We start from the raw sequence: 144,179 nt of genomic DNA, 5'->3' as shown, positions 1-144,179 counted from the left end.
ACACCGCCAATTTTAATACCTGTCAAAAATACATACATCGAAACCGGATATGTGGTAGGTAGACTATAAACAATATGATTTAACGTACCTCAGTAGTCTTTATCACTTGCGTTTTTGAGCCCGCTTCAATTGTATTTAAAAGATCTATGATTGTATGCGCCAACATTAAGCGCTTTGCCATATACTCCATTTCTTCCTCTTCTTCGGAATAATCGGCGAAAATGCCAAGTTTCTGTTTTTTGTGGGAATTGTAAATGTGAATGGTGTTATTGTTCGTTTGGTTTTGCAGATCGCGAAACTTTTCTTCACTGCGTGCACTTGCATCTGCGTCCATTCGTAAAGCAAGTTTTTCCAATGTAACTTCCAATATTTGTAATATTTTAGGCAGGCTTTCATTTAAGGCCGCGCTTAGCTGATGCTGTTTTATGCAGGAGAAACTATTTTTCTTCTCCATTCTGCAAAAGGGGATAGTTTGAATTTTATTAGCAGTAAATACAATATAATTTTAAATAGTTTAAACTTGCTTTGTTATCGCATTTAAATTCTTGAAAATGTTGAGCGCTTCAGATTCGTCCGAGGCCTTTGTAAGACGTGCTTTTTTTAATTGCTCCTGCAGGAGAGCATCTTCCAGCACCATTTGAATGCCCGACTTTATTTCTGGAAATTCAACTACTCCCGACTGACCACCAATCATCCTAATGATCGCACCTAGTCCAGATGACGAAACGGTGTAACATTTGCGCAGTAATTCCGATATAGTTTGATAATATATATGGGTATGCTGGGTAGCTGAATTAAATAAATAACGTGTCAATTGCTTGCGTTGGGCTACACGTCCTTCAATACTTACAGACTACTAGCAACAGTCGCACGGCGGTTTGCTGTTCATAAATGTTTGTACTCAAACAGCTTTTCCATAGCATATACTTCGTTTCTTCCGTTGCCAAGTCGTCCATTAAAGGACAAACGCGGGCATTCAGTACAATTTGCTCTAGTTCTTGCAGGGAAAATTCTAAAAAGTCCTGGCACCAAGAATATTGTTCCGACATTTTAGACACCGTAATCAAAGCTTGAGCTCCATTTGTTTTTAGGCGTAGAACTAAATTATTCAGAGATGGCTGCATTTCAGCAAATAACCGATTTGACAACCACAAGGGAGCCTTCTGTGCGATATTCTTCCTCAAGTCATCGTTGTCTAAAATGACAAAAAAAAATCGTGGAAATTATCCAATCGAATTTCTGAATATCTTCTTCTCTGAATATCTTACACATGTCGAGGAAAACGCTAACAGCATTCTGCAGTAGAATGTCGGAATATTTACAGAACTCCAGCACAAATGGTATTACTAAGGCGTCCAACTTCCTCTTCGGTTGAAAACCATCCTCCAATAGATCTCTGACACAAGCTCGAAGCACTTGTTCGTGGGCAAAGCATAGGTATTCAAGAATACCCAGCTCCGAATCGAACCTACAAGGATAATTGTCGGAAAATCGTTTAAGACTGCACTGTAGAATCTGCGATATGATTTTTGAAGGAAAACATCCTCCCAGGCGTGCTACTACCCAATCAAATGTCATTGAATATCGTTGGTATGCAGCTGCAATAAAATTAAAAATGATATCAACATCCTCGACATTCGTTTGTTTACCTCAAGTCACCTACATAGTAATGTCTCAACGCACGATTCCGCTTCGGCGTTCGTCAGTTTCCTAAAACAAACGCTCACCAGAGAAAGTAATCCGCGCATTGTAGAACAGTTCAGCCAGAAATTACAAGCTGCACCAATCGGCATTCTTTTGCTGTATTTATCAGACAAACTCCCAACAAGCTCCAGACTCCATGACGCTATAACAGCTGCCCAAGCACTTGGTCCTTTGTTTACCATATTATCCAAGGCTTGTTGGATCATTTCGAAACAAGGGTCTTCTTGTGAAACCACCAGTTGTTGTTGCTGTGGATTCCCTGATTTATGTTGCTGTTGTATTACCATGCCGGTCTGAGGATCCACATTGGCCGTGTTCACATAACTTTGTACGCCCACTTCAGCCACCAGGGCAAAGTATTCGAAAACAATTTCTCTGCAAGACGGAAGGTCATCCAGCAAGTGCAGTGAAGTTCTAATCAATCCAATTGATGTTAAACTACTACTGCTGCGATGTATCGTGGACACAGACTGAATAAACTGCTTAAGTTCCACCAGAACATGTTGCTTCAACATGATTTGATTTTTAGCAGGGCTTTTGAAGCCTTCTTTACAAAAATGTTGTCTTTTAAGTTTGAACCGTGACTTTAACTCGAAGTTTAGCCAATGCAGAGCTCGATGGTGAAGCTCGATTGAAGAAGCTCAGTATTAAAAGGATGGAGTGACGATCGTTTCGTTGTAATGCCAAGCTACATTTAATCCATGGGTACTGGCTGTACCTTCTTTGTTGGCCACTCCAAGTTGTCCAAGTTGTTTAAACTGTTTAAAAGTTATTTTGTTTGGTGACGACGGAACGAACGGAACGACGCGTGCTTCTGTAGGACTGGACTTTTCACGGTCTGAAGAAAAAATGAAAAACGTTCCACCTGCTACGAATAGGAGGAGAAGACAAAATGACCAATAAAGATGAACTCAAAGTGGATTAACGGAAAGTTTACGAATGATGTGGGAGAGAGACACTGCCCGGTTGTTCAAAAAATATCAATTATCTTGTATTACATAGTTATATAGCTAGTTACATAGTGATCGAGTTACTTTTTATCCACAAATGGAACACAAAATAGACAGTTGGAATTATTTATCGATTGAAAAAGTTGTCTAGGTATATCATTCCAATTCAGTAGTTACTGGTAATGCAAAGTGTAATGAATGAATCGACTTTTTTATAGATATAAATTATCGATGGCAAAACAAAACAGAACAGTTGTCTTGTCATTTTGTTTCGACTTTTTAGTATTTTTAAAGGCAAAACAGAAATTTGTTTTTCGCAAAAATATTCGTGGTGTACCATATTAAGTGATGTGGAACTTGAATTTCTATATTCGAAAGAAATACATAGGATAAATCTGAGGTAAATTTTGATTGAGGTTTTCTAAAGATTTCGCCCTTTCAGATTGAGAGAACACACAAAGGGTTAGGGACGGATCCTTCAAATAAAATTTTACATGCATTCTGTAGACATTTAGAAACGATACAGGAAGAGGTATCGCCCATAAAGGTCCGAAATACATCAATAAATGCTCAAGAGATATTCTACCAATTTTCTATAGGTGAGTTTTCGGTGACAAAAAGACCTTCATATATAAATCTTTAGTCATTTTTAAATCCCTATCTTCTCTTCAGATACATATATATCTACTACGGCGACAAAAGCACGCGAACTGGGGAATTACATATGGATCAAACAGTATACAATAATCTATTATAAAAAAAATTAATGAATAAATTTACGTGTACAGAATTAATTTTATAAAATATTTCAAATTTTCCAAACTGTTGTACAAACTAATTTGTTATATATACGTAACTAGGCATTTGGTTTATACATTGTATCTACCTAAGTAGCTGACTATAAGACACTAGTCAAATGCACTACCATTTTGTACTACCTAAATGACTGTATACTGGTAACGCAGACAGGGGACAATTGACTTCCCCAATGACATACCCATGTTAAATTCACCAGTCTAGGGCATGATGTGGTAACTAGTGGTAGTTACAGGTAATTGGTAAAATAACTAGTTCATAACCAGTTACTCGAACTACTGGGTGTGTTGTTTACACACATACACTCACAGCAGCTGCAGTCAGAGAACCGAGCCATTGTGAAATGTTAATGTGTGACGGCGCTACTGACGAAAAACGATCAGCTGCGTTTGGTGTTTGGAATGTAATTGTACGTTTACATAATACTGTATTTCGTTAACCAAGTGGGGCGGGTTATACATGGTACAATTATAAAAGGTAATATGAATATGACAAATTATGTTTTTAAAAAGCACCCAACAGGAAAATTGGGAACGCATACAATTTGAAATTGTTCTTTATTAAATGTGCTCCCGTATTCAATTTACTCAATCTGCCTGCTGGGAAAGTTTGAGGAAGCAAGGTTTCTTCATGGAATAACTCACAATTCCCTACATTTTCATATTGTTACCTTCTATTATTATACCATGTGAGTTATAATTGTTAATTCTATTGTATATATGTAAAAGATATATTCATAATGCAGGTTAACCCGGTAAAAGTTCTAATATAATGTTGTTTTATTGATTACATAATAAATTATTCACCCTTTTTACGGCTGGCGTAGTGGTGTTGAAAATTTGGCACTGTCGTATTTTTACGACAAATCGTGAAAGATTTTATTGACGACAGCATAAAAATAACTAGGAAAATAATTTTAACATTTTTTAACAATATTTACTGATTAACTATGACATTCGAGTTTATTTTATTGCATTTCTTAATATTCATAAGAATTGCACTTTGCCAGAAAATTAATTAGCGTGGTTTTACATTTATCGGGATCGGTATTGAGAGTTTCTCTCTCTCATGGTAAATTGAGAGTAATTAGTGTTGCGCTATTTTTAATTTTGTAACAAGCGTACTTTTTGTTCACAAAAGGTACGAATTGTCATAATCGTACCAAAACAAAAAGTAGATTTTTTATTATTCGTGAATACATTTACGCTTAAATTATAACATATATTATTTATGCAAATAACTGGCATAAATATTGGTCAATATTTCTCGATAATAATGATTTATTATCATTTGACGTAGAATTTTAGGTACCTTTCCGTAATTTGTTTTTTTGTTCCTACCTGTGGTAATGTTTTCCAACACAATTCACAATTTACCACTGAGAGAGAGAGAAACTCTCAACACCGATCCCGATAAATGTAAAACCACGCTTAGAAAACAAACAAAATGAGATAGTTTTTCCAATACAATATAAAAAGGGTTCTAAAAGTACAATTTTTGCTTTGGTTTTGTAATACCGACCAAAAACGACTACGCCTACGAGAGCTGCCGTACAACGACTACGCCTACCATAATTAAATTGCATTAGTCTATGATCCAATAATAAGGCCAAAATGATTTCACCCGAGCTGTCAAAATGCTTTCGATTTTGACTAAATTGTGTGGAAACGTAAACAAAATATTTGACAGTATGGGGATTTTACACGACACGACCTGTTTATTGGATCATGCATTAGTCGGTAAAAGACGAAAATCGTTTTTGAGCAGGTTTGACAAAGATCGAAAATTCAACTTGTTGGTCAGAGGCAAAAATCGAAATCGACATTTTTACTAGATGCAAGTCAAGATCTATTAATAAGGTCACCAAGATAGCAATCGAAATCGGAAAACAGCTGTTTTTTTCTCAAGTCTAATGTCAAAAATTTCGACTTTGTTTACGTTTTCATAATGGAAGTCAATTCACAATAATGCATTTTGACAGCAAACTTGAGAGGTATCGATAATCAGCTGGTCTCCCTTGGTGACCTTATTTATAGGCCATGATGCAAGTCTTTACTCTCGACAACATATCCATACCGATTACTATGTCGTCGTTTTTAAAATCATCGGCGAAGCGAAATGGGTCTTAAAATATAAAAGAATCAAAATAAACACTGACTAAATATGAGGAGCAGCTACGTCGAAATTCGATCCTGGAATTTGCCTGATGTTTATCGAACTATTTTTACAACGACAATGCAATAGTGACGCGATCAACACATTCCACTAAGAAGCGTAACGCAGATCAATCTCAAGCGTTTCCTTTTGGTTGTTGTTATATACAATGTAATTAACAATTTGTACGTTTACGTTATACCGGATTTAGTTAACCCAGTAGGTTTCAATTGTCAATTTCATTGCCTATTTGTCAAATACATCCTCATAAAGTAGGTTAACCCTGCAAAATGTTGTAATGTAAATGTCGTTTTAGACCCACTGGGTTAATGTAATCCGGAACAATGTAAACGTACTATTACCGATTTAATTTAAATTTATTACCAATAAATTTATTTCTGTTAAGGTAAGGTCACACTAGGCAAATATTTGACGAAAAGTGTCAAATATTTCTTTGCCATAATCTGACCACAAAATATTTTCAATGGCAGACACAAAAACAGCTGATTTTGGGTAAACAAAATTTTGCGCAAAGTGTCCACAATGTGAACGCCGACTAGCAAATATTTGCCTTATTTTTGGGCAAACATTTATTTGCCCTTACAATATTTTTGTACGGGCAAACTATGGAAAATAACAGCTGATGAATTCTTTGTATTGGCATTTATATTGTTGGAATTTCGCCATTTCGTTTGAAGACAAAATATCTTTGACACATTATTCAATCAAATATTTCATTTTTTATGAGTGGAAAACATAATTTCAGGCCCATCCAATCCGAATTTTATTACCAATTGGGATCTAATTTGGGGATGGTTATTAAAATGTTCGGAGCGGCTGAACATAATCGCAAATTATTTCATTCATAATTCAAATCATGGCAAGATCTAGCTACAGCCTCTTATATACGTTACATCCGATTTAATATATAAGCTAATTCCTTAAGGGTATGATGTATATTGCACTGTTTAGAACAATTGCGTAAAATACCTTATTAATAACTTATAAAATATACGACAGGATTTAAAAAATAATCGAAGTTGGCCATAATTTCTGACAGTTTGATCAAACTGTTTCATGGTGCAAATATAATTTCCAATGTGTTTTCCCATTTCATTATTTGACACTATTTGCTCACTGTTTGAGCAATCAAAATGTGTCAAATATTTGAGTGTAATGTGAACACAAAATCAAGAATGTGCAAATTTGACATTTTTTGGGGAAACAAAAAATAGGCATTTGAGTCAAATATTTGCGTAGTGTGATCTTAGCTTTAGACTTTTTTCAGGGGAACGACCATGGTACAATAATACAAGGTAGGGCAGCTTGAGGTGAATAACAAAAAAGGAACTATACAAAATATAGAATACAACATATAAAAATAAAATAAATTTAAATTTTTTTCAACATAAAACTAAAAACGCGAAAAATTAATGAAAGGTTATATTTGACATAGTATTCAAAACAATACGCGCACACACACAAAATATGTATTTTGATTTGATGGAACAAGCCACCTGTGTAGCTGTGCCCTACCTTGTAATGGGAACGACTTTTTGTGAAATTTTTTTAAAATTCCCAGCGGTAACACTGGTTTTGAGCACCAATGCCTTTAAAGCTACAAGCTAAACGTGCCTTTAGTCTTTTCAACACGAAAAGTCTATTAGTATAAAGTCGACTTAAGTATCCCTACATTCATGTGGATTTGAGGAGGAGGAGTCTATCCAGGATTGAAGTCAACAGTCTCTCATTTTATTGTTCAGCGGTATGGAGAAATCGACAACTACAATGGGTGACACCGAATGGCATGGTGACAAGAAAAACTGGTCGAATCCCATTAAACCGTTAGAAGAAAAATGGAAACTCGTGCCGGCTTTTCTGCAGGTTAAAGGCTTAGTCAAGCAACACATTGACTCTTTCAATCATTTTGTGAATGTGGACATTAAAAAAATCGTACAAGCTAACCAAACAGTGCTGAGCGATGCTGATCCTATGTTTTACCTGAAGTATCTGGATGTACGAGTCGGAACGCCGGACATTGAAGATGGCTACAATATTACAAAAGCAACAACACCACACGAATGTCGTTTAAGAGACACTACCTACTCTGCCCCCATAACAGTTGACATTGAGTATACACGAGGAGCACAGAGGATCGTTAGAAACAACTTGTTGATAGGTCGAATGCCCGTAATGCTAAGATCTTCAAACTGTGTACTCACTGGTAAATCGGAATTCGAATTGGCAAAACTAAATGAGTGTCCCTTGGATCCTGGTGGATACTTTGTTGTAAGAGGACAAGAAAAAGTTATATTAATTCAGGAGCAACTGTCTTGGAATAAAATGATTACGGAAGAATTTAATGGAACGGTGCAGTGTCAGGTTACCTCGTCCACACATGAGAAGAAATCCAGAACTGTTGTCCTAAGCAAGCATGGTAAATACTATTTAAAGCACAATTCAATGGTAGACGACATTCCGATAGTTGTCATATTCAAGGCCATGGGAGTAGTTTCAGACCTTGAAATAATGTCGCTGATTGGTACAAGTACGGAAACCCAGAACCGATTTGCGCCATCGTTGCTCGAAGCTTTTAATCTGAAAATATTTACGCAACAGCGTGCACTTGAGTACATGGGATCGAAACTCATGGTAAAACGATTTCAGACCGCTGCTACTAAAACGCCAGCTGATGAGGCCAGGGAACTTTTAACAACCACAATTTTGGCGCACGTACCTGTTGAAAATTTCAATTTTCAAATAAAATCAATATATGTTTCACTAATGGTTAGGCGCGTGATGGCTGCGGAGTTGGATGCTTCCGCTGTGGACGACAGAGATTATTACGGAAACAAGCGCTTGGAATTGGCCGGCTCATTAATATCCCTAATGTTTGAGGATTTGTTTAAGCGTATGAATTGGGAATTGAAAATGATAGCCGATAAAAATATTCCCAAAGTTAAGGCGGCACAGTTTGATGTGGTGAAGCATATAAGAGCCGCCCAGATAACTGTTGGATTAGAGTCGGCTATATCGTCGGGAAATTGGACTATAAAACGTTTTAAAATGGAGAGGGCAGGAGTTACACAGGTTCTCTCTAGGCTGAGCTATATATCCGCCCTAGGAATGATGACAAGAGTAAATTCTCAGTTTGAGAAAACAAGAAAAGTATCCGGCCCACGTTCTTTGCAACCCAGTCAGTGGGGTATGCTGTGTCCATCCGACACGCCAGAAGGCGAAGCGTGCGGTCTTGTGAAAAATCTTGCTTTAATGACACACATAACCACTGAGGTTGAAGAGGAGCCAGTAGTACGACTGGCCTTTAACGCAGGAGTGGAGGATATTCGTTTGGTCGGTGGGGATGCCATTAACAATTCCAAAGTGTTCCTCGTCTTCATTAATGGTAACATTCTGGGCTTGACAATAAGTTACAAACGATTGGTGGAGGTATTTCGTATGATGAGACGTAAAGGTCGTCTAGGACCATTCGTGTCGATACATACATCCCACACACAAAGGTGTGTTTACATTCATACTGATGGTGGTCGCTTGTGTCGTCCTTACATCATTGTCCATAAGGGTCAACCGGCAGTGAAACAGCACCACATTGAGGAATTGAAAAGAGGTATTCGCAAATTCGAAGATTTTCTACATGATGGTCTAGTGGAGTATTTGGACGTAAACGAGGAAAATGATTCATTTATAGCGTGGAATGAGAACGACATTGACCGTGACACAACAACCCATTTGGAAATCGAACCCTTTACATTGCTTGGAGTTTGCGCAGGTCTGGTGCCATATCCACATCATAACCAGAGTCCTCGCAACACCTATCAATGCGCTATGGGTAAGCAAGCGATGGGTGTTATTGGATATAACCAAAAAAATCGAATAGATACACTCATGTATAATCTCGTCTATCCACAAGCCCCAATGGTAAAATCGAAAACTATAGAATTGACCGGGTTTGACAAGTTGCCGGCTGGTCAAAATGCTACCGTAGCAGTTATGAGTTATTCCGGATACGACATTGAAGATGCACTGATATTGAACAAAGCTTCAATAGATCGTGGTTATGGTCGATGCCTGATATACAAAAATTCAAAATGTACTGTTAAAAGGTATGCCAATCAGACATACGACCGGATTATGGGGCCTATGAAGGATGCACTAACGAATAAGGTCATTTTTAAACACGATGCCCTAGATACGGACGGAATTGTTGCACCAGGCGAGATGGTGGTCAATAAACAAATTTTAATCAACAAGGAAATGCCAGCCGTAACATCCATAAATCCTATTGAACAGACAGGCCAAAGCTCGCAGGTAAGAATCGAGTTTCTTATATACATATGTAGCCTAATAAAATATCGTTTCAGATTTCTTACACAGCGGTACCAATTTCTTACAAAGGCCCAGAGCCGAGTTACATTGAGAAAGTGATGGTGTCGGCAAATGGCGAGGAAGATTTTCTGATCAAAATTTTATTGAGGCAAACGAGGCGACCAGAAATCGGCGACAAATTTAGTTCCCGCCATGGTCAAAAAGGCGTGACGGGTCTAATTGTAGATCAAGAGGATTTGCCTTTCAATGATTTTGGCATTTGTCCAGACATGATCATGAATCCCCATGGGTTTCCGTCTCGTATGACTGTGGGAAAATCACTGGAGCTGTTGGGTGGCAAAGCTGGTCTATTGGAGGGGAAATTCCACTATGGCACAGCTTTTGGGGGCTCCAAGTGCTCCGACATTCAAGATGAGTTATTTAAGAACGGTTTCAACTATATGGGTAAAGATTATTTCTACTCTGGCATAACTGGCGAGAGTTTGGAAGCCTACATTTACTCTGGACCGGTGTACTATCAGAAATTGAAGCACATGGTGCAGGATAAAATGCATGCCAGAGCCAGGGGGCCCAAAGCTGTACTCACTAGACAACCAACCCAGGGTCGGAGTAGAGAGGGCGGTCTACGTTTAGGTGAAATGGAGCGTGATTGTTTAATATCCTACGGCGCCAGCATGCTAATAATGGAGCGACTAATGATATCATCAGACGCATTTGACGTGGATGTGTGTAAGTCATGTGGTCGTTTGGCTTACTCTTCCTGGTGCCACTATTGTCAATCGTCGGCCAATGTTTCGAAAATATCGATGCCATATGCCTGTAAGCTTTTGTTCCAAGAACTAACAAGTATGAATGTAGTGCCTAAACTAAAACTACAGAACTATTAATTAAAACTTATAATTTGATATAATGCCTAATATGAATAAACAAGACAAACTGACCAATTTATGACCTTTTTAGTAAACTGCGTATGTCCCCATCTCCATTATAGGATTTGTTAGTCGATTGTATTATCCAAATATGCAAGGGCCATGTTTATTAATCTAAAATTGCGTAAATGAAAACAGATCACACTTTTAAAAAGTTAAAACATTGACGATTATTTTCAAATCAACAAATAATGAAAACACGTACATACGTATGTGGTATCATTTGATTTTTTTAGTTCAGAATTTCCTTGATATGAAGATAAATCGCAAAAGCAGTTCACTTCTTCTCCATTTACAATTTACCTCATCTGTCTGCTGGGTATGTTTGCAGCAACAAAACATTTACCATTAAACTAATGCAAATTCCTCGCATTTTTGTCTAAGTTTCACACACAGTTGGCAATGGCTAAACAATGGAACAATGTAGAATGTATAAAATTGCAATAGTCATATAATTAAATAAAAAATTTTACGCATATGGCGTGGTTCATTTCTTTGTAAACGCAGGGTAATACATCTACATTGGGTATTTTTTTCATATTGTGGCTTGGTATGACAAATTCGTTTACAAAATGAGTGACTGTATATGTGTTGTTTTGAAATATATAAAATATATATATTCTAAAATCCATTTGTTTATAGATTATTTTTGGCACGGTACAATAACATTGTTACCTGTTGATTAAAATTATATTAGATTGGGGAAAAATAAATCCATTATTTTTTTCTTCTTTGTAAATGGTTTTAAAAACAGTTATGGTCGTTTTTTAGCTCCGGGGCGATGTTACGACTGTTATGCCATGTTTTGACGGGCATTCGAACAACGTAGTTCGCTCTCAGAATTACGTATATGAATTAACCCGTTCATACAACACTATTCTTAATTCATGTCATCAGAGTTTTTGTATTTCAAACTTTTTGTTTCTTGTTTCACACCAAAATTGTAACATATTTGCGTGAATCACATATGGATCCAAATAGAAAAAATAATTCTCTTTCTCCTGACTATAATATCAACCCCTATCTCTTTACTTTTAATTCATGTTTTCCATTTTTTCTGAAAATATTGTTGTTTTCAATACATTTTTATATTTTCTCAACACAAATGTCACATTTAAAAAATGGGAGAATTTTTGTTTGGGTTTCCCCACTTTTGTTTCTTGTTTTGTACGCTAATTAGAACCAAGGGGAAAGAAATGCACATTGCATTATGTAGACAACAAAATTTACATCATTCTGCATATATAAAAACTAGAATTGTGGTTACTTTTCATTCATCATTTTCAATTTTACTGAAAAAGTTTGAAAAATTTAAAAATTTTTTCATACATGAAGAAACGTCGAAATCAAAAATTTCATCAATTAAGGACAAAACAAAGACTACAGAAACCTAATGCACACAAATAAACAAAAAGTTAAACGGCGTCCATTGTGTGATTTTGATAATATTAACATTTATTGTTTATTTTTTACTTGTATAATTTAGTCGAAAACATGATCGAATATTTGGAAGTGGAGTTTCCGACGACTCCGAGTCCGGAAAGGTTTATATGGCTGGACGCTCCCATAATGTTAATGTTAAGGGGCTCCACTCGGATCATTTTGAAATGATTACCGTAAGTAGGCCTCCTTGTGCCGACTACAGTGATATACATTTCATGTGGGGAAATACGTACTTCCCGAGACATTGGCCTTGAAATTTCGGAACAAATTTTGTTTAAAACAACCCTTTTTCAATTGCCACCAAGAGAACTTAAGAATAAGACTTTTACATATGGACAAGCGCAAACATGGCTACGCAATCCATATTCTTTTTTTAAATTGTAAATTAGTTTTAAAGCACAAACCATAACCTTTAAAATGATACTCATATTACCTTGCTGGAAATAGTCAAACTGCTGATTACAACAACATACTCTCCGAACTTTCAAGACCCATATCTCGGGAAGTATGAATTTCTCTCCATAAAATATATATCACTGTAACCAGTTCACCGAGGACTACTTACTGTAAAAATGTCAAAGCGATCCAAGTGGATCCCCTAAACTTTTTTTTTTTTTTTTTTTATTATTTTGGTTGGCCCACTTTCTATAGGGATAGAAGGTTTAGTGCCATGTATCCGTATGTAGCTTTGCTACGAATTTGACTTTATCCATAGATGGTGGTTTGTGTTTTGCAGGTTGACTTCGATCTTCTTTAAGAATTTGACCACAATGTTCAGACTTTCTAAGCCTTGTGTATCAGTGAACTCTTCTACTGTGAAGGAGTCACATAGTAGCGAAAAGCATCTTCTTTTGCTATTAAATTTACGAAAATTAAAAATTTCATGCGCAGCTGTTTGGATTTTGTTGAACGACTCGTAATTTATAGGTTATCCGTATTTAAAAACACACGTGTTAGTTAAGCGAACGCTTAACAACCGCCATTTTGTAAAAATCTATTTTTAAGCCCGTGGGCGTGTAGTACTCATTTAAAATTTTTTTTACGTCTTTCTTGTGAGCCGTCCGAGGACGAACTGATCCCCTAAACTTGACTAAAGCCCAATATATTTTGGGCCAATGTACACACATTGGTTAGTACGATTAACCAATAGAACTTGATGATGCACGTTCCCAACCCAGGTCTTCTTTCTACAGTATCTTCATCTGAATCTTCTGCCAGTCATTCATCTTCGCTATCCTCCAAAAGAGAATAAAAAATCTGTTTGTCCATTTTTTAATTTCTGATTTGTTTTTCATGCAAATGTATGTGCGTGTGTCCCTTTTGTTGAAGCGCTAACTTTCATGTGCTTTATTTCGGACTGAATATCTCTGGCAATCAAATGTCAAATTCATAATTTACTACATTTACTATTTCGTGCTGGGCCAAATTGGTCTTGCAGAAAATAGGAGAAGAGAACGCCATTTTGGTTTCAACTCTCTTAAATTTAACTTAAAATTTTCCTACTTTTCGGCGAAAGGGAACGCTTTTCTAGCAAAAATTGCAAAACTAGTACAATATAGTACTATATTGCAGGTTTGGGAACACAGCTTTAATTTATTTTCGATAAATTCTCTCAATTGTTAGAGATGGGACAAAATTCTTGGTGATTCAAATGTCATGTACAGACGAGCGTTGTTCGCTCTCTCATTCGTTGTTCGACCCTTAATTACGAAGTAATTACTTAGTTCCCCATACAAAATTGTCTGAGCGAACACCGACTTTTGTACGTTGTTCAATTCGAATCACTCTCCGAATCACCACGAATTTTGTCCCATCTCTAACTATTGAGAGAATTTATCGAAAATAAATTAATTTTGACAGCATGAAAAAAATTTTCAAACTTTTTCAGTAAAATTGAAAATGATGAATGAAAAGAAACCAAAATTCTAGTTTTTATATATGCAGAAGGATGTAAATTTTGTTGTCTACATAATGCAATATGCATTTCTATCCCCTTGGTTCTAATTAGCGTACAAAACGAAAAACAAAAGTGGGGAAACCCAAACAAAAATTCTCCAATTTTTTAAATGTGACATTTGTGTTGAGAAAATATAAAAATGAATTGAAAACAACAATATTTTCAGAAAAAATGGAAAACATGAATTAAAAGTAAAGAGATAGGGGTTGATATTATAGTCAGGAGAAGGAGAATTATTTTTTCTATTTAGATCCATATGTGATTCACGCAAATATGTTACAATTTTGGTGTGAAACAAGAAACAAAATGTTTGAAATACAAAAACTCTGATGACATGAATTAAGAATAGTGTTGTATGAACGGGTTAATTCATATACGTAATTCTGAGAGCGAACTACGTTGTTCGAATGCCCGTCAGAACATGACAGAAGAGTAATTCGAATTGAACAACGTACAAAAGTCGGTGTTCGCTCAGACAATTTTGTATTGGGAACCATGGTACAATTATAAAAGGTAACAGCAAATCCCAGCTGATTTGATTCTAACGTTATACTAGTGTCAATATGAATTTGACAAATTATGTTATTAAAAATCACCCAACAGGAAAATTGGGAACGGATACAATTTGAAATTGTTCTTTATTAAATGTGCGTATTCAATTTACTCAATCTGCCTGCTGGGAAAGTTTGAAGAAGCAAATCTTTCTTCAAGGAATAACTCGCTACTCCCAGCATTTTCATATGTGTTACACATATATATGGCAATGGCTCAATTATAGGAAAGATGTGGAAGCTATAGAAATATAAATTTGATAGATTTTTATTCATGTTTTTCAATTTTTATTTTGAGAATTCGAAAATATTTCATTTTAAAATAAAAATAATTTGATGATAATTTGTTTGTTTACATTTTTCTGTCAAATGAGTTGGCACTAGTAGAACTTACAACAACAAATTTACATGTGGTTGTTGTATCGTTTTTTGTACAACAACACTTGCTGTTACCTTCTATTATTATACCATGATTGGGAACTAAGTAATTACTTCATAATTTATGCCATGTTCTGACGAGCATTCGAACAACGTAGTTCGCTCTCAGAATTACCTACATGAATTAACCCGTTCATACAACACTATTCTTAATTCATGTCATCAGAATTTTCTTTTTAAAATTTGTTGTTTCTCATTTTACACCGAAATCTCAACATATTTGTGTATATTGCCTATGGATTTAAATAGAAAAAAATATTCTCTTTCTCCTGAATATAGTCAGAACCCATAGCCATTTACTTTTCATTCATGTTTTCCATTTTTTCTGAAAACTTTGTTGTTTTTAACACATTTTTATATTTTCTCAATTCAAATGTCACATACTGTCACATATACAAATTTGGAGAATTTTTTGTTAGAGTTTCCCCATATTTGTTTCTTGTTTTGTACGCTAATTAGACCCAAGGGAAAGGAAATGCATATTGCATTATGTAGAAAACAAAATTTACATCCTGCTGCATATATAAAATCTATACAATTTTTTACTTTTCATTCATCATTTTCAATTTTATTAAAAAAGTTCGAAAATTTTATAAATATTTTCAAGCTGTCAAAATTAATTTATTTTCGATAAATGCTCTCAATTGTTAGGAATGGGACAAATTTCTTGGTTATTCAGAGAGTGATTCGAATTGAACTACGTACAAAAATCGGTGTTCGCTCAGAAAAAATTGTATGGGGAACTAAGTAATTACTTCATAATTAAGGGTCGAACAACGAATGAGAGAGCGAACAACGCTCGTCTGTACATGGCATTAGGGTCGAACAACGAATGATAGAGCGAACAACGCTCGTCTGTACATGACATTAAAGGGCTAAGCAGAATGCTCGCGTTGAGCCATCCGTTGCGTTATGTGTTATCGAAAATACAACAACCACAAAGAAACGATAACACAAACGCTCGAAGTTGATGTGTGCTGCGCTTCGGAGTTAAAAATATTTTAACTTTTTGCGTGCGTTAACGCGATAACAAAAAACGCTTAGCCCTTAAGGGCTAAGCAGAATGATCGCGTTGAGCCATCCGTCGCGTTAAGCGGTGTACACACTATCATTTTTGACTGTCAGCTTTTTTATCGATTACTGACTGTCCAACAACCATAAATATTTTTGTGGTTGCCTGATGAATGACAAATATGTGAGGCCACACTATCAAACAAGCAAAATTTGAGCAAGAGTGCCATTCAAAAATGATAGTGTGTACAACGCATTATATGTTATCGAAAATACAACAACCACAAGGAAGCGTTTGTGTTATCGTTTCCTTGTGGTTGGCTTAACGCGAGCATTCTGCTTAGCCCTTTAACATGCCGGTCAACTTCGGTCAACACCATTCACAATTTTAGCCGCTTGGCATTGCATTTTCGCCTTTGTCAAAGAAGAAATAAGGGATTTATTTTTCCCCAACCTAATATTTGCAACTCCATATTGAGAAAAAACTTGACATTCCATTCATTTTTTGCGATATTTGCCTTATTTAATAAAATTGTAAAACTATCTCAAATAAACAAAACAACATGTTGTTCGTTGTTTGTATTTAAACCAGCAGTGCCCAAAATAGGTCCCATGGGCTGTCGGTGTGTGTCAAATTGCTTACACATAGAATTATAAAAGAGAAACATTTGAAAATAAAAAAAATAGATTTTCAAAATTGTTATGCATTCTATTTCGTTTTCATACACTTACCGAAAAAATTTGAATAATTCTTTCAAACATTAGTTCAAAGCAAATCAAAATATGTGACCAATACTATTACTGACGACTTTCCCTTTAAACTCAATAATGGACACAAAGAATAAAGGGATAGAATGCACAAAAAAACTGAAGACTGTAAATCAATAAAATTGTTGAAAAATTAACTATTGTTATAGTTTAAATAAATAATACTTTTAATTTTACTTAGTATTAACCTTAACATCAATATTATGTTTGTTTCGCGTTAAATGTTGATTTTTTTTGCAAAATATAGGTTATTTCGTTATTTTTATTGCATTTACTCATTGCAATTACACATTATTCATACAAGTATTTTACTTTGGGTATCAAAAACTCACTATCAGGCGATATCGTATTTTAACAAATACGGTTATTGAAGAAATGAAACACGTATTCGTCACATCTTAAACGTATCTTCTTAGTGAAAGTTGAAAGTAACTAAGGCGATAATATTTAAGGTAAGGTGTCGCTTTTTAACTTCAAATTGTGACCAAGAAGATACTTTTTAAAGGTAACGAGTACGTGGTTCATTTCTTCCCAAACGGTATAACTTATTTGTTAAAATACGATATCGCCTACGAGTGTTTTCATCGCCTGGTAGTAACTTTTTGGATATGTTTAGGATAGAAAATGCTAGCTGGGAGGGCTGTCCACACTATTTTCCTATATAAAGATAGATTTGCTTCTGTTTTGCCAATCCCCATTGTATTTGTCACATATTTCGATTTTTTCTTTTTAATTTTTGCGAAAAATGTCCTAATTTTTTCGTTCAGTGTATGAAAACAAAAAGGAATGAATGACAATTTTGAAAATATTTGTTATTTTCAAGGTATATTAAGAAGGTAACCGTATCAAACCAGCTGATGGTAACATTATATGTCATAACAATTTGTTGTTGTTTTTGATTTTTTTTTTCAAACCCATTTCCAAACAAAAATTTAAAAATTGAAATACATTTGAAAATAAAGAATAAAAAAAGGATAAAAAGGCATAGCGGTAGGCTATGGAGATGGTATTTCTTTAAGAAGACCATGGAATCAAATACAAGACTTTGGGATCGAAAAGAAGATTTGGTTCGATAGGACCTTTTTGTCTTCTTTATACATTGTTTTCAAAAATTTCATGTGAGGGCATGACAAAACTACGTAAAGAATAGCTTAAATCTTGTTATCTCTCACTACATCCGATGTCATCAACATTATCACATTTAAGCGCACTTTGATGTATCTTTCTATCAAAAATCATTTTGATATTTTAAAATTCATTTATTTTAAAAATTTTCAATTTTCAAAAAGTAAACAAATATTTTTCTTTTTTCAAAATGTTTAATTCTGATTGGTTGAATTTAATTTGCTTCGAGTTTTTTATGTCACGGCGAAATTAGTATTATTCGCCTGGTAAACAATTTTGACATATCATGTTCCCAATTCGCCGATGCGGCTACCTTGTATATCTACCTTGGTTATTTTCAAATTTTTCTATTTTTATCATTGTGTGTGTGAGAGTTTTGACACACACCGACAGCCCATGGGACCTATTTTGGGCACTAGACTAAAGTTTTTCTCAATTTCGTCAAGTAAGCCTACCTCTAGTTATTGTACCATGACTTTTACAACATTGGTAAGAAGAAATTTATGATTTGCGATGGAATCAATATCTAAATCATATACCCAAATCGATTTAGAAAATAATTCATTTTTCGCGTTATTTGTCTGTATTGTCATATGTTAAGAATTGTTTTATTTAATCTGACGTTATAGTCCACAAGACTATAACGTTGTTGACAAAATATACCTTGCCTTGCATAATTGTACCATCGATTGAAATTTGTTGTTGTATGTAGTACTAGTGTCATTCAAAATAGGTTCGTTCGTTTACTTTCTCAGTAACATTTACTCAGTAAGAATCTGCAGAGAGTAAATACGAATTTTTCGTTCTGAAGAGAGAAAATTGTAAAAAGTAAACGAACAATATCCAGTAGAAAGATTGTATCGACACAGCTGCTTAAAACAACAAACAATTTGGGGCAAACAAAAAAGCAGAATTTTTATTAGAAAAATAGATAACAAGCGGAAAATTGATGTTGTTTATAAATACTTGCGTTTTCTTCATACTTTTTAATATTCGATAATACCAAATTTAAAGAAAATTCACAAAACAATCGATTTTCTTAAGAACAATTTTGTTGTTTGTTTACAGAACATTACAAAACAGTTGAATATATATCAGCTGATGGTACAAGAAATTTCTTACTGAGTAAATTTTTCTTTGTATGAATTTGCAAATAACATAAAGGAAAAATTGTTATCGTAGTAACAAATTGTACATTCTTGCAGGTTCTGTAGGTCGATTCAGTAACTTATAACGATCCGACAATCGACAATTTTGTCTACACAAAAAATCGTTTGCAGTAATGAAAATGTTATTCTGTAAAAATGTAGACAAATAAAAATGTAGACAAATTGAAATATTGTTTATTTTGTCGTTATAATATTTTATAGATTTGAGAATTTTTTAAATTTGATAGTGAATCGACCCACTGGAACAGACCACACATTACATTTTTAATATAAAAAATTGTATACAATACTTTAAGAAAATAATACAAATTTATAATAATATTACAAAATATTTCAAATTGGTTTAAAGCAGCAGTGCCCAAAATAGGTCCCATGGGCTGTCGGTGTGTGTCAAAACTCAGAAGCAAAGCTATCGTTATATAGGAAAATATATCATTAACAAGCATATTTGCATTGACTACAAAATGTTTTTCTGTCTTAAAATTTGAAATACAAGTTTCTACAATTTTTCTCACAGTTTAATAAGAGAGAAATATAAATTTGAAATTGTGTATTTGAAACAAATACAATAACAAACATTTGCATGTATTAGTGTGGACAGCCCTGGTTTAAAGCAGCAGTGCCCAAATCGGTGTGTTTCAAAACTCTCACACACACAATGATAAAAATAGAAACATTTGAAAATAAAAAATATTTTCACAATTGTCATTTATTCCTTTTTTTCTCATACACTGAACGAAAAATTAGGACATTTTTGGCAAAAATTAGTTCAGAAAAAGTCGAAATATGTGGCCAATACAATGGGGATTGGCGAAACAGAAGCAAATCTATCTTTATATAGGAAAATAGATCATTAACAAGCATATTTGTATTGAATACAAAATGGTCACCAGTCTTAAAATTTGAAATACATATTTTTAAAATTTTTCTCACAGTTTAATAAGAGAGAGACATACATTTGAAAATTGTGTATTTGAAACAAATACAATAACAAACATTTGCATTGTATTAGTGTGGACAGCCCTGGTTTAAAGAATATTGAGCTAATCATCCTGCTTCGATATACCTTCTATCTTATGGTGTTTTTACACGATATGTATTTTACATATGTGCTGTCACTTTTTTACATATGGAAATCGAACTCGTCATGTGAAACATACGGAAATTTCAATGTGTCAAAACGATATGCAATAACATACATATGTATTTTTTTCCGAATAAGACGCGCTCTATTTTCGTATGTGAAACATAAGGAAATCAGCTGTTTGAATGAAACACATTGTTGGAAGAAAATATTTCAATTGCAAGTCAAAGAAAAGGATGAATAGGCAACAATTACAAATTTTTATTTCGTTTGTAGGTGCTTAATAAAAAAATGATGTTGGTTTAAGAAAAAATAAAAGTGTTTTTTGTTTATAGGTTATGTCATACGTAAAATACATATGCCGATTTGAACACAAAAATAAATGTTTTGTGTACGCTGCTAATTTTGACACACATAAGGAATTACATATGGATGAAATAAGTGGCAGCACATATGTAAAATACATATCGTGTAAAAACACCATTAATCAGCAAACACTATCGCCTTGGTAGCTAATTTTTGTGTTCTAGAATCTCTATAACTCATTAAACATTCAATATACCGAGTAGCTGTGTCAGTTAATAATCTTGAGCGACCAGTAGGCCTATTCTGTAACTTTTAACAACATTCGATATTGTTTAAATTCATTTTGTTATTGTAAAAACAATAAAACAAACAAATGAAATTGCTGTAAAATAAGCAATACGGAATGTTCTTAAAAAGTTACAGAATTGGTCTACAGATGTGATACATTTCGATTATTTATTTGGTCTCTTTCGAACAATTTGTACAATATGATGAACTATTTTTTAAGTATTTAGCTATTTGCCTGCATGACTGTCCAGTATCAGTCCGACCTTAAATTTTAAAACTTATTTCTCTCACGTAGTGGTTACAAATGAATTATCAATGTATATTTTAATAAAAGTGCCAATAATGTGTCTGTACTCGATATTTTGTAATAATTGTTACAAAATGTTGCTAAATGTTGTCCTTTTACAAAAAAAAAAAATCCATTAAAAGAGAGTAAATGCTGTTTTTAATTTTGTTTACTGAGTATTGAAAAATCTTACTAGGAATATTTACTCAGTAATGTTTTGTAAAAACAAAAAAAAAAAACTCAAGTACTCAACTCAAGTAATTTTTAGACAAATTTGAAAATTTGTACAACATTCTGTTTTTTTACTTGAATAGCTTACAAATATTTAACGGTATTTTGACATATTTTTTGTTCACGCATTTAGAACTTTCCCATTTGCGCATGTCCTTAATTATGGACTTGTCAAACCTGTACTAAATACCGAATGCATTTGAAAATTTGTTATTCCTGCTCTTCTCTGTACATTTATTGTTAGCTTTTGTGTGCGTGTGTGAAATTAATTTCCTCCGTGTGTTAAAATTCGAACTTTTGCAAAACTAAATGTAATTTGAAGCGAACATCCTCATTTCAACCAATTCAATGAGCAACGAAAATACTTGTCTAACCTTTTATTGAAACAACGAAATGAGAGTCGAGACGTGAAAACTCCAAGTCTAACGAAAAAAATAAGCAATTGTATCGGGAAATAACATAAATACACGAATATCTGCCCACCCACCTTCCTACTACCTACATACAACATACCCACAACCTACAGAAGGGAATCTCAAACGACAATTAAAAACAATCCACACAAAAAGTAACACTATTATTTGCGTTAGAACCATAAAGAACCCAATATATGTAGTTTATTTGTATGCCTGCCTTGAAAATACTACCTAAAATATAAATATATATACCTAATTTCTATTACGCATCTAACTACTATATTCCAGCTATCTTTAGAAAACATTTAGCACCGGAGTAACCGATTTAAAATATCTCCACCGATACTTGGCCGTGCACAGTGTATACATATGTACATATATGACTACAGGCTTGCATATTTCTTGTTTCCCAAAGTGTGACTCTCGTGCTTTTCCGGACTGGAGTGATTAATAATTATTGTACTCCTACCCCGACAAATAAGCAAAAACAAAAAAAACTAACAACCACTACACTCCATAACCTATAACACACACCCACTCACTCATTTTGAATTGTGCACCCCCAAGAACGAATGTGAACCTAAAACCTCCGCACTCACACACACACTGAAAACATGTCATATGTCGAATTGATGACAACATTTGGTAAGACAACTCTGTCGGGGCACATCTGTTGGCGTTAACGCAAACGATTCCAATGATTGCCTGCATATAAACTCCAATATCAATACTGATAATGAGTGGCGATTTATTTTCGGGAAGACCTACAGAATGGAAGCACTTTGGCCGAACATCACTCTTGTTTCTGTATGCGTCTTTGTCGGTTGATCAAATAAATCAAGTGACAGTTGATTTCGAATTGCGTTCACGGTGACTGAGTTGCAACTACAACAACATCTCACACGTTGCTCCGGTTTGTTGTTGCGATTGCACAGTTGCTTGTTAATCGTGGATATGATTTGTACACTGTTTGTTTTGTTCTATTTTTTTTTTTTGTAATTTGAAATGAATACCAAACCAAGTCATTTTTATTAGTTTAGTGTTTCAGAATTTATTTTGTAATGATATATAAATACGAAGTATATCCAAAAGACTTGTACAGGATATAAATATACATACACTGTATTTGTGCACCAATGTATATCGTTCCATACCGGCATAGAGATATCGCATGTACATACATAAACACATACAAAACAAAATATACCATGCATGTTTATAGCGCACCAATGAATGATATCACATCCTCAGACATCCAACATAAACACTCAAATCGGGACTTTGTACAAGATCCTTACACTTACTTCATAATTGCAGACCAGCCCGAAAGAACCAAAAGGCCGGAATGAAAGTGTATAACAAGTCATTAACATTAAATTCGCGCATGAAGTTTTAAAGTGCCATACTCAAAATCAAATTAAAAAAAAACAAACAAGAACTATTTGATAGCTCCAGCAAGAGACATACATTGTGATAGTGTTTAAGAAACAGCCTCAAAATTACGGAGCAAAAGAATCAGCAGGTCGTGACCCGCGCCGAAGCAAACAACGACTATAGAGTTGTTGTTTTTGGTGCGGGGGGAGTTGGAAAAAGTTCATTAGTTCTACGATTTATAAAAGGAACATTTCGCGAATCCTATATACCAACAATAGAGGATACATATCGTCAGGTGAGCATATAACTGAGAAATGTTCAACTATTTGTAACTCTATGAGCTGAAAATTCGCCCCTCTAGAGCAAAAAATATTTAACTCCAAAGTTGATATTAAATATGACTGCATTGAGTATTACAATATGAGGAGTTAAAACGTTTTCGCTTCAGAACGACGAATTATTTATAAATGAAAGGGTTCGTAAAATTCCCAACGATCTTTCGACTCCCAGCCGACAAAGAAAAAAAAAAAAACAATAAATTTTTAAATTCGTTATCGAACTGTCTAAATTGTGATTCACATTACATTAAACATTAAAATTGCAGAATTTTTCATCTTAGATCGCCACCCTAATGGTAATCCGTCAGGATATATCGTTAGCTAAAATGCAAAAAGGCGTAACTAACAAAAAAAAAATTGAAAATTGACTTTTTGAATGAATATTGTGAATGTCAATAAACTACATGTGTTGATAAACCAAAAAGACGTAACTACAAGTGGGTTTATAATAATAATTAAAAAACAATTTTGTTTTATTTAGGTATACATCTGTCAGTGTATTAAAATTGAACTTAGAAAAATCTTCATTTGACATGTTTATAGTTTTCATTCAAAACAGTTTTTTGCTTCTCCTACACAATTATGCTTTTGTTAGTTACGCATTTTACGACTGTCAAAAAGGTGTAAACGTATAAAATGTAATAAAAGTGATAAACGTTTATTTCAATATATTCACCGTCTATTGTTATTTTGTATAAGTATATTTATTTATTTTTTATTTTATTTATTTTATATTTCATATTGCCCAGTCTTTCGACCTTAAGGCTGTAAGCTACATTTCACAATTAAATATAAATTTTATCATATTAAGCGGCTTAAATGTAAAAGGGAGGGATATTGGACTACTAAAGAATATTATACCGATCAAATTACAAAAAAAGGTTTTTAATTATTAGTATAGGTTATGATTAAACAAATTGATTAATTGGATTATGACTACTCCAGTAGGAATGGAATGGTTGTTAATCCACACCAAAAGGAAATTATTATATATAAAAATGAGTTGTAAAAATACATGAATTGAATTTGAACTACTCCAATTTATAAATATATATAACGTAATGATTTATAAATTCTTCATTGATTAAAAAAAATAAATAAATAAATAAAATAAGTAAGTAATATTGGGCAATACTAATTTATAAAATTTGATTAACTTGATATAATCATGAGTAATTGGAAATAAGATACTCTAACTTTTACTTTTAAACCAAGCTATTGAATGATTGAATGGTATTAAAGGGTGCTGGTAATCGCCCATGTGACATGTTCCGAGAGTTTTTGAATTCCCATACTTTTTTAAATTCCCATGTTGTGCAAAATGGTGTGCTCAATTTCGAGTGAAAGTGTGGCTCGAAAGCATAGCTGTGTTCAATATGTTACGAAATGTGTTCAACAAAAAAACATATGTTTCATTGGAATTTGCAATTTGTTTACCAACAAAATTAAGAAAAAAATATGCCTGCTGGCTTATTAATTGCCCTGGTTTCTACCTGAAAAAGTCAATGATACTGGAACGTGTTAAAATAAGCATTTATGGATATTTTGACAGAAGTGGGTCCTTTCATACACAAGGGTGCCATTCCTGAAAGCCTCCAGTTAGCAGGTACCTTGAGATATCTGGCTGTTGGTGGGTCCAGCAATGATGCTTTTATTTGGCATATGAGTGCAGCTAGTCATCATTAACAAAAGTGGAAATGGTATGCAAAATAGTTGGCTTCTAGGAGATAGTGTTTACGCTTTAGAAACATTTTTTATGCTCCCCAAGTGGAGCATGGATCTTGTCAACATCGGTATAATAAAGTGCACACATCTGCAAGAAACATTATTAAAAGGACTATTGGAAATCTTAAAAGTAGATTTTTTATAGATTCTATTTTTATTTTGATCATATGGTGGTTGAGTTGCCAGATTGATCTCAAAAATTGATCGCAAAAATGTTCAGCGCTCTTTTTCAACTTGTACGTGCTCAGAAAAACACGTACGATCTCATTTTGTTTTCAATCCACAACGCTATATGTGCTCGAATTATATTCCCAATATTTTTTTGGGTATTCGGAATGGAGCACACCAAATTTGGGAAAATGTTTCACATTCGAGCAAACTCGAAATGCAGCACATGGGCGAATATGTTATATACTCGAGCAACTCGGACAAGGAACGATCGTTCTAAAGATGAAGTTATTAAGGGAATTCGAATTTGAGGATTTCTTTGCGATCTTGTAAAAATAAATATTTGTTTCCCACTGCCCGGAATAAAATTAAATTGAATAACAATATTCGGTCTTTTTGTGTCTTTATCGCTGTCCACTTTAATGCTTTTAAAAGTGTATGTCTTAGCAGCTTCACACGGATATTTGACCTGTGTGGGCCGCTTTTAACAAAGCAAGATGAAAAATTTTGCATGAAGTTGCTAATACTAGCTGTGTTCCCAAACCTGCAATATAGTACTATATTGTACTAGTTTTGCAATTTTTGCTAGAAAAGCGTTTCCTTACGCCGAAAAGTAGGAAAAATTGAAGTTAAATTTAAGAGAGTTAAAATCAAAATGGCGTTCTCTTCTCCTATTTTCCGCAAGACCAATTTGGCCTAGCACGAAATTGCAAATGTAGTAAATTATGAATTTGACATTTGATTGCCAGAGATATACAGTCCGAAATAAAGCATATGAAAGTTAGCGCTTCAACATAAGGGACACACGCACACACATTTGCTTGAAAAGAAAAACAAACAAATAAGAAATTTAAAAATGGGCAAACAGATTTTGTATTCTCTTTTGGAAGATAGCGAAGATGATTAGCTGGCAGAAGATTCAGATGAAGATACTATTGAATGGGTTGGTTAATCGTACTAACTAGATGAAGAATATTAAATTAAAAAAAAATAATTTGGTTTGCGTAGCCATGTATGCGCTTGTACATATGTGAAAGTGTTATTCTTAAGTTATCTTAAAAAGTACCAGATATAACCTTTTAATGATACCCATATTGCCTTGGTGGCAATAGAAAAAGGGTTGTTTCAAAAAATATATGTTCCGAGGCCAATATCTCGGGAAGTATGCATTTACCCACATGAAATGTATATCACTGTAATTAGCACAAAGAGGGTTACTTACGGTAATCATTTCAAAATGATCCGAGTATTCTTGTTTTTCTAGTTCGCTAAAACATTCCAATCAAAATATCAAATTTCAATAGCATTAACATTATGGGAGCGTAAAGCCATGAAAGCCTTTCCGGGATTGGAGTAGTCGGAAACTCCACTTCCAAATATTCGATAATGTTTTCCTCTAACGCAATGGTCGCCGTTTAACTTTTTGTGTTTTTTTTTTTGTGCATTAAGTTTCTGTAGTCTTTTTGTCCTTAACAAATGAAATTTTTGATATTGACGTTTCTTCATGTTTTAACTATTTTTCGTTCCTTTACTTTTTGCGCAAATCTTGTATGTGAGAGTAATTTTTTATAGTTCGCTCTTTTACTAGATTTACTATCAAAAAGTACGGGAACGAACCTACTATTGGTAAAAATCGCTATTGGTTCCCGTAGATTAATGATCTTAAGCACACGGCGTGGAATGTAAAGCTGTGGCTAATGATTTTCAAAACACATTATATTTTTTGAATTTTATATTTTAAGTTGAATGTGTACGAATACCATTTAAAAAATTTTTTAAATTGACACTTTAAACCCACTGGGTTAACTAAATCCGGTACAATATAAATATACTGTAGTAGTAAAATGTCAAAATATCTATGAGATTCCAAAAAAAAACGATACAAAAATATATCATCTCCCTTCTCGATTTATTTGTAATCATGATTGAAATCAGAGAACTATTGAAATGCAACACTGCTTTAAAATGTTCCTGTTTGATAACTAAATCCGGTACAATATAAACATACTGTAGTAGTAAAATGTCAAAATATCTATGAGATTCCAAAAAAACTATACAAAAATATATCATCTCCCTTCTAGATTTATTTGTAATCATGATTGAAATCAGAGAACTATTGAAATGCAACACTGCTTTAAAATGTTCCTGTTTGATCACGTCCGTCATTCAGAAATATATTTATAATAACCTAGCCTAGCCAATGGGATGCTATTTAGAAAACACAAGGAAAGAAAATTTGTTTCGAGCAAAAATAAAAGAAATTATTTTTATTATTTTAAAATGATAACGATTTGCTTTTAATACAAAGCTGGGTATAAATATTACAAAGTGAGAAATCATAACCTGTCATTCATTTGTCTCGTCTTTAGTTATGTGTTGTGAAATTTGATAGAAGAAGCCACTACCTACATAGTAGATTATTTGTTATTCATCTCAAGCTGTCATACCTTTTATTGTTGTACCATGTTTACCACTTTTTGAAAATGGGATCAGACAATGGATATGAAATATCTCGTAACATCATCATGGTACAATTATAAAAGGAAACAGCAAATCCCTGCTGATTTGATACCAACGTAATACTAGTGTCAATATGAAATTCACAAATTATGTTTTTAAAAATCACCCAACAGGAAAATTCGAAACGCATGCAATATGAAATTGTTCTTTATTAAATATGCTCCCGTATTCAATTTACTCAATCTGCCTGCTGGGAAAGTTTGAGGAAGCAAATCTTTCTTCATTGAAAAACTCGCAATTCCCTGCATTTTCATATGTGTTACACATATAAGTGGAAGTGGAAAGCTCAACTATAGGAAAGATGTGGAAGCGATAGAAATATAAATTTGATAGATTTTCATTCATGTTTTTCAAATTGTATTTTAATGATTCGAACATATTTCATTTTCAAAATAAATATAATTTATTTGTTTGTTTACATTTTTCTGTCGAATGACGTTGACACTAGTATAACTTACAAAAACAAATTTCCATGTGGTTGTTGTATCGATTGTTGTACAACAACACTTGCTGTTACCTTCTATTATTATACCATGTAACATCATGTGATTCAACACAAGCTCCGTTCCTGAACCTCTTATTTTTTTAATTAATTTAATTTTTTTTAACCCCAGAGATTTTTTCTTCGAAATAATAAATTTTAAGTTAAAACCTAAATATTTTATTAATAAATTATTATTTTTTAGTAAAATTTATTTTCAGCAACAAGCTATGAGAGTATAGAACAATATGCAACATTTGTTTTCTAGAAGTTATATTTTCATTTTTAGTATTATTTTAAAAGGACGGGGCCGCTAAGTGAGTTAATCCATTTTAATAGCTTTACTATTAAAAAGTACGGGAACATACCATGGTAATGCCATGTTCTGACGGGCATCCGAACAACGTAGTTCGCTCTCAGAATTACGTACGTGAATTAAACCGTTCATACAACACTATTCATAATTCATGTCATCAGAGTTTTTTATTTCAAACTTTTTGTTTCTTGTTTTACACCAACAATGTAACATATTTTACATAGGGACATAGAGATGAATTACATAGGGATCTAAATAGAAAAAATAATTCTCTTTCTCCTGACTATAGTATGAACCAATATCTATTTACTTTTCATTCATGTTTTCCATTTTTTCTGAAAATATTGTTGTTTTTAATACATTTTTATATTTACTCAATTCAAATGTCACATAAAAATTTGGAGAATTTTTTGTTTGAGTTGCCCCACATTTGTTTCTTGTTTTGTACGCTAATTAGAACCAAGGGAAAAGAAATGCATATTGCATTATGTAGAAAACAAAATTTACATCCTACTGCATATATAAAAACTCATGGTATAATAATAGAAGGTGACAGCAAGTGTTGTTGTACAAAAAACGATACAACAGCAACAAGGAAATTTGTTGTTGTAAGTCCTACTAGTGTCAACTCATTTGACAGAAAAATGTAAATAAACAAACAAATAATCATCAAATTATTTTTATTTTGAAAATTAATTTTTTTCGAATCGTCAAAATAAAAATTGAAAAACATGAATGAAAATCAAATCAAATTTATATTTCTATCTATTCCACATATTTCCTATAATTGTGCCATTGCCATATATATGTGTAACACATATGAAAATGCTGGGAATAGCGAGTTATTCCTTGAAGAAAGATTTGCTTCCTCAAACTTTCCCAGCAGGCAGAGTGAGTAAATTGAATACAGGAGCACATTTAATAAAAAACAAATTTAAATTGTATGCGTTCCCAATTTTCCTGTAGGGTGATTTTTAAAAACATAATTTGTCAAATTCATATTGACACTAGTATTACGTTGGAATCAAATCAGCTGGGATTTGCTGTTACCTTTTATAATTGTATCATGACAAAAACTATACATTTTTTTTACTTTTCATTCATCATTTTCAATTTTACTGAAAAAGTTTGAAAATTTTATAAATATTTTCATGTTGTCAAAATTAATTTATTTTCGATAAATACTCTCAATTGTTAGGGATGGGACAAATTTCTTGGTTATTCAGAGAGTAATTCGAATTGAACAACGTACAAAAGTCGGTGTTCGCTCAGACAATTTTGTATGGGGAACTAAGTAATTACTTCATAATTGAGCTAAATAAATATTGAAATTTTTGATCGTTTGTGGGGGATGTACCAGAAGAAGTGAAGCAATCTTCGGACTTTATCTAGGATTGGTAAAGATAATACGTTTAACAAAGATTGGTTCAAATCGGACATTTCATTCGTCTGATGTTGTATTTAAAAATATTGAAATTTTTGGCCATTTTTGGGAGGTACCAGAAGGAGTGAACCAATGGGTCCCATCTTCGGACTACACCCAAACATTGTAAAGATATTGGGTTGTGCAAAGTTTGATTCAAGCGGGACATTCTATTAGCCTAATATTTTATTTATAAATATTGAACATTTTTACCATTTATGAGGGAGGCAACAGGAGGATGAGGCACATTTTCGCCGTATCAAAGGCGAAAGTTGGCAAAGGCAACTTTGCCAACTTTTTAATATTCCATTTAAAAAAATCGGCTTTTTTCATGATTTTTAGTACACATAAAGACAAAAATGTCCTGACACCGAATCCGTTCGCGATCAAATTTTTGGTTGATGCGCGCAAAAGTTATCGATGTTTTTTTATTTTGGGGATAAGAAAAAAATCTTAAAATTATGCCGTTTATTATATTGACCAAAAATGTAGATATATGACTTCCTTCGTAAAATATGAATATGCAGATATTATAATAATCGCGAAAAAGCTGCACATTACCGCAAAATATAGGCGATTATGTCATTATTTTCATTATATTAATGACATGTATCGTCCTAAAAATTAATTTAAAAACATCTATATAATCTAAACAGCATTCGTTTTCATTTTTTGTCAATAAATAATGCATGAGGAATTGAAATCTTTTGTTTTGTTTTGAAAATTTACCACATCCTGCCCGAGGTTCATATATATATATATATATATATATATTTATATACATATTTATTTAATTGTGGCTTCCAAATCAGCCCTTCTCAGTGGAAAAGTTTTGTGCCATAAATGGCCGCTCAAGGACCACGAAATAATTAAGATTGTGTTACGTATCCAATATACCAATATTGTCTTAAGCGTATGTCAAATTCTCGAGCCGAAGTACGGCCCACAATGCTTTTCAATTTAAATTAATATATAAAGATCCACTACGGAATCTGAGTTAAGCTGGACATCCGTCGAAGATTTTGCAAATACCAATGGGCAGATTCCAATACGTATACATTTTCCTTGCTTTTGAGGGTGGTTGAGGGTTTATATCCTACACGTACAGATTTATTTAAAGCTACGCAATTTACTCTTTTTGCAAATTGTGATATTTTCATGACAAAGCACTAGAAACATTATAGAGACCCATATGTGTGACAAACACCAATGGACAGATACCACTACAGGCTCCTTGCAAATTTTAAAGGTCTATATTTCAGCGGCCTATAATCAGGAGCCCAATGTAAAATAAATTTTTTGGTCATTTGAGGCTTGTAACATTTTCTGTTCCTATAAATGTATTTTTGTTGTTGTTGAGCATAATTTAAATTTGAAGGAAATGAAACGTCGAAAAACATGTTTTGACAATTTATTTCACAAACAATAAAGAAAAAACTTTAAAAACATATGATTGTCACTTACACCTTATTAAATACGCCTTGAGCAAAACAATAGGTTCGTTCGTTTACTCAATAATTTGTACGAATTTGTACAAATTATTACAAAATGTTGTTCGTTTACCCAAAAGTCCAGTAAAAGAGAGTGAATTGAGGAGCAGATTTGACAGTTGTTGTACTGAGTATTTGCAAATTCTTACAAGGAAAATTTACTCAGTAAGAATTTTCTTGTACCATCAGCTGATATTTAATCAGCTGTTTTTTTATGTTTTGTAAACAAACAAAAAATAGGTGTGTCTGGTTACTTTCCCTGCAGGAATTGTCCAGTAACTTCTTTCTGAGAGAGTAAGGTAGTTTTATTCTCTTTTGCAAGAAAAATGCGAAAAGTAAACAGACGGCATCCCTGCAGAAGCTTGCAACTAATCAGCTGATTTGTCAAAACAAACCAATTTGTCCGCCATTATAAAGAATTAAAAGAAAGAAAACACAACCAGTTTAACAAGTTTTTGAGCTATATTTTGTACCATTCCTACTTTTCACACAGAAATGTAAAAAAATAAGTTGGAAACCATCATAACTACCTTTCTGCATATCCAAATCCATATTTGGGCTTAATAATTTACTGCCACTGGCTACAGAGACACACTGATCTTCTTCCGTCATTTTTCTAAAAATGCTGGAAATAGTCTTTTATTTTCCTATTACATATTAATACTTACGTTTTTCTCGTTTTGTAAAGTTTTTCTCCAAAAACAATTAGTCTTGCTAATTCCAAAAAAAATTATTTTCAAATTGAAAGCACAAAAATAAATAAACAAACAATAGAAAACATCTGATTGAATGTCGATGTATGAGAAGAAGAAGAGTTGCAAGAGATTGCAAGAAGAAATTTTTCCAGCAAGAATTTGCAAACTCTCACTGAAAGAACTGTCAAAATTTCTCTCTCCAACCGCTCTCTTTTGCAGAACTTTTGGGTTAACAGACGACTTCCAGTAACAATTTGTAACAATTGTTACAAACTTAATTTTTCTCAAGAAAATTTATTGTTTTGTGAATTTTATTTTGATTTTGTATAATTAAATAGTTAAAACTTACCGGTCACAACCCTTTTAAATGTTTGTGGGGAACAAGCAACATCAATTTTCCGCTTGTTATCCATTTTTCTAATAAAAATGCTGTTTTTTAGTTTGCGCCAATTTGTTTGTTGTTTTAATCAGCTGTGTCGAAACAATCTTTTTACTGGATGTTGTTCGTTTACTTTTTGCTGTTTTCTCTCTTGAGAAGGAACAATTCGTATTTACTCTCTGCAAATTCTTACTGAGTAAATATTACCCTTCCAATCTTGGGTTCTATAAATAGAAATAAATCTTAAAATAAAACTATATTACGAAATATAAATTTAAAATTGCGTCTAAATCGATAAGTACTGACGTATATCTTCCAATCGATGTATATTTTGCGAAATTTCATTTGACGGCTAAGATGTACTACATTTTCCATTGAAATACCCAAAAACTCGTATAACGCGAAAGGTCCATATGTCTTTAACGCGCATCCGATTTCGGTGTGCACCCTAAAAAATACATCGATCTATATATTTCAATGCGGTCCATTAAGAACCATGGATGACCCAGCTCACTCTATTTTTGAGATAAATTGGCTCTTTCGGCTCTGTTTTCGAAAAGTTCAAAATCCGCATAAGGTCATATTTTTTTTTGCCAAATTTCGTGTTTTTCTATCGCCGTTCTAGGAGATTTTCACGAAGACGATTTTATTTCATCCGAAACGTAGAAAAGCTTACTGATCACGAGTACCCATATAATTTAATTGACACATCTAAAAATTTGGCCCGAAAAAATAAGTTTTTTTAGAAATTTGATCGCACAAAAGTTTCACCTTTGGGTGTGTATTACTACTCTGAAGCTACACAAAATATATATCAAATAACTCAGATTCGCGACTACAATAATCATATAATCGATTTTCAGAAATTCGTGATTGCGCATTGAAACTATTCCTCATTTTGTAGGCTCCTAGTTTTACTTTGACACGAAGTCTGTGAATTGAGTGGCTTAGTCACAAATCGATAGAAAACATAAAAAACTGGTTCGCTACTAAAAACTATTAATATTCGTCGAACTTTTAGGGAAGCCCCCAAATATCGGTATCTGGAAGGAGCTTGAGCACGTGTTTTAACCAATTTGGGAACAATTTAATATTTTCGGTTCTCATTGAGTAGAAAATGTCATTACCAAAAATTATCAAAATTGTCCCTTGTTTCCGTGAAACACTCATATAATTGTAACACCCATTATTCTATATTTTGGGTGTTTTGGACACGTTTTTTTGCCAAATTGCCTCCAATATGATTTTTCAGGTTTTCATGTTGCTATATGGACAATATTGGCTCACTTTTTAGGGAATCACCATGTAACGCTACATCTCAAACTTCAGCATTTTGGGGAGCTGGGACAAACTAGCTTTTTTTATATGTTGTATTCTCATTATGTTAAAATTCTCCCCACCAAAAATGGTCAATATGATCGAATTTGTATGAGGTGTCAAATCTTCCTACCAAAAATGTCAATGTAAGTTTACGGTTTGGTATAGCTCCCATAGAATGATACAATCCAATTTTCAGTATTTTGTAGACTTTAGGGACATTATTTTTTCAGAGCATAAGATAGTCCCCATATAAATATACCGACCGATTTAAGGAATATTTATTTTGGAGCTAACTCTACAGTTCATAAATTTGGGTTCGATCACGTTTGGGTACATGTGAATATGTTTTTTGGTTTGGGAACACAACTACTATTAGTATGATTTTTCCACAGCCTTATAGAGATAATCATAAAAATGTTAGGAATTACAAAAATGCTTTAAATTATTTGGTGTCATGTTTTTTTACATATTGCATTTCGATTATATGAGGTAAACATAAGTATTCCATACAACAACTAATCTTCATGCATCGGTTGTTCCTTTTGTTGTAGGACAACATTTGCGGCTTCCGAATATATTTTAATACAATGAGTTTGTTACAAGTTATATTTCAGCTCTATATTATGTATGTGCAGAGGCTAATTGCACCTGGTTCCATTTCAATTTTTATAGGTAATTAGTTGCAATAAAACGATATGCACCCTGCAGATTACCGACACAACGGGATCACATCAGTTTCCAGCGATGCAAAGGTTGTCCATAACAAAAGGTCATGCCTTCATTTTGGTGTATTCGGTGTGCTCGAAGCAAAGTTTAGAGGAGTTGAAACCAATATGGAACCTCATTAAGGAACTGAAAGTGAGTCAGCCGCGAATTAATTGGATAAATAATATGAATTTACTTATTGGAAACTATTACAGGGCCAAGACATTGTAAACATACCTGTCATGCTGGTAGGTAACAAGTGTGATGAAAGCGCGGAACTACGAAATGTTACGGAGGAGGAGGGGAAGGAACAAGCGCGTCTATGGAATATATCATTTATGGAAACTTCTGCCAAAACCAATCACAATGTTACGGAACTATTTCAGGTAATTTACGGATATGATCATAATTATTTTCATGTCATCTATTTGATCTATGAACATAAATGAAAATTAATTGACTCTTTATGATATTCGTTTTGAACATTTCTGCAATATAAAGAGAGGGAGAAAATAATAATAAAATGTTCCAATATTTTAAAATTTTTTATGTGAATTCATTTAAAAATAACTATAATAAATTTTGTCGATAAGAGGTAGCCGAAACCAAGGCACAGGCGCAGCTGATTATCTGATTAGCTGTCAATCTATATAGTTGCCAGATGAATTCGACATGAGAATTGTTACTAATCTTGCATGTCTTTGGTTGAAACATCCAAAAGACATATAATATATATACGATGGGACATTTCATAGTCGCGAATAAAATATAGGTGTCACCATATCGTGACATTATGTTATATGGTGACATAAAAAATGTTAATTTTTCAGTGAAATGATTTTTATTTATTTATTATAATATTTGCATTGTAGTAAATACAATACTAATAAGAAAAGAAATAGCGTTGGCTACAGTGGCCATCAGCTAAATTGGCTGACAATTTTTAATAATTTTGAATCTTACAATGTTATTTTCAGATGTATTATATAGTTAAATATAGCTTTAGTATTAACATCGGTAGGGGATGTTAGCATATTCAGTCCATCGTTTTTGAGGTATTTGAGACGGGCTCTGTTGAAAGCGTTGCAAGATTCTAAAATATGTAGAACTGTGTAGATATTTCCGCATTTAGGACATTTGTTGTCTAAATATGTGTTAATTAGATGTTGGTGTGTGGCAATAGTATGACCCATTCGAAGTCTGGGAAATATACGCACTTCCTTTTTAGACATATTGGTGGGATATATATGCGTTATACAGTTAGGATTGATTTGTTTGAAGTGTACATGATTAAATGACATGCGTTCTTATAAAGCATTTTCTTTAAGTAAGCCTTTTATATAGCTTTTTAAATCAACTTTTTCAGTGGTTCCATCCGACATTATGGGAGCTGTGCATGTGTACCTTACTGCTCTACCTGCACTTTCGTTTCCTTTAATACCTACGTGACCAGGTACCCAGAAAAGTTTTATATTATTGTTATCGGTTAACAAATTTCGAATTTTGTTAATCGAAGCCCAATTGTTATTTGATGTACATGACACTACATTAAGAACTGATAAAGTGTCGGAAACAATTATAGTTTTTTGTTGAGATTGAGTTGCAATATTGAATTCTAGAATGCCAGCAGCTTCGGCTGTGAAGATTGATGAAAAATCAACAAGAATTTTAAGGAAGAATTATGAGGAAATTGAGCTTGATTTTGAAGCATCAGTGTATAAAAACTGCGTGAAAAAGTATCGAAAATGCTGTGCATAGATTTCGTTCGAAGTTTTACATTTCCCTAGAGCGCTGAGAGATGTATCACAGGAATCGATAGAAAACAGTCAAGTTGGGAAAATACCTATCTCCAAAAAGGTACAATCCATAGTCAATTTTGCTTAGCACAAGTGATTTTACTAAATAGGTAAGAGTGTTGATGTGAGCGAAACTTTTGTGTGAAAGATACTTTATGATGTTTAATCGAGGAATAAGGTCCTTTTTTAATTTAAGTATGTGTTCATTCCACCGATAGTTTTTCTGAAAAATATTGTTGATTTTTAGGATTTTAGCTTGTTGACGTAGAGAATGCTAAATCCGTTAGTTAATATATTGGTGGGCTTACAGTTAGGCTTCCGACATATACGTAAAATTTAAGACTTTGTAGGAGATATTTTGTCACCTGAAGTTTTGGCCCAAGTGCTGATGTCATTTATGATGTTAGAAAATTAAATGATAGCAGCATCGTTATATTTATTGGAGTTTAGAATATATAGGTCGTCAGCGTATAGGCAATGATATATCTTCGGATATTTGTTACTGATGTTGCTGATTTGATTAAATGCTATTTGAAATAGCACTACCGACAGTGGGGATCCTTGAGGTATGCAAACGGGTTTGACAGATAATTATTAATTCTGACTTTAAATGTGCGCCTAGTTAAATATTTTTCCAACACCCCATGATATTAATGAATCTAATATTATGTGATTTTTATATTGTCTGAAATGCACTGGAATTTTGACAAACAAATAATTTTGAAGAGACGGATCATGGCCCAAATACCAGGTCAAGGTCACCACACACTATTTTCGTAAACAACTCAAATGTTTTTCCCAAGATTTGTAATATATTTTTCATATTTTAAGGGTCCCATACACTAATGCATGAAGAATATCAAAATAGTTTTGATTTTGAAAATGAAACCCTTTTAATCTGGTGAATAATATTCATTTTCAAAATTGTCAGTAAATAATTTTGTGTACAAAAAAAAAAAAAACTAGAATTGTAATGGGATAAGAAACAACTGAATTTACGACTGAAAATGCCATTTTTGGGATAAAAAAATATTATTATTATTATTATTTTTTTTTTTGTTTGAATATTGAAGGGGAACAAAGGGGTTCATCGGCATGACGGAATGTTTGTGTATGTATACTATGGGTCTTGGTCCAAATATCAGGTGATCCAGAAGGCGAATTCCTTCAAAAATATAACCCTACTACTACATTTATTGTGTTGTGGCAGATCTTTTAGAATATTTCGTTTATTTTATATATTTATTTATTCCTCAACGAGAACGACAAAATTAGCACCCCCACTGATTTTTGGTAACCATTTACTTATTTTTCACACTATTTTCTTGTATTTTTACACATTTGTTTTTGAAATAGAAAAAATATTTTGCATAATGAAATTGTTTCCAGGATCACCGAAATGTCAAAAACGGAGCTGGAATTTATTATGGATCTATATTGACAAATGTCTTCGAATACGATAACTCGAAATGCAATTGAAGCTATCATAGTTGTTGTCCCAAAGCGTGCACCGATATATGATTGAAAATCTTTTAATGAGACATTTTAGAAATAAGCTCGAATTAAGAAGAAAATTAAAATCATTTTTTTCAATTTCATAAGTCTAACCTGGCGAACTCGGTGTAATATTCCAATTTGCATTTTAGTGCAGTTTTTTCCTCACTGATGCAAAACAACATGGATCCATACTGAATAAGTTATTGCAGATTTCCACATGTAAAAAATTTTTACTACCCTATTTAAATTAATTTTTAGATTGAAAGAGATATAACCACATTTTTACCTCTTAATCTAAATTCCTACCGAAGGGACGGACAATAATAACTGTAATTAACAAAAAAAAAAATAATATATACACTCCATTATAGGATATCGAATTATTTGGTTATAATATTAGGTTGTGTAAAGTTTAGTTCAAATCGGATAGTCCAAGTTTTGTGGGGGACGTACCAAGCAAATGCAAATGGAAGTTTCATATGAGATGTACATGTTTTGAAAATTTTTATCCTTTTTGGGGGAAGCATTAGAAGGGGTGGGCCGATATCAAAATATTGCATGAATTCGGTTACCCCTTTTGAGGAGAGACAAAAAAACAGACAGCTACATTGAAAAATTGGTCAGAGCCCCTATATTCGTCACTACAAAACGACAACAATAACAAATGAGAAAATTGTAAATTTATCATTAAATCGATATATTTTTACTTATTGAACATGTAAATTTTTAGAAAAAGTGAACTTATTGCGAGCGACATGCCTAATGAATAGAATTACTTGTTGCTTTTGTTCTTTCTTTCTTTTCACCTAATATTATTTTTTCAGGGTGTAACGAGATGTGCGAAAATAAGGATTATTACGATAGAAATGAAAATTCAATTATTATCTTTTTGTATCTCTTTAGGAATTGTTGAACCTGGAAAAGACACGAACAGTTTCGCTGCAGTTGGATACCAAAACTAAAAAGAAGCAGAAAAAGGAAAAGAAAATGAAAGAAACTAATGGTGCCATTGCAGAGAACGGCGAAGGCGATGGAGGAGGCTCTAGTAGTGCCAAAGAGAAATGTCTCATAATGTAATGCTGAGAAATACTAAAAGTTATCCTTATGCTGGTGCATATGTGTACACAGTGAAATTGTACATTATACACACTCATTCAAACATACAAACATATGTTATATTTATAAATGACCGATTGCGGTGAGCGAGGAGAGAGATAGCGAGTGATAAAGTTCTCTACCACAAATTGTTTGAAAATGTTCACGAGGGTAGAAGGGCAACGAGATTCTTCTTCGAACACTGGAAAATGCAAAATTCTTTATGGGTTAATGTTTCAGTCATGACCTTCATGTCTGCACCCGTACTTATAAAACCGTTTTTTCGTAAAAATGATCCATATGCACACATTTCCCATGATCGTATGTGAAAGCCAATTCAGTAAAATGCAAGTGTGTGTGCAGATTCTACCTAATTAATTGTTTTCTTGACTCTAAACGTTTGCTAGTGTAGGGACTTTTGATCAAAGTCTGCCTTACCTGGCCAAATAATTTTCAGTTGGTAGTAGTGATCGGGATGCCTTGCAAAGTATTAAACTTGCACTATTCTCCGAATAGTTGTGCCTTATTTCCGGGTTATTGTCGCTCCGGACTCATCCCAGGTCTATGACCAATTTCAACCGTATGTATGTCACTCAGAGCAACCACATGTACGTATGTTTATTTGCCAAACCTATATTGCTTTTCTCGACGAGGAAATTGTACCAATAACGTTCACATGTACGCAATAAACTAGTTTATCGGGATTTGTTTAGTATATTTTCAATGAAAATACAAGCATATGTCTCATAGATCACGATAAGTAGTTATTAATGAATATGCGACAACCTAGCTACATATCGCTCATTTGCTGCAAGACCGGCATAAATAAAAAAATTGTGATTTTTGAGTTAGTGATGGAGAATTGTCCGCTAATTAAACGACTTTATGTTGTGTAAAAAATTCAGATCAATATCTATTGCACACTCGGATTGAGATGCTGAAGAAGTTCCTCTGTTCCTTGTAAGGCGCGAGATTGAAAACTTAAAACACACTTTCTGCAAAAGCATTTTTTAAATTATGCCGATCTTGCAGCAAATGAGCGATATGTGCGTATGATTGTAATTAACCGCTTGCTGAATATTTGTATGAAAAGGAGACTGCATACACATGTACGCATATATTAGTATATACATATGTATATACCAAACAACATAAACGTATCCACACAAATAAAAAAAAAAACACACACACACAAAACAACATCAAAAGTAACTCACTTTTAAGCAAAAATTAGGCGAATTTTGTTATTATTCAAATACACGTTTATTGGGAAATGACGAACTTCAGCCTAATATCCGACATTAAATATTGCTGTCTTTGCTTATTTAGAAATTTATTTAAATCAATTATAGGAAACAAACGATAATATTATACTAATATATTGTAATATTCGTAATTGAAATATACACTATATATACCTACATGGGCATAAATTAGGTAGATTTAATTATTAGTTTACTTTATTACCGATAAGAATTGAAAATCATCCAAGCTTTAATTATCTTTTGAATATATACATACATATTTAATGCATAATAATATTGAAATGAAAACAAAATGTCAATAATACCAATTATGTAACGAATAATGGATTTTTGGGGAAAACACACAAATTCGAACGACCTTGTATTTATGTTTAGTTATAATCAACAATGCTCATAGTTTTATTACACTACGCTATTTCTTTCGATTTCCGACCATCAAGAAACGTTGCTTACTATTGTTCTAAAATAGGGCAGTGCGTTCTCAATGAAAAATGAAAACAAAGACGAAAATAATACATGCATACATTCTATTGGAATGCACAGGAAAAATGCACCAATACTGTCAACATAATAATAGGCCCCTACAACTGGACTGGAGCTAAAAATTAAAACAACATAGATTTCTGAGTAACTTCTTATTTTACAAAAATAATTAAATTTGAAATTTTTATTGCGTCCCCGTTTAAAAATGTTTCTGGAACGGAAACATTATTGCTATAAATGGCAACATAATGAGTTAAATAATATCGTATGCAAAACTTATAATTCATTTTCTTAAAACACGTTTTATGCAAACATATCCTCAAATCGAATTTGCTTTCATTAAACATAAAGCGTGAAGTCCAAGGTATCGACTGAATTTGTTAAAAATAATCGGTCATAGTATGGGTTCTTCACCTTCTCGATTTTCTGCCAAAACAAAGTGCAATATGTGATCATTTCCAAAACCTGCAGCACTTTTCAATATTAGTAATTTAAAAATAGAAACTTTATTATTTTTAATTATTTATTCTGTTTTAAAACGATACAATGTCCCGATCTATTATGTATGCTTAAAAATATCACTCCGATTTCTTATTGTTATGGGGCTCGTTTCATTTATAATTTCTGTAGTTATTTTTTTAAATGAATATGTCGACAGAGGACCAATCCTTTTTATTACGAAATTTGTTTTGCATAAATTGTAAAAACGAAACCTATTATTTACCTATGGCTTCGCATACAAAAAAATATTTTCCCAAGCAGAACATTTGATTAAGAGCAACCACAGCACACATTGTAAAAAAAAACAATATTAAGATTTCATTAAAATACAACGAATAATTAAAAATGTACACATTATATTAATATACAAATATAAAAATGCTTACACTTTTTTGTTATTTTTTCCAAATATAAAATCAAACAATGTTATATATTATAAAAAATAAATTTATAAACACAACAGTTACAAAACTATTTATTTAGGTCTGCATTTGGATCGATTTGCTTCAAAAACATACCTGCATTGAGAAAAAAATGTTTTTAAATTAAGCGTCTTTAAGAAACTATTTCGACAGTAATGATATATAAACCAAAAATAAAAACAAACAAGCTTTCCCATGCGTAGTTTAAGATATATAACAAGAATATGTTTCAATTTATACAAATGTATTGACATATTAATAGTACTACAAAAACACTTTGCAAAGCATCCCTATTTAATAATATTACATATAATGCTAACTTATCAATTATATAATATTGAAACAGAAACAAATACAGTGGCATACGTTTAATTGGATATGATATAATTAATTATTTGCGTACACGCGTGCAATTCTGTATGTGTTTAACGTAAAAAATTACCGATGATTGCCGATAACTGCAAATGTTTATTTGTTTATAGATTCGTTATAATTAACAAAAATGTTCGGTATGCTAGCGACCAAAATAAAGTAATCGTTAAGCGCCCTATCTATATATGCACTGGTGGCCAAAACAAAAACAACTGAAATTGCAAATGTAATAAATGTTGAATAACTTTTTCAAAAATAAACATATCGTGTTCGTTTTTTTCAGTTTTGAAAAGGGTAATTTATTTACTTAAAAAAGAAAGAGAACAAAAGCATACATGCAAAATTAATTTTGAAATAAATAATGTATGGAAAAGGAAATTGTCTCAATTTTTGCTTGGACAAAACTAAAGCAAATTTAGTTATTTTTAGTTACAAATAACGTGCACCGATAAAACAGCTAATTAGCAGTGATTGTGATAATAATTTATCATAGAAAATTATTTTGAAGAAATATTCCATAAATAATTCCGAGATATCTCTCGAATTATATGTTGGTTTTATGCAATTATATGAGTAGTTAAAGTTCATCACGGAGGGAGGCCGGGAAAAACGTCAGTTTGTTCTGATCAAAAAATGTTCATAACAGTAAAAATTACCCATATAAGAATTCAACCCAATTAGTGAGAGGGTTATCGTTGGATATAATATCAAGAACAGAGCGTGGGCGAGTTGTGGTAGCAGGTCTACATGGCAGGAAACTATCAAGAAAGCCCTTTTACATCTGAAAAAATCGAAAGGCTAATATTAGTTCCGTTCCAGAACCTAAAGGAATCTACTAATTTTACAAGTTTTGCAATTTTTTACTCGAAAACCGTTCCTGAACCTACAAAACTGGTAAAACGTTGAATAAAATTTAAGAGAGCGCAAAACAAAATGACGTTCTCTTTGTAAACTTTTAACTCGAGAAATTTGGCCGAGTAAAAACAGGAATGCTTACTTCTGATTGGCTGTTATGTTGATTTTGAAGTATTGCCATCTAATTTTGGCATATTTACTAAAATTGAAATTACTAGCTCTACCATTAAAAAAGTACTGGAACAGACCAAATTATTGGAATCCGACTCAGGGGAAAATGTTTATGTTCTCGGATTAATTGAAGTTTAATATTAAAGCCTCAAGGACCCCACACCCATAGGGTATGCATGACAGCATTTTAAGTAGTATTAGTCAGTTTCAGGTCGTACCTAAATTCAGTGCGTTGCGTAGTTAAATACCCACCTTCTCACCATTATAGGGTTTGCTGAACGTCCGCATTATCCAAATACGGAAGGACCTTATTTACTTGTGTGTCAATTGGAAACGGCGAAAATGTATGAAAACATTTTCTTAATTAACCGAAAAATATTTACATTTATAAAAACAACAACATTTTCAATGACTGGAATTCAATTTTCAAAAAAACAAAAAATTCAAAATACGCATTATCAATGTTGAATTTTTTCAACTTTGTATTTTATCAACGTTACCTAAAATCCAACGAGACGTACAAAAAAATTCAACCTCCCCACTATGGCAAAATGTTTTGTACGCCCGTATTACCTAAACACGTTGAATGCATATATTTTAGCGAACTAATCATAGTTGAATTTTTCCATTTTTAAATTTCGTATGTTGACGTATTTCGGTAACATTCATATAAATACATGGTTTGGCCGGGCCGTTCCAGAGCGTAGATCCGATCGCATGTGTTCTACTTTTGTGGTGAATAGCGTCGAACGAGCTAATTGAAATTTAGGTAGGGCTGTTATACACAATGCGTATTTGGGTAACATTCATTGAAATATTTAACTTTTGAGATGAATAAAGTTGTACGCATACGCATGAATTTATGTACGACCCTCAGAATGTATGTGTGAGAATTTCATGCAGCACGAAAATCAAAATAGTTTTGATTTTGAAAATTAACCCCTTTCAATCGGATGAATATTCATATATATGTGAATAATTAACCTTTCACTATAAGTTTAGTCAGTTTGGAATTTCAGTTGCTTTAGTTTTTATTTATATATTTACTTCCGGTGAGTCAACTAAACGTATGCTATTGTAAATGAAGTTATTACTTCTGTATGACAACAAACGATCATGTATTTACTACTAACTAACGTGCAACCTATAATAATAGTTGAAAATAAAATTACAATTAAAAAATTAAACTAAAGACTATTAATGTGACGATAACAGTTAGGGCCTGAATAGCATGCCACCCAGAAGAGAAAAAAACATTTTTAATATAATAAAATCGTAAAAAGTTTATTCGACAAAATTAAAAGTATATAAAATTAAATTATCAATGATCAAGGTATAAATAACGGTTAACAATAAAACTTTATTATTATTCATCTGGCGCGTCCTCCAGTTTCACATTTAGTATAACTTTTTCGAACGGCTCCTTTGCTTTATTATTGTTATTCTGGCTAACGGATGTAGTCTGTTTGTCGCCAGCCACGTTTAAATTTTTTTTCGCTTTTGTAGGGGGAGCCTCAATGCATTCTTGGATTTCTTCCACACCTGAAACAGTGCTCATTGGTATCTGACGAAGAGGAGCTGCATTTATAGCGTTTAACAATAATTTTAGATTTTCTCCAGATATGTGATCAGCAGGTGTATTTGCACTGCCTTCTGTTAAGGCCGCATTTTGGGCATGTTGACGTATGTTCGATTTATTTTGTTTTACATTTGACCAAATGGCGGGACTCAAAATGTATTGAAATGTGAGTTTAATGACAAACCCAATAATACTAATTAAGAAAAATGATGCTACTATATAGGATGGGAACGATAAATTTTCCCTTAAAGTGGTCAGTGTTTTCGTACATTGTTCCAATAAAACTTCTAGATATTTCAAAAATATATCATTGAAGTACATAATGAGAACATGATCTGGCCGACAGAAACCTAAAGAAATTTTTGTTGATTTTCTGTAATGAAATTAAATGTTTGTTAATTGTTGCATTCAATCAAATTTAAATTTTCAAATCACCTTAAAGCATCACGTTGGTCAGAACTTTGCGAGTTTGAAAAAGGCAAGAAAACTTTTAAATACTTAAGAAAACCAGATTGGGTATCATCTGTCGACGATTGTTTATTGCGATCTAATATCTCCAGCATTTCGTTAACTTCCAATTCCTACAATACAAAAAAAATAACTCAAAATAAGCAAATTCATTTTTGTTTGGGTTGCTCTTACCCGGTTGCACTCCAAGTATGTGTGCATATATCCAAACATGAATAGACCTCCTCCAAGTAATGCCACAAATCCAATCCGATACCGTTTGTTCAAAGCCCATCCAAAGAAGATAACAATTGCAACAATCAAGAGAAAGCGAATCTGGTAGCATAATACATAAATATCAATTACATATTGTGATACAACCATGTTCAGAAAAGAGTAATATGATTGCATTTCGACTGAAACTGAACACAACATCAAAGCACATACCTCAGATGTTTGTGTCAATTGCCACACATCCCGGAAGATATCAACGATCAATTCAAGAAAACCGGTCGTAGCATTATTTAGATCGTGACACTGGCCGTACGCATTTGGTATACTAGTTGATTTTTCAAATATCTCCATTAGAACGTTATCCAAATCCCTCGGATCTTGCAAGCGTTCTAATTTCTCAAGCTGAGACGTTTGGAGGGAAAATTTCACCAACCTTTCATACGTTTGAAATGCATCGTCAAACTGCAAAAAAAAAAAAAAAAAATACACACACAGCTAATCAAGTATACACTATTTGAAACATTATTACAAATTCGACAATGATTATTTTTTTGTTCAACAACTCTCTCTGTTTTTGGTAATGCCTGGTACATGCATTTACAATGTACATTCACAGTACTGTTCAAAACATTAGCATTATGTACAATGAATATTTGAATACAGCAGTTCAACACTACTTATTAATATATGCGTTATATACTTTTTAAGAAACGTTAGTAGCTGATTTCGTTCAACATTTTTTCAAATCACTATTTTGTGGCATCGTTTGTAGCATTGTTATTTAAAGAATGAAAATCATTTGAAAACATTTGCCAATTTGTGTATGCCTTTCTTTTATTTTTGTTTTTGCTTTTGTGATACAACATATTTTTGGTTTTTAGTTAATTTATAAAAAACCAAATCCGTGCATTTTATGATAATTTCTTTTAATGGGCCGCGGAAAACATTCTACATAAGAAAAACGAGAAATCATTTTTGCAAAAACGAAATCATAAAATGTAGAAAATGTAGTTAGCTGTTCTGCGTCAAACTGCAAAAAAATCAAGTATAAACTAATCAAGTAAACACAATTTGAAACATTATTACAAATACGACAATGATCATTTTTTTGTTCGTAATCAATAACTCGCTCTGTTTTTGGTAATGCCTGGTGCATGCATTTACAATGTACATTCATAGTACTGTTCAAAACATTTGAATTATGTACAATGAATATGTAATACTTTTTGATTTATTTAACATTTAAAGTTAAAAATTAAAAAAATGTTTTAATATTTTGGCCAACAGAGAACTTTTATTTTTGATAGATGAATTACTGTTACTCTCGAAAAATCGAACAATTTTATTGAACAATTCCGATCGGATAGTATCATACAGTAAGTCATGACATAATTATACAAGGTAGTCTCATGAAGGTATATAATTTAATTTTTTTTTCATAATTTTACTTTTGACAAAATTCAGCTTTCAAAATTTAAATGGAAATATTATCCTACGAAATGTACGCACAACACATGTTCAATGGCAATAATTACAAAATGTTTAATTTTTTGAAGTTCCCAGCCTCTATAATCTGTAAATATTAGCTGTGGCATCTGTAAATATAGCTTATGAACAATGTGGATCAAAAAAATATTAGCTGTGGCATCTGTAAATATAGCTTATGAACAATGTGGATCAAAAAAAAAAACATTACAATTTATTGACCGCAAGTTCGGATTAAAAAATAAGCATGTCTGTACATATCATATTTATTTATATGCAATTATGAAGAAAATTTGTCATCTTAAAATACTTAAAATCTTTAGAAAATCTAAATTTTTAATTCTTTTAAATATGCCAATCAACATGCATAAAATTTTATGGAACTTATTTTTCAAACAATTTGAATTTGATAGATGTGCCCCAAAAAGGGTTGATATTATTAATTTCTCAAATGAGACTACCATGAGTAATTATGCCATGAAAATAAGTATGATCGTATCGAAATTTATTGTGGAACAATAACTTAATCGATATCTACAGTCATAATTTGCTACACGCTGTCAAAATATTCTGTATGTACGTTGAATACAAATCTCCAATCTTTTTACACAAAAATTCATTAAAAGTGCGAATTGAGAGACCTTTTTATTTAGAATTTTGATTTACTGAGTATTTATGGATATGAATGTCAACTCAAGTATTTTTCAACCAATTTGAAATTTTAGGGTCGTAGGGGAGACTGGGGCACCTTCGGCATCGGGGCACCTTCGGCAATCGCGTTTTCGATATGAAGCTCTCACCGTACATCACTAGTTTCGATACATAGGTATCGAATATCGAAGTAAATAACTGACACAAAGTTTGAAATTTCTAGCTAATAAACTTATTTAGATACATAGGTTTTTGTATTTTTATAGATGTTTCTGTAATATTTCAATTCCATTTCGTAAGTATTTCGTGTATAAAACTTTTAAAATTTTTAAGGCAATATTATTAAAAAGTGGTTAACTACGATGTGTATTATTATAAAAATATTTAAAAATATAAGTTTTTACAAATCTGATCGAAAAAAATGAAAAAAACTATAAAAAGTACATTCGGGGTACATTCGGCATTTTAAAGTGGGACACATTCGGCCATATACAGATTGTGCAATATTATTTCCCTAAAATTTTTTTGAGTTTGTCTTTAAAACTAATCCTTTAATATGGCTCGAATTCGCATATATAAGATCAGACGTGCTTGTATTGACGAAAATGCGATAGAAAACCCCTATTTCTGATGGTGTGTGCGACCTGCAGATGTAAACGTCCGATGCTAGAAAATAAAGCCCTATAATTCAAACATTGTGTGGCGTATTAAAACCAAATAGAGCCTTTAGAGGATCAGAATTTCAACTAGACTGATAGCGATGACAATTACCCGGCTATGACTATGATGCCGAATGTGCCCCATCAAATGCCGAAGCTACCCCGGGTTGGGGCACATTCGGCGAATTTGACTTTTTTTACAAAACTGTAAAATTTGTTAACTAATACTATTTTTTTATATCTTTTTTGTACTATTTTTTATAATTAAGAGTCAGAGGACAATAATCAGCCATAAAGTTGTTATATATGTTGAATAATTACTGAGATATAGAGCTCTAAAAAAAAAGTGCCGAAGGTGCCCCAGTCTCCCCTACCTAATTTATTGCGCTCCGTACAAAAATACTCACCTTTTTAGCGTTTGTAAGACGTCCGTATTACCCAAATACGAAATGACTTTATTTGCATCTGTGCCAAATTGAAAACGGCGAAAATGGATTAAAACCTTTTTTTAATTGATCGAAAACGTTTATTTTTATAGAAACTCAAATTGAGGTGAATAAAAACGCAAGAATTTTTTGTGTAAGGGTCGTACCTAAATTCATGCGTATGCGTACGATTTTATTCACCTCAAAAGTTATTTTTATGTATTTCAATGAATATTAGCCAAATACGCATTGCTTATAAAAATATAAGAGCACTACCTAAAATTCATCTAGCTCGTTCGACGTTTTTCACCACAAAAGTAAAACACATGTATTTATCGAATGTTATCGAAATACGTCGAACGAAAAAAATTTCAAGTTGAAAATTTTCAACTTTGACAGAACGTATTTTTTATTTTTTTTCTTTTGTTGAAAATAAAAACAAAACATTCAGGAAATTTGAAATTTCCAATAGAAACTAAAAATATGTGGATTAATTTAATAAATTTTCAATTTTGTATTGCGGTTTGTATTATTTGCTTGAAGATATGGATTCGAAAATAGAATTCCAGTCATTGAAAAATTTGTTTTTCTATAAATGTAAACATTTTTCGATCTATTAAAAAAATATTTTCATCCATTTTCGCCGTTTTCAATTGGCACATATGCAAATAAAGTCCTTGCTTATTTGGGTAATACGCATGGTATAATTATTACAAGGTAGGGCACAGCTACCAACTGATTACAATTTTTTCTCAAGGTGGCTTGTTCCATCAAATCAAAATACATATTTTGTGTATGTGTGTATTGTTTTGAATACAATGTCAAATAAATTCAAAATAGATTGAAATATATATATATATATTGAAATAGTTGCTTTTTTGTTATTCACCTCAAGCTACCCTACCTTGTATTATTGTACCATGGTAATACGGACGTCTTTCAAACCCTATAAAGGTTAGAAGGTGACTATTTTTGTAGGGAGCGCAATAAATTAGGTACGGCCCAAGGTGTATTTAATAAGGTGTAAGTGACAATCATATGGTTTTAAACTTTTTTCTTTATTGTTTGTAAAGTAAATTGTCAACAACATTTTAAATATTACATTTCGATTTCAAAAATGGCCCTTAAATTTAGTCTTTTTTAATAATAAAAATTCAAGTAATATTATTAAAAAAGACTAAATTTAAGGGCCATTTTTGAAATCGAAATGTAATATTTAAAATGTTGTTGACAATTTACTTTACAAACAATAAAGAATGTTATATCCCCGTTCGTCGAATGGTCCACATATTTTACGTTATGTGTGGAAAACTGTCCATAAATTCCTGATACTCATAAAATGGACGAGATTATGTTAGCTTATTCAGTCGTATAGTATATACCGTATTGTGCAGACGTGAATTTCTCCTCATATAACAAAACAAAAAACACTTAAAATATAGTAGGGGAGACTGGGGCACCTTCGGCACTTTTTTAGAGCTCTATATCTCAGAACTTATTCAACATATATAACAACTTTATGGCTGATTATTGTCCTCCGACACTTAATTATAAAAACTAGTACCAAAAAGATAAAAAATAATAGTATTAGTTAAAAAATTTTACAGTTTTGTTAAAAAAGTCAAATTTGCCGAATGTGCCCCAACCCGGGGCAGCTTCGGCATTTGATGGGGCACATTCGGCACCGTAGTCATAGCCGGGTAATTGTCATCGCTATCAGTCTGGTTCAAATTCTGATCCTCTAAAGGCTCTATTTGGTTTTAGTACGCCACACAATGTTTGAATTATAGGACTTTATTTTCTAGCGGCAGACGTTTACATCTCAAGGTCGCACACACCATAAGAAGTAGAGGTTTTCTATCACCTCTTCGTCAATACAAGCACGTTTGATCTTATATATGCAATTTCGAAGCATATTAAAGGATTAGTTTTAAAAACAAACTCAAAAACATTTTAAGGAAATAATATTGCACAATCTGTATATGGCCGAATGTGCCCCACTTTAAAATGCCGAATCTACCCCGAATGTATTTTTTATAGTTTTTTTTTAATTTTTTTCGATCAGTTTTGTAAAAACTTTGTATTTTTAAATATTTCTATAATAAAACACATCGTAGTTAACCACTTTTTAATAACATTGTCTTAAAAATTTAAAAAGTTTTATACACGAAATACTTACGAAATGAAATTGAAATATTACAGAAACATCTATAAAAATATAAAAACCCATGTATCTAAATAAGCTTATTAGCTAGAAATTACAAACTTTGTGTCAGTTATTTATTTCGATATTCTATACCGATGTATCGAAACTAGTGATGTACGTTGAGAGCTTCATATCGAAATCGCGATTGCCGGAGGTGCCCCAGTCTCCCCTACTGTTATGCATGAAATGTGCAGAATATTAAATATTTCGTCGTACTCTATACGAAAAATCTGCATCGGATTAAAACTTTTTCTTAATAAGAATGAAGATTTGAATGTCATGTGTGATGCACTCGACAATAATTTTAATTTGGAATATTTTTCATATGTCCCCAAAAACGAAAATGGACCCAAATGTGGTTAAAACACATTTAAATGAAATGGGCTTAAAATGTATGGATGTAAACTTGTCATCAGAAAGGCTAAGGATGGAGTCAACGAAAACATAATATATGTTGTTTATTTCCAACGGAAAACAATAACTTTAAAGGAGATCCGTCAAACCTATTCTTCAATAAATCGTATAAGAATCCGATAGGAATACCAGAAACCCAACAAAGGTAAAATTACACAGTGTTATAACTGTCAAATGTATGGTCATGGATCCAATCGTTGTAAAGTCAAGACCTTTTGCTCTACCTGTGCAGGAAATCACAAAAGTACTGAATGTAATGTAACAATTGAAAAATGTGCAAATTGCAATGGCAATTACAAATCGTCGTCAGTTGACTGTCCTAGCCGCTCTAAGTATATTGAACTGAGGAAACGTTACGAAACTCCCAGTATTAAGAAGCCAAAAGTTCAATTTAACAAGAAATTTAATTACAACAAAGAATTCACTAATAATCTCAATCTACCGGAGATTCCGACCGTATCTGGGTGGGCTATTCCCCAAATCAATAATCGTCCAAACAATTATTTATTTTCAATAGATGAAATGAATAGTCTCACTATTGAACTAATTTCAAATTTAAGCAAATGCAATTCGAAAGCGGACCAATTTGAGGTCATTACAAGTTTAGCATTTAAATTTTTATATTGAGCTCCACAAATCTGAAAATAATGACATGGAATGCGAGAGGCATTCGAAATAAAAATGAAGAATTAATACATTTACTGAATAAACACAAATGGCAAATACGATGTTTGCCTTTAAATTAGACATGGCTAAATAAAAATCATTCATTGAAAAACACAAGATACTATGTTCATAGAAAGGATCGTGAAGGTAGTAGAGGAGGCGGAGTGGCTATTCTCATTAAAAAAATATCCAACATCAACTAATACCGCCTCTAAATACTGTAAATATTGAAAATATCCGAATAAAAATTGATAGAGGAAATGAGTATTTATACGTTTACTCCTGTTATTTTCCTGGAGGAAGTTCAAATGCGGAGTTGAGGAAACGTTTTTCATCGGACTTGCGAAAGTTAACAGATCCTACCTTCACATTTGTTTTAGGAGGAGACTTCAACTGCAGACACACTTATTGCGGATGCACTAGAAACAATTCGTGGGGAAATGTATTATACGACAAACTGCAGCATCGCGACCTACAAATACTTTTTTCTCCAAACAATTCTTATATCCCGGAAGATGCAAGACGACGTCCATCTAACCTTGAAATTTTTCTGACAAACGTATCCCAAAATGTGCTTTCTATAAAGACTATCAATGATTTATGCTCGGACCATTTATCAGTCATCTGCGATTTCAACGCGAATGCAGTAACAGCTGAAACACTACATTTTGACTATAATAGAGCAAATTGGAAAAGATATAAAAGGTTTATAAACGAACATATTTCTAATTCCGAAGTACTTTTTTATAAAATTGTTAATTTTCAATGTCCTAACTTTCTTGTTAATTCGTTTACATTTGCACGTTCTACTCGGACTACAAGCCTTCTAATACCTCGTTTAGTTGGAAGGATGGGTAAGTCCTTTCGGGTTAGGGTTTCTCGTCTCTTTAATGCCTTTCCCAATAACTTAAAAATTTTTTGCACATCTATTTCAACCTTTCGGAAGCGCATTTTGCGGCAACTTCAATTAAACTGAGAACAAAATTTTTTCTGCTTTATAAAATTATTTATTATCTACAAAAAATCAAATATTATTAATTGCAATTATATGGTAAATATATCTATGTAAATTAATATTGTCATAATCTGGAGTAGGTACTATAAGTTCATGCATATTGTAAATCTCATTGGCCTTTAGGCTTTTTTACAAAATAAAATATAAAAAAAAATCGCATTATGTGACGACACAACCAAAATCGACAGGACGATTGAAAAGTTTACTAACGTCATTAAAGCTGCAATCGACAACAGCGTTCCTAAACTTTAATACAACACAGAAACGTATACAAACGGAATTTTAATAGGTTCAGAGAAGAATCAGACCGTTGTCAAATGAATCGGTTGAATAAAATCATCAATAAAGAATTATTGACTTTTAAAAACAAGTCTTGGAATAATATGTTATCCGAATTAGATTACTCCTCTAAACCTTTATGGAAAATCTCTAAAGTTTTACGTCGGACAACTAAAAACATTCCAACATTAAACCACAACAATTCATTTTTTCTACTCACAAAAGGATAAATGTGACATAATAGCTAAGCATTTTGAAACTAATCACAACCTAACCAATAATCTTAGCGACACAGAAACTATTTGTGAAGTAAACATATCCTTGTCTGAAATACAATACATAAACAGTAATATTGAAGAAAATTGTTACTTAAATGTTGCTCAAACCGAGGCATTTTTAAAAAAAACTGAAGGTCAGAAAATCTCCTGGTTTGGACGAAATAAACAATAAAAGTTTAAAAAATTTAAGCAGGAAAGGGAAAAAATTCCTAACAACTATTTTAAACTCCTGTCTTAAATGTTCATACTTTCCTACTGCATGGAAATGTTCGAAAACAATTCCTTTACTCAAACCAAATAAGTCACCCGATAGCCCTGCATCATATAGGCCGATAAGTTTGCTATCGTCATTAAGTAAAATATTAGAATCTGTAATCAAAGAAAAAAATCTTCATTATATAAACATAAATGACATTCTTCCTCCCCAACAGTTTGGTTTCAGAAAAGTACATAATACTGCCCACCCTCTGTTAAAAATTAAAAACACGGTCCTCGAAAACTTCAATTTGAATAAATCAACTGGAATGGTTCTACTGGATATAAAAGCTGCTTTTGACTCTGTCTGGCACGACGGTCTTATCTTTAAATTGAGGAAATTGAACTTCCCTTTGTATATTATTAAAATTATACAAAGTTTTCTCAAAAAAAGAACTTCTAAAGTTTAAATTGGTGCTACATCTTCCGCAGTAATCAATGTAAATGCCGGATGTCCCCAAGGATCCTGTCTATCGCCAATACTTTACAACATATTTACACACGACATACCGTCTCTTATAGGATGTTGCACATCTATTTTTGCCGATGACACATCAATTATATGCTCTGATACTTATGCAATAAATATAACTAACACGTTGGAGGCAGCTCTGTGAAAACTGCACTCTTATTTTCATAAATGGAAGATTTTACTGAAGATTTTACGGCCAATCATCTTAAACACCTGTAACATCGAATGGAGAGATAATGTAAAATACTTAGGAATCATACTGGATAAAATATTACTCTTTAAAAGCTCACATTCCATACATCTTGGACAAAATTAATAAGGTTACCAGAATTATGTACCCGTTGATTAATAGGAACCCAGAACTTAATCTTGAGAATAAGAAACTTATCTACAAATCAATTTTTCAACCTGTTATGTTATACTGTGCCCCAGTATGGTCTTCATCTGCAAAATGTCATCTAAAGAAACTTCAAGTTTCGCAAAATAAGCTTTTAAAAATGATCTACAACCTTCCTTGGTTATATTCCACTAGAAGACTACACACTCTAACGGGATTCCAGACTGCCCAGGAAAGAATCAACATCTTGATGAATTCATTTAGAGACAGATGTCTAATTTCTCAATACCCACATAATAATGATATAGTGTCATAGTAATTTTAACTCTTAACCTACAATTTATAAAAACATTCAATGGGTTTTTATTTTGCTTTTCTCCCAACCTTCTCCAATGATAATTGTTAGTTATTTATATTATTTAAACCACATAATGATATAGTAGAACAGGGATCAAAGATCCCTAAGCTCTTGTCTTATAATTACTATATGTTAATAATTTATATATATTACAAGCAATAAACAGAAATTGAAATTGAATTGTTAGCCTATTGGAATCGGTCCATTGGTGTTTGTTACGGCGGCGAAGGTTAAATACGCCTATGGAAAGATTTTATACGGTCAACACAATTTCCATGATTTAGTCTTTGGCCGGGGATTTATGTCTCTCAATTTTCTTTAAGAAGGCAACAAAATTGAAAGACACTACTCCATAGAAAAATAGATTGTAATTCACAATATAAACAACATCACAAGGAGCCATGGGCTGCATGTGGGAAACTTAAAATTAATCGCGACCAGGTCTTAAACTTTATTTTTCACTGACCTAAAACCGCCAATAACCCAAGAATACACAAATTCATTAATTATTCCTCAGAGAATATTTCTTGAAAAAAATAAATTATTAATTGTTTTTGCTTATTTTTGTCAAAAACTGATTGTCAGCATGACAATTTAATTTCTATAACAACATTGTTGTTTTTGTAAAATATTTGTTGTTGTATCTGATGCATACACCTTATTTAATAATAAAAAAACTAAAAAGGTATATTTTTTTAATAATAAAGAGGGTATGATATTGAAGACAAGATTGATGGCACCCACGACAAGACAGTGTCAGTGAAATTGTCATTAAAATAATGAAGTAATTTTGATCCCACAGATTCGCTTACCCTGTTGCTCAATTTGTATAGCACGAATACTGATATTTGTGTGAACATTTCGTCAAAGATCTCTCAATGTTTAGAGGATTTGCCGTTGTATTACACGACTCGGTTATTCATATTTCATATCTCCGAAAATACCGATTTCAGTGTACTCCAATTTTTTATGGAGTACACTGAAATGAGTTAGAGAATACAAATCAAAATAGAGCACAACGATTTCTTAAAAAAAAAATTGCCAAGGGCTACGTTAGTTGCAAATATTTAAATCGACACTGTATTAATTTTAGCATAAAGATTTGCGTTCTTCCCCATGATGTCATAAACAGCAAGCGTGGATTAAACTTACCACTAAGTTTTTGCGATCAAAAAGCAGCGATATCAACTTTTTGAAATATACAAGTGCTACCTCGTTCGTCGATACTTCTTCAGGAGCTGGATGGTTTTGCGATTGATCAAAAGCGACGGGAGGACACTTGCAGCTTGACACTTCATTCAATTGGTCTAAAGTCCACGCGTCGGGCTCAACCCATGAGTGCTCCCCTTGATCACAACAAACAATGTTTACAAACAAAAGGAAAATATAAACAAATATCAGAGAAGCTTGCCCGAAACGCATCATCCGACATAGAGTTGCGCCTTTCCGAAATAAACTAGTTCAAATCCAAGATTCTGTGAAATGAACCATCAGAACCATGGCACAAAAAAAATTTGGTCCATGGCCTATAAAATAGGTCACCCAGGGAGACCAGCTGGATATCTGCGCCACTTATGGTGTTTTTACACGATATGTATTTTACATATGTGCTGTCACTTATTTCATCCATATGTAATTCCTTATGTGTGTCAAAATTAGCAGTGTACACAAAACATTTATTTTTGTGTTCAAATCGACATATGTATTTTACATATGACATAATCTATAATCAAAAAAACACTTTAATTTTTTCTTAAATCAACATCATTTTTTTTATTAAACATCTACAAACGAAATAATAATTTGTAATTGTTGCCTTTTCATCCTTTTTTTTAAATTACAATTGAAACATTTTCTTCCAACAATGTGTTTCATTCAAACAGCTGATTTCCTTATGTTTCACATACGAAAATAGAGCGCGTCCTATTCGGAAAAAAATACATATGTAATTGCATATCGTTTTGACACATTGAAATTTCCGTATGTTTCACATGACGAGTTCGATTTCCATATGTAAAAAAGTGACAGCACATATGTAAAATACATATCGTGTAGAAACACCATTAATGGTCGATTATGGAAAACAACCAACGCAATTGAAATAAAACTTAACATTATGAATAGCAACTTTTCTCAGTTGCTGTCGATAATACTGTTTTGACATTTCTACAACTAGAAATATTGTAAAGTCTGCTTTTCCACAGGCAAATTTTTATTTGGCAAATACTGAGTTTGTGGGCGAGAGGGGTGCGAGGAAGAAAAACAAAAATTTGCTTGTTCAGAATTTGCCGTACACGCAAATTCAGCTTTGCTCTGTTCGTTGAAAACAATTTTGTTGACATTTCCTTTTGAACCTATTCGCTTTACTGACACATAGCCGGCTTTTGTTTACAAACCTGTTGCTTTAATTTGTGCAAGTGAAATTTAATTTTTGCAATTTATATAATAAAATATATAAAAAATAAATAAATTATTAAAAAAAATCTTTAAAATGTAAACACTTTTGACGTTTTTTTCTTTCTTTTGTATTTTGATTCGCAAATTTGACAAAGAAAAATTTGCTAATGGAAAAGCAAACGAAAATTTCAAAAGAGAAAACAAAAAAATTTGCCAAATAAAAATCTGCCTGTGGAAAAGCGGACAAACAAACAAAAAAAATGAATAAAATATATCAGAAAAGCTAATAATATGTGATGATAAGCTCAGTGGAACTATTTTTTGATGATGAAAATTGTGTTCAAGGTGTGTCATTTATTAGAAGGCATTTAAGAGATAAATCTATTAGAACTACCATCAGTTCTGTGAGTAGATGCTGACGTTTAGAGAAATGTTCAATCCACTGCTCATATTAGCTTGAAGGCGTATTTTCGACTACCAAAAGATGCTGTTGTGTACATAGATGAAGCCTTAAACGCTGATTTCCGAAAAACCTGGCGGCCAACAGCAATTCCTCCTCTCTTAAAAATGTGTGGAGCTCTGGTGTTTTTTGTGGACTTCAACCTTGGCATCGCTCAACCGACAATGTCGGTGGTTTTCGCCAAAGTTATCCGGCTAATAGAGGAAAAATTGTGTACTATTTTGATTGTATCCAAATTAACGGAGGAGGAAAAAGGGAAGAATAAATTTTTTTTATTCGAAAACTAAGTTCCAGGGTGTTGTCGGATGTTCGCCACTTTCTGCCATTCATTTGGAATGCCATAGCAGTTAAGGTCTTCTGAAATGGCCTTCCACACATCATCGATAGTGGCTTTGGTTTGACCAAATGTCCGCACGCCGCGTGCTACATTTGGGTGAGCTTCCTTCCGGGCAATAAGGTCCTCAAATTGTTCTTTTGTAGTAATATTAACCATTATGGGAAGCCTAAAAAGTTCAGTTATTATAAACAGCAACCAGAAATAAATGGTTGCCGAAAAATTCTATTTGAAGCAACTGAAGTTGACAACAGTTGCCATCCATAATGCAAATTTGGCAACTGGCAACGCAACTAAACTTTGGTTGCCATCCGTAATCGACCCATAAGTTGGGAATTATTGTGAATTGACTTCCATTATGAAAACGTAAAGTCGAAATTTTTGACATTAGACTTGAGAAAAACAGCTGTTTTGAAAAAATTTACAGATGGTCGATACAAAAACAAAGGTTTTTGTTTTGATACATCACCTTATTATTGGTCATGGTCGAGACAAAAACAATTATTTTTGTTTTGATACATCACCTTATTATTGGTCATGGTCGAGACAAAAACTAACTAACTAAGGATAGTTGGGTCAGGATAGTTGGGTTTGTGGTGTGCCCTGGTCACTACTTTTTTAAACGATAGTTGGCAATCCAACTATAATGAAGGTGGCAACATTGTCTTCGGAGTCCTGACAAGAAATTGCCCTAAGGTACCCTACATATCATAATTACAGAAGGTAGTCTCATTTGAGAAATTAATAATAGCAACACTTTTTAAATTGGAACTCATTTGACAATTTCAAATAGTTTGAAAAAAAAATTATGCATGGCGAATGGCATATCTTTAAAAAATTAAAAATGTATATTTTCTGTAAATAAATATCTCCATTTTTTGATTAATATTGCTCTTAAGATATAACTATAGATGTTACAAATTATATTTATAGATTATAGAGGCAGGGAACTTCAAGATATTAAACATTTTGTAATTATTTCCACTGAACTCGTGCTGTGCGTTCATTTCGAAGGAGGTTATTTTCATTTAAATTTTGAATGTTTTCAAAATTCCAATTTTCAATTTTAACATTTTTTCATGAATGGGAACCTAGCCACAAGATTTCTCTTAACACAAAATATTAAAAAACATGCATAAATAATTAATTTAAATTTTAACATTAAATCACAGTAGGGTGTATAAAAATAATTAAGTAAAAAAATAAGCAGAATAATTAAGTAAATCAGCTATGCAACAACAATATCAGGCAAGTAATACAATAGAAAATACATCAAAAATAAAAATTATGAAAAAAATGAATTCATATGTCGGCATTAGACTACCTTGTGTAATTATGCCATGGCTCTAAATAATCACATAGAATAGTTAAAAGTGGACGATATTCTCAACAGTTAATTTTATGGGACATCGTACTGACATTTCGCTTATGAACGGTACATTCTGTAATATATTTTGATACATCTTTGATTCTTGTATATAAATTATAGAACTTTTTTTGAAATTTGGCCGGACGAACTTAATTTTCTTCGATGTCAAATTTATATATAGTTGACAAACAAGTTTCATATAATTTTACAATCATGACGTAATTTTGGGAAATTGATAATCATTTAAGAAATTGATAATAGCAACCCTTTTTAATTTGTAACTCATCTATCAATTTCAAATAAAATGACAAATAAATTTAAAAAAATGATGCATGTCGATTAGCATATTTTAAACCAATTAAAAAATTGTATTTTCTAAAGCTTAATGTTACAATTTATATTTAAAGGTTTTAGGGGCAGGGAACTTTAAAATATTTATAAATATAAATGATTTAACTATTTCTGCCACTGAACACAAGCTGTGTGTGTGTGTGAAGACCCCTATTGTTTTTGGAAAAGATCGGTTAATATTTAGGGGATGAAATGGACCAAATACTAAATTTTTGTCGGTTTTTCTGGTCGCTCCAGAGGCCGCAATTATGGCCCAAACACCGCGAATTTTTGCATGGAGAAGGGGATCGGGTCAGAGAATAAGCATGCATGTTTTGATAAAGATCGGTCAATATTTAGCGGGTCAAATTGACCCTGACTTTTGTGTGAAAAATGACAAAATTTGTATTCTATGGCATACATATTTACTCCTGGAGGATGTAGACCCCAGGAGTTGATAGCATATCCAAGAGGAGTGGTGGGCCTTTAAATTGATACCAAATATAGTGATGTATCTACTAAGATGTGGTTGTTACAGTCAAATATTTACAGGTGCTTTCGTATTCAGATATTATTCAGTAACCCATTACCACATTAGAGGGAGAAATATCGCGCTGATGGCTTTGACATTTTTCATGAAGTTCCAGTTATGGTCAAGAACAACGCCTACAATTATCGGTGATGATCAGATTAAAATTTTGGGATGAAATGGACCGAAAACATATTTTTTTGTGTGTTTTCGAGTAGAGTATAATCCGAAAATCACAACACAACCCACCGTGAAGGTAATCTGGACAAGTAATTAGAAGGACTGTACTGAACATTCGAAAAAAGTAAGGAAGAGGTGTTGTTAAGAGGGGGCAAGAGGGGGCAAATATCACGAAATATTACTCAGACTCGGAATAAACATCCTCAGAAAGTTAGAGTTCGTGGTAGTTGTGTCGCATGGTCGGCCCCGTCCGACTATACTGCTCCGCTCACTGGTTTGAATTTCAATTTTTAAAGCTGAATTTTGTCAAAAGTAAATTTATGAAAAAATTAAGTACATTTACCAGAATTTTTTGAAAATATATTTCAAGTCACTGAAGAATGTGTGTTTATATCAAAGTAAACATTTTTCCATCAATCCTTGTGTATTTTGGTAATACGGACGTTCAACAAACCCCTTAAAAATTGAGAAGGTGGGTATTTTAGTATGCAAAGCATTGAATTAAGTTCGAGTCTGAAGAAAACATATTTTGTTTACTTTTCCCTGTTAAGTGCATGTATTTATACACAAATTCAAAAATAAAACTCAAATTCATTATCAAGTAGAAGTGAATGTGTAAAATGTAACAAACTCACAGTGTATATATTGTACTAGCAAAGTGCCCACTACTTCGCATGCGGAAAGGGAATACAAAAAATCATATGGAGATCGTGAATACTGTATAATTTGTTGTACTATAGTTCTGAACTTCACCTCTTTTTTTCGAACACATAAGTACACATTTTCTGGGTGGCGTAGGGGATGATAGATACCAAGCAACGGCTCTGAATGGCTTTAACATGGCGAAGCCCAGGCTTATCTTGGTCCCTCTTTCATCTCAATTGTGGACACTGACCTCCCCGCGGTGCCACCTGGGGAGCTATTCTCATCACCCGATGAAATAGTGAGCTAACATGTGCCGCGAGTTCACCCAACCTACTATGAAAAAGCAAAGAAAAAGAAAACCATACCCCCCTATTGTTGACGACCCCCGCAAACGTATAAAGGACCACGATCTGCGAATCTGCACTTGGAATGTGCGCACGTTGTACAGAACAGGGGCAGTGTTCGCTTTGGCGGATATACTCAAGAAGTACAAAGCCGATATTATTGCCTTACAGGAAATGCGATGGAAAGGGACAGGCGTAAGTAAATCAGACGATTACGCCCTGTGTTATAGCTGTCATGAAACGAGACATGAATTTGGCTGCGGATTTATGGTTAACAGGAGAATAAAAGACCTTGTCTCCAGATCCACTCCAGTAGATGAGCGAATTGCTATAATTCGTATAAAAGCGAAGTTCTTTTACATCAGTCTAATTTGCGCCCATGCTCCGACCGAAGAAAAAGATGAACGGACCAAAGACATATTTTAAGAGCGCCTAGAAACAGCATATGACCGTTGCCCTGGCCACGACATTAAAATTCTGCTAGGAGATTTTAATGCAAAAATCGGAAGGGAAAATATCTTTGGCCCCACCGTCGGAAAATTCAGCCTTCATGAAGAAACATCCGACAACGGCATGAGGTTGATTGACTTCGCGGCAGCAAAAAACATGGTAGTTAGCAGCACCAGATTCAAGCATCTCGATATACACAAGGCCACCTGGCTTTCTCCTGATCAAGTAACGAGAAATCAAATTGATCATGTTGTGATAGACGGAAGGCATTCATCCAGTGTTTTAGACGTCCGATCGATCCGAGGAGCGAATATCGATTCGGACCATTACCTTGTGGCAGCCAAGGTACGCACCCGCCTTAATGTTGCAGCAAAGGTGCGATCTAATACAACACGGAAACTCGACGTCGAAAAGCTGCAAACACAAAAGGTAGCCGAGGCCTACTCCGCTCAACTTACCCATCTGCTTGAAGAAAGCACTTCTTGTCCCGATAATCGTATAGAAGCACAATGGCAAAGAATTGCCCACTCCCTACAAACTGCAGCAAAAAGAACAATTGGGTACCAAAAACCACCACCAAGAAACCCATGGTACGATCAGGAGTGTCGTAATGCTACTGATGTGAAAAACGCAGCGTATAGGGCAAACCTATAAGAAACCTATCAAACCTATCAACCTATCAGAAGAAAGAACAAGAAAAACGTGAGCGTGAGCAAATCGAGATGTACAGGAGTCAGAATGAAGTCCGGAAATTTTACCAACGAGTAAAACACCAAACCGAAGGCTTTGGTGCAGGCACATCCTCCTGTAGAGATGAAGAAGGAAACCTGGTGACAGATACAGACAGCGTGTTGAGGATCTGGAAGGAGCATTTCGAAAAGCTACTAGTATCAAATAGTGGCGATGAAGAAGATACCCCAGAACCAATAAGAGATGATGGTGTAGAGTGTATACCACCTAGCCAAGATGAGGTCATAAAAGCAATTAATCGGCTCAAGAACAACAAAGCAGCAGGAGCCGATGGGTTACCAGCCGAACTATTCAAGACTGGTGGCCAGATGCTGGTCAGGAGCATGCACCAGCTGATTAACACAATTTGGCTAGATGAATGCATGCCCAATGATTGGAACCTCAGCATCCTGTGTCCCGTGCACAAAAAAGGAGACAAGACGATATGTGCCAACTATAGAGGAATAAGTCTCCTTCCCATCGCATATAAAGTGCTATCCAGTGTGCTGTGTGAACGATTGAAGCCAATGGTCAATGACATCATGGGACCATACCAATGCGGCTTCAGACCTGGCAAATCCACCATTGACCAGATTTTCACTCTGCGCCAAATCCTGGAAAAGACCCACGAAAAACACATCGACACATACCACCTATTTGTCGACTATAAAGCCGCATTCGACAGCCCTATCCGTTCAGAGGTGTTTAAAGCCATGTCTGCGTTCGGCATTCCTGCAAAATTAATACGGCTATGCAGGATAACTTTAAGTGGCACAAGGTCAGCCGTTAAAGTAGGAAAGGACCTATCGGAGCCCTTCAATACCGAACGAGGATTCAGACAAGGTGACAGTTTGTCTTGTGATCTTTTTAACATCCTACTGGAAAAGGTCATACGAGACGCAAAGGTGAACAGAAATGGCACTCTGTACACCAAACAACATCAGTTACTCGCCTACGCCGATGACATCGATATAATAGGTCGAACATTGCGAGCGGTAACAGCCACCTTTGAACAAATTGAAAAGGAGTCTGCCAAGGTAGGTGTGGCAGTAAACGGCGAGAAGACCAAGCTGATGGTATCAACGCGCAAGACGTCCAGTAGACTCGGACCAACTGTGGAACTTGAGAACTACAGCTTCGAGGTAGTTAAAGACTTTATATACCTTGGTACCGCCATAAATAAAACGAATAATATCAGTTTTGAAATTCGGAGAAGGATTGTGATGGCCAACAGATGCTACTATGGTCTAAGTAAGCAGTTTAGAAACAAGGCCACCTCTCGCCAGACCAAACTCACACTTTACAAGACGCTGATACTACCCGTGCTATTATATGGATCAGAAGCATGGGTACTTGCGCAAGCAGATGAGGCAGCGCTTGGGGTGTTTGAGAGAAAAATTCTCCGAAAGATCTACGGGCCGATCTGCGTCGACGGTGAATATCGGCGTCGAATGAACCACGAGCTCTACAATTTATACGCGGACATCGACATAGTCAGTCGTATTGAGCTGCAGCGACTACGGTGGCTAGGCCATGTTGTGCGGATGAATGAAGATGCCCCAGCTCAAAAGGCATATAAAAATGAGCCTACTGATGGTTCCCGTAGAAGGGGAAGGCCACGAATTAGATGGAAAGACCAAGTAGAAAACAACATCTTGGAACGTGGTCTTCCAAATTGGTGGACTTGCGCACAAGACCGAGGCGCTTGGAACAACCGTTCTGTAACAAGCCAGCTAAGTAAGTAAGTACACATTTTCTAGACTACCTCCATACAATCACCACCACTAAATTTAGTACTACTTAGTACCTAAAACCCTTTGGACCTTCTTTCTAACTCTCTGTAAATGACATTCCAAATTTTAGGTTTCCACTTTCCAATACTACACTTCAACAGTAATCTGAATTCTAAATCTCAGGAATCATACAAATCCAAATCGTTTCAAATTTAGTACCATTTAGTACTTTTCATACCCATAAGTAAGAATTTCTAAAACTACGTCAATCCTACACTCTAACAGTAATCTTAATTCCACCAAAGTCCAAATTGTACCAAATTGAGTTCTTTTGGTACTCATAAGTACAAATTGCCAAATGTAAATCAATTCTGCTTTTAAATAGTAATCGTAATTGCAAATTTAAGAATTTCAGCACTGTCTGTTCATTAAAGACCAAATTATACCATATATGATACCATTCTCTACTTTCCGTATCCATATTCCAAACCTATCTGTTCACTAAATTGTATCAGATTTGGTACCATTCTGTACCTTTGCTACACTCCTACTGTAACCTAAGTTGCAACTTTCGGGATTCGAGTTCTACCCGTTCACCAAAGTCCAAATTGTACCAAATGTTGTGCTTTTCGTACCCAAAGTATAACCTTAATAACCTTATGTCTGCATTTAAAGATTCCAGCTCTATCCGTACACCAAAATCCAAGTTGTACCAAATTTAGTACCATTATTACTTTTCGTAGACGTAAGTACGAGTTTCTAAAACTGCCTCAATTCCACACTGCAACAGTAATTTTAATCATAATTTCTAGAATACCAGCCCTACCCGTTCACATAGATCTCAATTTTACCATATTTATATTTATTTAAAGTACTTTTCGTACTTATGAGTTCGAATTTCAAACAATGTCTCAATCTGGTCCTATAACAGTAATTTTATTGTTCTCCATCTCTATCCTTTCCCTCAAATCTGAATTGTACTAAACTTAGTACCATTTAGTACACATAATTACGCATTTTTAAAACTACCTTCATGTCCCTTCCTACACTCCAACCTTAATTTTAATTTCAAATTTTATGATTCCCGCTCACAGACAACCATATTTAGTACCATTAATTGTCCATAAGTACGAAATTCCAAAACTACCTTAATTCTGTAATTTTCCTTCCAATTTTAAGTTTTCCATCTCTAATCCAAATTGTACCAAATTGTGTACCATTTAGTACACATAATGACAAATTTTCCAAATTACCGACATATCTCAATCCTGCATTCTAGCTGTAATACTAATTCAAAATTTCAGAATCTCAGCCCTATCCGTTCACGCAAAAACAATTTGCAAACTATTTGGTACCATTTAGTACTTTTTGTTTCTATAATTAAGAATTTCCTAAACTACCTCAATCCTACACTCCAACAGGAATTTTAATTCCAAAATTCTGGAATCCAGCTCTATCCGCTCTCAAATAATCAAGTTGTACCAAATATAGTACCATTTAGTACACATAAGTACTCAAATTTCAGGATTTCAGCTCTATCCTCTCAAGCAAAATCCAAATTGTACTAAATTTGGTACAATATAATACTTTTCGTACCAATAAGTAACTACCTCAATCCTACACTCCAACAGTCATTTTTTCACAATTTGAAGACTCCAGCTCTATCTGTTCACCTAAATCTAACTTGCACCAAATTTAGTACTTTTCGTACACAAAAGTACGATTTTTTAAAGCTACTTCAACCTTGTGTTCCAACAGTAGTCCTGATTCCGATTTTCCGGATTCCATCTCTATACACTCAACTAAATACAAATAGTACCAAATTTAGTATCATTTTGTACTTTTTATACACATAAGTACGAATTTCTTAAGGCATTTCCATACATCAACACTACTTCCCAACCTGTATTCCATATAAAATTTCAAGATTCTAGCTATATATGTTATATATATACAATTAGAACTAAATTTAGTAATTTTTAGTACTTTTAGTACACTTATAGGTCGAATTTCCAAAAACCCTTTTGTACATGTTTCTAACTTTCCATCAGTGACCCACATTCCAAATTTCAGAATTCTAGCTCTTCCCGTTCGCCTAAAAATAAGGTACCATTTTTGGTACATTTACTTTTCGTACTTTTCGTACCGTTCTAGTTCGAATTTCCAAAAACCCAGCCTTATCTCACGCCTACACACCAACATCAACCCACACTCAAAATTTCAAGCTTCTAGCTTTAGCCGTTTCGTCTGGGCGATGATCTGTCAGTCACTCACTTAACACTAAGCTCTTTTATATATATAGATATACAACTACAATCTGTATCGTTTATTTATAACATACAATACATTTAAATATATACATGATACAGCATTAACAAATTATCAAGTTATTACTACTTCTTTTTGTGTTTCTTTCCGTCTTTGGCTAATTCCAGACCCAATATATTTTTAGGAGGGATTTTGTATTTTTCGGTTAGCAAGTTATATATAAACCTAACCTGGTTTCCTTGTATTTGAAGCAATTCTGCCTTCTGATTAGGTACTGATACAATAGTGGTACTAGCGGCAGCGCCCTGCTTGCATAATTTGATAAACTCTGGCAATATAATGCCATAAGCCTCAATGTTACTAACCAACGTCACCTTCTTGTTGCCCGATCTTGTAGCCAAAGACATTTGGATCATGGGTTTGTTGCTGGACACAGTGGTTGCCGTACACATTTTGTAAGAATGCTCCATTTGCGAGGTGACATGTGCAATTATGTTTGATAAAGTGGCGCTTTTTGATTTACAGATCGTTTGCAAACAGTCATCCAACAAATATGTCTTTGACTCATCACCGGTGTCTTTTGATAATGGCAAATTTTGCATATTTATGTATTCGCGAATAACTTTTTTAATTTTGGATGCCGGTATGCCTTCTCCTCGTTTATAATTTAATTTTGTAAAGAATGGCGCAGTGTTGTCAGTTACTGTGTATAACTCCATTAATTCGGAGTGAAATAACGCATTCTCCATTGTTCCCTCGCCATTTCCTGTCGGTTTCTTATAATCGGTAATAAAATTTACCAACTCTGGGTGTTCCAAATCAATGTACGTAATTTTATCAACTCCTTTGGTTTCCTCTTTTACGACAATGAAACCTTCGTCAATCATTTCATTGAGAAAATTTGACAGTTTTTTATATTTCGTTTTCTTGAGATCTATCGCCTGCTGTGCTTCAGGTACGACATAAAGTCGATAGAAGTTGCTTGTCAACAATGGTAATTGCAAAGATTTTCCATGGTTCTTCAGAGCTGACAGAAAAGCGTTCTTAAGTATTAGCTCAGGGCTAATAACATCGTTTGTATTTTCTTCATTATTGGTTGCTAATATGTTTTCGTTACCGTCGATAGTCTCCTTATTTTCAGGTGGCAAATTATCTGATGTTTCTTGAAGAGATTCATCCTTAATATTAAGATTATCGAGAGGAACAACCAGACGTTTTTCATTGTCCAAATTTTCGATTTTTACCTCCTCGTTTTTCTTTGGGTTTGTCTTTTTCCCCAGTTCGGGAAAGTCGTTCTCTGATAGAGTAGTTTTAAATTCCGGAACTTGCTGTGCCAGCTGTGGTTCGATGCCCCATAATTTATCGCCAAACAAATGTAAAATTTTTACGGCAACACCATGCCCTCCGCACATGTACAAATCTTCACTTGAACGGGGCAGATACCCAACACCAACAGCATACTTGTTTGATGTTAAATTCACAGCAACTGGAAATACATGAAACTGTATACGGTCACGTTTTTGTTCTTGCATACATCTACGAACGAATCTTACCCAGTTGACCCTTTTTGTAATGACCGTAAACAGACATGCCGCCTTTCCCATGAGTAACTACTCCCGGCAGCATCAAATCAGCTCCATTCTTCAATTTAGGCAAAACGGCCGGGTGGGTTGTGAAATATGGCAATAAATCATGTATCTGAAAGAATTTTTATGTTAGGTGTTCATGCGACATTATCGGAATAATCGGATTTAAACTTTCAAAGACTCACTTTCCACAATGCATATAAGGTTGGAACAAGTTTTTTCTCTTCATTTTCAAAGAAAAATGGTAATTTGTCTACACAGTAAACAGTCGTCTGAATTTCGCCGCTAGTTACCAATTTCAATACTGTTACATTCGATTTAGGCGGTATTAAAATGTCGCAATCAGTATCAGGATATTCGCTTGATAATCGAAGTCGCAACTTTTTTGCCTCTGAAGCTTTAAGTGGGGTATTGCTTTTTAATTTGAATGATTTAAGGAACATGGTATTGAGACTTTTATGTCTTTGTTTTTTGGTGTTTTAGGGATTACAGTTCGAGAACCCGTAGTTCATATTTACTGGTTACTTAAATAGAGTTAATTAATTGGCAACCGGATTGTTTGGCGATATATAATACAATAAATAGGTACTCATGATGCAATTATAAGGTGATGTATCAAAACAAAGGTGTTTATCTGTCAAATTTTTCCTTATAATATTTCAAATGGTTGGCAACACTGCACATCGAATTCAAGTAGAAATTGCCCACGTTGACAGTTAATCAAGACATCAACTGCGCTAAATGGACTACCTAATCATTGTGCCATGCAAAGTAAGATTTGCTTCCTCAAATTTACCCAGCAGGCAGATTGAGTAAATTGAATACGGGAGGACTTTTAATAAAGAAGAATTTCGCATTGTATGCATTCCCAATTTTCCTGTTGGGTGATTTTTAAAAACATAATTTGTCATATTGGCACTAGTATTACGTTGGAATCAAATCAGCTGGGTTTTGCTGCTACCTTTTATAATTTTGCCATGGGTTAACATATGAAAATACATTCAAAAATAGAGCGGTCCCTAAACTAAAAATTATATATGAGTTGTCATATCGGTATTAACATATGTAAAATTTGACAGTACATATGGCTCGTGTATCAAAGCCATTACTTGTTCACTATCAATATCTATGTATGGGTAGCTGATAACTAAATTTTTGTCAAAATATCGTTGTCATTCGTTGTTCGACCCTTAATTATGAAGTAATTACTTAGTTCCCCATGCAAAATTGTCTGAGCCAACACCGACTTTTGTACGTTGTTCAATTCGAATCACTCTCTGAATCACCAAGAATTTTGTGCCATCTCTAACAATTGGGAGAATTTATCGAAAATAAATTAATTTTGACAGCATGAAAAAATTTTCAAATTTTTCAAACATTTTCAGTAAAGTTGAAAATGATGAATGAAAAGTAACCACAATTCTAGTTTTTATATATGCAGAAGAATGTAAATTTTGTTGTCTACATAATGCAATATGCATTTCTTTCCCCTTGGTTCTAGTTAGCGTACAAAACGAGAAACAAAAGTGGGAAAACCAAAACAAAAATTCTCCAATTTTTTAAATGTGACATTTGAGTTGAGAAAATATAAAAATGTATTGAAAACAACAATATTTTCAGAAAAAATAGAAAACATGAATTAAAGGTAAAGAGATAGGGGTTGATATTATAGTCAGGAGAAAGAGAATTATTTTTTTATTTAGATCCATATGTGATTCACGCAAATATGTTACAATTTTGGTGTAAAACAAGAAAGTAAAGTTTGAAAAAAAACTCTGATGACATGAATTAAGAATAGTGTTGTATGAACGGGTTAATTCATGTACGTAATTCTGAGAGCGAACTACGTTGTTCGAATGTCCGTCAGAACATGGCATTACCTACATCTTTGAGATCATTTCATCATTTGGTTATATATACACATACTATAGCAACTTTTAAATTACTATTTTTTCACATTGTGGCTTGTTATGCCAAAGTCATTACAACTGTGTATGTGATGTTTTGAAAAATATACAAAAAAATATATTTTAAAATCCATTTGTTTAAATATGAATTTTACAACATTGGAAAGCATTAACATATATGTAATTTGTGAATGATTCAATATGTCAATCCCATTCCTAACCCTGACATTCCATTAATTTTTCGGGTTTTTAGGAAAATGTTAAATGTAGTGCCTAGTTATTGTACCTTGGGCCAGATTAATCAAGCTAAATTTAGACAAGAGTGGTAGTGTATACACTGCTTCACTACCTTCAGCAGTTTATTTCTGCAATCGATAGCTAATTTGTCAAATCAAATCTTTTCGATATTGTGTTATCATATTTCAGTGAATTAATGTTAAATATCCATTAACGCCGACAACATCAACGCCCGGCTCTGTTTAAAACACCCTTTTTTGAAGTATCTTATCTATTTTATATTACAAATTACAACAACACAGACGAAACGAGAAATACAGAAAATTTTTAAATTATCTCCAAAAAAATAGCAAATAGTTCTTTACAGTAAATGTTATTATCCTTAATAGTAGATTAATCGAGATTGTGAAATAAAACTTTATACAGAAAGGAAATGTGTCATTGATCCGAAAAGAAAGAAAAAAAGCATACATATAGATAAAATGCTTCGCCATAGCTGCATTAAGCGACAACGATAGATATGGGTAAGACAGTCAAAGTAATACATACACACGTACAGATATTAATGAAGTCCTTTTTTTCACGAGCAGATTTTTACAAATATATTGCGTTCTTTGACATAATCGTGAAACGAATCATTCATATCAGTACAACACAATCCCTAAAGCATTAAGTGTCCGAAAATAGGCGAACAGCACCAATCAACGTAAACCCAAATAATATATGTGACTGAGGAAATCAGTCTGTTGCATGAAAACATGAAGCTGGTTTATACATCCTGTCACACCATTATAATATTGACATTGCTTGCACAACATGTCTCCACCAGCATAGAAACTTACAATAGATTATCAAGTTCCACAGTAGGGAAACCAAAATCACTGGCTCAGTCCCCAGCTTTGGTGGGGGCGAGCAGCAGTATTGTCGAACTGTTCGACAGTGCTGCATACAAAGAGTTCGAGTCGGCCGCGTTAACATATGAAGATCCAAGTAATACATCGAGTCATTCATCGTCCAACCAATCACTGCCGTTTAATTTAGAAAATAAAACAAACAACTTCGGTGACTCTTCATCAACGCCGAGTGGCTCACTCACAGCCACAGAGAACGCGAATAAAACTGTTAACAACTTTATTACGAAAAAAGTTAAATTCGATACCCAATTGAATCACTTGGTTGTAGATACTGTGACGGGGCGTGTATACGTGGGTGGTGTAAATAACCTGTATCAACTATCGCCCGATTTGGAGATACACGAGAGCGTGAAGACCGGCCCAAAAAACGATTCGGTAGAGTGTTCGATATTAGATTGTCCTGCGCATGCGAAACGTAAACCCACCGATAACTACAACAAAGTTCTGCTTATTGATCGCGCCACTTCACGTCTGATCGTATGCGGCAGTTTATTCCAAGGAAATTGCACCGTTCACAACTTGCAGAATGTGTCCATAATTGAGCAGGAAGTGCAAGATGCTGTTGTGGCAAACGATGCCAACTCATCCACTGTAGCATTTATCGCCCCTGGACCACCCCAACATCCCCTGACTAATGTAATGTATGTGGGCGTCACGTATACGAATAATTCCCCTTATCGCAGTGAAATACCGGCTGTAGCTTCGCGATCGTTGGAGAAGAAAAATATGTTCCAAATAGCATCGTCGGCCGTGACAACTGGCACCAGAACATTTATCAATTCGTATGCCCGCGAAGGATATTTGGTCACATATGTATACGGGTTTAGTTCGGAGAAGTTTTCATATTTTTTAACTACACAGCTGAAGCACAATCATCACTCGAATCCCAAGGAATACATCACAAAACTTGTCCGTATCTGCCAAGAGGATTCAAATTACTACTCTTACACTGAAATTCCAGTCAACTGTATTAGCACAGACCAAGGCGGCACCAAGTACAACTTGGTACAAGCAGCCTATTTGGATAAGCCGAGTTCGGACTTGGCTGAAAGTTTATCAGTGACACCACAGGATGACGTCCTGTATGCTGTCTTTTCCGAGGGACGTGGGAACCAATCAACTGATAACTCTGCACTTTGTATATACTCATTGAAAGCTATACGTCGAAAATTTATGCAGAACATTAAATCGTGCTTTAATGGTGTTGGCTCTAGAGGTCTCGATTTCATCTCTCCCAATATGCCGTGCGTGCCAACAAAACTTCAAACTATTGGAGAAGACTTTTGTGGCCTCGACGTCAATTCTCCACTTGGAGGCGATCAGCCAATTACTGCTGTACCCGTATTGACGTTTAAGGACTATTTAACTTCGATTGCGGCAACGAGCTCCAGCGGTTACACAGTTGTCTTCATTGGAACTGGTAATGGGTATTTGAAGAAAATAGTTGTTGAATCCAACACTGTAGCCAATGAATATGCCGAGATACCCATTTCAGTTGGTTCTCCGATTCTCAAAGACATGCTATTTGACAATCAAAATATGCATTTGTATGTCATGTCCAGATCGCAGGTGGCAAAGGTCAAAGTATACGATTGCAGTGGCTACAGAACATGCGGCGAGTGTTTGGGGGCACACGACCCATATTGTGGTTGGTGTTCATTGGAAAATAAGTGTTCGCCACGATCTACCTGTCAAGATGATGTCAATGATCCACTTTATTGGATCAATTACAAGACGGGAAAATGTACCACAATAACGAGCGTAATGCCCCATCAATTGCAAAGGACCACTGCACGGACATTGGAACTAATTATTGACCACTTGCCACAACTTAAGGAAAACTTGGTGTGTGCATTTACCACGGAAGACAAGGCTCTGTTCACAAACGCCACAAAGAAAAGAAACGGTGTAAACTGCACAACACCACGAACGGATATGTTGCCACAGATTGGGCAGGGAAAACACCATTTTACGGCCAAATTATCGGTGCGCACACGAAACGGTCCGGATTTGGTATCGACAGATTTCACATTCTTCGACTGTAGTACACACTCGTCGTGTACTCGTTGTGTTTCTTCAGAATTCCCTTGTGATTGGTGTGTTGAAGCACATCGTTGTACACACGATACCGCTGAGAATTGCCGTAACGATATCCTTGTAACTGGCGTCAGTCGTATCGGTCCCAGCTACAGGTCTGGACCTGGTTTTTGTCCAACCATAAATGCTACAGGTGATGGAAGCGAAATCCTTGTAGCAGCAGGCACCAGCAAATCCATTAAAGTCAAGGTGCATATAATCGGCCAGTTCATCGTGCAAACGCGATTTGTGTGTCAATTTAACATCGAAGGACGCGTCACTAGTTTAAATGCTCAACTGTTGGGCGATACAATATACTGTGATAGTATGGAATTCCAATATACATCTCGCTCACCGAATTTAACGGCTACATTTGCCGTTATTTGGGGTGGTTCGAAGCCACTGGACAACCCGCACGACATACATGTTGTCATATACAGATGCCGCGATATGGCCGACAGCTGTGGCATGTGTTTAGCACTGGCACAGAAGTACAACTGCGGTTGGTGCTCTTCCACCAACACATGCGAGGTCGAAGAGCAGTGTAATAAGAACAACAACGAAGGCAAAACCGACTGGTTGAATCGAATGGAAACTTGTCCCAATCCTGAAATACATTACTTTTCGCCAAAAACTGGACCCTGGGAAGGTGGTACCAACATAACCATCCGAGGCATAAACTTAGGTAAGAAATTTTCCGATATTTACTCGGGAGTACGCATAGCGGGAATAAACTGCTCGCCCTTTGAAAAATTTTACGTGGATACGAAGGAAATTGTTTGCATAGTGGACAGTCCAGGGGAGCAAATGTATCGTAGTGGTCGCATTGTTGTACAAATCGGGGACTATCGTGGAGAATCCAAGGAGGACTATGAATTCGTTGATCCGAAGATATCATCATTTAGCCCCAGACATGGGCCGGTGTCTGGTGGAACTCAGATACGAATAATCGGTAAATATTTAAATTCAGGGTCACGCATACAAGCATTCATCAATGATCATTTGCCATGTGAGATTCTCAGCGTGGATGAAAATCAGGCTATTTGTAGTACATCGTCGTCGCCCGGCATCATAGAAGGGCGCCTGAAAATGGTCTTCGATAACGGACCAAGAGAATTTAACGAATATAATTTCAAATATGTGCTTGATCCCACCGTTGAGCAAGTATATTCCGGCACCACAGGTGGCCAAATAAAAGTTCCAAAAGGAATACCGGCGGGCGGCACTGAAATAACTGTCATCGGTACCCATTTCAATTATATACAGGCGCCGAGTATGTATGTGATCTACAAAAATAAAACGTTTCTCAGCCAATGTCTAGTTAAATCGTCAACGGAAATGATTTGCGATTCACCCACTGTAGAGACCAGTCCCGATGATATGTTGGACTCCGAGAATCCTCAGAAGTTAGAATACGGGTTCTTAATGGACCATGTTTTACAAGTACAGAACCTTTCAGCCAAACATAACAACTATTATGAATTGTATCCCAACCCAGTCTATTACAACTTTGAAGAACGTGTCAAGTACTATAAGAGCGAATATTTGACAATTAACGGTCGCCATTTAGATCGGGCGTGTAGCGAAAGCGATGTAAAAGTTTTTATTGGTAAAAAATTGTGCAATATAACATCGTTGTCGCGGCAGCAACTGACGTGTCGTCCTCCACTAGAACCGTTTGGCGGTGACAATTACGACTCGGACGATGACAGTGGTCCAGATAGCAAGGACAGCTCTGGCCCGGAGGTAGTGGTGCGCATTGGACGCTCGCTAGAGTATCGAATTGGAGTATTAAGCTATGCCTCGCCGAATATCATGGACGATTTGGGCAAAAATGCCTTTGTTGTCGTTGTATCCGGAGTCGTACTTCTGCTTTTGATATTCGTAGCACTATTGGTTGCTTACAAGAAGAAGACATCGGAGTCGAATCGGGTTCTTAGAAACATGCAGGAACAAATGGACATTTTGGAGTTACGAGTGGCAGCAGAATGCAAAGAAGCATTTGCCGAATTGCAAACAGAAATGACAGATCTCACGGGAGACCTAACATCAGGCGGTATACCGTTCCTCGACTATTGTACTTATGCCATGAAAATCTTGTTTCCGAATCACGAGGATCACATTGTTCTCCAATGGGAACGGCCCGAGTTGTTGCGCAAGGAAAACGGTTTGCGGCTATTCGGTAAGCTAATCATGAATAAGACATTCTTGTTACTGTTTATTAGAACCCTTGAATCCAACCGATATTTCTCGATGAGAGAACGGGTCAATGTTGCGTCGCTGATTATGGTTACCTTACAATCGAAGTTGGAGTACTGCACGGATATTTTGAAAACACTGTTGAGCGATTTGATTGAAAAGTGTATTGAGGGAAAGAGCCACCCAAAGCTGTTATTAAGGAGGACGGAGAGTGTTGCTGAAAAAATGTTGAGCGCATGGTTCACTTTCCTTCTGTACAAATTTCTAAAGGAGTGTGCTGGGGAGCCGCTGTACATGCTCTTCCGTGCTGTCAAAGGTCAAGTAGACAAGGGCCCAGTGGACGCATGTACATATGAAGCTCGGTACTCGCTGAGTGAGGAGAAACTTATTCGACAGCTTATTGATTTCAGACCCATGACGGTCTATGCCAGCATAATACAGCAACCAATATTTTGCAACAATGTGGAGATGTTGCCAACGCACACTGAGAACGTGCCAGTCAAAGTTTTAGATTGCGACACCATAGGACAAGTTAAAGAGAAGTGCTTGGACACGATTTATCGGAACATACCGGCTAGTCAAAAACCAAGAAAGGACGACTTGGATCTAGAATGGCGTACTGGGGCTACCGGTCGTGTAATTCTGTACGATGAAGATACCACTTCCAAGACCGAAAACGAGTGGAAGAAACTAAACACGCTCCAACATTACAATGTCCCAGATGGCGCTGCACTCAGCTTAGTTCCCAAGCAAAGTTCTATTTATAACTTCTCTATTTTGTCAGACAAGAACGAAAAATCGCATAAATACGAAACCTTAAATCTCTCCAAATACACATCATCTTCGCCAACATTTAGCAGGGCTGGCAGTCCCCTCAATAATGACATGCACGAAAATGGCATTAAGTACTGGCATCTGGTTAAACATCACGACAACGATGTCCAGAAGGAGGGTGAACGTGTCAACAAACTAGTTTCCGAAATCTACTTGACTCGCCTTCTGGCCACCAAAGGCACATTGCAAAAGTTTGTCGATGATCTTTTCGAAACAATTTTCAGTACAGCCCATCGTGGTTCCGCATTGCCATTAGCTATTAAGTACATGTTCGACTTCCTTGATGACCAAGCCCTCTTGCATGGCATCACTGATCCCGAGGTTGTGCACACTTGGAAAAGCAATAGTTTACCACTACGTTTCTGGGTGAATCTCATAAAAAATCCTAATTTCGTTTTTGACATACACAAATCGAATATTGTCGATTCATGTCTATCCGTTGTCGCACAAACGTTCATGGACTCATGCTCCACATCCGATCACAGGTTGGGCAAGGATTCGCCCAGCTCAAAGCTGCTCTACGCAAAAGACATTCCCGAATATCGCAAATGGGTTGATCGCTACTACCACGACATTCGAGAAATGCCGCCGATATCCGATCAGGATATGAACGCCATGCTGGCCGAGGAGTCGCGCCTTCACACATCCGAGTTCAACACGAATTGCGCTCTGCACGAACTCTACACCTATGTGGTCAAATATAATGAACAATTGGCCGTCACATTGGAGGAGGACGAGTTCTCCCAGAAGCAGCGTCTTGCCTACAAACTAGAACAAGTCCACAACATCATGTCAGCCGAGTAATAACTCCTCTGCCCGGGCAAAGTGAAAACTACTATATTTTGTAATATGTAATCATTAACAATTAAGCAAAGTAAAATATTAAACTAATTGGTGTTCAACATTTTTTAATAAGCAGAGAAAACGTATTGCAAAAATACCGAGTAATAAAAGTCAATCTTGAAAACAAATTCAAATTGTAACTCCCAATTTGGGCTCAATAAAAATAAAAACCAACCGCATATTGATATTCAAAACATATTTAAGTATTAATCGATGTCAAGTACTTTTTGTTGTATATTTTCTCATTTTTGTACGAAAATGCCATATACATTTTCGACCATTTATACATACATCATTTAAAAATGTAATTTTCGATCACGTCTGCCCAACAAGAAGCTCTCTTGGATTTCCAACTAACATAAGTAACAAACGAATCTTGCAGTGAAAGTGAACCATATCGCTCATCTCATAATGCTCGACTTCTGATGTAGGTTAACGATGTTTGTTGCATTGTTGTATCTACACACTGCCGCACTCACATTTCCATGCAAACATACAATTATGTGTTGTACTCGAAAACTACGCTTTATTCTTGTTGGACAGACCTAAAATTAATAATAAATAGACACGTACGAAATCATAACTATAATTTTAAAGGATAATAAATAATAATAAATGTATTACGAATATAATTTATAAACTATTGATGTTTCCATATTCCATAACTAAGCCTAAGCCACATAATAACAAACAGACATATCTCGAACAAAAATACATTCATGAAACATGTGAAACAAAAACAAAAATTGTATGTAACTGCTTGTGTTTATGTGTTCATGTGCGCATGTCTTTGCTCTGTGTTGCAGACATATGTATACCTAGTGGTGCATTGATAACAATAGCTGGGTTAATAAATTGGCACAAATGTGTTGCCATTGCGAAGAGCAGTGCACCACCACCCACGCTGACGGTGTGTAGGATTTGTTTTTTTGATATTAGACATTTAGTTAAAGGAAGCTAAAGGTTTTAACTACAATAGTCACCTGTAGTGTTGAATATAGTATACTGTCGTGTTTATACGGCATGTAAGTGTATTCTGAATTTGATTTTTAAATACCACAAATCTGTTGTTAAATATTCTATTCTTTTTGTGCATTTCTCGACCGTTCTGATATCATTATGAATGGGGATGCTGTGTTAGCATTGATCTTATCCCAGTTTGTCTTCCGAGAGTTCCAGTAAGGTTTCTGTTTTTCTCTGGAGGTGGTAATCTGGAAATTTATCATCCTATGATTCGAAAAGGAGTACCAATGCTGTTCATTTCTTCAGCAGGTAGCATACCTCCGTCCAGGGGGGTCAGAAACCTCGTACGGTAGGTTACCACTGTCGTCATATCACTGTGATCCAAACACACAGGCATATTGGCCACAAACACTTATAACATATCTATAAATGGACATTTTTAAATTTTTGGCGGGTTTATTGTATATTTTGAACTAAAAAATATAAACCCAGACATTTTTTAATATCAACTTTCTGCAATAGTTTATTCGTGGTTACAAATTGCTTATGCCTGTACAATGTCAAAAATATAATTAAAGTCAAATTAAATCAAACTTTTATTATGGCATTATTTTAAAAATCATTCAAAAATTAAGTAATAAAATATGGATACATTTGTATTTTTTATCTTCTTCAGTTGTATTATTAACTATCATATCATTTATTCGACGAGATTTGCTCGGAGGCATTCAAAAGTTACTTGTTATTTGTAACTGGGAAACTCTTCATGAATGTTATTTATATGTATTATTATTTTATAGCAATGCAGCTTTTTACAGCTCACTCTTATTTTTTTTTTTTTTTTTTTTTTTGAGATTCCTCTTAATTAGAAAGTAGTAAGTTCAAATTTTATTTTTTTCTAAAAATAACCTATTTGAAAACAACAAAAGTGGTTTATTCTGTTATAAATTCATCCCTTGCTGGTATTCATTTTTTGTTTTTTCTGTTTTCGACACCTCTTTTTATTTTTTAGCGGACATTTCGATCGATCGAAATGTCCGCCCGATCGAAACAACTCGATATGGACTGTAATATTGTTCCCCCTGTTAATTCGGCAGTAAAAGGCCCCACACACTATACGTCATGCCAATGAACCTTTTGTGTATATGTGAGATTTACTGGTGTGAACTAGCAGGGACAAAGTTGGTAATATCGAAGGTAAGACAAAACATAGGCTTATCAGAAAAAATATGGGTATAATCATTTAGAAATTGGAAGGTTTTGCGGTCATGTTTAACAATTTCTAACCTGCTTCCCTTATTCTTTATTTTATTTTCAAATTCATCATGCCTAGTCTTTCGACATTTCAAAGAACTCTCGACATTTCAAAGTACTCTCTTTCTTTGCGATTTTTCTACTATAGATGTTTTTTCTTTTTGATTAAAGACAGACGAACCTGACCGAGGGTTAAAATGAAAATTGCTATTTTTTAAACTCTGCGCCTTTATATGATCTTAAATACAACATTTTTTTTTCCGACAAAAAATTTTTTGACCCTGAAAGGGTTAAGGTGGTAAACTACAGTCTTCTCTACCTTACGCCTTGGTGGACAATGCCATACTTTCCTCACTAATAAATAGTTTTTTTTTTATAAAAACTATAAACTGGAATTCAGTCTGACTATTTCGCAAAAACAAAATAATATGAATTAACATTTGTGAGCATTTTCATCGTTAGTATTACGTATATTTGTAGAAAGTTCGTTATAACCAAATCAAAATATATGACAATTGAATGTTAGGACCGAATAAATAGGTCATTATAAAGAAAGTTCGTTAGTTCGCGATAAGAGTAAAGATTTGTACGAAAAATATGTCTTGAAACTTCGGGACCAGGAAATGTGTTCGCTATAAAAAAGTTCGTTATAACCGGTGTCGTTACAAGCGTACTCGACTGTATTATTATCCAATAAGAATGCAGTTACAGAATAAAATGTTATCGAGTTTTTGTGGTTAAACATTCGAAATAAGGAAATGAATCCCATACAACGTAATGTTTATAATATATTCACATTTAGCTGGTTATTTTCCCAGTAACATTTACTCGGTAAGTTTCAGAGAGTAAGTTTTACCGAGTTAACCTACTTTTCGATGATTTATTTTACATATATTCAATAGAATTGACAATTTAAGTCCACTAGATTAATGAAATCCAGTACAACAAGTGCGTCTCTTATGAATTCCCGAACATGTCCAACAAATATTAACGTTTTCGTTTCCTTGAACAAAATGATACTACCAGAGAACAATTTAAGCAACATATGTTTTTTTTTTATTTTTCTACATTAAATACAATCTACGTATTTAACAATGTATACATTCATATGTTCGAATTTGCCTACAACAGAGGTACAACGTATTACGTTATTATGGACTATCCTCTTACATTTCGAAAAAAATACAATACATAGCTCATTATACACAACTAAATGCCATCTTTCGATTTTTTACTTAGCTTTACCCTGTGCTGCAACGGCCTCGATAGCTTTTTTTACCGTCTCTTCATCTCCCAGGAATTTCATAGATACAACAGGTTTAAAGTTCTCGTCCAGTTCGTAAACAAATGGAATGCCTGTGGGCAAGTTCAGGCCCATAATAGCATCCTCAGACATATCTATAATTCAAAAGAATGTGTCATCATATTGAAATCTCTCGGGAAAAATGCAAGCACTTACTGTCTAAATGTTTAACAATACCACGCAAGCTGTTACCATGGGCAGCAATCATGACGGTTTTTCCCTCCTTAAGTTGAGGAATAATGACATCGTTCCAATAGGGCAAAGTACGTTCAATTGTGAGCTTCAACGATTCAAACATTGGAAATTCTTCCTTTTTGGGCTCGTTAGCATAACGAGGATCATTGACAATGGCATCATAGTAAGGATGTCCAGGTTCCATCGGTGGTGGGGGAGTATCGAAGCTGCGGCGCCAGATTTTAACCTGATCTTCTCCATATTTTGCTGCAGTTTCGGCCTTATTTAATCCAGTCAGACCGCCATAATGACGTTCGTTAAGACGCCATGTCTTAAAAACAGGTATGTCACTTTGGCCACTTTTAGCCAAAATTGTATTAAGAGTAATTTGAGCTCGCTTCAGTACAGATGTATGGGCGACATCGAACTTAAGACCAGCTGCTTTAACAGCTTCCCCTGCAGCTTCGGCTTCCTTTTTACCTATAATTGTTAAAAACTTTCCATGAATACCTTCACTTTTCATTTAATAAACGCTTTTGAAAGCGTATTCCACTATGCATTTCTCCTTATGATACAATACATATCTGTCCATTTCATAATGTTTTCTTCTGTTCTTACCGTTTTCGCTTAAATCTGAATCAAACCATCCACAGAATTGGTTTTTTAAATTCCACTCCGACTCTCCATGTCTGACCATAACAATCTTGTATTTTCCAGCCATATTTGCAGTGAACAATCTTCGACAGGCAGCACGAATATCACCTCTAACTGAAATATGAGATAGGAATAATGTTCTAGTCGGTCCTACCATCAATTGGGATATGACCTTTGAAAAAAACAAGGTCATCACAGTACATAGCCGGATATAGATTTGTTACCGCCGTGATTATTTTTACAGGGTGTGTTCGTTTAAGTGGGATGAAATATATAGATATATACTGGCTGAAATTTATTTAAAACTGTTTGGTACTCTTTTGAAAACACATTTCTTTTTTTTTAACTGCAGGGTTTATTCACAAGGTTAATGAATTTTATGTCTTTGGGGAATAATTTATGAGGCGATTGATATTATATCAATAAAATAACCAGCTTCAGTATGCGTTGGCAGTTTTTAACGTTAATTCTCGAAAAAAACAATGAACATGGTACAATTATTCAAAGTAGGCCATATCAACTTATTTATTACATTTTTTCATATTTGTGGTTTGTTATGCCGTATGCAAAATGTGTGACAATATGTTTAATATTTTTAAACATGTATTCTAAACCCCATTTTTTTAAAGATGAATTTTACAACATTGGTAGGAAGACAAATATAAACTGATTCATTCCACAAATTTTAAATTTCTTCCCTGCGGACCTTGCAAAATGCATATTTCAAATGACGAATCCATCGTCATTTATTTTAAACAATGCACGAAAACTCCATGCTATGCTATACAATAATGTTTTAGTGCCATAAAGTAAAGTACTTTTATCATTAAATGAGTCGCTCGGTGCTTATAGATTATCTACACTTTTTGAGAATCATACTTATAATAACATTTCTGAATAATAAAGATAGTTGATATATATTTGAAATTATACTATTAAAGGAATTTTAGAAACAGTATATATCATCAGATTTCTCAACTTTTCATTTTATAGAGTTAACCGATATGTGAACGCTGTAATGATTTTTTTTTGGTTTTAAAAAGTTTAAACTTGGCCAATTTCCAGATAACGCCACAACAAGCAATCGGGAGGGTTCCGCTAGGTCGTTAATGTTTAGAGCAGGTGTTTACAAGTTAAATTTGATCTTGTGCAAAAATTCAGCAATGACAGGAAGATTTTTAATCCCATGTTTGTTGATGAAATCCACAGTGGATCTTGAGCTCCGCATATAGTGATTAGAATTTCTTTCCGACGAGAAGCGATGGCACTGAAATAGGATATGGTCGACATTTTCCTCAGTGCAACAAGTTTCACAGAGGGCAGAAGGAACTGCTTTCATTCTTTCCAAGGTGGCATTGCAAAAGGCGTGGTTTGTGACAACTCTGTTGAGTGTTTTTGTATCCAAAGGGGTAGATGTGGTATTGTGGAACCATGGTCGTTTGGTGACTTCAGGGAAGATTGTGAAGTAATGGGAGGAGCCGGACAATCCTCTTTCTTTATACTCATTTGCCCATTCTATCCACAGGTCGTGAGTTATATGGTTAATTGCGTCAGAGATAGTCAAGGGTGTCTCAATCTGCGAGCCAATCTCTCTCGCCATTCTTGCGGCTTGATCAACTGTTTCATTAAGTGGGATACTACAGTGCCCCGGGATATGATGCAATTCAATCTCCTCAAAGTGTTCCGAAGCTAGCCAATTAATTCTGTCAACAAGATAATTTCCCCTCTGATTGTTTTTTATTGCTACAAGACCACTAAGACAGTCACAAAGAATGGCTAATTTTCGAATTTGATTGTTAGCTGCATATTCAAGTGCTTTGACTATTGCTATAAGTTCAGCCGACATTGAGGACAATGCCAGGTCCCCGAAATACGAGAACACAATACCAGGGCCTTCATGAATAAAGGCCGAGCCAGAGAAGTCGGAAAAAACGGAACCATCTGTGAAGAAAATTTCAAAACCTTTGTTTTTTAACTGATTTATTTTTTCATTATATAATTGCCCAATTATCAAAGAATCCGCGTCAGCCTTCTTTGTAACTATTCCCTTGAAAAACACGTCATCAACCACTATAATCTGGGTACCCGTTCCTAATGGGGAAGTTTTCCCGACTTTTTGGAGAATATCTTTGAATTTTGTGTGTACTCTAAAAATGCCAGTGTTAATAAGATGGGACAGATTCCCGAGGGTATTTACAATAGGTCGCTTATATGCATAGGACTTCACCAATTCTTTTGCTGCCGTGAGACAAAATCTATAATTTGGAGGTAGCTCTGCCGACAAGTGGTAGAGACATGGGACCGGCGTTGATCTTATTAAGCCAAGAGATTTTCTCAAACAGTTGTTGATCGAGGTCTTAATTTTATTAACGGAACCTTTGTCAGCATTGGCAAGGGCCGCAGATGCATATTCTAACTTGGACCTAACACATGCCCTGTAAAGGCGCAGGGATTTACGTGGATCTATGCCCCTGTTACAACCACCTAAGATATTTAAATACCTGTTTTTCTTTTCTACCTCTGAAAGGACATTTTGAACATGTTCCTTTGCGGAGTTATTGGATGCCACAAAGTAGCCTAAGTACTTAATTTTGTTTACCTGCTCAATACCAACTCCGTTCTGAACCAGATTCAGGTTTCGAACTCTCCTATTAAAATGGACTGCAGACGTTTTACTAATATTAAAGCGAAGGTTAATCTCCCCGCACCGAGCAGCGAATTCATCAATCTTCGAATCCAAAATGCATCTGGCGGATTCAAAGTCCCTATGGTAAACCAACAGAAAGAAATCATCTGCGTATTGGAATAAAATGCAATTATCAGACTGAATAGCATGTAATGAAATTGTGTATGCATTAAAAAGAATTGGGCTTAACGCACTTCCCTGAGCTAGACCACCGCTGACGGAGACGACGCGAGAACCAAGGACGAGATTCCTCCTGTGGAGGAAATCTACAATCCACGAGGTAATCGCGCCATTCACCCCCAGGTCATCCAGTTTTGATTTCAATATATCCGCCCTCACACAGTCATAGGCCTTTTCAACATCGACACAGAAACCTAACACTTGGAAACCCCTCGATTTTAACGCATAGACCGTATTGATTAGGTCGTTAATACACATGGAAGTAGAGTGGCCCGGTCTAAACGCATATGACCGGGCAGGGAACACGTGATTTGCTTCGAGAAAACTTTGAGTTAATTCCTTCAACATTGATTCAAGGCATTTAAGAGGCACCGAAAGAAGAGAGATTGGCCTGTAATTTTCTAACTTGGTGGGGTCCTTTCCCTGTTTTGGGATTGGCGAGATTTTAATATTCCTCCAGTCATCTGGAATTTTGCCACTTGACCAAACACTACACAGGATATCGAAGAAAGCCACAAGCGCCGAGTGAGACAGACTTCTTAAATGCTCATAGGATATTTGATCCAACCCTGGGGCTGAGTTGGAGCTTCTCGACTGTAAAAAACGTTGAAAGGTCTCAAAAGAGAGAAATGATGGAGAAAGGCGACCTAAAGTCGGAATCCCAGGATCCCCCGCCAGGTCCACAGTAGAATCCACATCCGGGGCCAAAACAGGTTCCTCAGGAGCATCATCATCGGAGTTGGCAATAGAATTCTCCAGGGACACAACCCTGGAGACCTCCACTGGCGCCCCGTGAGACTCCCCCGCGTCAATCCTGCATCCGCCCAAGACATCGATCCCCCCAGGCCCATCGGAAGACATAGAAGCTATACTAAGCTCATCCGTATCAGGTTGGTGTACAGCGGATGTATCCGAGGTGGAGGCAGAAGCCAATAAATTAAGAAATTGTCCTTTCTGATCTTCATCCCATGTGTGATTAATACTTTTAGGCTGCTTGTACTTGCGTACATTTCTAATCGTTCTCCAGAAATGTTTGGTGGAAGTACTACTGGAGAGTTCATTAACCACCGATTCAAAGTTCTCAACTTTACAATCTTGTACCTTTTTACGAAGAGTATCTTCTGCCTCTGTAAAAGTCCTTAAGTCTTGTAGGGTCCTGCTTTTAAAATATTTAGCCTTTGCAGCCTGTCTTAACCTAAACAGCTTTTCTATTTCTTTATTCCACCACATTTTCGGGACATATTTATTCTGTGCATCTATTGTAATTGTGTTTTTTTTAACAATCTCACGAACCTTGTTATTGAAATTTTCAATGGAGCCACCCACATCTAATTTAGCCATCTCCTCTAAAACTGCCCTTTTCTTCACTCTTTTGGTTGCCCTTGGTGGGATAGGGTTATTACCGAATTCCACAATTACGGGCAAATGATTGCTATTAGTAAGTTTATTCGAATTAACTGACCAAGTAGGTGTTAAATTGAGATTTTTTGCAAACGTTAAGTCCAAGACAGAAGCATGTCTATCCTGGAGACGGAAAGTAGGTTCACCATTATTAAGACAATAAAAACCACAAGATGACGCTATATCATCCAATATAGCTCCTTGGGCGTTCGTGATCGTATCACCCCATTCTACAGATCTGGCATTAAAATCACCCCCAACTACTATCGGCAAAGCAAAACGTCCAAGATGTGTGAAAAGACTATTAACCATTAATTCGAAGGTACCCCTCTGCGTATTCGGAGGAATGTATACAACGCTAAAAATGAAATTATTTCTCAAATTCAAGGTTTTTACGCCTAAAACTTCCATCTCAACACCAATGTCGATGTCGATAAGTGAGAAAGAGATATCTCTTCTCAAATATATACCTACACCTCCATAGCTGTCTTGACGGTTTTTAAAAGCAAAATTAAAATTAGTTAAGTTAGAAGTCGAGTTATCTTTCAACCAAGTCTCAGTTATCAATGCGATATCAATTTTATTTTTTTCCATAAAAAGCTCCAGCAGACATTTATTATTATTATTATTGAAACTCTGTATATTAAATTGTAAAACTCGCATAATATATTAATTTTGATTATTATTATTATTTTGTCCTTTCAGACTCTTATTCATTAATCCTAAATCCATTTGCGCTTGACTGCTGTTAATTGCATCTTTAATTTTGTTAAAAAGGTTCATTGATTCCATATTGACTACATTTGGAGTGATTAAAGCTTTATTCAGAAGATCAGTAATGATGCTAAGAACTTTTTCAAATTCCGTAGTTTTTTGATTTTCTAAGGCACTAAGTAATGAGCCATTTGGCAAGGAGTATGAAGCACCTTGGGCAAGAGCTTCACGTTGTTGCTGTTGTGTTCTCTTAGCATTTTCTTCTTCCCGTATTCTATTTGCATTGTTTTTAGCGACTCGCGAATAAGATTGAATTCTGTGGAAGTAACTTGAGGATTCTTGCGTGTTGTTGGGGGTAGGTCTATGACCCATACCCGAAGAGTTATTTCTAGGTTGTGGAAGAGATGGGAATTCTCCATTCGATTCCTCATCTAAGAGGTAGAAACTATTTCTAAAAATCGGTGGGTATTTAGTTTTTGCTTCGTTATATGAGAGATTTTCGATGGTCATAACTCTTTTAATATTAAAAGCTTTAGTCCTAGCTGGACAATTTTTGTCAGTTGATTTGTGGTTATCCTTACAATTCGAGCACTTGACTGGTGCTGGAGCACAAGGTACTCCAATATCATGGATGGTGAAGCATGTTGAACAGGTTTTTTGTTGCTGTTTGCAATGTTTAGAAAAGTGATTATATCGATAACATCTATAACATTGCGCAAAGGGTATAAAATGACGCACTTTCATAAAGGCACAGCCATATATTTCAATATTGTCAGGTATAGTGAGACCTTTAAACAGTATTTTAACACGTTTGGTGTTAATCAAATCATCCCCCTCCTTTCTCTGGACTCTTTGAATTTTCAATATGGGTATTTCACTTTGGAAGTGTTCTCGCATTTCGTCCTCAGACACATCTTCCTCAACCGGAAAAATTAGGCCCCACTTTGAAAGAAAGTGAGCAAAAATTCTTGGTTGGTAACCAGCACCTATTATTCTTTGGTCAGTTACAAAAGCATTTGCTGCTTGTGCAGTCTTAAAAACAATCTTACCTCTACCATAACCTATCTTTGTGACACAAATTACATCTCTAACTTCAAGGAACTTTACATGACGGGAAAAGTCAAACACACTAAAAGGTTGTCTTGCACTGTTCTTAGTGATTGTATCAATATAGACCATGAAAGGGCCAGGATGAGTATCATCATAAAATAATTCTATATCATCATTACCAGGACTAGCTGGTAAATTGTTATTATTAACCACATTTACTTTACTTGTTGACACTACACTAGCACTATCCTCAGACACAGACGAACCAAACACATCATAAACCTGAGCACCGTTAGTCGCAGCAGCCTTGACGCCCTCTGCGCAACCTTCCATTTTTCTCTCTTTAGAATTGCCATCCATTCTTCCAATACTACGACTTCTCTTACCCGTTATTTTTCCAACGCCATTGCTCCTTGCACCACTCCTCTCCACTACATTTGGTAGAGGATCACCTGGATCCCCCGGCATCCCTCAAAAAACCACTGCGGAGATCACACCAAATTCCAAAGAACCAGGATATCAAAATGCCAAAAGTTGAAATTTAAAGATGAAATGAAAATTTATGTTGATGTCAAATGAGTTGATTGATGAAAAAATTATTTGATGTTGATGAAACTAAATGGGATATGTCCAAACAATCAGGAACTCAGGGCACTTTGTCTCCCTGCCAGAATTCTAAACAAGCTTGATCAAGGGACGCTTCTAGAAATTTCTAATGCGCACGAAAATGTATGTAAATTACGATTGTTATTTTGATGTTCTCTATTCAGAGGTTGAAACGAGAGTGCTGTAATGATTTTGTTTTTTTTTTTTTTCATTTCACAGGAAGCCGAAAATCTATATTTTGGAAAAAAACTATAAATATTCAATTTCAATTTAATTAGAAGTTCTTTGTTACAATTTTTATTTTTCTAGTTTACAAAAATAAAAATTCAGTAGTGTTGGCGGTTTATTTGGGCTACCATTTGTATTTTGTTTTTGCAAAATAGTCAGGCTGAATCCCAGTTTGTTGTTTTTATAAAAAACAACTTTTTATTAGTGGGAAATGTATGGCATTGTTTGCCGAGGGGTAAGGCAGGGAAGACTATAGTTTCGGATCACGCCACTGATCCTCATCAGTTCCCTTAGTTTTTTGTTGGGATATTCTCCCCAGAAGCTATTGCTTCCCTGCCTTACCCCTCGGCAAACAATGCCATACATTTCCCAGGCATTGGCATCACTGAAATGAATTGCTAAAGTTTTCGCTTTGCTCTCGGGAAAAATTTGTTAAACGCGAAAAAGAAACAGTTTTCGTAGTAAAAAACGATTTTGCAATAAAGTATTAAACATTGTTTGTCGAAATAAATTGGAGTTTCGCTGAATTAAATTATATCTTCGCAAATTTGTCCAAATACATTTTCTGTGTTCTGTAACAACTGCACGACTACGTTTTACAAGAGAAGAAGAAGAAGAATACCTGCTGTTTGTTTTGGTGCGCGGTTTGTTTACATTTTGAATAACCCTTTGCGATGGCTCCGGCAACGAAACCAAAAATATATACTTGTCCTATTTGTCGTAAAACCATAGGAAAAGTTTACTGTGTTGGGTGTTCAAGTTGTCCCAACTACTTTCATCCAGTATGTATTGGTATGAGTTACAGCGAAGTCAAATCTAAGAAAGATTTGGTTTACAAATGCAAAGAATGTTCAAAAAGGAGTTCGGATGTGTGTAGTGATGCAATTCGACCGGGTGATAATAACCTTCTTATAAGCCATGTTACTGATGTTGTTAACGATCTGACTACAGCTTTGAAATCAAAAATTGAGCAGCGAATGCAGTCATATATCGCTGACTTTCAAAGCACTTTGGACGGTGTCATTGCTTCTTTCCGGCAGGAGTTTTTTGATGGCCTACGTAAAGTTAATGACGATGTGAAAAATTGTGAAGACAAAATTAACTCAATGTCTGCATCATTGGATACTATCAAAGATGAAATTGCAGTATGTAAATCCACTGTTTCCACAATTAATGCTCTTCAGAGAAGAATTGAGAAGATGGAGATTCAAAACAGTGTTAATCAACGACGATTAAACCGCGCGAATATTGTAATAAATGGACTGCCGAGTGGACTTCAATACATTAGCGACGTTGTCATCAGAATTGCAGCCATGTGTAATGTTTGCATTAGTCATGTTGATTTGCAACATTGCTGCTATTTTGCCGGTGGATCGTCAATTTTGGTGAAATTTAACTCAGTGCTCTTGAGGGACACTATTATGGCTAAATATCGCCGAGGACCTCCTTTTAAATTGAATGATGTTATAGGCGGTAATCTCCAAACTAAAATCTATTTAGACGACCACCTCACACCTGTTTCTGCTAAGCTAATGTATATTTGCAGAAAGCTTAGAAATCTAGGGAAGCTTTCGAAGTTTGTGTTGATTAATGGTGACGAGCCCGTAGTAAATGCTTTGTTTCCCGACGGCAATGAGCGTGTTCTTAAAATCGACGATTGTGAGAGGCTCTTGTAGCGCGTTATTTGTTTATTTTAAGCAGTTCTTAATGGTTTTTCCTGAGAGGCTTTTATATACATATATATATTTAAAATTTTTAATTAGTTATTTGTTGATTATTACTATTTTATTGGCCTTTACTTACGGTTTTTATTATATTTCCTGGTATTAATCATATGAATATAATTGAATTTGTCAATACAAATTATGGATTTCAATAATATAGGTGATATTGTTCATGACAATCGTTTTTTGCATGCCCAATTTTTCGGATTAAATTCCAATATTAATATCTGCCATTTTAATGCTCAAAGCTTCAATATAGTTCCAACTTCATCAAAGTTTGCAGAAATTCAGAATATTGTTGAAGGCAGCCTCTCAGATATTGTCGGAGTAAGTGAAACATGGCTTAAACCTTACTTAAATAATGTCAATATTTCTGGATACACTTTGTACAGAAACGATCGGCCCGATCGTCGAGGCGGTGGTGAAGGTCTGTTTGTGTCCAATGCTGTATCATCTAAATTAGTGTATACAGGAAGAAATTACGGTGTTGCGGAAAGTTTATTTATTGAAATTGTGGTAGGGACAAGTAAAATCCTCATCGGAATAGCTTACTTGCCTACTGGTGATTTTAATTCATTTGAGACCGATATCTCCGATCTAATTTTACGTTACCCCAACATCATTATAATGGGTGATTTCAACAACAATCTATTTGATGTTGCAAAATCACATAATTACGTCGGTCATGCTTGAGAATGGGTCTCTCAGTAATGCATAACTCTCGACCTACACATTTCGATGCATTTCATCAAACTTTTTCATTAATCGACTATTTCTTAACATCAAACCCTAGCCGTATGCGGCGTAGTGGTCAATTTATATGTCCGGATATTTCAAAACATGCCTTCATCTTTGTTTTAATAGATATAACAATAAATAGAGAAAAGCATACGCATGAATATATCGACTATAATGACGTCAATGAGAGCGATTTGCGCTATGTACAGGGCTGCCATATTTGCCGATTTATCGGCATTTTGACGATTTTTCACTCTAAAAATGGAAAATGCCGATTTTCCGATTTTTGCCTCAGAATTGCCGATATTTCAACAATCGACAAAAATTGTCTAACTTTTTAATTTAATACGGCGTTACCATACAAACATATAAAATTGGCAGCTTTAAATCATTATAAATATCGGCGACTCGCCGCAGCCGTTTTCAATGGCTTAGATATCTGCATTTTTTGTCAGCATTGTACTCTGTCAAATTTACAATTTAAAACCGAATAAGGCAAAATTAAAAATAAACGAATAAAAAGTGCGCACACGAGAGAAAGATCTCACTAGTGTACATAATAATTACTATATTAAAAAAAATCTAAATTTTTTGTATAAAAATGAATCTTTTATGTTTTTTTTTATACAGAATTGAATTTTTTTAATGTAATAAACAATATTGATTTGTTATAAACCAAAAAATATGAATTTATTTATAAATTATATGCTGCCGATTTTTAAAAATACAAATGCCGATTATGCCGATTTTTCATGAAATTTAACTGTCAGCACTGGCTATGTAGCTTCCGCATTGTATTTTTGTAATATGTACCAAACAACGAACGTTGATGCTCAGTTAGACATTCTCATGAATGGAATAAGTCAACTACATTCAGTATTTCCAAAGAAAACGTTTAAAAAGTCATTCGATAAGGAAAAATGGATAAATTCTCCTATAATTTGCTACTATCAATCTATTGCTGATCTGCCTTATAATGCTTATCTTCAAGATAAAAATATACAAAAGTGGCAAATTTATTGCAAAGCAAGAAATCGGGCCAAGTCGATCAAGAGGAAGCACAAGAAACTACACCATGCGTCAATTTTTAATACTTGCAATAATTCTAAATCTCTTTGGAGTATAATAAGAAAAAATGGTTTAATTAATGAAAATCATACTACGGAGGAAGAGCCATCCATAGAAGATATTAATTCTTTAAATGCGTCTTTTGTTAGCAATCAGCTAGATTGTGATACCAACAGTGACATCATAAATATGTTCACTGCTAATGAGGGATTTTCATTTCAATGCGTTTCATCCGCCGATCTTCATTTAGCCTTTTCAGCCGTTAAATCAAATGCAGCAGGACTTGATGGCCTTCCTCTAAAATTTTTCAAAATTATTTTTCCGTATATTTCTTCATACTTTTTGCACTTGACTAATACCATCATTATGACGTCAACGTTTCCTAAAGAGTGGAAAGAAGCAAAAATTAACCCAATCAGGAAGAAGGGTTCCAATGGAGATAATTACAGACCAATAGCTCTGCTTCCCGTTTTATCGAAAGGTGTGGAATATGTATTAAAAATGCAACTTGATAATTATTTGGAGAAGAACAATATGCTTGATGATTGCCAATGCGGCTTTCGAAGTCATCGAAGCACGTCTATGCTACAAGTGGGCTTAACAGACTCTATAAGGAGAAATCTTTCAGACATAAACACAGGCTGTGGTTTTTCCTAATTATGCTCACTCTAATTTGTCACTGACTTATAACTGTCAAATTATTAATATCGTAAATAGCATAAGATGCCTTGGCATAATTATTGATGATAAACTAACATTTGACAGCCATATCGACAACGTTGTAAACCACACACATTTAGCATTACGCCAACTGTACAACACTGATTTAATTTTACCTCGCAATGTAAAGTTACAACTGGTACATTCCCTAATTATGTCTCACATATTATATTGTATTGAAATTTTCTCCGGTACAACTAAAACGAATATGAAAAAAATTAAAATGTTGATTCACCGAGTGGTTCGTTATATTTATTCACTTAAAAGGCTTGATCACGTAAGCCCGAAAGTAAAACTATTCCTCGGCTGCTCTTTTTGGCGATTTATAGACAGCAGATCATTAATGCTGTTCTATAATGTTACTAAAGAACAAACTCCCGATTTTCTATTGCATATGTTTCCCTTTTGTCGTTCAAGCACTCAATTAATAGTTCCCAGAGCTATCGGCTTTATGAATAAGTCATTTCATGTGCGAATCGCTAGAACATTCAATAACCTTCCGCATTCTCTAAAGAAATTTTCATTATCAAGCAGCACATATAAAACAAAAATTATAAACCACTTCGGTTTCACATAAATATACGCATAACATAAATAAATAAATGTATAAGCTTTCCACAATATCTGTGAAAATTAAAATTGGGCATGCTAATTTGATTGGCAATTTCATTAAAATCGGCCTTTAAGGCTTCTAATTGCAAATAAATATATTAAAATCATAATACTATGTTAAAAATGTATTTGGAGTAGCTTTCAGTTTTCTATTTAATAATATTGTAACATACTTTTAAAACACACAAATTTCAAATTCGATCTTGTATATTACGTTATTACTTGCTTCATAATGAATATGTCATTTAAAAAAACTTAATAATATTATATGTTCGGATTATCATACCTTTATAAGATATAGTCATCAAGATTTAATTATTACAGTAGTAGGAGTAGTATGGTTTGCAATTTATCTAAAATCGGCCTTTGAGGCTTCAAATTGCATTTTTGAAAGAAAAAATAAATATGCTTTAACAGGTTCTATATTTGCCAAAAAAAAATGCCTTGTTAACCTCGAAGTGAGGCTCCAGCGAAATTCTCATGCAGATTATGTCGTTGGTCAGCTAAGTACTTCGCTTTGTTACAAGAGACATTTGGGTATGAAAGCCCCGACAAACAATGCCATACATTTCCCACTAATAAATAGTTGTTTTTTATAAAAACAACAAACTGGGATTCAGCCTGACTATTTTGCAAAAACAAAATACAAATGGTATCCCAAATAAACCGCCAACACTACTGAAGTTGTAGAGGCAGGCACGGTTAAACTGTTTGGTTTGTTGCTGTACACTAGCAACACCAACAAAGTCGTTGTGTGCATTTGTCGCGATGTGACAACACACAACAGTGGGAAAGGTGTGGTATTGTTTGTAAATGCCTTGTTAACCTCGAAGTGAGGCTCCAGCGAAATTCTCATGCAGTTTATGTCGTTGGTCAGCTAAGTACTTCGCTTTGTTACAAGAGACATTTGGGTATGAAAGGTTTTTTGTATAGAAGCAATAGCTTCTGGGGAGAATATCCCAACAAAAAACTAAGGGAACTGATGAGGATCAGTGGCGTGATCCGAAACTATAGTCTTCCCTGCCTTACCCCTCGGCAAACAATGCCATACATTTTCCACTAATAAATAGTTGTTTTTTATAAAAACAACAAACTGGGATTCAGCCTGACTATTTTGCAAAAACAAAAATAAAAATTTTAACAACGAATTTGTTGTTATTGTGAGTGCATTTGAATATGTAAAAAATTATCACCTTACTCCCATTCCTAAATAATCTCAAAGCCAGTGTAAAAACCTTAATTTATTTTCAGGAATTCGTAAATCCACATCATATAAAATGCGTATTTAAATGCGCTATTAGTTAAAGGCGCGTTTAGACCATGTTTTATAAATCGACTTGATTTGTAAATCGAGATATCAAATCCTAAAGGGCTAAGCAGAATGCTCGCGTTGAGCCATCCGTTGCGTTAAGTGTTATCGAAAATACAACAACCACAAGGAAACGATAACACAAACGCTCGAAGTTGATGTGCGCTGCGCTTTGGAGTTAAATATATTTTAACTTTTTGCGTGCGTTAACGCGATAACAAAAAACGCTCAACGCGAACATTCTGTTTAGCCCTTAAAGGGCTAAGCAGAATGCTCGCGTTGAGCCATCCGTCGCGTTATATGTTATCGAAAATACAACAACCATAAGGAAACGATATGCGTTTGTGTTATTGTTTCCTTGTGGTTGCTGTATTTTCGATAACACATAACGCAACGGATGGCTCAACGGATAGCCCTTAAAGGACTGAGCAGAATGCTCGCGTTGAGCCATTCGATAAGATATAACGCGACGGATAGCTCAACGCGAGCATTCTGCTTAACCCTTAAATATATTTTAACTTTTTGCGTGCGTTAACGCGATAACAAAAAACGCTAAACGCGAACATTCTGTTTAGCTCTTAAAGGACTAAGCAGAACGCTCACGTTGAGCCATCCGTCGCGTTATATGTTATCGAAAAAACAAGAAAACGATAACACAAACGCTCGAAGTTGATGTGCGCTGCGCTTCGGAGTTGAATATATTTTAACTTTTTGCGTGCGTTAAAGCGATAACAAAAAACGCTCAACGCGAACATTCTGTTTAGCCCTTTAAGATCATGTCCTATAAATAAGGTCACCCAGGGAGACCAGCTGATAATCGATACCTCTCAAGTTTGCTGTCAAAATGCATTATTGTGAATTGACTTCCATTACGAAAACGTAAACAAAGTCGAAAATTTTGGCATTAGACTTGAGAAAAAACAGCTGTTTTCCGATTTCGAATGCTATCTTGGTGACCTTATTTATAGGCCATGATTAAGATGAAATGAAGTGGAGTTGTCAGCTGTTATATGCTTACGTATACATAAGCATTTCACAGCTTTCTTGATTTTTGTAGGCAATTTTTCAAATTATACTTTCATCATTTTGTAAAGGTCAGGTGGGTCAGAAATGCATAAAAACTATGTTGTTCTATATTATAGTAATATTTAAGGCATTATTATACGAACCATCAATATTATATGTGCTGTCAGTTTTTCGGTACATTCAATTTGTATGTATGTCAAAATTGCTTCTTTACATGCATCTTTTACCTTTGTGTTCACACGTGTATATGCATTTTTGTTTAATTTTATCCTTCCACATATTTAAGTTTATTTCTTCAAGTTATTTTGTACCAAAAATGTATCTTTATTTGCCAAGCGATCAAAACAGGTGATTTATTTATTTTACATATTGTTACGTTCTCGGATTTTAATTAATCCCGTGTAGACGTTGTTTTATTTCCCAATACAGTTCGTACTAAATAAAACGCGGGTTCTTTCTGATTACAATAACAACAACACATATACAGGCGAGGGAGTAACAAAGAAAGAGGAATTAAGCGATCATCAATGATGACGTTTAACAAGAATTGTACGTCAATAACAAAATAGACAATGAAAGAGGAAATGGAAGGAGGTAGAAAAATCTATACAGTAGTTGTTGTTGTGAAGTTATTCGAATAAACTGCGTAGTAGAAAAATCTATACAGTAGTTGTTGTTGTGAAGTTATTCGAATAAACTGCGTAGTAGAAATTTACGTTACAATTCTCTTAAATTAACGGAATTCATCTAAATTAACTTAAATCTAAAGTTATATTCGAAACAATATGAAAATACATACAGTAATAGAGCAGTCACTAAACGGAAAAATTACATATGTTTTGTCACATCATTGTAACAGATTCAAATTTTCGTGTGGGTCACACGACGTGTACAGTACTCCCATATGTAAAATGTGACAGTACATACGACATTGACGTGTGACAAAGTCTTTATTATGACATATTTTTATTTGGCAGCTATTTTGAACATTAACTATTATTTTTAGGGTTACAGCAATGTCGTATTTGAAATTATTTCGTTTAAGAGTAGGATTTCGAGCAAATCGAGGATTCAATTTTGTATAGCAAAAATCTATGTAATGCACTTTATCACAATAGAAGGTATAGTCTAAACGCTCCTTAACGTTGTTATAATTGTAATACGGCGTTTATATTTTACCGGACTTCGTTAACTCAGTGGGTTTAAATTATCAATTCCATTGTATATATGTCAAATAAATCTTCATAGAGCAGGTTAACCCGGTAAAAAGTTCTAATGTAACCGCCGTATAAAACGTCTATGCTACAATACATATCCAGACTATAGAAACCTAATACAGATGGTTAAAATATTCTCAAACCCAGTTACCGATTGTCCATGTTATTTTATTTGCCACTACCTGTTTTTAGTTTTTTCCTCACAAAAATGAATTAGCGAAGCAATTGATTGGATGGTGTATAGGCTATATAAATAAATATGTAAAAAACTAAAAAAATATGTTTTTAGATTTCTAAATCTCACTAGATTTCTTACTTTGATCCAGATGAAAAGAGTACCCCCTATCATTGATCAAATCTGTAGAGGGTGAAAGTTGAACAATTTAGAAGTATCAATTCTCAATAATTGGCTGTTGAATATGATTACTTCGAGTAATTGTCCTTTAAATTACCAAATACTCAAAAAAAAAACGCGCGAATTTTTTGATGCAAACATAAACAATTTTGTTTGTATTTCAGATGTGAATTGGTTGCGGAGGAGGAAAGTTGAACGGTTAAGAATTACATCCTATTAAACGTAATAATTACAATCACGTAATGATGGTTTGCGAGAATACTGCAATTATGACAATGGAACAAAAAGACGTTGGCGCGGGCAGCCGTTCTTGGGCTGATGAAGCTGATTCTCATGTAAGTAGACAATAGAAAGTCTCGTAGAATGTGAAGTAAACAATTTTCGCATTTGCAGTCTCAGTGTTCTTTTAACAACAGTCTAACAGAGGGCGATTCTCGAAGGGACATCTCCTTGGAATTTATTGATAATGTAAATGAACAAAAATTTGAGCGTCTTTTAAAGGAGGAGAAACTAAAAACACCATTTAAGAGACGCCACTCCGAAACGCCGAGCATTGATACACGTTCCAACAGCCCGAATAGCAGCTGTGACAGTAATATTAGCAATGACGCTGATCACACTCGGTACTTTAACAGTCACAAGAACGAAAAACGCGCTAGGCAAAATAGTTTTACATCGTCTTCTTCATCATCGTCCTCATACACGGAGACTGATGCTGCCGTGCTCTCACGCCGACAAAAACAAATTGATTATGGCAAAAATACTGTAGCATATGAAAGATATTTGGAAATGGTTCCCAAAGCGCAACGTAACCGTGATCATCCTCGCACACCTAATAAATACGGCAAATATAGTCGTAGAGCTTTTGATGGACTTGTAAAAATATGGCGCAAACAATTGCACTATTACGATCCACCAAATGCAAACCAATCCACGCGTAGTAAAGAATCTGCTGTTGCATCAAGTAGCGATTCCGACTCCGATTAAGTGTTACACTGAATATGTTACTTTTTATATTCTTAATTGGATTCAGTTTTGCTTAGATGCGTTTGTCCCTCTTTTTACTTCTTATAAGTCCTGTTTATTTTTGAACGTTATAAAATACATATATTTGAGAAATAATTAAGTATCTGAATTTAAATTCCTTGTTTTATGAGTAGTAAATGTAACTGAATTATATTTTTTTGTATAAATAAAAGTCGAATATATCATACAATAGGTTTGTTTGATAACCCAAAAATTTGTACAAATTCTTACTGAACGTTGATCGGTAACTTAAAAGTTCAGTAAATGAGAGTAAGTTTAGAGAGAAATTTTGGCCGCTGTGCACAGAGTATTGAAATATTCTTACTGATAACATTTTTATGTTGTGTTAAACATATTTTTGTTTTCAAATTGTCAGCCGATACTCGGAATAGTTTTATTTTCTGACATTATTAATGCCATTTACAGGCGGGCTTTTTTCGCCCTCTATTCGTTGTTCGACCCTCAATTATGAAATAAGCCTTATTCTGGAAATCAATTCACGGTGAATTTGTTCGCTCTTCCCTTTGAAGTTATACTGAAAAAGAAATTGCCGCGTTTTCTTTTTTGCAATTTCAAAAATCCGCTTTGGGGACATTTTTTTATTAATTTTGTGCGAAATTTTTCGCTAATAAATTTAAAGGGAACTGACTACATAAATATAAATATTAAATATATATAAAATATCTCCACAATAGTTATTCTATGACTATATTTAATATTATAAATAGTTGTATGCATGGTAAAATTATTCAAGGTAGCAACCTATGAATTAAAATTTTGTCATATTGTGGCTTGTTACGATGCATGGTACAATTATAAAAGGTAACAGCAAATCCCAGCTGATTTGATTCCAACGTAATACTAGTGTCAATATAAATTTGACAAATTATGTTTTTAAAAATCACCCAACAGGAAATTGGGAACGCATACAATTTGAAATTGTTCTTTATTAATGTGCTTCCGTATTCAATTTACTCAATCTGCCTGCTGGGAAAGTTTGAGGAAGCAAATCTTTCTTGAAGGAATTACTCGCTATTCCCAGCATTGTCATATGTGTTACACATATATATGGCAATGGCTCAATTAAAGGAAAGATGTGGAAGCGATAGAAATATAAATTTGATAGATTTTCATTCATGTTTTTCAATTTTTATTTTGAGGATTCGAAAATATTCCATTTTCAAAATAAAAATAATTTGATGATAATTTGTTTGTTTGTTTACATTTTTCTGTCAAATGAGTTGACACTAGTAGAACTTACAACAACAAATTTCCATGTGGTTGTTGTATCGTTTTTTGTACAACAACACTTGCTGTTACCTTTTATTATTATACCATGGTTACGATGGAACAATTATACTACAATGTAGGGCAGCTTGAGTTGAATAACAAAAAAAAAATATATATATATATATATATATAGGTGGTGCCGTCTTCTGCCAAATATAAAATAAATATACGCAACAAGTGGTTGTGCTTATTTGACATTTTTTCACCACATAATAAGCAGAATGTCCGCATAGTTAATTTTTTGTTATCTCGTTAACGCACGCAAAAAGTTAAATCGAAGCGTAGCAAACAATAACTTCAAGCGCTGAGGGCTTAGCAGAATGTTTGCGTTGAGCCAAGGTATATTTAATAAGGTAGCCGCATTGGCCCAGCTCATGATCCAATAATAAAAATGATAAGGCCAGATGATTTCACCCGAGCTGTCAAAATGCTTTCGATTGTGTAAAATGTAAACAAAATATTTGACAGTATGGGGGATTTTACTCCAAAATTGCTTCTGACTCGACCTGTTTATTGGACCATGGCCCAACTGTTGGTGCAAATAAATGTCAAAAATGTTGTTGTAATGTTGAACCAAAAAATTAAAAACAAAATTTTAAATAAAAATCTCAGAATTTCGAATAATTTTTTGGCAATAATTTTATTAACATTTTCTACAAGTATTTGTGTAAAAAATCTTGTGAATCTGTTTGTTTTGGCAAAATATTTTTGACATATCAGAAACATCAACCGATTTGTTGTAGAAATTCACCAATGCGGCTGCCTTGTATATCTACCTTGCGTTGAGCCATCCGTCGCGTTATGTGTTATCGAAAATACAACAACCACAAGGAAACGATAACACAAACGCATATCGTTTCATTGTGGTTGTTGTATTTTCGATAACATATAACGCGACGGATGGCTCAACGCGAGCATTCTGCTTAGCCCTTTAACGCTTGAAGTTGATGAGCGCTGCGCTTCGGGGGTTATATATATTTAAACTTTTTGCGTGCGTTAACGCGATTTCAAAAAAAGCTCAACGCGACCATTCTGCTTACCCCTGCTTTGACATAGTATTCAAAACAATACACACACATACACAAAATATGTATTTTGATTTGATGGAAAAAGCCACCTTCAGAAAAAATTTTAAGTCTGGGTTTATACATGCAACGTTTGATAAACTACTCAAAATAATAATTACTATTTATTATACATAGTAAGTAAAATTATAAATGGAAATTAAGTAAAAAATAACAATATAAAATTCATTTCGACAAATTGAATTAATATTATTCAAAAAGGGATGTTAAACTGTTCAAACAATATTATAATATAAATATATAAAATTAATGTAAAAGGGCATTACAATTTATGCAAATGTGAGGGGTCGGAACTACTTAGCTTACTTAATTTATTGTCAATTTTACAATTTTATGTATGCCGTTTGGCATATTTTAAATAAATTAAAAAAATTCTAAACCTGAATATTGCTCTGAAGATTTAACCATGGTTGTTACAACTTATATTTATACGTTTAGAGGCAGGGAAATATTTATAATTATAAATTATTTAGCAATTTTGCCACTGAACACATGATATGCGTACATTTCGAAGGAAGACATTTTCATTTAAATTTTGAAAGCAGCCTTATTGATTTCCAGTAAGGCTGAATATTTACTGAATAATTTTTACTCTTTAAATGTTAACCCCTTTTTATCTCTAAGCAGTGGTTTTACAAATGTCGGGCACGATATCCAATCCTTTCCAAATTTTAACACGTCATTCTGTGTGTATATATGTAGCTATCGTATGAACTAGGATAAATGCAATCGGTCAAGATCTTCCTTATTTTCTAACTCGATTTGTGGTCGACATAGGGAATTTTTCAAACATTGAATTTCATATGTCCGCCATTTTGTTAATTTTTGTGCCAAATATTTCAATTCAGTTTTTTTTATCTTTCAATTCTTCATGTGCTTTTATATAAATTTACAAGACTTCAATGTAATGTACTTTAAGTTGCCAGCCAATTGGAAAAAAATCTCATTCGGTTGCAATTAGCATATACAAAAATAAACATATGTATATGGGATGAACCAAAATTAAAATAAAATTTTCGATATGTGACAGTTCATTGAGAACAACAATTTTCCATGTGGTTGTTGTATCGTTGGTTTATTTTATTATGTCATGACGAAAACGTATAAAAAATATCTACTACTAGTTTTTTAGCAAATTAAATTTGGTTGGTTGCAAGCATAGTATAATAATTATTATTACTGTACCATGGTTGCATGCATGCAGCTGAAGTCTTCATTGACTGTCAACATTTTTTGTTTGAAGCAAGGTTTATACATGAATAAACCTTGGTTTGAAGAATAAATGAAAAAATAAAAAATATTCGAAGTCGCGAGTATGAAGTTGACAGCAAGAGAAGACTTTGGCATGAATTCGCCACCCGCAGACCTTGAAAATTTTGTTTTATTTAGTCCTCTTTGACTTGATTGCAGTGGAGGAAATGTATAGTTCCCGAAAAAAGGGCCTTGACAGTCCGGAGAATATGCGACTATGTATCTAATATTCATCTCATTATAAACATATTTATTTTTTCCACAAATATTTTATTAATAATATATTGAATGCATTATTGTGACAATACAACTACTAGATGCGTTTGTGCATTATCGTTTTGCATTGGTGACATGAATTAATAATAAAAATCGTTACAATTGTTTAATCTTCAATGTATTCGAAGGGCTCTGGTGGCTCGGGCTCCTTAACATCGTCGTTCTTTGGACCGTATGCAGCAACAGGTTCGACTAGTTTTTGTTCCTGCGCCTTTCCTGTGTGTTGCATCACTATAATGCCGCCAATGGTTACATCTTTCAGGGGAACATACGACTGATTTTCGGCAACACTCAAAACTTTGAGTTGCTGCCTCATGACACGAGCAGGATTTTCGAGGATTTCGAATTTGGGCTCTTTGTCCTTATCCTCTTTTTTGTCTTTATCCTTTTCGTTAGATGGCGTGTCTTTCTCTTTTTCATCTTCTTTTTTAGATGTTTCGGCAGCTTTTTTCTTTTCATCCACTTTGTTTTTCTCGTCTGGTTTTGTATCTTCTTCTTTTTTGGACGTGGATGCGGAGTCCTTGTTTTCATCTTGATCCACGTCCATCTTGTCATCTTCTTTTTTATCGGCAGTCTCACGACGTTTCTGGCGAGCAGCAATAGACAGAACAGCTGTTGCAACTTTCTCGCGTTCCTCAGATTTCTTTTCTTCCAAAGGAGCAGGATATGCATATATAGAAGGCCTTGCAGCTGATTTGAATTTCATTTGAGGCATTTTGAGGTCAGAATTTAAGCCTATGACACATGTTGGGGTGAACGCCAATGAGAGGGCATGTGCCAAGGGAAACCAATACCAGTACTGTGTAAATACCAAAGTACCAACAACTGCCTGCAAGTTTGTATGACCAGTGCGAGATTGCAATGATATGGTACAATTTCGACCACCAGCGTCGATAATACCCTGGGCCAGAATAGCACCAAATTTGGCCATAACATCTTCATGTTTGTTACAGATTACTTCGTCGTACAACGAGCGGAAGAATGTGGTTTTAGGACATGTATTGTCAGTGTGCTGTATAAGTATCATTGCGGACGCTATTAATGCGCCCTGTCGCACAAAGTTTACGGGATCCAAACGAGCCATTGGTTCCAACAATGCAATAGCATCCCTTAGGCCTGTACCAGCGCAAGCAATGCCTAAAGCCATAGCAGCTCCGTACCGTACATGAGGATTGTATGATTCGGCTAAAAGGCTAACCACGGATGGGCATTGTTCTGGGGTACGGAACAATATAAATCCAATGGCGGTGACAGCAGCACGTCGGACGTCGTCATTTACGTCGGAAACTGCAACGTGCAGCAACTTTCGAATGGCCTTATTGCTGCCTGTGCCATTGTACGCCATAGCTATAGTATACATACCTGAACGCCGCAAGACTGGGTCCTTATCAGTGGATAGAGAAAGGATTAAGGGGTCCGCTTCCTCTAGTCGGGAAAACATTGTTAGGGAAATTCCCACAGCTAGCCCACGTAGAATTTTCTCATGCTGTGTCTCCTGGGCGTACGACACCATGTCTTCAATAGCTTGTGGATTTTTAGATCCCAACATGACCATGCCCATAGCAATGCCAGCAGCTTCACCAGTAACGGCATCATCTTGGTATAAATTGAACTTTAATTGTTCGTACAAGTCTTGGCGATGGGTTCCCATTGCAGCTAGACCCAGACCCAAACAACCGCCATGACGAACATTCTCATTCTGAGCATCCTTCAGTTGTTGTAACAAATAGTCTATTATATTAGCACCATGGTTCGCATGGATCAACCCCAATGCATAAAGTCCACCACCCTCTGAGTACCCCGAGCTAGGACCGGCTTCCTTAGGCAGATAGCTTTGCATTAAGGCCAGCGAGTCTTTTTCATGGCCCCGATGTATGACTCCCAACGAAGCTGTGGCTGTCAGCTTAGCCCAATTAGTAGCACGTGCTAACCAATCTAAGTTATCTCGCAAAAATTGATCTGAAGTAGTTCCCCCATGCATAAAACCATTGGCGATTACAGTGGCTGTATGACATATAGATACGCGTACAGCTTCCTTTGTTGCTCTTAGAATCTGCAGGTCTGCATGGTTACTACGGATGAGGAATTGTAACTGTAAATCAATTGTCACCTCTCCCGAAAGTATTGAAATCAGCTTTTCAATGTTCTTCTGATGTGCTTTTTCCGAGTCATTTAGAGAATCAACAGTGCGTTCCGTCTTAAGATCTGAAAAGGAAATAGCTACAATAGTTTCCACTACCAGTACAATGTATCTAGAATATACCTGCTTCCTCGCTTTTGGATTCATCTTTAGATTTTTCCTCCTCAGTTTTGGTTGAAGGGTTCGTGCCCTGTGGTTTGAAAATGCTGGGCAGAGCGGTAGGAATGGGCGCTGTTTCTTTAAGCGCTTGAAGAACATTTCCTAGGAACTCCTGCGTTGCGGATTCATATAAATCAAAGGCAATTTGATACGCCATTAAGTTGTTGGCTTCCTTCGAAGACCTTGTCAACTTGTCTAATACTTCTGCAACGGCCAACGGATCCTCCAAAAATATTAAACATTGACACATATTGACATAATCTGGAACTCCCAAATCGCGATAAAGACCAACCAGACAACGTAGAACTTCGTGACGAAAGCCACGATTCTGAATTAATGACATGGTGACATTGTAAGCGTACGCCAGCATACCGCTAACATCGTCCGATTTCATTATAGCGGACTCAAATATATCCATACGTCTGGTTTCCAGAGCAATGCCCAATGCCTGGCGAAATTGACCGTCGTCCAAGCACCGTTGAATCATACGATTTACAATGGCCTCCAACCGGACATCAACAGGTTTAGCTTCCTTGGGATTTTCTATAAACGCAACACGCTGAGCAATATAAAAATCTATACATTTTGCAATTATAGTTTCGGTGTATTCGTTTCTAGCATTAACATCGAATAAATCGCCAGCACCGAGAGCATAAGTGAGGGCATCTTCAAATGACCCCAAGTGATAGAAGACCTTTGACGCCACCATTCCAGCTAACTTATTTTCTGGGAAAGATCGATCTTCGTGCAGCATTTCTATCTTCTCAATAGACTCGGATATTTCCGGCCAAAACTCATCGACGATATGGTCCAGCTTTTTTAAGGCGAAAACCTTCAAATCCGGCATCGGCTCGTCGAGCAGGGAAATTATCCCAGCCGCAGAAGTAATACTCATTTTTACGATTTCGTTTATTAATACGAGTGGATTCAACTCAAGTATGCTTCGTTGTATTTGGAGATTAGATGGCAAAATAAATTTCTCAAAACAATTACAAATCAGCCAAATTTGCAAATGACTGTCAAATTTCGTTCACTTTGTCTGGAAACTGCAAAATCACGATAATGTTTAGGGATACTTAAGTCGACTAATCGATTAATCGATTTGTTATGTTGAAACAGCGTTGCCAGTTTTTTTCTAACTCAAATCCCCAGAAATAATTTATAATCTCCAAAAATTCCCTATATATTTATTTTAGAACTTTCAGAACCCGCAAGAATTTACAATTAATCGAAAAAGATTTCCATTTTCTCTATAAATGGTATGGGAAGGAACTAAATTAGTAGATTATTGCGTTAATCCATGGTACAATTATTCAAGATATGCTTGAATAATTGTACCATGTACTTATAAATTACAATTTGTCATACTGTGGCTTGTTATGCCAAAGTCATATACAAATGCCTGACTGTGTGTATAATGTTTTGAAAAATGTAACAAAATATATTCGAAAATCGATTTGTTTGAAGATGAATTTTACAACATTTCTAAGAAGAAATGTATGACTTGTGAATGATACAAAATGTAAATCATATCACAAAACCTGACTTTCCATTGATTTTTTGCGTTTTTGATAAAATGTTAAAAATATGTCAAATGAACAGAACGACTTGTTGCATTTCTTTTCATTTATTCCGACATTATTGCCCATAAGATAGAGGTGTATTTTCTCCTTTCTGACAAAAGCTACCCCACTTGTATAATTGTATCATGCGTTAATCAGTACTTGTTTTGTATTAAAATGTTTTGCCGGCACATTTGATAATAGTCCTGCAGAATCCTTTAACTGGGTTTGGGGTTTTCTTCCAAAAAATATATATTTTTTTAAATTTTATCTCCAACATATGACTGCATTTCACAAACGATATTTTCTCCATGCCTTCGGGACATTTTATTTGCGACTTTCAAAACGATGCCTTTTTATTTTTAGGGATAATAATTCATCCTTAAAATTGTATCCCAAATTCCATGATTGTATCGAAAATTTAATAAAATAAAAAGATCTAATCCCCAATTTGGCATCACTGTGTTGAAAAATCCAAAGCCTATTTTTAATGGCTGTAATGAGCAATCGTTATCGGATATATTTGTTGAAAATCCCCCATACTTTCAAATTTTTTGTTATTTGAATTTTGCCTTGTAAGGGCAGTGATCATTTGAAAGTAATTTTTAAGTAAGTTCTTTATACTCAAATTTTTTCTTTACAAACTATTGGTGATTAAAGAACTCAATTGGTCTGTTCCCGTAGAACAAGAATCTATTATTTTTTACTACGATAACGAATTTTCCTTTATGATATCGAAGAAAATAGTAAAATCTAGTAGATTCTTGTTGTACGGGAACAGACCAAATGTTGTCGATTATTAAATTTCAATGTCAGAAGCAACGATAACACAAACGCTCGAAGTCGATGTGCGCTGCGCTTCGGAGTTAGATATATTTTAACTTTTTGAGTGCGTTAACGCGATAACAAAAAACGCTTAACGCGAACATTCTGCTTAGCTTTATGCAGTCATAAGTTTCCAATTTGTACGCATCGTCATGTGTTCAGTGGGAAAAATTGCTAAATAATTTATTCCCCGCCTCTAAAACTTATAAATATAAGTTTTAACAGCCATGGTTTAATTTTGAGCCTTTAGTTTAGGAATGCATAAAAACATTTGTTTTGTTATTTAAATTGCAGTAATATTTATTTTAAATTAAAAAAATTAAATCAATTAAATCAGCAACTGTTGTTCTACAGTTATTTGAAATGTTAACTAGTTTAATACTTGTCGTTTAGATTAGTATTAAAATGAAATGAAGTTGATTTCTCAACTGTTATTTGTTAACGTATACATACACATTTCACTGCTTCCATGATTTCTTTGTCAATTTGTAATCAAGTGGATTTAATTTTGTATAGCAACAGTACCGGATTTCGTTAACCCAGTGGGTTTCAATTGTCATTTCCTTTGCATATATGTCGAATAAATCCTCATAAAGTATGTTAACCCGGTAAAAAGTTCTAATGTACAAGGAGTTTAAATTGAGGTAAATTCAACTCTATTTAGCATCTAAATCGAGATAATGCACTTTATCACGATAAAAGCTATAGTCTAAACGCGTATTTGGCATGGTATTTCGATCAACTCGATATAATGAATAGATTTAAATTTGTATGGTAAATCGAGGTAAATTCAACTCGATCAAGCAATCAAATCGAGATAATGCACTTTATAACGATGAAAGCTGTAGTCTAAACGCGCCTTAAGAAAGATTGAGCTATTACACAGGACTTTTTTAAAGTGGCCCGTAAACGGTCATGCATGCATGAAGCAAAATCAAAAATTTTTGATTTTTCGCATGCATGACGTTCGATTTTGACGTGTGTGCGGTGGAGGCATCATGCATATTCTTATTTGTGACGTGTTTTCAAAGGGAATGGCTGTATAGAGATGTCGGATACTGCGAAAAAAATGTTATAGAGTTGTTGGAAGCAAGGTATATTTAATAAGGTGGCCGCATCGGAAAATAAATGTCAAAAATGTTGTTGTAATGTTGAACCAAAAAATTAAAAAACAAAATTATAAATGAAAATCTTGTTTGGGAATACTTTTATTAACATTTTCTACAGCCTTATAACGTTGCCTCAAATTCAACGAAGCGTACAAAAATATTCAATTTCCCCACTATGACAAAATGTTTTGTACGGCCGTATTACCCAAATACGGTGAATCCATTTCTCTTAGCAAACTAAACAAAATCGCGAAATAAAATTAAGAAATTATAAAACGTATTCAAATATGTAACAGGTACGGCTGTTACCTAAAATTCGACTAGCTCGTTCGACGTTTTTCACCACAAAAGTAGAACACATGTATTTATATGAATGTTACCGAAATACGTCGAGCGTACAAAATTTCAAGTTGAAAATTTTCAACTTTGACAGAACGTATTTTTTGTATTTTTCTTTTGTTGAAAATAAAAACAAAACATTCAGAAAATATGAAATTTCGAATGTGAACATAAAATATTTGGATTAATTTAATAAATTTTCAATTTTGTTTTGCGGTTTGTATTATTCGCTTGAAGATATGGATTCGACGTATTTGGGTAATACGGCCGTACACAACATTTTACAATAGTGGGGAAGTTGAATTTTTCTGTACGCCCCGTCGAATCATAGGTAACGTTGCTACAAGAATTTGTGTAAAAAAATCTTGTCAATATGTTTGTTTTGGCAAAATATTTTTGACATATCAAAATACAACAACCGATGTTTGTTGTAGAAATTCGCCGATGCGGCTACCTTGTATATCTACCTTGGTTGGAAGTATCCCGGTCGTTCTCAGCCCTTTTTCAGCATTTTCTCTATTTTTTAAGCACAAGGACAAAATCGAAAAAATTGTATCGTCCGTTGTCAACATTGTCTGTACGGCACGAAATCAAATGCAAAATGCATGAACCGTGTGCGCTGAAGCTTCATGCACACGTATACGATTTTGATGTCATGTATGCATGATCGTCTGCGGCCCACTTAAATCTTTATTGGGGTCAGTTACCAGGACTCAGAATAAAACTGGCAACTCCGTTTACAATTGTAGAATCACACACATCCATGGAGTTTTAGGGGACAGGATCCAAAATAAAACTGGCAACACCGTTTCCAATTGCAAAATCTAACGAAATTGCTAAACAATCAGACGGGAACAGTGGACGCATGTTGGGGCACACGCTTTGTATTTAATATCAGACCGAGACCAGAGGAACTAGCTGATAGCATTGTTTACTCTTACCGCTTCCCATTTTATTTGTTTCAGTATCTTTTGTTCTTTGTTCGTGATATAAAACAGTAAATTAATGAACTGCAGGAATTTTGTGATCGTATTTTGTTGAAGGTCGGATAACTGTATATTTTTATTAGAACCGAGGAGTATGAATAGAACCCGAAAAAAGATTATCCGGCCAAAAAATCCTTATTCCACAGCAAATCTTTTGTCACGATGGAGTTTTTGGTGAGTAAATGGTTTAGAAATACAATTGAATATAATCCCCAATTTGGCATCACTGTGTTGAAAAATCCAAAGCCTATTTTTAATGGCTGTAATGAGCAATCGTTATCGGCTATATTTGTTGAAAATCCCCCATACTTTCAAATTTTTTGTTATTTGAATTTTGCCTTGTAAGGGCAGTGATCATTTGAAAGTAATTTTTAAGTAAGTTCTTTATACTCAAATTTTTTCTTTACAAACTATTGGTGATTAAAGAACTCAATTGGTCTGTTCCCGTAGAACAAGAATCTATTATTTTTTACTACGATAACGAATTTTCCTTTATGATATCGAAGAAAATAGTAAAATCTAGTAGATTCTTGTTGTACGGGAACAGACCAAATGTTGTCGATTATTAAATTTCAATGTCAGAAGCAACGATAACACAAACGCTCGAAGTCGATGTGCGCTGCGCTTCGGAGTTAGATATATTTTAACTTTTTGAGTGCGTTAACGCGATAACAAAAAACGCTTAACGCGAACATTCTGCTTAGCTTTATGCAGTCATAAGTTTCCAATTTGTACGCATCGTCATGTGTTCAGTGGGAAAAATTGCTAAATAATTTATTCCCCGCCTCTAAAACTTATAAATATAAGTTTTAACAGCCATGGTTTAATTTTGAGCCTTTAGTTTAGGAATGCATAAAAACATTTGTTTTGTTATTTAAATTGCAGTAATATTTATTTTAAATTAAAAAAATTAAATCAATTAAATCAGCAACTGTTGTTCTACAGTTATTTGAAATGTTAACTAGTTTAATACTTGTCGTTTAGATTAGTATTAAAATGAAATGAAGTTGATTTCTCAACTGTTATTTGTTAACGTATACATACACATTTCACTGCTTCCATGATTTCTTTGTCAATTTGTAATCAAGTGGATTTAATTTTGTATAGCAACAGTACCGGATTTCGTTAACCCAGTGGGTTTCAATTGTCATTTCCTTTGCATATATGTCGAATAAATCCTCATAAAGTATGTTAACCCGGTAAAAAGTTCTAATGTACAAGGAGTTTAAATTGAGGTAAATTCAACTCTATTTAGCATCTAAATCGAGATAATGCACTTTATCACGATAAAAGCTATAGTCTAAACGCGTATTTGGCATGGTATTTCGATCAACTCGATATAATGAATAGATTTAAATTTGTATGGTAAATCGAGGTAAATTCAACTCGATCAAGCAATCAAATCGAGATAATGCACTTTATAACGATGAAAGCTGTAGTCTAAACGCGCCTTAAGAAAGATTGAGCTATTACACAGGACTTTTTTAAAGTGGCCCGTAAACGGTCATGCATGCATGAAGCAAAATCAAAAATTTTTGATTTTTCGCATGCATGACGTTCGATTTTGACGTGTGTGCGGTGGAGGCATCATGCATATTCTTATTTGTGACGTGTTTTCAAAGGGAATGGCTGTATAGAGATGTCGGATACTGCGAAAAAAATGTTATAGAGTTGTTGGAAGCAAGGTATATTTAATAAGGTGGCCGCATCGGAAAATAAATGTCAAAAATGTTGTTGTAATGTTGAACCAAAAAATTAAAAAACAAAATTATAAATGAAAATCTCCGAATTTCGAAGAGCTTGTTTGGGAATACTTTTATTAACATTTTCTACAGCCTTATAACGTTGCCTCAAATTCAACGAAGCGTACAAAAATATTCAATTTCCCCACTATGACAAAATGTTTTGTACGGCCGTATTACCCAAATACGGTGAATCCATTTCTCTTAGCAAACTAAACAAAATCGCGAAATAAAATTAAGAAATTATAAAACGTATTCAAATATGTAACAGGTACGGCTGTTACCTAAAATTAGCTCGTTCGACGTTTTTCACCACAAAAGTAGAACACATGTATTTATATGAATGTTACCGAAATACGTCGAGCGTACAAAATTTCAAGTTGAAAATTTTCAACTTTGACAGAACGTATTTTTTGTATTTTTCTTTTGTTGAAAATAAAAACAAAACATTCAGAAAATATGAAATTTCGAATGTGAACATAAAATATTTGGATTAATTTAATAAATTTTCAATTTTGTTTTGCGGTTTGTATTATTCGCTTGAAGATATGGATTCGACGTATTTGGGTAATACGGCCGTACACAACATTTTACAATAGTGGGGAAGTTGAATTTTTCTGTACGCCCCGTCGAATCATAGGTAACGTTGCTACAAGAATTTGTGTAAAAAAATCTTGTCAATATGTTTGTTTTGGCAAAATATTTTTGACATATCAAAATACAACAACCGATGTTTGTTGTAGAAATTCGCCGATGCGGCTACCTTGTATATCTACCTTGGTTGGAAGTATCCCGGTCGTTCTCAGCCCTTTTTCAGCATTTTCTCTATTTTTTAAGCACAAGGACAAAATCGAAAAAATTGTATCGTCCGTTGTCAACATTGTCTGTACGGCACGAAATCAAATGCAAAATGCATGAACCGTGTGCGCTGAAGCTTCATGCACACGTATACGATTTTGATGTCATGTATGCATGATCGTCTGCGGCCCACTTAAATCTTTATTGGGGTCAGTTACCAGGACTCAGAATAAAACTGGCAACTCCGTTTACAATTGTAGAATCACACACATCCATGGAGTTTTAGGGGACAGGATCCAAAATAAAACTGGCAACACCGTTTCCAATTGCAAAATCTAACGAAATTGCTAAACAATCAGACGGGAACAGTGGACGCATGTTGGGGCACACGCTTTGTATTTAATATCAGACCGAGACCAGAGGAACTAGCTGATAGCATTGTTTACTCTTACCGCTTCCCATTTTATTTGTTTCAGTATCTTTTGTTCTTTGTTCGTGATATAAAACAGTAAATTAATGAACTGCAGGAATTTTGTGATCGTATTTTGTTGAAGGTCGGATAACTGTATATTTTTATTAGAACCGAGGAGTATGAATAGAACCCGAAAAAAGATTATCCGGCCAAAAAATCCTTATTCCACAGCAAATCTTTTGTCACGATGGAGTTTTTGGTGAGTAAATGGTTTAGAAATACAATTGAATATAATAGTGTGCTTCTTCTACGCTACGGTTGCAATTGCATACCAGTGAATCAAAATTGTAGTACATTACCAGTTAACGTTGACATGCCGGCTACCCGCATAAGTGTTCCATGCGCCATTTTTATTAATATAATTGAGTGCATTTGTAACAAAACTAAATTTCTTTGACGTGTGTCTTCCCTGTCGTGATTACAAATGGATGCTGTTCAATAACAGCACAAGACAAATAAGAATCATCAACTAATTTTAAATAGTCATTACTAGTCCATTTATGGTTTATTTTTCTTTGAACCTACGGAACAATTCCAATTTAGTAAAAACGATCACATTTTTCTGAAATTTTTTCCAGAGGTAGGTATTTTAACCCTAATTATGGGGATATCTTTTTTTCTTTGGGGGACGTACCCGGTTACCCGGTTTGGAGATACAGTCAAAAAAACTGGGTTTTATTTATTTTTTTTTTGATAAAGAATTCCAGTAATTGAAAACTTTGTTTTTCCATAAATGTGAACTTTTTTCGGCTAATTAAGAAAATGTTTTCATACATTTACGCCGTTTTTAATTGACACACCAGTAAAGGTCTTTTCGCATTTGGCTAATACGGACGTTCAACAAACCCTATAAAGGTGAGAAGATGTATATTTTAGAACAGCTTTGCTCAGCCCTTTACGTTTTCGTAAAAATAAACCACAAGTATTCTCTATCAATTTAGATTTGCCATAAAGTAACTGAAATTGCAAACTGTTTTTCACCACATTTTTACACAAAAACCTTAAATCTCGTGAATAGATCCTACTCCATAAATATAAAAACATCTCAATATCATTATTGACCCACCTCCATGCTTCAGAGAAATCTTGCAATGCTGAGGCTGTAGTCTTTAGTCTAGCCTTTTTAGTGTGCGAGCCTTAAATATTAATATTTCTCCACATGGTTGGACTCCAATTGATATGAGATTTTGCGAAAGCTAGCATGTCTTTCCGATTCTTTTCAGAAATAAATACCTTTTATGACTGATTCGGATTTGTAGACCTGTTACCACAGCTCGTGTACGCTCTGTTCTTGAGGTTATATCCCTCTCACCAATTCCCTGAACTCCTGAATGTGCGTTTTTTATCCTCTGACAATTTGTTGATGAGTACAATTTTATTTTGTACTCTTCCTCCGAGATGAACTGTTACTACTGATCTAGTTTCATAAACCGACGTATACTTCAAGAAATCACTGATTTATTTATGGAATATCCTCTAAAATCGTTTTCTGTTATAAATTATTTTCATAATCGCTGATAATTGGGCGAACCATTATGTTTCCCCTGAAATTATATAAACTAATTTAAATTTACAAATCAGTGATGTGACTATACTCCCGAGATTGGTCGAAAATAAGTCCTAAAAGGTTCCTCTTTTGGCAAGGAAACATGCCAACGCTAAGTCAAGTTTTGCAAAATCTCATAAATGCCATATAATAGATAGAATAGTCCGGTATATGAATATAAGCCGGTTATGAAATGATTAATAAATTGACATTTAAACGGAATAATGTTTCTAAACATATAGCAAAAACGCAAAGGACTAATTTGACTCAGAAAGAATTGACGTAATTCCACGGTCTGCGCAAGAGATTTTAATCCGATAGAACATTTGTTGGTATATGTAAAACGGTGTGTGGCCAATGCCAAAACAACAACAAAAGCTTAAAAATGTTTATTCAACATTTTTGTGTTATTTTCGTTTTAAGTTATTCACGACTGTTTTTATGAACAGAGCAATTTTGGACTATTTTTTTTATTAGTTTTTAAATAGAAAAAATATTTTTTCCGGAATAAATGTGTTCAAAATTATAAAAAGAAATAAAACTATTTGCGAAATTTAATAAAAACAATTAAGTGTTTTTTATAATTTCACTTTTAAAAACATTCAGAATTAAAAATTTGAAATGAAAATACAGTGGCAGTTACCTTGTAAAATTGTACCATTATATAATTATATAAAGAATTGTCCTTAGTAATATACTTGAAAGCCAAGGTAGATATCAAGGTAGATATACAATGTAGTCGCATCGTCGAATTGGGAACATGATATGTCAAAATTGTTTACCAGGCGAATAATACTAATTTCGCCGTGACATAAAAAACTCGAAGCAAATAAAATTCAACCAATCAGAATTAAGCATTTTGAAAAAAGAAAAATATTTGTTTACTTTTGAAAATTGAAAATTTTTAAAATAAGTTGTGTTAGTATCTGATTTTTGAGTAGAAATATACATCAAAAGCGCGCCTTAAATGTGATAATGTTGGTGACATCGGATGTAGTGAGAGATAACAAGATTTAAGCTATTCTTTACGTAGTTTTGTCATGCCCTCACATGAAATTTTTGAAAACAATATATAAAGAAGACAAAAAGGACCTATCGAACCAAATCTTCTTTTTGATCCCAAAGTCTTGTTTTTGATTCCATGGTCTTCTTAAAGAAATATCATCTCCATAGCCTACCGTTACGCCTTTTATCCTTTTTTTCCTTTATTTTCAAATATATTTCAATTTTTAAATTTTTGTTTGGAAATGGGATTGAAAAAAAATCAAAAACAACAACAACAAATTGTTATGACATATAATGTTACCATCAGCTGGTTTGATACGGTTACCTTCTTAATATACCTTGGTAGATATATAAGGTAGCCGCGTCGGCGAATTGGGAACATGATATGTCAAAATTGTTAACAAGGCGAATAATAATAATTTCGCCTTGACGTAAAAAACTCGAAGCAAATTAACTTCCACCAATCAGAATAAAGCATTTTGAAAAATGAAAATTATTTGTTTATTTTTTGAATATTTTAAAAATTGTAAATGTTTGTGTAAATATCTGATTTTTGTATAAAAATAACACCAGACCGTAGTGTTTTATGCCATCACATGAAATTTTAAAAACAATAGCATACAGAGAAGATAAATCTATTTTGATTTCAGTCTTGTTTTCGATTCCATCGTCTTCTTATAAAAGTCTCTACCGTTGTGCCATTTTTTAGTGTTCCGACCGCGGTACACTACGATTTTTAGTGCTCCGACAGCGGTACACTACGAATTTCGTTGTGCTCCGGAACAGTAACACTAAAATATTTTTTAATGTTTGTGTACCGGAACACTAACGCTAAAATTTTTTTAGTGTTTGTGTTCCTGGTACGGTACACTACGATAGTGTACCGTTTTTTTTTGCGAACACTGAAAATAATAAATTTCAAAATGCGGTTTAAATCAACTTCATAGTATGGGAATGGTACAAGACGTGACCCATTTTGCTGTTGTTTTAATGGACTTCAATTGAAATTTAGAAAATTGTAAATAAACATAAAGGCATACAAAACGTGTTTTAGTGTCCACTTCTTTAAAGGAATTCCAACAAAATTGAATTTCAAATTTCAACAATACCAAACGGCCTTCTTTTAGAGAACAAAATAAGTTTCTTTCTTCTTAGATCATTATGTATATTAATAAAACAATGATGGGGCGTCTTTTCAACAACAAAATCAAATTTATTTGTCCATATGTCCAATAAATTAATCTAATCGAAGAAAAACCTATAATCTTATAAAGCCAGACCTTCGACAAATCTTCTATAAATAGGAGAGATATGAGAGATAATCGTTTGAAAAGTTATGGTTCCATCCCGAAATCTTCTTTACGGCCATATGGTCATCATTTGGAAATCCCAATGTTTCCTCCCAATGGCCAGTATCGATGTCGATTATTTTTCTCCTTTTTTGTTCCTTATTTTGAAATGTTTTCAATTTCTATTTTTTTTTTATTTTACGTCGTATTAAAATTGTTGTGACATTTAATGTTACAATCACCTGGTTTGATACGGTTACCTTCTTAATATACCTTGAGTAGAACACATTTATTTATATGAATGTTACCGAAATACGTCGACGTACGAATTTTCAAAGTTGAAAAAATTCAACTATGACAGAACGTAGTTTTGTTTTTTTTTCTTTTGTTGAACAAAAGAAACAAAACATAAAGAAATATAATTTTTCAATAAGAATATGAAGTATTTGAACACCTTTTTTAATTTCTTAAGTTAATTTCGCGATTTTACAAACATTTTGCCATAGTGGGGAAGTTGAATATTTTTGTACGCTTCGTTGAATTTTAGGTAACGTTGTTAGAATTTCAACTATGACAGAACGTAGTTTTGTTTTTTTCTTTTGTTGAAAAAAAGAAACAAAAAATTTTGCCATAGTGGGGAAGTTGAATATTTTTGCACGCTTCGTTGAATTTTAGGTAAAGTTGTTAGAAATTTTGAATTTGTTACAACGTTACCTAAAATCCGACGGGGCGTACAAAAATATTCAACTTCCCCACTATGGCAAAATGTTGTTTACGGCCGTATTACCCAAATACGTCGAATCCATATCTTCAAACAAATAATACAAACCGCAAAACAAAATTGAAAATTTATTAAATTAATCCACATATTTTTAGTTTCCATTCGAAATTTCAAATTTCCAGAATGTTTTGTTTTTGTTTTCAACAAAAGAAAAAAAATTAAAAATACGTTCTGTCAAAGTTGAAATTGTTCAACTTGAAATTTTGTACGTTCGACGTATTTCGGTAACATTCATATAAATACATGTGTTTTACTTTTGTGGTGAAAAACGTCGAACGAGCTAGTTGAATTTTAGGTAAGGCTGTTAAAGAATATTCTAATGCCATGTACAGACGAGCGTTGTTCGCTCTCTCATTCGTTGTTCGACCCTTAATTATGAAGTTATTACTTTGTTCCCCATACAAAATTGTGTGAGCGAACACCGACTTTTGTACGTTGTTCAATGGGTTCATACTATAGTCATAGTCTATTTAGATCCCTATGTATTATTTAGATCCCTATTATGTTTTTAAAAATCACCCAACAGGAAAGTTGGGAACGCATACAATTAGAAATTGTTCTTTATTAAATGTGCTCCTGTATTCAATTTACTCAATCTGCCTGCTGGGAAAGTTTGAGGAAGCAAATCTTTCTTCAAGGAATAACTCGCTATTCCCAGCATTTTCATATGTGTTACACATATATATGGCAATGGCTCAATTATAGGAAAGATGTGGAAGCGATAGAAATATAAATTTGATAGATTTCCATTCATGTTTTTAAATTTTTATATTGAGGATTCGAAAATATTTCATTTTCAAAATAAAAATAATTTGATGATAATTTGTTTGTTTACATTTTTCTGTCAAATGAGTTGACACTAGTAGAACTTACAACAACAAATTTCCATGTGGTTGTTGTATCGTTTTTTGTACAACAACACTTGCTGTTACCTTCTATTATTATACCATGGGTGTAAAACAAGAAACAAAAAGTTTGAAATAAAAAACTCTGATGACATGAATTATGAATAGTGTTATATGAACGGGTTAATTCATGTACGTAATTCTGAGAGTGAACTACTTTGTTCGGATATTTTAAAAAGTTTTTATTTTTTGTTAGTAATCGATATCATAACCATGTAGGTTAATGACTTCTGCACATATTTGGTCCGTTCCCGTACTGCAAGAATCTACTACTTTTTACTACGATAACGAATTTTCCTATGATATCGAAGAAAATAGTAAAATATAGTAGATTCCTGCAGTACGGGAACAGACCAATTATTGGCATGAAGTCGATTAAATGATCAACTATGTCGTTTGGGATGTTATTCCTCTCATCATTCAGGGCATCATAGATATCCTTATTTTTTTAATTTGATTCCAAATTTTTCGTTATACAATTTCCCAAAGGTTCTCTATAAGAGTTAGGTCAGGTGACTGTGCAGGCCAATCAAGCACACACCAATTTTCATTGGATATCTATTGTTTGGGCTATAAGGACCCGATCGCGTCGAATCACCTATGGAAGAGGCATATTCCAAGATGCCTAAGGCAACATTACGTCAGATAAACTACTTTGGTAATCAACATAACAACATAATTCCATTATTTTATGAATCGGGACAATTGACGTTGTCCGGAAAAACACCCCCACACCATAATGTTGCCTCCACCATGTTTTACTGAGCCCTTTTGTATATCTTGGGTTGAGACTTTTATATATATCGTTTGCTTAGATATATTCAATTTCTGTGGATGTTATATGATGTTATTATTAATTATACTATTATATAATTATACTACTCCACTTTTGGAATAGTCGTACGTTTTCCTCCACCACTATGTACTGTCTTTGTGTTTCCCTCTTTTTTATAACACGGGATGCTGTTGATTTATGGACATTATACTTTTCAGATATTTCTTTTTGGGATACACCTTTTTAAAATTTACGATACGATTTAATGTTCTCATTATAAAAACGGATGCTAACATTTTGAAGCCGAATTTTCGGTCTTATTTGATTTTTTTCTTATAACCAGGACTCGCAATCAGATAATGGCTTTAACTGATTATAGGATTGTAGAATTTGTGATTTTGCTTCGTTTAGTGTATATATTTTGAATGTGCTCACCGTAGCTTCTTTGCAATTGGATTCCAAAAACGATAATTTAGTGCGAACATTTTTATAAACAACCTATTTTTTGTATAAATTTAATGATGATTTTAGTTTTTTTTTTACGTGCCGAATCTAATTAGCCCAGCTATGTTCAATTCCGGACAATAAAACGGCGGATATTGAATATAGAATATAGAAAAAACATAAAGAAATATAATTTTTACAATAAGAATGTGAAATATTTGAACACCTTTTTTAATTTCTTAAGTTAATTTCGCGATTTTGTTTAGTTCGCTAAGAGAAATGGGTTTGACGTATTTGGGTAATACGGCCGTACAAAAAATTTTGCCATAGTGGGGAAGTTGAATATTTTTGCACGCTTCGTTGAATTTTAGGTAACGTTGTTAGAAATTTTGAATTTGTTACAACGTTACCTAAAATCCGACGGGGCGTACAAAAATATTCAACTTCCCCACTATGGCAAAATGTTGTTTACGGCCGTATTACCCAAATACGTCGAATCCATATCTTCAAACAAATAATACAAACCGCAAAACAAAATTGAAAATTTATTAAATTAATCCACATATTTTTAGTTTCCATTCGAAATTTCAAATTTCCAGAATGTTTTGTTTTTGTTTTCAACAAAAGAAAAAAAATTAAAAATACGTTCTGTCAAAGTTGAAATTGTTCAACTTGAAATTTTGTACGTTCGACGTATTTCGGTAACATTCATATAAATACATGTGTTTTACTTTTGTGGTGAAAAACGTCGAACGAGCTAGTTGAATTTTAGGTAAGGCTGTTAAAGAATATTCTAATGCCATGTACAGACGAGCGTTGTTCGCTCTCTCATTCGTTGTTCGACCCTTAATTATGAAGTAATTACTTTGTTCCCCATACAAAATTGTCTGAGCGAACACCGACTTTTGTACGTTGTTCAATGGGTTCATACTATAGTCATAGTCTATTTAGATACCTATGTATTATTTAGATCCCTATTATGTTTTTAAAAATCACCCAACAGGAAAGTTGGGAACGCATACAATTAGAAATTGTTCTTTATTAAATGTGCTCCTGTATTCAATTTACTCAATCTGCCTGCTGGGAAAGTTTGAGGAAGCAAATCTTTCTTCAAGGAATAACTCGCTATTCCCAGCATTTTCATATGTGTTACACATATATATGGCAATGGCTCAATTATAGGAAAGATGTGGAAGCGATAGAAATATAAATTTGATAGATTTTCATTCATGTTTTTAAATTTTTATTTTGAGGATTCGAAAATATTTCATTTTCAAAATAAAAATAATTTGATGATAATTTGTTTGTTTACATTTTTCTGTCAAATGAGTTGACACTAGTAGAACTTACAACAACAAATTTCCATGTGGTTGTTGTATCGTTTTTTGTATAACAACACTTGCTGTTACCTTCTATTATTATACCATGGGTGTAAAACAAGAAACAAAAAGTTTGAAATAAAAAACTCTGATGACATGAATTATGAATAGTGTTGTATGAACGGGTTAATTCATGTACGTAATTCTGAGAGTGAACTACTTTGTTCGGATATTTTAAAAAGTTTTTATTTTTTGTTAGTAATCGATATCATAACCATGTAGGTTAATTAACGAAAAATTTGGAATCAAATTAAAAAAATAAGGATATCTATGATGCCCTGAATGATGAGAGGAATAACATCCCAAACGACATAGTTGATCATTTAATCGACTTCATGCCAATAATTGGTCCGTTCCCGTACTGCAAGAATCTACTACTTTTTACTACGATAACGAATTTTCCTATGATATCGAAGAAAATAGTAAAATATAGTAGATTCCTGCAGTACGGGAACAGACCAATTATTGGCATGAAGTCGATTAAATGATCAACTATGTCGTTTGGGATGTTATTCCTCTCATCATTCAGGGCATCATAGATATCCTTATTTTTTTAATTTGATTCCAAATTTTTCGTTATACAATTTCCCAAAGGTTCTCTATAAGAGTTAGGTCAGGTGACTGTGTAGGCCAATCAAGCACACACCAATTTTCATTGGATATCTATTGTTTGGGCTATAAGATATATTTCGTTTGCTTAGATATATTCAATTTCTGTGGATGTTATATGATGTTATTATTAATTATACTATTATATAATTATACTACTCCACTTTTGGAATAGTCGTACGTTTTCTTCCACCACTATGTACTGTCTTTGTGTTTCCCTCTTTTTATAACACGGGATGCTGTTGATTTATGGACATTATACTTTTCAGATATTTCTTTTTGGGATACACCTTTTTAAAATTTACGATACGATTTAATGTTCTCATTATAAAAACGGATGCTAACATTTTGAAGCCGAATTTTCGGTCTTATTTGATTTTTTTCTTATAACCAGGACTCGCAATCAGATAATGGCTTTAACTGATTATAGGATTGTAGAATTTGTGATTTTGCTTCGTTTAGTGTATATATTTTGAATGTGCTCACCGTAGCTTCTTTGCAATTGGATTCCAAAAACGATAATTTAGTGCGAACATTTTTATAAACAACCTATTTTTTGTATAAATTTAATGATGATTTTAGTTTTTTTTTACGTGCCGAATCTAATTAGCCCAGCTATGTTCAATTCCGGACAATAAAACGGCGGATATTGAATATAGAATATAGAAAAAAACAGCAAATACTTATTTTGACAAATTCGCGTATATAATCTCGTTTATTTAATTGATTTTGCAAGTTATCATATTCGCAAATCTGTGTTAATATATGTAAAAATTAATTGTGGCGGCACATCCGCGGATCTTAACCAATCCTTTTAAAATAGGTGTACTTTTGTGTATTTTCACGATTACGAAAATCGGATGCGCATAAACAACTTATGCACGTTACGTAATATATATCCATTGTAAGGGTTTTTGCATAGTAAAATGCGTCAGGCGGTACACTTTAATCGCTGAATGAAACATCAAAAAAATTCAATTTTTTTGGAAGAGATTGGCTCGTTGTAAGGGAAAACATGCGCATCAACTGATTTCAACGATTTCTGCGAACTGCATGCTTTTTAATGTTGATCATTTTCATATATTTTAACTGCAAGATATTTGGTCATTTTATTGTTCAATTTATTAATTTTGGATTAAAAATTAAATAATTATGTATGTACATGTCAATATTACAAATTTATAATTGTTGTTTGCAGGTGGATGAAAGATCTCTTTCGGCGGGGCCTTAAGGGACCATTGGAAGATGAAGAGCTTTATCAGCACCGCAAAAATTTGGATAGTGAGCGGGTCACGGAAAAGTTCAGTCGGTTGTGGGAGAATGAACGAACAAAGAAGAATCCTAGCGTGGTTCGCATGATCGTCAAAGCGTATGGTATGGTGTTTTTACCGCTAGGTGTGCTGTATTCAATATGTGAAACTGCAACCAAGTAAGTCAAATATTCTACGTGTATTTGAGGGCTTGAGTATAAACTTAATTTTTGGTATACTTACAGGGCAATGCAGCCCCTATTTCTAGGTGGACTCGTCGCATATTTTGCTAGTGGTCAACATTCTATAAGCAAAGAAAACGCTTATTTGTTTGCCGGCGGTATCGTTTTGTGCTCCATTATTCCTGTGCTGACGTTCCACCCCTTTATATTCTACATATTTCAAGTGGGCACGAAAATTCGTCTAGCATTATCCGGTCTCATATATCGGAAATGTCTAAAACTTTCGAAAAGTGCTTCCAATGATGCATTGCGAGGACGAGCGATTAACATTCTTTCAAACGATTTGGGAAGATTCGATGTGGCCTTATGTTTTCTGCACGACGTGTGGAAGGGCCCAGCAGAATCTGTTTTAATAGGATATTTAATGTATCGTGAAATTGGTATTTCTGCTGTAATTGGTGTCGCTTTTATGTTAAGTTTTATTCCACTACAGGCATGGGCCGCAAAGAAGGCCGCCTATTACCGTCAGAAAACAGCGGAGCGAACTGACATACGGGTGAAATTGATGAACGAAATAATTCAGGGGATACAGGTGATAAAAATGTACGCATGGGAGAAATCATTTGCAAAAGTTGTTGCAGAGGTGCGTCTAAAGGAGGTTAAGGCTATTCGCGGGACGTCGTATATCCATGCCGCTTTAAGCTGTACTTCCATGATATCGCCTCTGTCAGTGTTTATGGCATTGGTATCATATGTCTATTTGGGTGACGCCTTGACAGCAAAACGAGTGTATACAGTTTCGTCATACTTCAATATGTTGAATGATTCTATGGTCCATTTTTGGCCCCTCTCCATTACATTCTTAGCCGAAGCCTGTGTTTCGGCACGCAGATGTAAAGAATTTCTATTAGATGGCGACCAGGCTGAGGCACCGCTACAATTAGAAAAGAAAAGGAAAAATAAATATGTAAGAAAGTATTTAACAAACAACAATAAGAGTCGATTGCAGCACAGTGACCGTATTGGAAAGTGTGATAATGGGTCTACTGAGGCACCGAGTCCCGTTAGAAAAACAAGGATTGTTGATCTTGAATCCCCCAACAAAAATATTATACTACGCGATGTAAACGCGAGTTGGGAATGTACAGCGTCAGGTAGCTATTCAAATCAAGCAGTAGAAAAATTAAATTGCGAAATTAAAGATAGAAGTCTGGCGGCTGTGGTTGGGCCGGTTGGCGCTGGTAAATCGACTTTTCTTAACGTACTATTGGGAGAAGTGCAAATTGATTCTGGAGAAGTGTTGGTTAACGGAAAAATATCGTACTGCTCCCAGGAGCCGTGGGTTTTTGAGGGAACTGTACGAGACAATGTGGTGTTTGTGGAGGACTTTAATGAGAGGCGATACAAACGAGTTTTAAAGGTATGTGCGTTGGAAAGAGATCTCGAATTAATGCCAAGAGGAGATTTGACAATGATTGGTGAGCGCGGCGTTAGTTTAAGTGGAGGTCAGAAAGCACGAATAAATTTGGCTAGAGCTGTTTACCGCAAAGCAGACATATATCTCCTAGACGATCCTTTGTCTGCCGTTGACACAAACGTCGGAAAGCATATATTTGAGAGATGTGTTAATGACTTCTTATCAAATAAAATACGGGTACTAGTCACACATCAACTGCAATACCTTTTCGATGTTAAACATCTGTTACTTATGGGCGCAGGCAATATAGTAGCCCAAGGAAGTTATCAGCAGTTGCAGAAATCAAAACAATTTCAATTTTTGGCGCAAACCCATCACGATTGCGGACCAGGAACAAACGGCGAAGGTGCTGCAGATGAAGTCAGTGTTATGTCTCGGAGTGATTCGGAAAAAAGTACAGACCATTACCATCCAGTATTAAGGCCGGATGAAACGCCCGTCGAAGATGCCAACAAAGAAGCGCAAGCTGTTGGTTCGGTGAAGTTAGACGTATATTTATCCTATTTCCAGGCACTTGAGAGTACATTTTTACTAGTTTTAATAGTTGGCCTTTTCATATGCGCTCGCGTAATGCTAAATGGCGTTGACTACTTCCTTTCCCGGTGGTACGTATATATTTATTACGATTGAATTACGATTGTAGCGAACAAGAAGGGACTAAGCAAATTAGTTCTTTATAGAAAGATTCTTCTTTCACGCTTTCCAGTTCGCTTTGCCCATTTATTCAATTATTTGCCTATTTAATTTTAAGATTTTAGCATTACCCCGGCAAAGTGCTCGGAACGTCTTCTTAGACATTCTGATTATTTGATTTTTAGAATCATCAATAATGCACTTTTATGTTTGAGCCCAGAGCGTATGAATTTTTTTTATCAGTGACAAAAACTGAGATTTGTTGACCTCATATATAAATTGTTTACGTCTATCTTATCTAGAACCTATTTTTTGTTTTTGGATATATTCTTAAGGTACATTTTTAGAGTATTGTCATATATTTAAGTATTACGTATTGGCATAATGTATAAAAAATAATTAGCCAAGTAAAGCTTTGTGTAGGGGTTGAACACTTTGAACACTTTTTGTTCTGAAGCCTTATAATTTTGTTATTTTAAAAATTTTTTTTTTTTATGTGTTCAATTTTCAAATATACAAGGTAGTCTCATAATTATACAAGGTAGTCTCATGCTGTCATATGTTTCCAATTTTTTCATAAATTCATTCAGCTTTTAAAATATAAATGAAAATATCTTTCTTCAAAATATACGTATATCATGTGTTCTGTGGCAAAAATTGGTAAATAATTTATATTTATAAATATTTTGAAGTTCCCTGCATCTAAAACTTTTAAATATAAGTTCTAACCACCATGTTAAATCTTCCGAGGAATGTTACGATTTAGAAAGTATATTTTGTTCAATTTATTGAAAATATGCCGATTGACACACATAAATGGTCTGTTCCCGTACTGCAAGAATCTTCGATTTTGTACTAGGATAACGTATTTTCCTTTATGACATCGAAGAAAATAGTAATTACCCCGGCAAAGTGCTCGGAACGTCTTCTTAGACATTCTGATTATTTGATTTTTAGAATCATCAATAATGCACTTTTATGTTTGAGCCCAGAGCGTATGAATTTTTTTTATCAGTGACAAAAACTGAGATTTGTTGACCTCATATATAAATTGTTTACGTCTATCTTATCTAGAACCTAATTTTTTTGTTTTTGGATATATTCTTAAGGTACATTTTTAGAGTATTGTCATATATTTACGTATTACGTATTGGCATAATGTATAAAAAATAATTAGCCAAGTAAAGCTTTGTGTAGGGGTGTGGGGGCACCATTGAACACTTTTTGTTCTGAAGCCTTATAATTTTGTTATTTTAAAATTTTTGTTTTTTTTATGTGTTCAATTTTCAAATATACAAGGTAGTCTCATAATTATACAAGGTAGTCTCATGCTGTCATATGTTTCCAATTTTTTCATAAATTCATTCAGCTTTTAAAATTTAAATGAAAATATCTTTCTTCAAAATATACGTATATCATGTGTTCAGTGGCAAAAATTGGTAAATCATTTATATTTATAAATATTTTGAAGTTCCCTGCATCTAAAACTTTTAAATATAAGTTCTAACAACCATGTTAAATCTTCCGAGGAATGTTACGCTTTAGAAAGTATATTTTGTTCAATTTATTGAAAATATGCCGATTGACACACATAAATGGTCTGTTCCCGTACTGCAAGAATCTTCGATTTTGTACTAGGATAACGTATTTTCCTTTATGACATCGAAGAAAATAGTAAGATCTAGTAGATTCTTGCAGTACGGGAACAGACCAAAAATGTTATGGAATTTATTTTCCATTTTATTTGAAATTGATATATGACAGCCTTACCTAAAATTCAACTAGCTCGTTCGACGTTTTTCACGACAAAAGTAGAACACATGTATTTATATGAATGTTACCGAAATACGTCGACGTAAAAATTTTCAAAGTTGAAAAAATTCAACTATGACAGAACGTAGTTTTGTTTTTTCTTTTGTTGAAAAAAGAGACAAAACATAAAGAAATATAATTTTTTTCAATAAGAATATGAAATATTTGAACACAATTTATAATTTCTTAATTTATTTCTCGATTTTGTTTAGTTCGCTAAGAGGATTCGACGTATTTGGGAAATACGGCCGTACAAAAAATTTTGCCATAGTGGGGAAGTTGAATATCTTTGTACGCTTCGTTGAATTATAGGTAACTTTGTGAATTCCATATTAAAAAGAGTTGCCAATATCAATTTCTCAAATGAGACTACCTTCCATAATTATGTCATGCTGCAAAAGTACTAAAACAGTCAAGGTACCCTATGGTGTGCCTTGGGGGCCTTACCTTGTATAATTATGTCCATGGTATAATAATAGAAGGTAACAGCAAGTGTTGTTGTACAAAAAACGATACAACAACCACATGGAAATTTGTTTTTGTAAGTTCTACTAGTGTCAACTCATTTGACAGAAAATGTAAACAAACAAACAAATTATCATCAAATTATTTTTATTTTGAAAATGAAATATTTTCGAATCCTCAAAATAAAAATTGAAAAACATGAATGAAAATCTTTCAAATGTATATTTCTATCGCTTCCACATCTTTCCTATAATTGAGCCATTGCCACATATATGTGTAACACATATGAAAATGCTGGGAATAGCGAGTTATTCCTTGAAGAAAGATTTGCTTCCTGAAACTTTCCCAGCAGGCAGATTGAGTAAATTGAATACAGGAGCACATTTAATAATGAACAATTTCAAATTGTATGCGTTCCCAATTTTCCTGTTGGGTGATTTTTAAAAACATAATTTGTCAAATTCATATTGACACTAGTATTACGTTGGAATCAAATCAGCTGGGATTTGCTGTTACCTTTTATAATTGTACCATGAATTATGTCATGAAAGAGACATAAAAACAAAACTGAATATGGTAAAAGTTACAGTTTATTTTTATTCTTATTTACCCATTTGAAATTTAAAGAAATTCGTTTTCCGTAGACATTTTGATTGTATGGTTGTTTGTATGGAATGTGCATAATAATTTTAGGGATTACACATCCAAACACTTAAATAATTTTGTCGCGGTTACAAAAATTATATTTTTGTCCTAAACGGGGCTCGGTGAAATTAAAACCGATAACATTATATTATTTTGTTTTAAATACCCCGTTATTTTATATTTCAGGGTTATATGGGAAGAACATATTGGTCGCACAATAAATGATACCGTATCGGGCATTGGAAATTACACAACATCCTTAAATGAAAGTGGTGGCCATGACGATCATGAACGACATAAACGTGTGGTTATATATTCAGCAATGCTAGGTTCAACGCTAATTGTATATTTGTTGAGAACATTTGGCTTCTATAAAATGTGCCTAAGAATTTCCCTAAAATTACACGATCGTCTATTTCGGGGCATTACTCGCACAAGCATGTACTTCTTCAATACAAATCCCTCTGGACGAATACTTAACAGATTTTCAAAAGACATTCGGACAGTCGATGCTGATTTACCACACACTCTAATGGATTGTTTATCGGTTAGTACGGTATTTTTGATAATGTGTTTCTATTTTAATTTCGATTTAATGTTACATTGTATGATTTTAGTTCGCAATCGATATATCTGGCGTTCTACTAATTGTGGCTATCGCCAACTTCTGGCTTTTAATACCTGCATTTGTGATATTAGTATGCTTAGTGGGCATACGTTTTGTGTATATAAAGACAAGTCGCAGTGTGAAGCGTTTGGAATCAATATGTATGTATATTACATTAGTATTTCAGAATAAATAATTCATAGCTTATTATTTAAGCTATTGATGTTTGTTTTATTACACTACATATATGTGTAATAAAACATATATATATATATATATATACACTGAATACTTTGCATCTTTCAGCTCGTAGTCCAGTATATTCTCTCACAAATCAGACATTTCAAGGACTTTCAACAATAAGAGCCTTGGAAGCCGAACATGCCTTAGAAGCGGAGTTCCATGGCTATCAAAATGCAAACACGTCAGCATGGTTTCTGTTTTTTTCTTGTACGCGTGCCTTTGCGTTGTGGACAGATGTGATTTGTGTGTTCTACATAAGCGTTGTAACATTTAGTTTCCTAGTATTGAGTGCAGACTTCAATAGCGGCGACGTGGGCTTGGCCATTTTACATTCAATAACAACAATTGGGATGTGCCAGTGGGGTATGCGTCAAACGGCAGAACTGGAGAATCAAATGACTAGTGTCGAACGCATATTGGAGTACACATTGCAACCTCCAGAACCTTCAATGGAAACAGAAGAACAAAACAAGCCGAAGGGTGAGTGGCCTAGTGAAGGCCGCATTGAGTTCGTAAATTTCAAATTTAAATACAGCCCGAAGGACGGTTATGTTTTGAAAGATTTGAATTTTGCTACACAACCAAATGAAAAAATTGGCATTGTTGGTAGGACGGGTGCAGGCAAGTCCTCAATTGTCCAATCCATATTTCGTTTGGCGTGTAACGAAGGTGCAATATATATTGATGGCATTAACATAGAAAAATTGGGCCTGTACGATTTGAGAAGTAATATATCAATAATACCTCAAGATCCCGTCCTATTTTCTGGTACATTGCGGTACAATTTGGATCCATTAGATGAATGCAATGATGTTGATATGTGGAAAGCACTAGAGGAGGTTGAACTTAAAGGACATGTTTCAACGTTAATAGGGGGACTTAATTGCCGTATGTACGACGGTGGATCTAATTTCAGCGTGGGACAGAGGCAATTGGTCTGTTTGGCAAGGGCAATACTAAGAAAGAATAAACTACTAATATTGGATGAAGCGACGGCAAATGTGGATCCAGAGTGAGTTTTACTATTTATTTTATTCCCATATTAGTTACCAAAAAAACAAAGAAGCAGTTGTGTATATGTAAAAGTACATAATTTACAATTATTATAACATACGTATTATACCAACTGTATTATTTTATCAGAGAGTATAGTTCTTATTCAGCCCCATCATGAATATCCATAAGAAATTCAAAACACATTTTCGATGATCTATAAATTGAGAAAAAGACATAATTTGTTGTTAATTTTCAATTTCAATTTATTTCATAAACAAGAACCTAGCCCAAAGGGCCATGAGCGATTCCAAAAACTTCTTTACATGGACTACTCCAAAAGCTTAAAATTAACAGTATATCACTTAATCATATCATTAACAACAATACATGAACTACTCCAAATTTTCAAAAAAAATATGAAATAAAATACAAAAGTGAATACATAAAAATATACTAAATATTTGAAAATGTTTTTTTGTGCTTTTTACCAAATCAATAAGCTGTTGATCGGTAGACACTTTAACATTGCATGTAACTTTTAACAACATTCGATATTGTTTAATTTTCTTTTGTTATTGAAAACCCAAAACAAACCAATGGAATTTTTATAAAATAAACAATGTGGAATGTTGTAAGCGAAAATTTTCTTATTTTTATTCATGATAGGACGATAGGAAATCATGAAAATAAATAAATCCCTTACATAATTGCTATTCATGATTGGACTGATTCGGGCTTTCGATTGAAATTTTATATCTAAAATTGTCTGTTGAAATTTAGTGCCTCAATTCCAAATTTGGATAATTTATTATTATTTTTTTTAATTTCTATTGGTATTTTCTTCATTTAAAGAGGAAGTTCGATATATGATTATTGTTTCTTCAATTATTAAAGAGTATTATTTATTTTTATAGGACGGATAAACTTATACAAAAGACAATACGCACAAAATTCTCTAAATGTACCGTCTTAACAATAGCTCATCGTTTACATACCGTTATGGATTGCGATCGCATATTGGTAATGGACGCCGGTCAAGCGGTCGAGTTGGGTCATCCATTCGAGTTGTTACAGAAACCCGGAGGTTTCCTACGCAATTTAGTTGACCATACAGGTTTGGCAACAGCATCCGCATTACTTCAAGCTGCGGAGGAAAACTACAAATTAAGAATGCAAGAATCTTGTGATAAATCGAATAAATCGTTGTGAAATGTGATTTTGTTTATAAAATTAGAAAAACAATATTGTACTTATACATAAGTAGAACAAATGTTACAATTATATACTGCCTCTATACACATATGCATACCTATATTTATACACTTAATTTGTACATTGTTGTTATTATGTACTTAATTGTATTTACAAAACCAATAAGCAAAAAAAAAAAACTAAAGCAAAAATGTTTCCGTTGTATTTATCATAGTAGAATTACATAAGGAACTGCAATATTCACCTGATTTAATTTGAACGTAATGCTCGCGTCAATTTCGATATGACAAATTAGGTTTTTAAAAGTTACCCATTAAAATATAAATTATCTTCTCTTATTCAATTTGCTCGATTTGCCTGCTGGGAAAGTTTGAAGCAGCAAATTAATTTTTATTGAAGGGCCTGAAGGCTTTGAATTACAAGTTCCGATACAGGCGTATGGACTTGTAGGGGTTCTAAATTTACAGAGTAGCTTTAGAGCCGAAAGTATTCGTTGCACAAATACGAACAACAATAAATATGAATATTATATAACACAAGAAGTATACAGGCGATACTTACGTGTTGCTAATTAGGAACTGGTGGTGGTTTGTAAAAATAAAACACTTATTTAAATGTTTAGACGCTGGCGGCCTGAATTATGTTTTCTTTATTTAAACAACAATTCATTATTGTGTTTGCGGCAAAGTATTTTAGCTTTCTGCTTCTTCTTTTGCGATTGGTATTCTCTGTTGATGACAGATAATCGTTGAGGTACCGATAATCATGGCTGTTTTGATGAGGTTGGTTAACTGCGTTTCAAATAAACCATTATTTAAAACTCCCAAAATGTTCATTCTATGAGTAATACGTTTACCGCAGAATTTGTTAATGCATCCGTGTGCTGTGGTTGGGCTTTTAATTCATATCAATTACATTGTTTGAAATTTGGAATTATGATTGCTATTGAAGATTGAGCTATAGACACATTTTTGGTACAATTTTCAGAGAGCTGGAAATCTAAAATTTGAATTAATGGTTGCTGTTGGAATATAGAATTGAAATATGGAAGCATATTACATATGTGTACTAAACGGTACTATATTTGGTACAACATGATTATGTGTGAACGTATAGATCTGGACTCCAGAATTTTGGAATTAAAATTATTATTAAATATAGAAAGAAATAATAATAAATTTGGTACCAGTTTACAAATTGCTTTTGTGTGAACGGATAGGGCTGAGATTCTGAAATTTTGAATTAACCTTACACTTGGAGTGCAGGATTGAGAAATATCAGTAGTTTTGAAATTTCGTCATTACGTGTACTAAATGGCACAAAATTTGGTACAATTTAGATTTTTGTTAACGTATAGAGATGGAAAATTTAAATCTCGAATGAAAATTACAGAATTAAGGTAGTATTTTCACTAGCACTATATGGTACAATTCATTTTGTGTGAGCGGAAATCCTGAAATTTGGAGTTTTAAAAATTCGCAATTATGTGCACTAAATGGTACTAAGTTTAGTACAAATTAGATTTGAATGAAATGATAGAGATGGGAAATTTATATTTTAAAATAAAATTACTGTTATAGTACGTTTACATTTCTCCGGATTTCGTTAACCCAGTGGGTTTCAATTGTCAATTCCTTTGCATATATGTCAAATAAATCCTCAAAAAGTAGGTTAACCTGGTAAAAAGTTCTAATGTATATGCCGTTTTATTGCACATGATTGAGATTTATGATTAAAATTACTGTTGCAGTGTGGAATTGAGGAAGTTTTAGAAACTCGTGCTTACATCTACGAAATGTAATAAATGGTACTGAATTTGGATGTTGGTTATCGAATAGAGCTGGAATCTTTAAATGTGGACTTAAGGTTATTATTGGAGTGCCTGACTGAAGTAGTTTTGGAAATTCGTACTTATGGGTACGAGAAGCACAAAATTTGGTCCAATTTGGACTTTGGTGAACGGGTAGAAATAGAATCCTGAATGTGGCAACTTAGGTTACCGTGGGAGTGTAGGAAAAGTGCAGAATGGTACCAAATCTGGTACAATTTGGTGAACAGGCAGAGCTGGAATTCTTAAATTTGGACTTATGATTAATATTTGAAAGTAGGTTTGGAATATTGAGATAGGTTTGGAATATGGGTACAATACAATTCAATGGATCGATTATACAGCCATAAAATTGAAGAAACGCGCAATGAACTTTCTTAACAAAGCACGCATTTTAGTTATGAAATTCAATCATTTGAAAGCGTTGATGATTATATACGATTCAACGTTAAATTATGGACCAAACTGAAGATGTATGACAGAAAAACAAAACACGAGATGTGTGTAAACTGTTAAAAACAGTGTTGCCAAAAAGATAATAGCTAAAAAAACACCTTTATAGGTGTAATAAATATATAAAACTACAGAATTCCCCCTATCCATTGCTGCAAAATTCCATCCATCTTTCTTTAAGGACTACCAAATCAGTTATGTTGAATTTTTTGAAATCTATTTCCTGATATGAGTTCAAAAATGTTGTTGCGAATATTAAACCTGGTACATGTTACGGAGCTAAAAGCCCGCTGTTTGCCAATTAGTTAAATTTTCTATCTACTTGTTCTGATTTGAGCAATTTCCGAAAGAAAATATCTAGCTGAGCCTGACATCGTTCATCAATTTGTTACTCTACACTACCATTGTATTAAGTACTATTAAGTAAATAGTGTATGTAGTTGAGTTATTTCTTCATGTACCTCCTTCGTTTATTGAAATAAAACCAATAAACAGATTAAAAAAAAAATACTAAACATTTGTGTCCATTTATGGACTTCTAAAAAAATCTCTTTGTGGGGGTTCACAATATTAGTTTATTAGTAACAATAACGCCCAATGTCACAATAATCGCTCCCAAGGTAGATATACAAGGTAGCCGCATCGGCGAATTTCTACAACAAACATCGGTTGTTGTATTTTGATATGTCAAAAATATTTTGCCAAAACAAACAGATTGACAAGATTTTTTTACACAAATTCTTGTAGAAAATGTTAATAAAAGTATTGCCAAAAAAAAGCTATTAGAAATTCGGAGATTTTCATTTATAATTTTGTTTTTTAATTTTTTGGTTCAACATTACAACAACATTTTTGACATTTATTTGTCCAACAGCTGGGCCGATGCGGCTACCTTATTAAATATACCTCCCAATGAATTTGAAACAAAAAAATCCCAAAAATTTGGTACAATTTTGCGTAAATTTCACAGAAATACCAGGCGCCCAGAATGAAGTAGAATGTAAATTACGAAAATGTTGGTCTGGCAACACTCGCGAAAAAATTCGAGCGCCTAAAAAATTTTTTACATATTTTTTTGCGGGTTACTTTCTATTTGTTTCTGGACGCCTGGTATTTTTGTGAAATTTGCGCAAAAAATGCATACAACCAGTTGAATGAAAACTTGTGACGTCATCACACAAATTATGTCGCATGCGTAGGGGCATGTATACTTACCATATTTGTTGTATCCGTAAATAAAAACAAATAGTATTTTTAGTAAATTCATTATTCTTTATTTGTTATTCGAGAACCGCTGAACGGATTTTTCTTATCTTAGTCTTGAAATGTTCGTGGAGCTCCAGGGAAGGTTTAAAAGGTGAGAAAAAATCGAAAACCGCGAAAAATTTGCAAAAATATATTATGAAGCATATTTGCATTTCCACGAATTTAGTATAGATCTATTTTGATTGCACCATGTAGTTGTTGTTTTGAGATATTTTTGACGAAAATAGGTATCATGTCATTCCATTATTCCTTCATTTGTCAATTATTGAAAATTTTCAAAATTATTTTTTTAATTGGATTGACATTGAATTGAAGCTATTTTATGTGAGAATACAAAAATGAATTGAGAAGTATATCATTGAATGGACACGCGATAATTGATAGAATGCACTTACATTTTTGACAGATGGGAATTTAGAAGACATTATGAATCGAGTTTTTGTCTATTCATAGAATTTTGATACTAATATCCAATTACCCATATATAAAATAAGGACAAATAATAACAAGTAAAAACAATATTAATAATTTTCAGTTAATAGGTTCGCTATACATTGAAACCCAAAATACCGAAATTACAGAATATTCGGTTGAAACCCGTGTACAAAATTCCCCGATATATCTCATTTTCATTACGAAACATACAATCAAATCTCTATCTTAAATATTGCGATCACTATCGTGATTTCGACATAGATTTTTTTCCCAGTGTTGCAAAGGGAATCAAAAATTTAAAGGTGAAAGGAATAAAAAGCTTACTTAGCATTGGACTACCGTTATAAACATATTGGGAAAGAATTAAATCCGAATCTCAAATGACAATTCCGGCTTTTGATGTCTAAATTATATGACTATATTTAAACTTATTTTCCATGAATTCCATAAATGTGTGCTTTAGTTTCCGATGTAGCGATCAGGATAATTCCAAAATATATATTGATCGTTATCGGCAGTCCTGCCATATTTTCAAATAATTTGTATATCGTTTTCGATTGTCATCATACGGAAATTCGAGCATATATAATTCATAAAAGCCTGGAATGAAAAATAAAGGACAAATTAAAAATATATGTAAGCATTAAAAAATATATACTAATAAAAGAGTAAAGTGATTGACTGACGCCCAGACGAAACGGCTGAAGATAGAATCTTGAAATTTTGGGTGAGGGTCATTCTTGGTCAAAGGTGACAGATACGGCTGGATTTTAGGAAATTCGTACTAGAACGGTACGAAAAGTACTAAATGTGATGCAATTTTTATTTGGCGAACCGGTAGAGCTAGAAAGTACTAAAATGTACTAAAAACTTGAAATTTGGAATGCAAATTAAGGTTGAGGAGTAGGGTCGATATATAGGGAGCTGGCTTTGGAAGCGTGTAGTTATGTATACGAAAAGTACTATATGGTAATACATTCGGTACAAATTTAATCGAGTTGGAATTTTGAAAATTTAAATTAATATTACCGTCGAAGTGTAGGATTGGAATATATACGTAGTTTTGGAATTTTTTTACTTATGTGTACGAAAAGTACTAAATCGTACTATAATTGGTACAATTTGGATTTGGGAGAACCGATAGAGCTGGAACAATGCAATTTGGAGTCAGGATCACTGTTGGGGTGTAGGATTATGGTATGTAGAGAATTTTGAAAATTCGTACTAATGTGTACTAAATTTTGTACAACTTAAATTTTGGTTGAACCGATCCGATGAAGTTTTGGAAATTTGTACTAAATGGTACCAAATGCGGGTTTGAGTGAACCGATTGAGATGGAATTTTGAAATTTGACGTTCGGATCACTTTTGGGGTGTAGGGTTTGGCCTTGTAGAAAGTTTTGGAAATTCGTGCTATTGTGTACTAAATTTGGTACAAATTAAATTTTTGGTGAACCAATACAGCTGGAATCCTGAAATTTGGCCTTAGGGTTACTGTTGGGACGTAAGATTGGGCTACTTAGAATATTTTGGACATTTATACTAATGTGTACAAAATGGTACCACATTTGGATTTGGGTGAACAGATAGAGCTGGGTGAAACAATACAGCTGGAATTTTGAAATTTGGAGTTACAGTTGGGGTGTAGGATTGGGCTATGTTGGAAGTTTTGGAAATGTCTCTAATGTGTACTAAATGGCACTTAATTTGGTACAGTTTAGATTAAAAGCTAACCGATAGAGATGGAATCCTGAAATAAGTAATAAGATTTCCATTGGATTGCATGATTTCCATATAAGTTATGGCAATTTATATTAATGTTTGGTATTGGTTTTTAAATACTTCCCATATTCGCTAACGAAGAGGCGGGTATATGCTAGTGTATATATATAATATTGTTGTATTTGTTGCACCAAATTGCATCAAGCTATAAATAGCTGTTTCATATTACGTATATGTTGCCATCATGCGTAGACAAAGTCTAAAAATCTTTAAAAAGATCGAGTTCAGTTTTCATAAGTTTATATTTTGTGACTTTATAGGTTAGCCGTATACGAAAATTTTCTTCTAATTTATAAAAACGTGTTAGTTAAGCGAAGGCTTTACTTTTTGTAATTTTATTGTTTAACTTTACTGAGTGAATTTTCCAACAATTTCCAATAGATGGCTTTCCCTCTGTTGTTATCATAAGTGCTTTATCACAAGTTTATAAAATAAAAACATAAATTTTGAGTACACACATTATCGCGTATTGACGGTTTAATTCTTAACATGCCTCTTTATGACTAATGCAAGAGGAACTAATTGACTACCTTTTTATCCTATAGTAAGCGAGAAGGAGTCACTTGTTATATTAAAGGAAAACAACTAATTTTTTAATCAAAAGAGAAGAGGAAATATTTAGACATTCTCTCCCAACACCCACAAAAACTAGTTTTTTTGATGTCATGTAGCTAGTCCCAGTACCTACGCTGACCATTTTGTTTCGACTGACTTTTTACTCGATAAAATCGATTTTGTTCTACTCAAACAATTGAGTTGATATTACCCATACCATTATAAATTGATCTTTTCTCACATACTGAAAAAATGTACTGGCTTTCTACCTCGAAGCACTGTATATTATTGTATGTTCATTACAGAATTGAAAAAAAGAATAATTTCGAATGTATGCATGCATACCCAATATTCCTGTTGGGTAATTTTTAAAAACATAATTTGTCATATTCATATTGACACGAGTATTACGTTGGAATCAAATCAGCTAGTTTTGAATTATGAATTTTAAATAGTGCCGTTTACCGCGATAATATATATACAGTAGTGGTCAAAACACATGCAACTGAAATAGGCTATGTGTAAAAACGTAGTAATCTTTTTATTTGAAGTTAAAAAATACATTAAATTCGTATTTTTTCAACATTTTAGATTCAATTGAAATTGTAATTGTATTTTTCCCAGAAAATTTAGTTATTTTGTTGTAAAATTTATTTATAAACTCGATAACTCGATGTTAGCTGGTTAAAAATATGCAACTCTGACGAATTTAAAAATAATATTTTATATTTTATTTGCAATGTTTAAGAATTCTTGTGTGTTAAGAGGTAATTTTTTTTGTAATATACGTTCATATACAACCAAATAGAAATTACAATCGATAAATTCGGGTTGTGGTTAATAAAACACATTGTGGGCAATTAGAAAACTCATTGTTGGCAATTATACGATTGGAATACCATTAAGAGAGATGTCTGAAGAATATAATGTCCTCAGAAGTTAAATATAACATATAGTGAATAAGTATAAAGCCACAATCCCAGTTTCGTTTATCCTTGGGATTAGTAAATCGACTTTCGACCAATCGACATTCTGTATGTAAAAGTCTAGTTTTAATCTTTGAGAAAATCGCAAAGTCGACTTTTTAAGATCGGCTTTCGATTTTCTTCATAAATATTTATTTTATTATCATGAAGCCCAACTTGGCCAAAAATTACACCTTCCAGAACTTAATTTTATCTGTTAACAAATTTTTTGGTGATTTTGCAATTAGTCGGTAAAAGTCAAAAATCGATTTTGATCAGGTTTGACAAAATCGAAAGATCGAAAAGTCGATTTTTTAGTCAAAGGCAAAAGTAATCGACTTTTTGGTCAGTGGCAAAAATCGAAAAGTCTAAAAGTCGACTTTTACGTTCAACTACGTATCCCTAGTTGATCCATCTAGGAGGAAGTCCACTAAACAAAAGCCGTCGTACTAATAATTTGTCCATAGAGATGGTCAAAAACAATCATTTAATTTCAAAAACCAAAATCCTTACACGCCATATATGGATCTGATTAAGCGAAACCCGTCCTGCAACACAAATTTTAGAATGATCCCAGTCCAGCACATAAATTCAACTAATTTCAAACAAGAACAATTTTTTTTGTCTATCTCTTTGTCTCTTACAATTATATATGTTTTTAACCTCAAGAATCTCAAACAGATCAGTTTCATGAACTGCATACAAAGGTTGTGGTATTTTATAACAGTACGCGTATTGCAAATCCCCAACCAAACAAAAACTTTAACCTCTTATAATGAAATATTTCAGATATGCCTGTCGTACGCTACGCTATTCGTAGTACCCATTTGAAATAAAATCGCAGTCACTCACAAACATCTTTACAGTGATGTCCAACTGTCGGAATGGATTTAGATAAATTCATGAAAACATTGAACAGCGGAAAAATAAAGAGTTTATTTCGGTAGACCATAGATACCGATGTTGTTGGCGGGCTTTGGGTCGTAAATTTGACAATGTCAGCTAGGGCCGATAGAAATCAGTGATTTTTTTCGGAATTGATTAAAAACTTGTAATAGCGCTTGCTAGTGAATATTTATTTTCTGCTTTTCCTCAATATTGTATAAAATTTTCAAAAATAAATTTTGTAACGGTTTGATGTAAGCGACATCTGCTTTTGGATTTCAAGGATACCAAGAGAAATTTCCTTTTTTATCACTCTTGTTGCTCTTTTACTTTCTTGGAAGAATGTACTAATTGCAATCAATACCAAGCCTTCGTTAGATATCCGTAGGAAATTCTCGTCCATTTTGTCTGCTGCAAGTCCATAAGTGAACATCTATCCACCAATATCTCCAAAACAACAATTTTAAAATTTAACTAAAAATTCTGGTGTTAAAAAAAAACCTTTGAAATTTTTTATTTTTCCATTTTTATATCGTCAGCTGTTTTTTTTTAAACCTTGTAAGTATTTATAGTTTATTTACGAAATGTGTGTAGGCATTTTTTTTTCTTTCCTTAATTTAGTTGCCTTGGATAATTTTGCAACATCCACCAGATAACCTATAAGGTTATTTATCACATTTTTAATTCGACGAGTTCTGCTCTCTGAATTGGTAATTATTGATCTGTAATATGATCAAATGCAATGTCTCATTCAATGTTTCTTTTTATTTGCTAGGCTCAGCTTTTTATCGTTTTGCAGAAGAAACATTTTCGAAATAGAGAGTGAATTAACAAAAAGCTTTCTATGTCCGAATATAATTCTACTCAATGACTGTGATCAAGCAGCCCTAACTCCATTTCAACCGTCTCACATATATACACGCCGTCAGCCTATAACATCAGACTAAACACATTTGTTGAAACACGAAGTAAAAACAAGAAGAAGAAATAATTGGAATAAAAAGCATATAATCGAATTTGTGAAGGAAAAAAAAGAGTGACCGCCGAATTTAGTGGTGCATTTTTTAGTGGTAACCTGGAAAAATTTTATCAAAAGGTCAAAAAGAGCTGAATAGTGTATGGTGGTAAGGTGGAGAAACTGGCAAAAGTAGACAAAAATTGATATACCAGAAAATTGGTTAAGCTAATTTTTTTGCATTTATGAAGTTACATTATTTGCCGTCAGAATTAATTTAATTATTGCCAAAAAAATTAAAATTTACATATTAATAGTATTTAGTGTTAAATAATTTTGGGTTCCGAGTAATTATTTTATTGAGAAGTAATAGTTAAAAGAACTTGTGCATAAAGAATAAAAAAACATCGTGTTCGTCTGTCTGTTAGCATTGCATTTAACAAAAGCATCATCAAATATACAAACAGCATTACATATAATTGGCATACTTAATGATCATTACAATATCGCTGAAACCTACTGTTAAGTATTTGATGGAGCTTCTGTTAAATGTTAATGTTAATAGACTTATGATAAATTTTAACAACAGTGCCAGTGAGAGGAATTTCGCTGTTGCCTCTGCAAAATCTCTGTCTATTGGCCAAACCTATTAAACACTCGAAACAAATCCTAACAGATAACATCACTCAAGATCATCTGCCTGCAGCTTTTATACATTACATACTATTAACTCTTAAGCGGACCTGCCTACTCACCGAAAGTACTTTCGACGAGGGATTACAGCAGCGTATAATGTAAGTTGATAAAATGTTATTTTGTTAATTTTATTTACATTTTTTTTATTGAACGGTAGTAGAAAATGCTACCCAACAAACATTTTTGCTGCCATTCAAACATTATCAACTTTATTAAATTTGTTATACATTAATAACAATATATTGAAATGGTTAATAATTGATATTGCAGTGCTAATTTTTTGTGCGATGATTTTACATATTTTGAAATTATTATCCTCAATTATGTAAACTGAAATTTCTACCATTCAGGTATATTGTTTTCGGATTTTTTCGGTGTGAATTTCTATGCTTATATCTGAATATCGTATGGTCTTTGAGCCATCAAAAATTTAGACTTGCTCTTATTTGAAAATTCCAATAATTTTTATTTGCTACTATTATAATATAATACTCGGAATTTATTTCTAATTAGGTTTTAAATTATGTTCTAAAATTTATTTCATTTATTTTCTCATGATTGTTTTCAATGATCTAATATAGAATTAAGGTTATCTGAAATTAATTTGTTCTTTATATACTCATATGGGTTAATATGAACAATTTAGCTTTAAGGAATAATGGTAATAAACTTTGAATTTTTAGTAAATAAATCAGAAATGTATTCGGAGTAGAGTAACATGAGATTTGTTTAATTGCTCCTCAGCGTAGGCGGTTTGTTATGATTAAATATGGGGTTGCAACATAAATCATTCTTGATAATTGAGTTCAAATCGTTGTAACCAAGTTGGGTGGGTATTCTAGCGACATAAAATCTCGTTGCTGCACATCTTTTGGGACTTCTCTATTCTATCAATAATTTTCTCTGATTATTGTTCCTTCTATTTCTGCTTTATTCTACTCCCTGCGAACCTTGTTAAAACCACTATTATTAATTCCTTATTTTCTTTTCATGCCTATGGTTTAGTAAAAATATGCACGTAATTTTTTTTATGTTGTACAGTAGCTAAGTGCCAAGAGGATCGTGGAAGGTCATCGAACTCCCCCTCCGACGAGCAATAAGGCTGGACCTATACGTGCAGTCCCTCCAACGAATTCTTCAACTACACCAGGCACATCTTTACTTGGTTATATGCTACAATGTCTACGTTCGGCATTCCTGCAAAATTAATTCGGCAATGCAGGATAACTTTAAGTGGCACAGGGTCAGCAGTTAAAGTTGGAAAGGACCTATCGGAGTCCTTCAATACCGAACGAGGATTCAAGCAAGGTGACAGTTTGCGATCTTTTTAGCCTCCTGCTGGAAAAGGTCATACGAGACGCAAAGGTGAACAGAAATGGCACTCTGTACAACAAACAACACATGTTACTCCTCTACGCCGATGACATCGAATAATGAATGGGTTAAACATTGCGAGTCGTATCAGCCACCTTTGAACAAATTGAGAAGGAGTCTGCCAAAGTGGGGCTGGCAGTAAACGGCTAGAAGACCAAACTGATGGTATCAACGCGCAAGACGTCCAGTAGACTCGGACTAACTGTGTAACTTGAAAACTACAGCTTCGAGGTAGTTAAAGATTTTATATACCTTGGTGCCGCCATAAATAAAACGAATGGCATGAGTTTTGAAATTCGGAAAAGGATTATGATGGCCAACAGGATTTGAAGCATGGGTACTTGCGCAAGCAGATGAGTTAACTCTCGGGGTGTTATAAAGAAAAATTCTCAGAAATACGGCCGATATGTGTCGACGGTGAATATCGGCGTCGAATGAACCACGAGCTTTACAATTTATACGCGTACTTAGACATAGTCAGTCGTATTGAGATGCAGCGACTACAATGGCTAGGCCATGTTGTGCCAATGAATGAAAGTGCCCAGCTCAAAAGGCATATAAAAGCGAGCCTACTGATGGTTCCCGTAGAAGGGGAAGGCCACGAATCAGATGGAAAGATCAAGTGGAAAACAACATCTTGGAACGTGGTCTTTCAAATTGGAGGAGATGCGCACAAGACCGATGCGCTTGGAAATCATTTTCAAGCTCGGCTTATGGAAGCCAGCTAAGTAGGTAAGTAAGAATAATATTCTATATCGTTATCACCATGGCCATTTGTTGAAATCACAATAGATAAATATAATGTATTGATCCACGTCATTTTATAGCCCCCATAAGACGTTAAACCATAATTTTTTTGATATTTTGGGGATATTGGACACGTTTTATTTTAACCTAATTAGATATTTGGTTTCTTATTAGATAGCATATCCTCCTGCCTTTGGGAACGTTTTCCAACGAAGTAGTACCAAAAATTATGAATATTGGCCCAAGTTTCAGGGTAGATTGCATAAAACAGGGGATTTTGGGTAATTTTGTTTTTTTACCTAATTGGCCTTAATTTGTTTTTTTGGTTTCTCATATGGTTCCTACCAAGTTTTATTAGTATTGTTGTAGGGCCTGTCAATATTTTAGTCCAATTACGTATACCCAGTGTCTGCGGCATTTCGTTTTCTTCTGGCAGCAATTTGCCATGAGATATCCCATTGGAAGTCCACTTATGGTAGAGGTTATAAAAAGATGGGATCGGCTGAACTTTGGCTAGGCAAATAAAATTTTATCTCAAAGCTGGACAAGCATCAACAATGATGTCCCCCAAGACAAGTTACAGCTCCTATATGGATATATATTGGTCCTACATATATATTCGCCAATATTTGTTTAATTTACACGAAATATCGGATAGCTCTTTAAATTGAAATCGAAATTTTTGTTAGGTTTTAGACAAACTGTGCACCAAATAATCCCCGTTTGTACGATGGACATTAAATTGTGCACAACTCGCCCGATACATAAGAAGATATCTTGAATGTACCAAAAGTTGTGAAGCATATCATATAGTCGGCCCCGTCCGACTTATGAAGTTTATTTACTGGTTTTCTCCTGTACGACACGATTTAGATATTTTGAACATCCATCTCATGGTGGAGGGCATAAAAAGTTCGGTCTTGCCAATCTTAACCACGTTTTTACTTTTTGTACTAAAGAGTTTATTGAACGTTTTAAACCCTATATAAAGATTCCTTACTCGAGTTTTAAATCCAGTTCTAGTTTTTAATGTTGCCTGTTTTTTTTTTTAAATTCTTCTAGTTTTATTTAATTTTAAAAAGCTCAGTCCTGTTGTTAAAATTAATTTGTTAATCATTGCCTTGCGGTTTGAGCAGCTATACTTATTTAATTGATACAGTCTGCCTAGTGTATCAATTTTGAATCTAAAAATAAAATAAAAAATCACAACAATAAAATTTTACTAAAGGATTAACCAATATGTAACGGTTCTGTGTGTGTGTGACATTAACCACATCACTGCAAACCCAGCTAAAAGTAAATATTTCCATTGGTGGCCAAAACTAAAGCAATTTTTATGTTAAAGAAAACGAAAAAAGAAAATTTGTAATTATATTACAACAAAGTTATGAATTTCCGTTTTAAAAATTGCAATAATTGAAAGGAAATATATTTTCACATTACGTAGAAATTTGAA

General features: G+C 34.0%; 10 protein-coding genes across 10 annotated transcripts in view; 5 read left to right on the top strand and 5 right to left on the bottom strand.

Annotated features, from left to right (window-relative positions):
* LOC133325328 (integrator complex subunit 5) overlaps positions 1 to 2,219 on the bottom strand; it is a 3,520-nt gene extending 1,301 nt beyond the window's left edge. The window contains exons 1-6 of the mRNA XM_061534112.1: positions 1,664 to 2,219; positions 1,269 to 1,598; positions 851 to 1,195; positions 525 to 789; positions 89 to 455; positions 1 to 19 (exon numbers count right to left, since the gene is read on the bottom strand). The exon at positions 1 to 19 is cut by the window's left edge and continues 39 nt beyond it. Of these exons, the coding sequence (XP_061390096.1) occupies positions 1 to 19; positions 89 to 455; positions 525 to 789; positions 851 to 1,195; positions 1,269 to 1,598; positions 1,664 to 2,219 (1,882 nt within the window). The remainder of the gene's footprint in view (positions 20 to 88; positions 456 to 524; positions 790 to 850; positions 1,196 to 1,268; positions 1,599 to 1,663) is intronic.
* A 5,172-nt stretch (positions 2,220 to 7,391) lies between these two features.
* On the top strand, positions 7,392 to 10,855 carry LOC133325327 (DNA-directed RNA polymerase III subunit RPC2). Its single transcript, XM_061534111.1, has 2 exons — positions 7,392 to 9,950; positions 10,004 to 10,855. Exons 1-2 carry the CDS (start codon positions 7,392 to 7,394, stop codon positions 10,853 to 10,855), a joined length of 3,411 nt encoding a protein of 1,136 aa, XP_061390095.1.
* Positions 10,856 to 23,441: 12,586 nt separating this feature from the next.
* LOC133325321 (GTP-binding protein Di-Ras2) lies at positions 23,442 to 39,277 on the top strand. The gene is made up of 4 exons (XM_061534106.1): positions 23,442 to 23,639; positions 34,872 to 35,057; positions 35,120 to 35,290; positions 39,101 to 39,277. Exons 2-4 carry the CDS (start codon positions 34,944 to 34,946, stop codon positions 39,272 to 39,274), a joined length of 459 nt encoding a protein of 152 aa, XP_061390090.1. The 5' UTR covers positions 23,442 to 23,639; positions 34,872 to 34,943; the 3' UTR covers positions 39,275 to 39,277.
* Positions 39,278 to 44,727: 5,450 nt separating this feature from the next.
* On the bottom strand, positions 44,728 to 54,050 carry LOC133325326 (uncharacterized). The gene is made up of 5 exons (XM_061534110.1): positions 54,006 to 54,050; positions 45,835 to 46,083; positions 45,583 to 45,723; positions 45,376 to 45,521; positions 44,728 to 45,313 (listed from the first exon to the last, which is right to left on the bottom strand). Exons 1-5 carry the CDS (start codon positions 54,048 to 54,050, stop codon positions 44,728 to 44,730), a joined length of 1,167 nt encoding a protein of 388 aa, XP_061390094.1.
* A 12,964-nt stretch (positions 54,051 to 67,014) lies between these two features.
* On the bottom strand, positions 67,015 to 68,918 carry LOC133325318 (eukaryotic translation initiation factor 2D). Its single transcript, XM_061534103.1, has 3 exons — positions 68,661 to 68,918; positions 68,443 to 68,587; positions 67,015 to 68,375 (listed from the first exon to the last, which is right to left on the bottom strand). Exons 1-3 carry the CDS (start codon positions 68,916 to 68,918, stop codon positions 67,015 to 67,017), a joined length of 1,764 nt encoding a protein of 587 aa, XP_061390087.1.
* A 2,459-nt stretch (positions 68,919 to 71,377) lies between these two features.
* On the top strand, positions 71,378 to 77,659 carry LOC133325324 (plexin-A4). Its single transcript, XM_061534109.1, has one exon. It carries the CDS (start codon positions 71,378 to 71,380, stop codon positions 77,444 to 77,446), a length of 6,069 nt encoding a protein of 2,022 aa, XP_061390093.1. The 3' UTR covers positions 77,447 to 77,659.
* A 3,270-nt stretch (positions 77,660 to 80,929) lies between these two features.
* On the bottom strand, positions 80,930 to 82,014 carry LOC133325319 (phosphoglycerate mutase 2). The gene is made up of 3 exons (XM_061534104.1): positions 81,798 to 82,014; positions 81,162 to 81,659; positions 80,930 to 81,100 (listed from the first exon to the last, which is right to left on the bottom strand). Exons 1-3 carry the CDS (start codon positions 81,988 to 81,990, stop codon positions 80,934 to 80,936), a joined length of 858 nt encoding a protein of 285 aa, XP_061390088.1. The 5' UTR covers positions 81,991 to 82,014; the 3' UTR covers positions 80,930 to 80,933.
* A 15,695-nt stretch (positions 82,015 to 97,709) lies between these two features.
* LOC133325323 (histone RNA hairpin-binding protein) lies at positions 97,710 to 98,454 on the top strand. Its single transcript, XM_061534108.1, has 2 exons — positions 97,710 to 97,802; positions 97,852 to 98,454. Exons 1-2 carry the CDS (start codon positions 97,710 to 97,712, stop codon positions 98,452 to 98,454), a joined length of 696 nt encoding a protein of 231 aa, XP_061390092.1.
* Positions 98,455 to 102,501: 4,047 nt separating this feature from the next.
* On the bottom strand, positions 102,502 to 105,589 carry LOC133325335 (26S proteasome non-ATPase regulatory subunit 1). The gene is made up of 2 exons (XM_061534121.1): positions 104,659 to 105,589; positions 102,502 to 104,615 (listed from the first exon to the last, which is right to left on the bottom strand). Exons 1-2 carry the CDS (start codon positions 105,587 to 105,589, stop codon positions 102,502 to 102,504), a joined length of 3,045 nt encoding a protein of 1,014 aa, XP_061390105.1.
* Positions 105,590 to 112,646: 7,057 nt separating this feature from the next.
* Positions 112,647 to 130,779, top strand: LOC133325322 (ATP-binding cassette sub-family C member 4). Its single transcript, XM_061534107.1, has 7 exons — positions 112,647 to 112,726; positions 122,459 to 122,689; positions 122,756 to 124,774; positions 127,911 to 128,271; positions 128,342 to 128,492; positions 128,638 to 129,586; positions 130,485 to 130,779. The coding sequence occupies exons 1-7, from the start codon at positions 112,647 to 112,649 to the stop codon at positions 130,777 to 130,779; spliced, it is 4,086 nt and encodes a 1,361-aa protein (XP_061390091.1).
* Positions 130,780 to 144,179: the final 13,400 nt, after the last annotated feature.

This window comes from Musca vetustissima, unplaced genomic scaffold (genome assembly GCF_032173495.1).
Source record: "Musca vetustissima isolate MV318-11 ecotype Yass unplaced genomic scaffold, APGP_CSIRO_Mvet_v1 utg470, whole genome shotgun sequence".
In the NCBI taxonomy this organism is placed as follows: Eukaryota; Metazoa; Arthropoda; class Insecta; order Diptera; family Muscidae; genus Musca; species Musca vetustissima.
This window is presented reverse-complemented; position numbering and strand designations above follow the sequence as displayed.

What these genes read in the sequence shown, in the direction of transcription:
- LOC133325327 (XM_061534111.1), top strand. Translation starts at nt 7,392, where the DNA reads ATGGAGAAATCGACAACTACAATGGGTGACACCGAATGGCATGGTGAC. An exon ending in AGACAGGCCAAAGCTCGCAG is followed by an intron (nt 9,951 to 10,003) that starts GTAAGAATCGAG and finishes ATATCGTTTCAG; the next exon opens with ATTTCTTACACAGCGGTACC.
- LOC133325321 (XM_061534106.1), top strand. Translation starts at nt 34,944, where the DNA reads ATGCAAAGGTTGTCCATAACAAAAGGTCATGCCTTCATTTTGGTGTAT. An exon ending in ACCTCATTAAGGAACTGAAA is followed by an intron (nt 35,058 to 35,119) that starts GTGAGTCAGCCG and finishes AAACTATTACAG; the next exon opens with GGCCAAGACATTGTAAACAT. An exon ending in ATGTTACGGAACTATTTCAG is followed by an intron (nt 35,291 to 39,100) that starts GTAATTTACGGA and finishes GTATCTCTTTAG; the next exon opens with GAATTGTTGAACCTGGAAAA.
- LOC133325326 (XM_061534110.1), bottom strand. Translation starts at nt 54,050, where the DNA reads ATGACGATAGCAAACTTATCGGCCTATATGATGCAGGGCTATCGG. An exon ending in ATATGATGCAGGGCTATCGG is followed by an intron (nt 46,084 to 54,005) that starts GTGACTTATTTG and finishes TTTTTTTTGCAG; the next exon opens with TTTGACGATGCATTTCAAAC. An exon ending in CATACTTGGAGTGCAACCGG is followed by an intron (nt 45,522 to 45,582) that starts GTAAGAGCAACC and finishes TTTGTATTGTAG; the next exon opens with GAATTGGAAGTTAACGAAAT.
- LOC133325318 (XM_061534103.1), bottom strand. Translation starts at nt 68,918, where the DNA reads ATGTTCCTTAAATCATTCAAATTAAAAAGCAATACCCCACTTAAAGCT. An exon ending in CCTTATATGCATTGTGGAAA is followed by an intron (nt 68,588 to 68,660) that starts GTGAGTCTTTGA and finishes AAATTCTTTCAG; the next exon opens with ATACATGATTTATTGCCATA. An exon ending in TTACAAAAAGGGTCAACTGG is followed by an intron (nt 68,376 to 68,442) that starts GTAAGATTCGTT and finishes ATGTATTTCCAG; the next exon opens with TTGCTGTGAATTTAACATCA.
- LOC133325324 (XM_061534109.1), top strand. Translation starts at nt 71,378, where the DNA reads ATGAAGCTGGTTTATACATCCTGTCACACCATTATAATATTGACATTG.
- LOC133325319 (XM_061534104.1), bottom strand. Translation starts at nt 81,990, where the DNA reads ATGGTAGGACCGACTAGAACATTATTCCTATCTCATATTTCAGTTAGA. An exon ending in TTCAGATTTAAGCGAAAACG is followed by an intron (nt 81,660 to 81,797) that starts GTAAGAACAGAA and finishes TAACAATTATAG; the next exon opens with GTAAAAAGGAAGCCGAAGCT. An exon ending in TATTGTTAAACATTTAGACA is followed by an intron (nt 81,101 to 81,161) that starts GTAAGTGCTTGC and finishes TTTGAATTATAG; the next exon opens with ATATGTCTGAGGATGCTATT.
- LOC133325323 (XM_061534108.1), top strand. Translation starts at nt 97,710, where the DNA reads ATGATGGTTTGCGAGAATACTGCAATTATGACAATGGAACAAAAAGAC. An exon ending in CTGATGAAGCTGATTCTCAT is followed by an intron (nt 97,803 to 97,851) that starts GTAAGTAGACAA and finishes AAACAATTTTCG; the next exon opens with CATTTGCAGTCTCAGTGTTC.
- LOC133325335 (XM_061534121.1), bottom strand. Translation starts at nt 105,589, where the DNA reads ATGAGTATTACTTCTGCGGCTGGGATAATTTCCCTGCTCGACGAGCCG. An exon ending in ATCCAAAAGCGAGGAAGCAG is followed by an intron (nt 104,616 to 104,658) that starts GTATATTCTAGA and finishes AAACTATTGTAG; the next exon opens with CTATTTCCTTTTCAGATCTT.
- LOC133325322 (XM_061534107.1), top strand. Translation starts at nt 112,647, where the DNA reads ATGAATAGAACCCGAAAAAAGATTATCCGGCCAAAAAATCCTTATTCC. An exon ending in GAAGCGTTTGGAATCAATAT is followed by an intron (nt 128,493 to 128,637) that starts GTATGTATATTA and finishes TGCATCTTTCAG; the next exon opens with CTCGTAGTCCAGTATATTCT. An exon ending in ACGGCAAATGTGGATCCAGA is followed by an intron (nt 129,587 to 130,484) that starts GTGAGTTTTACT and finishes TTATTTTTATAG; the next exon opens with GACGGATAAACTTATACAAA.